At 39.9% G+C, this 139,620-nt stretch overlaps 5 protein-coding genes, 4 long non-coding RNA genes and 1 other non-coding gene across 14 annotated transcripts; 4 read left to right on the top strand and 6 right to left on the bottom strand.

Annotated features, from left to right (window-relative positions):
- Positions 1-7,216: 7,216 nt before the first annotated feature.
- LOC108954460 (major allergen Pru ar 1) lies at positions 7,217-7,870 on the bottom strand. Its single transcript, XM_018860461.2, has 2 exons — positions 7,687-7,870; positions 7,217-7,461 (listed from the first exon to the last, which is right to left on the bottom strand). The coding sequence occupies exons 1-2, from the start codon at positions 7,868-7,870 to the stop codon at positions 7,217-7,219; spliced, it is 429 nt and encodes a 142-aa protein (XP_018716006.2).
- A 6,377-nt stretch (positions 7,871-14,247) lies between these two features.
- LOC120287543 (putative cysteine-rich receptor-like protein kinase 9) lies at positions 14,248-15,388 on the top strand. 2 transcript variants are annotated; one of them, XR_005545669.1, is made up of 3 exons: positions 14,248-14,626; positions 14,859-15,071; positions 15,294-15,388. XR_005545669.1 is itself a non-coding variant. In XM_039300366.1 (2 exons), exons 1-2 carry the CDS (start codon positions 14,836-14,838, stop codon positions 15,337-15,339), a joined length of 282 nt encoding a protein of 93 aa, XP_039156300.1. In that variant the 5' UTR covers positions 14,248-14,835; the 3' UTR covers positions 15,340-15,388. The 2 variants fall into 2 exon arrangements, 1 of the variants encoding a protein (XP_039156300.1); XM_039300366.1 differs by having other exon boundaries at positions 14,248-15,071.
- A 13-nt stretch (positions 15,389-15,401) lies between these two features.
- Positions 15,402-16,903, top strand: LOC104417487. Its single transcript, XR_005545668.1, has 3 exons — positions 15,402-15,845; positions 16,297-16,498; positions 16,641-16,903. It is a non-coding gene; the product is annotated as an uncharacterized LOC104417487 (transcript).
- Positions 16,904-52,197: 35,294 nt separating this feature from the next.
- Positions 52,198-53,642, top strand: LOC108954728. Its single transcript, XR_005545626.1, has 3 exons — positions 52,198-52,560; positions 53,005-53,141; positions 53,227-53,642. It is a non-coding gene; the product is annotated as an uncharacterized LOC108954728 (long non-coding RNA).
- A 4,496-nt stretch (positions 53,643-58,138) lies between these two features.
- On the bottom strand, positions 58,139-59,686 carry LOC120286894. The gene is made up of 3 exons (XR_005545607.1): positions 59,302-59,686; positions 58,717-58,796; positions 58,139-58,300 (listed from the first exon to the last, which is right to left on the bottom strand). It is a non-coding gene; the product is annotated as an uncharacterized LOC120286894 (long non-coding RNA).
- A 1,709-nt stretch (positions 59,687-61,395) lies between these two features.
- LOC104438249 lies at positions 61,396-63,429 on the bottom strand. 2 transcript variants are annotated; one of them, XR_005545464.1, is made up of 3 exons: positions 63,297-63,429; positions 62,855-63,152; positions 61,396-61,816 (listed from the first exon to the last, which is right to left on the bottom strand). It is a non-coding gene; the product is annotated as an uncharacterized LOC104438249 (long non-coding RNA). The 2 variants fall into 2 exon arrangements; XR_005545463.1 differs by lacking the exon at positions 63,297-63,429 and having other exon boundaries at positions 61,441-61,816; positions 62,855-63,242.
- Positions 63,430-64,176: 747 nt separating this feature from the next.
- LOC104415055 (disease resistance protein RPV1) lies at positions 64,177-67,599 on the bottom strand. Of its 3 annotated transcripts, none has more exons than XM_039299127.1 (5): positions 67,413-67,599; positions 66,653-67,326; positions 65,235-66,327; positions 64,685-65,016; positions 64,177-64,603 (listed from the first exon to the last, which is right to left on the bottom strand). In XM_039299127.1, the coding sequence occupies exons 2-4, from the start codon at positions 67,312-67,314 to the stop codon at positions 64,687-64,689; spliced, it is 2,085 nt and encodes a 694-aa protein (XP_039155061.1). In that variant the 5' UTR covers positions 67,315-67,326; positions 67,413-67,599; the 3' UTR covers positions 64,177-64,603; positions 64,685-64,686. The 3 variants fall into 3 exon arrangements, with proteins under 3 accessions (XP_039155061.1, XP_039155059.1, XP_039155060.1); XM_039299125.1 differs by having other exon boundaries at positions 66,653-67,321; XM_039299126.1 differs by having other exon boundaries at positions 66,653-67,599.
- A 35,890-nt stretch (positions 67,600-103,489) lies between these two features.
- LOC104428489 (ankyrin repeat-containing protein ITN1) lies at positions 103,490-120,998 on the bottom strand. The gene is made up of 4 exons (XM_039300137.1): positions 120,669-120,998; positions 105,773-106,129; positions 105,241-105,549; positions 103,490-103,975 (listed from the first exon to the last, which is right to left on the bottom strand). Exons 1-4 carry the CDS (start codon positions 120,960-120,962, stop codon positions 103,490-103,492), a joined length of 1,446 nt encoding a protein of 481 aa, XP_039156071.1. The 5' UTR covers positions 120,963-120,998.
- Positions 120,999-121,838: 840 nt separating this feature from the next.
- LOC104438156 lies at positions 121,839-124,090 on the top strand. Its single transcript, XR_005545981.1, has 2 exons — positions 121,839-121,961; positions 122,885-124,090. It is a non-coding gene; the product is annotated as an uncharacterized LOC104438156 (long non-coding RNA).
- Positions 124,091-132,612: 8,522 nt separating this feature from the next.
- On the bottom strand, positions 132,613-136,138 carry LOC104440240 (ankyrin repeat-containing protein NPR4). Its single transcript, XM_039300999.1, has 4 exons — positions 135,729-136,138; positions 135,133-135,399; positions 134,585-134,953; positions 132,613-133,335 (listed from the first exon to the last, which is right to left on the bottom strand). The coding sequence occupies exons 1-4, from the start codon at positions 136,020-136,022 to the stop codon at positions 132,808-132,810; spliced, it is 1,458 nt and encodes a 485-aa protein (XP_039156933.1). The 5' UTR covers positions 136,023-136,138; the 3' UTR covers positions 132,613-132,807.
- Between the last annotated feature and the right edge of the window lie 3,482 nt (positions 136,139-139,620).

Here is a 139,620-nt window from a genome sequence, read left to right as displayed (position 1 = left end):
TGAGAGGGAGCCAATCCAGAGGTGCTTCAAGTTATTTTTCTCTTCGAGAATATCATCAATATATGCCACACGGATACAAGATGTGACACAGTCCAGTACTTTTTCTAGTGGAATAGAAGAATCTTCTTTTCCATCATATTCTGCACATATTAACCATGCCATGTAAAATGCACAGTTTAACAACGAGAGAAATTTATGATAAGGAATTCAAAGGTTACAATGCAGAACAACTCAAAATCCTGAAAGCTGGACAGCCACAAGCTAGAAATATGGATGAACCTGGTTCAGCAGAATCATTTGCTGAGTGTGCTTGTCCAGACTTATCAGAAGTGGCTGAACTGCACATGTCAAACAATAATGGAAAAACCATTTTGAAGAACTCATGATTGCCAAATGCTTTTATAACCTGAAAAACCATGAAAAGTTCAAGATCTTCATTAGAGAGGAAGGGGGATGATCAGGGGCAGATTCCAGCTGGGAATTAAGAAAGTGAAAACAACCTGAAACAGCACTTTCCAAACAATGTACTGCTGAAAAGTTTCTGGATGTGAGAGCTCGAAAAAGCCCTACATTTTTCTAAATGAAGACAATTGCATTGGGAAACACACGATAATCTGGAACTACCTGATTAAGGCTTAAAAGTGTCGCTTCCCGGTATTTCTTGACCTTTTTTGTGCATGCAGAGGATAGCAAATCCAGAATAGCACTAGCAGCGTTGGGATCTTCCTTGGAGATGGCTTGATGGCAAGACTCTGAAAGAGCACCCAAGGCATACAAAAGAGCCTCCTTCCCCTACAATATTATAGGAACAAAATTGACACAGTAACGTCTGAGAAGGCAAGGAAGTTTAAATGGTATATAGTATGTGATAGAATTCAGCCTTTATTCCTTCTATTCTTGTATCATGCCTTTGCGTTGGTACTTTAGAACACAAGCTACACATATCCCCCTCCTGTGACAAAGTCCGGACATTTCTTACCTTCCATAATTGACCTCGAAGTTCTTTCATGAGAGACATGTGCAAAACTTGATGACAAGGAGACAGGGATTCACCCAATACTTCTCCAAGCTCGCAGATTGCCTGGGCAGCCTGCAAATTCATTCACAAAAACAATCAGGCATTTGGATTTCATATACATAAGAGATGACCAACTTATGATCTTTAAGCCAGACATATCTCCGATGTATGATTTTTTTCGGTAAAACAGTGTCTATAAAGATCTATATATATATTATGAACTTGCTCGTTTCCAGTGTAAGCTTTTGGACAAAAATGGGTGATAAAATACGGTGTCATGATGTCTTTGTCAAACCCCTCGTTAGTGTCAATAAATTGCTCCTCACAAAGCCTTGTGGTTGGACACAAAATCCATGCTTTGTGCTTATTATTATACAAAATACTATTAAAATAGAGCACACAAAACTAATGTATAAGTACAGTCTTGTGTCAATGTAGATGACAAATATTATTCGCAAGTATTGTATTAAAACTTTGAGCCACTAACAAGTGTGGTGAATAAGCTCATGAACTTGACGTGACCTATTAGATCTCATTTGAAATTCAACTCATTTAGCATGTCCGAATTCACGATTGAACTCAGATGCCTCTCTAATGACCAGCAAAAGTTGAGTGGAGCCTCTCCAATGACTATGACGATTAAAAAGAATATTGACTCCCCCCAATCTCAAGTGTGAAAGTTCTCTATTTCAGATAATATTTTTGGAGGTGTGGCTTCTCACTCTCTCAATTAGTGCTTGGGATTATGTATTTTTTTTTTTTTTAAAAGGAGGAAAGGATAAGAACTTGCGGTCAGCGTGAGACAATTCCATGTTAAATTTTTTAAATTGGAATTTTTTTTTGCCACACTTCTGTTCATTGGAAATTAAATGATTTGGGTTGCTATTATTTCAGATTTACCTCAACATTGGATATGTCAAAACAAGTCCATTTGCAACGGGAAACATTTTTGAATTTAGTTAAGAATCGTTACACCTTCTCTTCAACTCACGTGAATCCAACTTAAGAGCAATGCTCTACCCGAAAAACAAATTGGACATGCGTTAATTGATGTAGAGTATTTATCTTCTTTACATTGCATTTTTTAGTAGGTTATTTTCGTAGAGGTGATGTCCTCAGTGCTGAGATATTTCACACTTTTTATAACAAATATTTATCCTATACAGTGTGATGAAGTTAACATTCTCCTGCGTGAAGCATGGGCATCGAACAACTTCAGATTTAGTAATATGAAGCAACAATTATAAGGATTCCTCCAATAAATCACCATATAGTAAATTGACAAGATAATGCACTTAGAAGTTATACAAATTGACTCGACCTCACTGGGTAAGTTAATTAGCAATTCAAAGCCACTGAAACATCTTAACCAAACCAAATTAAAACAAAGAAGACCTGAATAAGGGTATATAGAATTACAAAACCATATAAGAAGTCGACATGTGAAGTGCACATGAAGGGAAAATTTACATAAACCTCTGAGTAATTTATATCTGTAATAGAATAGGAGGCACTTCTTATCAGAAAAAAAGTACTCAACAGAGCAGGTATCCATTGTTTTCTCTCTTGCAGAAACTCGCCAAGTTCGATCAAGCAACTACATAATGTGCTGAATTTCCAAATCACCTATGGTGAAGTATGCCTATCCGTTTTAATTTCTTTAACGTTGATACATTAGGAAACTTCAGGAGTGAGTTGGCGGTGGAGATCCATAAATTTTCCAACAAATTCAGTCGACCGGATTACCACAATGATGTAAAAAGAAAAGCCATTAGTTTCTTCAAGCCACTCAAATCATCCAATTTACCTAGTTGGTTGAGTTTGTTCAGCTCCAAAGTTCTAAGACTTTCCAGACTCTCAAGGCCTGGAATTTCTGTGACTGCAGAATACTCAATTAAGGCAGGAGTCCATGTCAAGCACAGAGAATTTGTAGACTCTTCAATCCTTGACATTCAAGCATATGCTTTATTGAGGTCATGCAGCAATCCCTTTGTAGGCAGAAATCCATGTCAGACTTTCCCTTCCATCTTGGTAGCTTGTAGATGTATTTTCCCTCTAAAATAGGGACTGTTGATGTTTGTCCTTTAAAACCAGCATCAGAATCAAACAACGTCAACGTCTAGCAAGTAGCAAGTTAGTCGACATAACTTCCCTAAAAAATCATGCACCCCTTTGCCAATTAGTCTGGGGTTCACACCAGTTGTTCTTACAGTACTTTCTGTTCGTTTGAAGTCCTCTGAGAGGAGGTACTAACTGAGTTATCCAGCGTTAGATTCATCTACTAGTAAGAACACTTTTGAGGGACATCTTATCCTTGTTTCGTCATTCTATTCAAAATCATTTCTCCGTTCACGCTGCTCCATGGTTTTATGGCAGTATCATTATTTGGATTGCCCTCTCCGGTGATATTACTTGCTGCTTTCACTCTTCTCTGGAAGAGATCTTGGAACAGAACGGCAAAAACAACGATGGTAGCAACCGTCACCACACACAGGGCAACCTCAAGTGAGTCAATCATTTTGCGCTAGTACGAGTGGCCAACCTCAGCAGAAACAACAATCGTTGAGCTGCATGAGGATTGGGGGTGATCCGACTTGGCCTCCCTGCTTGAGTCAAAATGGGTTGCGTTTTTCTTTTTCCCTTATAAATAAAAAAAGATATCAGAAGAGATGATCAATACGATTTTTATCCATTTTGTTGTTACATAAAGTGTTATATCTATTACAAAATATCTTATTTGAGTCATAACCACTCGATCCATCGGTAAGTGTATGAGTCCACTCAAACTATTGTATTTACATTTGATCTATAAAAAGTAAAAACTATTGAATCCATTTCCATATAAGCTTCAACGAATATTCAAGAATTGATACGTCATGGCAAGTTGCGTTCTCAAACTCTCTTTTAGCCTGAAAGAGGGGGGTTCCACAATCCATAATTAAGCTCAGCTCACTTGCCACATATGTTGAATCATATTCTTTTCAAATTCAAAGAAAAGTTTTGCATAATTCTAGTTTGAGATTGATTTGAGTTTGGAATCGAAAATATTTAACTCAAGGAGGTTGCAATCATAAGAGAGTAATCGCATTTTTATATACCTCCACCAATATCCACGAATCGATAAGTAACATCGACTTACTTGAACCATGCCGAGTCAAAGTGCCCATTTGAAAGACATCAAAGGAAGCGCCAAAGGAGGAGAGACAGGGAGAACGCAAACTTGTCCGGGAGCACGTCTCATTTTAGCTAAACTTCCTTCATTGCCCTCACGGAAACGACAAAATCACCGAACGTGACACCGAATATGCCCGCTGACAGAGCAAGCGCCCGAGGGCAAATTAGGAAAATCAGCAAATCCATCGTCCCCCTCCTTCCTTTCCCCCAAGTTGCCGGAGCTTTTGATCGCCATCCGTCGCGAAAATCACTGTAGAGTCTACGAACTTACGAGACCAAAGACCGCAATCGACCTCTCCATCTCGCCGGGTGATCGCGCCATTTGATCGAGTGTGATCGTTGTGCGTATATGGAAAGGTACGGAGATTGAAATTTCTTTTGCTGTGCAATGTCATTTTTTTTCCCTTGACCTCTTGCAAAATAATGAGGAGCAGGACAGGTCTTGCTTGAGAGTGATGGTTGGTCTGAGAATGCTTCATTGCAATTTGTGTTCATGAAAAGGTTTGTGTGGACAAGCTCTAGTATCAAGTACGTCAGTTTTGAGTCTGGGGAAATGAGATTTGTGTAGTGAATTTGGCTAATTAGGCATTTCGGGATTGGGGGAAATCATTAACCGTGTGGTGGAGCTATAATGCCCGATCGAATGGGGGCAAACTATAGCTGAATGATCTCTTCAGTGTAGATTTGGATGTTTTCAAAGCATATGACTGACAGCGTTGTGTTGTATTTGGTTGATTTTGTTAAGGTCTTGGATTAGCGAGTTTGGATCGATGCTACCACTAGAATAGGGTCAGATCAATCGAATTTCCTTTTATTTGTTCGACACAAGAATTTCAACCTGCTATTACTACTTTGGGGATTAAATTCGTCAAGTATCTTCATAGTAATTGCTATAAGATATTCAACCTTTTTTCAGTGAAGTAGCTTAATGGGACAGAGGAGCATTACGTTTTAATATGACACTGTTGCTAATGCTGCTTAAAGAATAGGTCCTCGGTATTAAATGGCCAATTCTTCAGGTGAGATTTTGTGGGCATATGCTGCCTTCTCTTATTAGCTTCTGATTGGTTTATTAATGCCTTTGGATACGAAATCAGGTGTTCAAGGTCATCGAACTAATAATCACAAATCATTTCACCGTTCACGCTGCTCCATGGTTTATATAGCAGCATCATTATTGGACTGCCCATCCCCAGTGATCTTGTGATTATTAGACTCCTTTGGAAGAAATCTTTGAACGGAATAGCAGAAACAACGATGGTAGCAACCGTCACCACACACAGGGCAAACGCAAGTGCGTCAATCGTTTTGCGCTAGCACAAGTGGTCCACCTCGGCAGAAACAACAATCGTTGAGCTGCTGCTGCTGCTCCTCCTCCTCCTCCTCCTCCTCCTTGGAGGCATCGGACGACACCTGTTGGTTCGAGGGCTTGGCCATGGCAGTGCTAAAGAACCTATTTTGGCAGAGATCAACCAATCCAGGTTCTCGCTGCTCGTTCTAGAGAGAGAGAGATCTGAAATAAAAATGGGAGGAGGAGAGAGTTGGAGGGGGCTGGTGGGATATTCGGAGTCGGAAACTGAAGGAAACAGAGGAGGTTTTTTGCGTCTTTTTGTATTTTTGTTTTAAATTTTTTTCTTGCTTTTCCTTTTTATCTTTCGGGGTGTGGTTTTTTCCTTTCGGTTGTTCTTTTCATTTTTCGCTGCATGCGAGTGGCGCGAAGATTCCCCGCCAGTCAGAGAGAGGGGGGGGCAAAATTGTATTTTCGTTTTCCCTGCCGCCGAATTGAAGGCAGCGTCGGCTCCCGCGCGAGATGCGAGCTGCGGCTTGAGGATTAGAGGTGGTCCGACCTGGCTTTGCTGCCCGACGCAACCGACTCTTGATGGGCTGCGATTTTTGCCTTCGCATATCAAGAGGATAGAGAGGAAAAATCAAACGTGATTCCCCCTCTGACGTTACGGTCTCACGTTCACCGTGGAAGGTTAAGTTTGAACCAAAACTATTCAGTTTGGATACGTATATAGGCTGTCGTTGCTATTTTACCGGCGTGCTGGAAATCAGGAAATATCTACGCATGAGGTAGCAATATACGTAGGATACAAGCTCGCCAAGAATCCACTCACAATGCAATTCAAATTTGTTAACTCAGGAAAAATAGTGTGACCCGCTTATGATTAAGTCGTCGCGTTTGAGGTTGGGCTACAATTTTTTCACATTCATTCCTCTTTCTTTTTCAACTCCTTCCACATGAAGGAGTCGTGTATGAATTTGATAAAGGCATGTGTGGTATATAAATCTGTCTCATGCATATTAGCACCCAAGTTTGATGAACAATTGATTTATCAACACTACCTATAAATGTGGAGAATTGAGGATTGTTCTCTACAAAAAGTTCTTATTACACCATTCACACTCTTGAATCATTCCTTGTTCTTCACTTCTGCTAGTTGTTCTCAAACAGGATACCGTAGGTCTTGGCTACCTACATAGTCATAAGTTAGGACTTAACCGGTTTTTGAGACTTGAAGTATATTGTTTGATTTTGGCTTATATAGTATCTTGATCCATTTTAGTTAGTCTTTCAATATTCTGAGAGTAGGAAAACACATGTATATTTCCAAAATAAACAACTATCTAATCTTTACTTTGATTAGAGACGTAACACCATTTGGCAAAATTGTTTAAAAGGAAATATCAAAACAAGCATGTCGCGAGAAAAAAATTAGATGAGATTTCTTACAAAATTAATGGGAAATTGAAGTGGTATTCAGGAAAATGCTAGAATGCTTTTATAGGATGAATCACTAATGATCTACCGCTTTAAATGAGGTACAAAGTATGTATCCTTATTGCCATCCACACTCAAAAGGATGGTCAAGTCCATCGCCAGAAGACAAGCCAAACACTCACTACAGAAGACACAGAGTACCACGAGTAATTCCAGATTTATTTGAGAGAAGAACTTCCGGAATCAAGCATAGGCATCCGGGTTTTGGAGGAGGTATGCTTCGACGGCTATGTATATTCCTAAGCCTCTCTCTCTCTGCCAGCTTTGATTTCTTCTTCGTTGAGCTGAAAATCGCCCTTGGTGTAGTATGTGCTGGCTATCCTGCTCTTGCTCCCACCGTCTGGTGTCGGCTCGAAATTAACTTCGTAAGCAATGGATTCAAACTTCTCCATCAATTGACTGCCTTCAATCAGTCTGTACACACACGTTAATGTCTCTTCATCTAGCACATCTACTCGGCTCTTAATGAAACTGAATTCCCCACCTGCGTATGAAATGGGAGATACGTACTAATTAGATTTGAACTAATCACAGAAGACAAATATCTTTAGGAAAATTTGCCTGATCAAACAATATAGCATCTTAACAATCATCGTGTTTTTCTTTTTGGTGGGCCATCTTATTGCTATGTCATTACTTACGAAAATGTGCAATTCCATTACACAAGATTGGCAGAGTCAGTACTTAAAAACCCTCGAGGAAACTTTACCTTCAGTGAAATTGATTTGCATAATGGTTCCGGCTCCTCCGTCGCCTTGGACGATGTCAATGCTCTCCATAGCTTCAGGCATGAGCTTGGGGATAAGGTTGTGGAAGTCCCCAATCAAGGCCCTAAAGAATCTCGCCGCAGGAATGGGGGAATTGTACTCGTCACTCAATTTGAACACAACCATGATCGATCTCTAGGGACTCGCTACTGAAATTATACGAACGATGAAATCAACTTTGCTTGAGCTTAGTGTGAAGAGAACGGCAAGGGAGCGCACTATTTATAGGTCCGAGAGGAGGTAGCCCTCGTTGAATCGGTGTATTTTTTATTGGCTCCAAAGCTCCAAAGATATCTTTCTTCGTCGAGATTCAGAGGAAAGTTAATAATTCTCGCTATAATAACTAATAAGGGTACGTTCTGAGGTGCGAAGTGGGAGAGAAGAGTTGATCGGGATAGCACGTGATTCTAAAAGCGGGGCTGTGGATAATACATGATGGTTAGAGTGCGGTGTAGTGAATGGAAAAACTTGCGGCCATGCGATTCGTGTTGCATCTCATCGTCATATAATGCACACTTTCTCGAGAAGTCAACTTAATCCGAGAGGATTCTTAAACTGATTATTTCCTCGTGCCACGACGGCAACTTCGTGTCCCCCACACTAAATGTTAACCTCGCCGATGTACCTTAATAATCGAACCGAAGGGCTTGACAAACAAAGTGAATGCACTCCTCAACCCCACTTGCATTGACGAATTAGCTTGCTAAGACGGATCAGCCGGTTCCCAAGGCTGTAAAGAGTAAAGGGCTATCGTATAACCTTACAAAGAATATAATTCAATGCTGAAGTTGGATGAGAACTAAAAGGTCTCGACTCAAGTTACAATTTTTTTTTTGGGTCAGTCCTATTCTAATCCTACTTTAATACTCACTCTCAGACTTTTGTATCATGCTTCTTGCAAGACGTGGGAGTCGAAACCCACTCCTAAAACTTTCTCGTCCCCACCCCAATCTCCCATGAGAAGGTAGGGATTCGAACCCCTCACATCCCCCTTCCATGTTGGAAGGGTGGCCACTGGGGCAAACTATCACGCCCAATCCTCCGAGCACGCGAACATCCCACTCTAATCGATACAAAGCGACTTCCCAGGACATGTCGCCGACCCATTCTTTTTAATGCACATGCGGAAGCAAGTAAATAATCTCCAAACAAAAATTCAATTGGGATAGAAAAGCAAGATCACATTTTCAAAACCAACCACATACTTTTTATACATATCAAACTAGTTCATTTACAGGACTAGGCTATTAACAAAAGATCTATAGAAGATCAGTCCTCAAAAACTAAGCTGTCCTAAGATCAGCTAGATAGGTCCATGCTAGCTCTTCAGTCAGGATCGACGAAGTCAAAAATCCTCTCAGCCACCCTCACTGGTCTACCAAAAAGGTCCGGAGGATCCGCCATTTAGGGACCTGAAATATTATCCCACAACCGGGATGAGACAATGTCTCAGCGAGTCCTACCCTCTAAAACTCGATTAGGAAGAAAATAAGCTCCAGGGTGCTCTAGCCACACAAAGAGAATTGAGGACTTACCTCGCCTCAGTCCATTCCTGCATGTCAGTACAATTCAATAATCAATCAAATCATTCACTAAAAACCACAGTCGAAAGGAGACGACCTATCTTTAGGTGGCAAATTATGGCCCAATGGGCGCGACCTTTAATAGGTGGCGGATTATGGCCTTATCAAGCGCGACCCCTATTGGGTGGCAATTTACGGCCCAACGGGCGCAACCTTTAATAGGTGGCAGATTACGGCCTTATCAGGCGTGACCTTTGTCAGGTGGCAAATCACGGTCTAACAGAGCACAGTCGAACTTCGACGATTTTCTAGATCCATTCACAACCTTTCACAATTAAATTCCAATTGAATATCGATACTAAACATCTTTGGGATAAATCCCCACATAAACAACCATTCAATCAATCGATACAAACTGGTCTTACCAACCAATTACGGTGCTATAAGCCAACACCGGGTATTTTCAAGTTAAATACCAAAACTTCTCCAATTTCATTCAATTCCACACTTTGGAATAATTAACCATAATGATCATTTCCACTCAATTTCTCAATTTAACATATAATTAGCACAAACCAACCGCACTTTATCTTTGCGATCAACGACGAAATTCTAACGACTAGTCATCCCGGCAAAATTTTCGAAATTATTAAATAATTAAATTTAATTCCGAAAATTAAATAATTAAATAATATTTTATAATAATATAATTTAATAAAATAATATTTATAAATTCGAAATAATTATTTAATTTAAAATAATTAATTAGGGCTTAAACTAGATTACACTAATTTAAAATACAATTAGCCCTAATTAAAGATCCATTAAACTAATCATACAACTAATCTAATTTACATTCAAATAATCTAATCTAACCACCTAAACCTAATTAGACTAATCTAAACACCCCTTAAGCTAATCATGATAAACTCACCGGTTTTGTGCGCCGGTGAGTTCACGGCGACCATGACACCAAGGTGGTCGATAAACCCCAACGGAGGCCGAGAAGACACTGAAAACGGGCCTCAAAGTCTGGAACTTCTTGCTATCTTTTGCTTTTGATCTGGGCTGAACTGCAGAGAAGAAACCAGAAACTTCAACGGCAAAAACGGGCCGATCGGAGCTCCGGCAAGCGGGTGGTTGGCAACCGGCGGCTCTCGGGGGTCAAAGGGATCTTTCTGGTGGTTGGTATGGGTGGAGGTAGGGTAGAAATGGGGAGAAAATGGCTGAAAACCGCGAAACGGGTGAAACAGGCGGAACTAGGCGAGTCCAGACGGTCCGGCGAGCGGCGGCTTCGGGCGGCCGTACGGGACTGCCGGAGAATTGTTCCGGCGAGCGGTGAGATGCTCTGGAATGGGCTGGATGTCGTCTTCACGGCGATGGGTGGCTTGTTTGCTGATTCAACCGGGAAGTTAACTTTTTACTCGGATCTTTGGCGAAAGATCGGCTGGAGCAGAAATTGGAACGAGGGGAAAACATAGGAGGAAATGGGGTCCGATGGGCATGCGACGGTGGAGGGCGATGCTGCTCGGTTCCTCTGGTTTTTGCTGAGCTTCTCTCCTTTAGCAATAATGGAGAAAGCCTTGGACTAAGGGAGAAGAAGCTGCTGAAGAGTGGGGGGTCTCCTTGGGCTCTCTAGAGCTCAACACTTGCCATCTTCTCATTGGCTTTGCCCCCACCATGACACCACATGACCTCGGCCACTCTCTCTCCTCCAATCTTCCTTTACAAGCTTGGCAATAGGTGCAAAATGTGGTGTGCCATGGGAGCTACGAATTTTGGACATTCCCCCATTCAATCCATTCAATTCTCTCTCAATTCCATCCAATTGAAGCTCAATTAAATCAACCCATGTGTCCTCGGCCTTCTCATGACATTTCCCCGTCAAATGATCCAACTTGCATCCCGAAGATTCGATTAAAAACGGCCCTCTAACAATCCCAAACAAAAACGGCCTTAATTTGCTTTTTTGCTTTTTTGCCAAAAATCTCGATTTGTAGAAAAATCTTATGGAGATGAGTCGATGTTCCTACAATGAATTGTGACATGCCAGAACCTTCAATTTCTGAATCCGAGTTTAAAATCACGGTTAATTTCAAGTTGGCGCGATTTGAGCCCGTCCTAATCTACCAGGTAACTTTTAGGAAATTTTCAGTGCAATTGACCCGTGGTTGATTATTTTCAAGCCACGGAATAATCTTCAACACATTGACGACTCTCGATTGTCGTGAAAATCTTGAGATTTCAAATACGAACATAGGGTACCCAAAACGACAGAATAATTAGTTCAATGCCGGTCGACGAGGATATTGAAATCAGGTGGAATCACCCACACCCTAATTACATGTCTCAGTCGAATCGACCTATTACTGATCTTTGTTCGATTCTGATAATGTCGTAATGATCCTTGCAGATTTATACGGTCGAGCAGTCGGTTCATGGTCAGATTCTCAAGCCTATTGCATTTAAATTCCTTAACGGCTTCACCTGATAGACTAATTATCTCGTGAGTGATCAGCTCGAAGAATTGAACTATAAGCGCGTTGTTGAAAAGTCCGTCTCATTTAATTGAAAACAGAATCAGAAATTTGGGATGTCACACAAACCCCAATAGTTGACTCAAGTTACGATTAATTGGCCACTTGATCATGTGTTTTCAAGGATAATCTCTTATGCCTTTTGATGGTGCTGTGATTAATTATACTGGGTCAATTAATGTATCCAACCACAAATATTCGAAGTGTTTGCGTGCGAGTCGTTGTCAAGGCGTTGTCATTTCTTGATCAAGAGGATGGTAAGAATATATTTCGTGCTTCATTGTTTTCCCATTAAATGCTGGCTCCAATTTGAAGATGAATAGTTGGCTTCATAAGTTCATATATTGCTATAACCGGCAAGAAAGAAAAGAAAAGATGGATGGCGTCGATCATATCTACCATGAACTAGAATCATTGTAAATTCAGCATAGTTGACTATGATCATTAATGATAGGGCATATATACTCAATCACATAAACTTGTTGCACGTTTAAATATAAATGTTTTAAATATCTTCACCTCTAATCTAGTGATAGAACTATTTGGGTTATGATTACAATGCAAAGAAAGGCCTAATCCTAATCAACCTTTCTTTTGAATCACAACAATATACAAAGCATCAGATGCAATCAATGGAAGCAACAAGCTGAGGGAAAAATGCTACCCTTGAAGAAGTGCATCCAAATTTTTCAAACGCATGAAAATAACTTCATTTACTAATTTGCAACGTGAATTTGATATATGCATCGCCGCAACATTATTATACCTCTTAACTGTGCTCCAAGGCACTTTTTAACAAGGCAACGTACTATAGTAGAATTGGAGAACCTTTATTGTAATAGCAACAACATTAGCACTCTCAATCAAGGATTTCACATAGAGAAGACCACATTATAATTAGCAGAACTTAATCGGTCCACAAAGAGAGATGCAGAATTTGCTTCAAACAGAGACAATAATACTAACAAAAGCTTTTAGGCAGAGGCCTCGGGGTTGGCCAAGAGATGGGCGGGCCTCCGCGGACCTCAAGACGGCCATGGCCTTCTCTTTCCCGGCTTTGATCTCATCCTCACTGATCACAATGCCTGGTTTTGGGTGGTAGTTGCTCCTGTTCGTGCCCTCACAGCCCCCATCGAGAGATGCCTCCATCTTGATATTTCATAAGAGATCGACTCGATCTTGTCAGCCGATTCGCCTCCCTCCACCCTTGTGTAGCTGTACGTCATCTTCTCGTTGTCCAGTGCATCGACTCTGGCTTTGAGTACTTCATTTGACTGCCTGTATTTAAAGGGCAATTATGGAATTAAAAATGTCATTATTATTAGGTGTATTATCAAGAATCTCTCGACTCTAGTTAAGCCTTGCGGTTAAATAATGAGGTTGAATCCTTGTGTTGAAGAAGAGGACAGTCAATTTAGGTCCTTCAAACCTTAAGATGGCATTCCAATGAGAAAATGTTCACTTTACCATTAAATGCTGGCTCCAATTTGATGATGAATAGTTGGCTTCATAAGTTCACATATTGCTATGACCGGGAAGGAAGAAAAAAGAAAAGAAAAGATGGATGGTGTTGATCAGATCTACCGCAAGCTAAAATTGTCATAGATTCGGCATAGTTGACTATGATCATTAATGATAGAGCTTATATACTCAATCACAAAAACTCAGTACATGCTTATATAGAAATATTTTAAACATCTTGACTTCAAATCTAGTGGTAGAGTTCTTTGGGTTGGAATCACAGTGCAAAGAAAGGCTAAATCCAAATCAGCGGAGGGAAGAGGGAAGAAAAAAAAACTTAAAAAATGAAAATACCAAAATACCCTATAATTTTGGGGTAAATGTGTCACACGACAAAAGTTCAGGGTTTTTGGTGTCACAAAAAAAAGTTTGGGGTAAATGTGTCACGGTTTGGAAAGTTTTAGATTTTCATGGCACAAAAAAAAAGTTTGGAATAAATGTCATTACATGACAAAGTTTAAGATTTTCCATGGCTTTTTCCCTTAAATATAAGTTTCCTTCTTTTTTTTCCCTTTATTTCTTCTTCTTCTCTCTGCTCACGGTAGGGAGCCTCGCTTTCAAGATCCCCATCGCCGCTAAGTCCGAGGGCTCTACCGTCCACCCCTCCTTCTCCCCCTACTTATGCAAGATCAAGCTCAAGAGCTTCCCCCTCCAGCCGCCTTCGTCCCCTACCTCCCACCCGATGCCACCCACCCCCCTCCTCGATAGCGTTGCCTCCTCCGGGGACGGGTGGCAGCGGCCCACCTTCCACCTCAGCAGCAAGTCCGACCTCTCAGTATCATCTTCTCCAGGAACGTATCACCACCCGTAATGTACGATAACGTATCGCCCGTAATGATGATAAAAATCCACCCTTGTGTAGGCATACGTCATCTTCGTTGGAGGCGTATGCATTAATGATGATAATCTGGACGTTTCAGATACCTTCAACAGGATGGTGGAGCAAACTTTTGATAACGAGGACTTTGCGGCGCAAGTGACAGTTTTGGCTAGGAATGCCACGGACTTGGCAATTTCCTCCAAAAGCTTATACGCGACCATAAACATTAATGTCTCAAGTTCAGTGACCCTGCATGAGCTTGCACAGTGCACCCCCGACATAGCAAACTCAGCCTGTAAGAGTTGCTTGCTTTTGGCTATCAAAGAGTTTCCTACCGTCCTTAATTATAAAAGGGGAGGTGCGAGAATTCTTCAGCCAAGTTGTAATGTACGGTACCAAATGAATTTTAGTGGGGAACCTAGAGGAAAAGCACCAGCACCTTCTACAACAAACAAAACCAGCAGTGAGTCCGGCAGTGAAGGTATGAGTTATCTAATTCTAAAAATGGGCACACAATTTGTCATGGTAAGCCTATAATGGTATCATTCCGTTGCTTCTAATTATCAATATAAGCTGCTTTATGTATCATATTGCACTTGATTTACTTTTACTGTACTCGCGTTCTTTCCAAGTTCAAGAAAAAAAGACTATTGATGCACCAAGAAATATTTCCTTCGCTTTCTGGCTTTCATGCCTGATCCTCTTCATCCTAGATTCCCAGGCACTCCTGCCGGTGGACTGACATATGTTCAGGAGTGGTGCTTAGCTAGGGGCAACTACGCTGCTTTTACCAAGTTTCAGAACAACCTCAGCAGCCTCCTCTCCAAGGGCAACTCCGCTGATTACAGCAAAGGACCCATTGGCGGTTTCTACAACACAACGGAAGGTGAAGATCCGGACAAAGTTTATGGTCTCTTCCTCTGCAGGTAAATCACAAGTGAAAGATACCAAAAATTTTAATTTTTGAGTAATACCTTCCAAATCAATCATTATAATCTTTGGAATTGGCTCACTTGGAAATAGGATTTATAATGGACCTGATATATTGGTCTTAATTAAAATTCTCTACAAAGTACGATGATCCAATGCCAACTGAAAAATCACCGCCAAGAATGATGATAAATGCAACTTCCTATTCCTCTTTATAGGCGATGTTGCTGCCAATCGCTGTCAGTCTTGCATCCAGGAAGCTAGCAACACCCTCGTGGAAAGATGTCCTGGACAGAAAGAGGGGACCCTTGGTGTGTAGTCAGACGCTCATCTTCTCTATCATGGAGACAAGACCGACTCTTTTCATTGTTGACTCTGCAAACAGTTCAGTTTCCTTCAACAGGATTGTGGAACAAACTTTCGATAATGAGGACCTTGCAGCAAAAGTGATGGATTTGGCAAGAAATGTAACAGACTTGGTGATCTCCTCAGAAAGTTTATATGCAACCATAAACGTTAATGTCTCAAGTTCAGTGACCATGCATGAGATTGCACAGTGCACCCCGACATAGCAAAATCAGCCTGTAAGAGTTGCTTGCTTTCGGCTATCAGAGAGTTTCCTACCGCTCTTCATTTTAAAAGGGGAGGTGTGAGAATTCTTCAGCCGAGTTGTAATGTACGGTACCAAATGAATCTTAGTGGGGAACGTAGAGGACAAGCACCAGCACCTTCTACAACAAACAAAACCAGCACTGAGTCCGGCAGTGAAGGTACGAGTTATCTAATTCTCAAAATGGGCACACAATTTGTCATGGTAAGCGTATAATGGTGTCATTCCGTTTCTTCTAATTCTCAATATATGCTGTTTTCTGTATCATATTGCACTTGACTTTCTTTTACGATCTTAACTATGATCATACTCTCTTGCTTTCAACGAGTTCTTAGTACTATTTACACTTGGTGAAAGAAAGAGTATGCGGATTTGTGGTATGTTTAGATGCAAGGAATTTTCCTTTCTTGACAGGGGTCAAACAAAATCCGTGGATTGCAATAGTTAGCTCAGTAATTGGATCGAGGTTACTAATAATCATCATGGGTCCGTTTATATTTCTAAAAAGGACAAAGAGATTGAAGAAATGTATGAGTGAATTCATCTTGCTTGCCATTGGAATGACCATCTTCTAACCTTTATCTAACAAGAGTAAGCTCTTGGACTCTCAGAGAAGGAAAACAGCCCAGAGGTTCAGTTACTTCATCTAAGACGAGAAATTGGAGAAGAGTTTTCAAAGGAAAGATCTCGAGGAGAAAAGCTGGTGGCTTCTCAAGAATTATCTCTATACGATTAGACATTATACGTGCGGCCACACAAAACTTCTCCAATGAATGTAAACTTGGGGAAGGTGGGATTGGCCCCGTGTACAAGGTAAGCATTGAAGCGACTCAACACCTGTTTATGGGAAATTGGGAAAACTGGCGGTTATTATCCGAACATGAACTGATTCGAATATGGTTATCATTGCTAATTCTCATATAGGGATTTCACTTCGACATTACCCCTGTTTCAGGGCACACTGGCAGATGGAAAAGAAATTGCAGGTTAAAAGGCTTTCAAGAACCTCAGGCCAAGGACTTATCGAGTTTAAGAACGAAGTGATCTCGATTGCTAGACTACAACATAGGAACCTTGTTCGATTATTGGGATGCTGCTTCGAAGAGCATGAAAAACTCTTGATATATGAATACATGCCCAACAAAAGCTTGGATGTCTTCCTTTTTGGTTTGAGCTTTAGCATATGCAATGAGTATTTTAGCTAGTTAATTTTAGTTTTATATAGTTGATGTCCACCTCGTAGCTCAGACGCCACTTTCGCTGGGCGCATCACCGCGCAATGATGATAAATCTTTGGTGTAAATCAAGATGAGGCCAACACGAATAAGGTTGTTGGAACGTATCACGCAAGTATTTGATGATAATATTTGGAACGTATCACTGCCAGTAATGATGATATCATCCACATATACAACTAGAAGGATACAACTAGTTGAAGACACGGAGCTGAAAACTGAATGATCTACCTGACACCGCTTTAATCCAAATTTGATAAACGTATCACTAAATCTACCAAACCAAGCACAAGGAGATTGTTTTAATCCATACAAAGCTTTGTGTAAACGACATACCACATTCTCCCCCTGAGCAATAAACCCAGGTGATTGCTCCATGTAGACCTCCTCAGCCAGATCACCATGTAAAAATGCATTTTTTACATCCAATTGATGAAGGATCCAGCCAAATTGCACAGTCAATGAAATAAAAACACGGACAGAAGGAATTTTGGCCACGAGAGAGAAGGTGTCATTATAGTCAACACCATAAGTTTGAGTATATCCCTTCGCAACTAACCGTGCCTTCAATCTATCAAGAGTACCATTCGAGTGAACTTTAACAGTGAAAATCCAACGACAACCAAGAGGTTGCTTGTCAATAGGTAAGGAAGTAAGCTTCCAAGTTTTGTTTTGAATTAGTGCCTCCATTTCATCTTCCATGGCACGACGATCGGATGAGCAAGAGCTTCAGCAACACTACTAGGCACATAAATAGAAGACAACGACGAGACAAAAGCAGAGAAGGTAGGAGATAAATGATCATATGACAAAAAACTTGGAAATAGGATGATGCGTACGAACACAATTAGAAAGACCAGAATAGGGAGAATAACGATCAATAGGACGACCAACACAAGAACGTGTACCTTTTCGAGATGCAATGGGCGGATCAGGATCAGAGGCTGGCACTGCAACTGATGGGAGAACCGATGAATCAGGTGCTGATGAAGGCTGTACTGTCATAGTTGGAATGGTACTTCATCGATGATAGGTGCGGTCATCAAACTGAAATTTGCTAGAGGTAGTTGAAGAGATAGAAGGCAGTGGAAGCATTAGTAGGACACAATCATCACTATCACCTTGTGTTTGTGGAACATTTTGAGAAGGAAAATATGACTGATCTTCAAAGAACGTCACATCTGTAGACATGAACATACAACGACGACTAGGACAATAACATTTGTATCCCTTCTGAGTTCGAGAGTATCCCACAAAGACACATTTTTCAGCACGAGGATCCAGTTTATCAAGACCTGGAGTAAGATTATGTACAAAACAAACACACCCAAAAACTCGAAGAGGTAAGGCAAAGAGAGGATGATTTGGATGTAAAAGTGAGAATGTTGTCTTCCCTTGAAGAATTGAAGTGGGAAGCCAATTAATTAAATAACACGCAGTAAGAACAGTATGACCCCAAAAGTGTTTAGGTAGATGCATATGAAACATGAGGCAATGGGCGACATCAAGAAGATGGCGATTTTTACGTTCATCTACACCATTTTGTTGTGGAGTGTATGAGCAGGACGTTTGATGAATAATACCATGAGATTCCAGAAAGGGCTGGAAACTAGAAGTTGTAGCAAGGTATTCTCTAGCATTATCTGACCGTAAATGTTTGACAGAGATATTATATTGATTCAACACCTCAAAATAGAACAATTGAAAGCGACGAAAAATCTCTGTACAATCTTTTATTAAGAATAACCAAGTCATTCGGGAAAAATCATCCACGAATGTAACAAAATATTTGAATCCAAAGACATCAGACACACGACATGGACCCCATACATCTAAGTGAACCAACTCAAATGGACTAGACACACGACTCTGCATACGGGAAGGAAAAGAAGCTCTATGATGTTTACCAAACTGACAAGCTTCACACTGAAAGGAACTCACGGACTTAGACTCAGGAAATAGACATCGAAGTAGGTTTGGTGGTGGATGACCAGCACGACAACGCATCCAATATACATCAGTGGATGTCTGTTTTACAGCTACGGCAGCTAATACCTTCTTATCAAGGTAATACAGGCCATTTGATTCATGTCCCCCACCAATCATCTATCCAATCCTCAGATCCTGAAAAACACAATGAGAAGATGAAAAGGTCACGGAACAATTTAGTTCTTTGGTCAACGAGCTAACAGAAATCAAATTATAAGGAGATTTTGATAGGTGAAGGACATATGATAAAGAAAGAGAGGGACTTAAATGAGCAACTCCCATACCAGTAACCTGTGACTGTGAACCATTTGCTAATGTAACTGAATTTGATAATGAAGGAGATGTGAAGTGAAAAGAAGACAATAGGTTAGAGTTACCAATCATGTGATTGGTAGCTCTAGAGTCTATAATCCAAGAATCAAGCGATGTAGACAACAAACATGATGAACTACCTTTAGAGGTTTGTGCCAAAGTTGCAGTAGGAGCTGAAGATCCTGTCATTTGTTGGGAGCGAACCAATGTATCATATTCAGCACGGGTTAATGTAACTGGGTCACCTGTCTTAAGAACTTGGTGGAGCCATTGAGGGAGGCATAAGAGAATCCTCAACCTCTGCATAAGCAGCAAGAGGTGGTTTGAGCTCTGGATGAACTGTATAGCAATAAGCTTCTGTATGTCCAGCTCTTTGACAATGATGACAATAGCGGGAACCACGATTATTCCTAGAATTGATTGTACCACGAGTCCTAACTCCCATTTCACAGCCTCCACGACTTCCACCATGAACAACACCACGTCCACGACCTTGATAACCACGACCTTGACCTCCACGTCCACTAGAACCACGAGAAAGCATAGCACGAATCTCCATCGCCAGCATGGAAGAACTCTTCTCAGGAATTGTAGAACGGAGAGCCTGGGAGAAGACTTCATCTACTGTGGGAAGAGAACTCTGAGATGTAATATGCCGATGAAGAGATGAATACTTAGGCCCCAATGACTTGAGATATAATATTACCCTCAAATCCTCTTGGCGTTTAGCCAGAACATTTGGATCGTTTGAGGCAGGAAGATAAGTATCCAATCGTTGGCAGAGAGTGGTGAACCAAGCATAATGATCATACAAGGATTGATCTCCACGCTGAATATCAAATAAATTTTCCCACGTGTCATATACTCGCATCATATTATTTTTCCCCGAATAGAGTAATGCGCACTTATCCCAAACTGCTTTAGCAGAGTCGCATTGAATAAAGTGAGGACTAACCTTAGGGTCCATGCTATTCCATAATAGGGTCTGAATCATCGCATCTCCTGCAATCCAATCGGCGGCTTTACTCGTGTCAGATGGTATTGTAGACGTGAGATAGTCTAGTTGTCTGGTGGCAGTAAGATAGACTTCGACCGCTTTAGACTAGGATGGATAATTAGTTCCATCTAACTTGACATATGTTAATTGAAAATGACCAAAAGGAGATCAAAAGTCAATCCAGAGGTCGCCATTAGTGAATAAAGAATGATGGAGCCCAAGAGATGAACTTCACGGTTGCCAATGCTAATTCCAATAATTCATGCAAATACACAAAAAGAATTCCGAAAAGAAAGGCTTCAATTGAATCACCATACGAATTACCAAAGCACCAGTATACTAATTCTCAATATCCCCATTGATTCAATGCAACATCACTTTCAAGTGCGAAAAATAGCAACTCTATCCTCTGTAATAACTATCAAATCTATATTCCACAATGGTCACTTCTAAGATTTTATGCAATACAAATAAGAAAGTGAGTTACTGTTCAACCGCCAGAAAATAACCCATCATTTGCCGCTTCTAAAAAAACCTTTCCGTACTCCACAGCCAGCACAAAACTTTAAAAGTAATAATTAAGATAATATAAAGAATCCATCATTCACTGTGCGCATCTCTCTTCTCTCAGAGTCCTCTCCGACTTATACATGTTTATGTCTCCCCACCCTTTTTCAACTTCAGAGAACTGTGCGGGGGGAACAGAGATGTCAAGAACACAAGGAAGCACCAATCTCTTATGCGTTTCTCCTCCTCCTTATTACCTCCCGACAAACGAACCAACTTCTAACAGCAGCTTCAAATTCAACCTTCCAGCTTCCAATAGCATCGATTTCCCAAAAAAAAAGAAACAAAAGAAAGAAAGTTTACTTGATGTGGCTACTGATCGGTGATTCCAGGGCAGCAAATCCAAGAACCCTCAAGTGCTATCAACCACACGGTGATTCTAGGGTTTCGCGGAATTGAGGTTCAAGCTTCACAATTTCAGAAGTTACGCCAGCGCGAACGAGCTGCGAGCGCAAGCAATCCGCGTGAGTAGCACGCAAGAGTCGTTCAAGTAACGCAAATTGCAAGTGTGATCAAGCCGTGTGAGCCACGAGCGCGAACAAGCCACGCGAGCAGCGCGCGCAAGCCGCACGAGCAGCGCGTGTGAACCGCACGAGTAGCGCGCGAGAACTGTGCATGCGAGCCGCATGAAGAAGCGAGAGTAAGGAAGAGGGACGCTCGAGTGGTAGGAGGTTTCGACGATGAGCGGTGGCGACAGTCAACTATTCCGGCGAGTCGCGACGACGAGTGGCCGCTCTGTCGTCTAGGGTTCCGGCCAACCTTGCTCTAATACCATGTGAAAGAGATAATTAATTTCTATATATACTAAAAAGTGAAAAATGGTTATAAATATATATGCTCATATGTTCTTAACCCTAATCATAACTAAATTACTATTTTACCCTTATTACTCACAATATTTCTCAACAACTGTTTCTTACTTCCAAGTAATTGCACTTAATCGCATAATTTCGGTCAGTGGATATATGGCACCGGAATATGCGATGCAAGAACTATTTTCTGTTAAATCGGATGTCTTCGCTTTTGGAGTTCTCTTGCTAGAGATGATAAGTGGGTGAAAGAATAACGGTTTTCATCTCCAAGAGCACGGTGAAAGCCTTCTCACCCTTGTATGTTCCTAGTCACCACACTTTTTTAATATGAAACCTCAGAATTATGTGCAATTGTCCTTGCTTACTTCCCTTCCAAAATGACAGGCATGGAAGTTATGGTCCGAAGGTCGAAGTTTGGAACTTACCGATCCATTAATCAAAGAGTCATGTTATGCAGTTCAAGTGGTAAAGTGCATACACATTGGTCTATTGTGTGTTCAAGAAGACCCAATAGATCGACCAACCATGTCGCCCGTGGTTCATATGCTAGGAGCCGATACTATCCCACTTGTCCGACCATCTTTGCCTGCATTCTCAGTTGGGAGAAATGTGAGAACACTTAATCCTATCGGTCTAATTCACAAAACTTCCATTGTTAATGAGGTGACCTTTTTAGATGTTTCTCCTAGGTGAGTAGCGCGCAAGAGTTGCGCAAGCAACGCAAACCGCAAGCATGATCAAGCCGTGTGAGCCACGAGCGTGATCAAGCCACGCGAGCAATGTGCATGAGCCGCACGAGCAGCACGCACGAACCACACGAGCCACGCACGCGAGCCGCACGAAGAAGCGAGAGAAAGGAAGAGGGATGCTCGAGTGGCAGGAGGTTTCAACGATGAGCAGTGGCGATAGCCAACTATTCCCGCGAGTCGCGGCGGCGAGTGGCTACTCTGTCGTCTAGGGTTCCGACCAACCTTGCTCTGATACAATGTGAAAGGGATAATTATTTTCTATATATATATATATTAAAAAAGCGAAAAAGGGTTACAAATATATATGCTCATATGTGCTTAACCCTAATCATAACTAAGTTACTATTTTACCTTTATTACTCACAATATTTCTCAACAATTGTTTCTTACTTCCAAGTAATTGCACTTCATTGCATAATTTCGGTCAGTGGATACATGGTACCGGAATATGCGATGCAAGCATTATTTTCTATTAAATTAGATGTCTTTAGTTTTGGAGTTCTCTTGCTAGAGATAAAAGTGGGCGAAAGAATAACGGTTTTCATCTCCAAGAGCACGGTGAAAGCCTTCTCACCCTTCTACGTTCCTAGACACCACACTTTTTTAATATGAAACCTCATAATTATGTGCAATTGTCCTTGCTTACTTCCCTTCCAAAATGACAGGCATGGAAGTTATGGTTCGAAGGTCGAAGTTTGGAACTTACCGATCCATTAATCAAAGAGTCATGTTATGCAGTTCAAGTGGTAAAGTGCATACACATCGGTCTATTGTGTGTTCAAGAAGACCCAATAGATCGACCAACCATGTCGCCCGTGGTTCAAATGCTAGGAGCCGATACTATCCCACTTACCCGATCATCTTTGCCTGCATTCTCAGTTGGGAGAAATGTGAGAACACTCAATCCTATCGGTCTAATTCACAAAACTTTCACTGTTAATGAAGTGACCCTTTTAGATGTTTCTCCTAGGTGAGTAGCGCGCAAGAGTTGCACAATCAGCGCAAACCGCAAGCATGAGCAAGCTGGGTGAGCCACGAGCGCGATCAAGCCACGCGAGCAGCGCGCATGAGTCGCAAAAGCAGCGCGCACGAACCGCGCGAGCCGCACAAAGAAGCGAGAGAAAGAAAAGGGGACACTCGAGTGGCAAGAGGTTTCGACGATGAGCGGCGGCGACAGCCACCTATTCCGGCGAGTCGTGTCTACGAGTGGCTGCTCCGTCGTCTAGGGTTCCGGCCAACCTTGCTCCGATAGCGTGTGAAAGAGATAATTATTCTATATATATTAAAAACGGAAAACGGGTTACAAATATTTATGCTCATACGTGTTTAACCCTAATCATAACTAAGTTACTATTTTACCCTTATTCTCACCATATTTCTCAACAATTGTTTCTTACTTCCAAGTAATTGCACTTCATCGCATAATTTCAGTCAGTACATACATGGCATCGGAATATGCGATATAATGACTATTTTCTGTTAAATCAGATGTCTTCAGTTTTGGAGTTCTCTTGTTAGAGATGATAAGTGGGCGAAAGAATAACAGTTTTCATCTCCAAGAGCACGGTGAAAGCCTTCTCACCCTTGTATGTTCCTAGTCACCACACTTTTTTAATATCAAACCTCAGAATTATGTGCAATTGTCCTTGCTTACTTCCCTTCCAAAATGACAGGCATGGAAGTTGTGGTCCGAAGGTCGAAGTTTGGAACTTAACGATCCATCAATCAAAGAGTCATGTGATGCAGTTCAAGTGGTAAAGTGCATACACATCGGTCTATTGTGCGTTCAAGAAGACCCAATAGATCGACCAACCATGTCGCCCGTGGTTCATATGCTAGGAGCCGATACTATCCCACTGACCCGACCATCTTTGCCTGCATTCTCAGTTGGGAGAAATGTGAGAACACTCAATCCTATCAGTCTAATTCACAAAACTTCCACTTTTAATGAAGTGACCCTTCAAGATGTTTCTCCTAGGTGAGTAGTGTGCAAGAGTCACGCAAGTAGCGCAAACCGGAAGCGTGATCAAGCCGTGTGAGCCACGAGCGGCATTAAGCCACGCGAGCCGCACGAGCGGCGCGTGTGAGCCGCATGTGCCGCGCACGCGAGCTGTACGAGCGGCGCACGTGAGCCGCACGTGCTGCGCACGCGAGCCGCACGTGCCGCGCACGTGAGCCGCACGAAGAAGCAAGAGAAAGGAAGAGGGACGTTCGAGGGGAAGGAGGTTTCAACGATGAGCGGCGGCGACAACCGACTATTCTGGCGAGTCACAGCTGCGAGTGGCTGCTCCGTTGTCTAGGGTTCTAGCCAACCTTGCTCTGATACCATGTGAAAGAGATAATTATTTTCTATATATATTAAAAAGCGAAAAAGGGTTACAAATATATATGGTCATATGTGCTTAACCCTAATCATAACTAAGTTACTATTTTACCCTTATTACTCACAATATTTCTCAACAATTGTTTCTTACTTCCAAGTATTTGCACTTCATCGCATAATTTCGGTCAGTGGATACATGGCACCAAAATATGCGATGCAAGGACTATTTTCTGTTAAATCAGATGTCTTCAGTTTTGGTGTTCTCTTACTAGAGATGATAAGTGGGCGAAAGAATAACGGTTTTAATCTCCAAGAGCACGGTGAAAGCTTTCTCACCCTTCCAAAATGACAAGCATGGAAGTTGTGGTCCGAAGTAGGGGTGGGCGGTTCTAGGTTCCTTATAGGTTCCGCCTGGAACCTAAAACCTACCCTCGAGTACAGTTCCTCGTTTTGGAACCTGGAACCTACTCATCGGAACCAAGAACCTAGAACCTACCCTGTCACAGGTTCCGGGGTCGGTTCTAGGTTCCAACAGGTTCTTTTTTTTTTTGTAATTTCATTTTTAGTTTAAAAAATGAAAATGGGCGTAACAATAATAAACAAACTTGTCATTCATCAAAGATTATACAAAATGAAGAGAACTATCAATAGAGGAAAAGCAATTCTTGACAAGGAATTCAACTAGATAAAAGAGAATACTTGCATCGATTGGTTATCTTTCTTGACCCAGAAAAGAAGAATTATGATCTGACGGAACAAATAATCAATCCATGCATTTGAAGTTTCTGCGGACCCACGCTTTTTATGCTAATAGTGGTTGGACAATGATAAGAGAAGTTTGGATCACTCATAGGTCAAACGTATTATGCTAATAGAACTCACATTAGTTACTGCTTGTACATTTTCAAGAAATAATAACTAAAAATAAATATGATAAGAGAATGTGAGTTGACGAGAATAGAATGCAATACATGCATTCTAGTCTTTGACTTTCATACCTTCGACTTCAGGATACAAGAAAAATCATAGAAAGCACCATAAACATCAGCCATAGTTCTTGTGCGATCAAAAACTTTAGCAACAAGACCTGAAATGTATAGGTAGACAAATGGAATCACAGAGCGACCATTATGGGAGTACCACATCTATTTAGTGTCTGCACTCGCATCAACAACACCAACATACTTCACAAGAGCACCTTTTCTCATCTGCAAATCACAACAAGCATTGTAACTATTTGGTACCAATTTGGCAGCAAATTTTACATCTTCAACTTGGATTTATCAGGCAAGTTTGATTACTTTTACCAAAACATTCATTCTTTTAAGAGAAGCAATTTATATAATGTGATAACATAAACACGGGCAAGTATGCTGACTATGCTTTTTACCGGAAGAGGCATCTTTTAATTTTGATCAAGTAAAAAACCCTTCAAGTACTACAGAAGCATAAGAGACGTGAGAACAACGAAAGAAGAAAGCAGAAGGCTTACACATACCTTGGACTCAGAAACATCCTCAAACATTTTAATACCTGAAATCACAAAGAAATCCACATTATAGAGACTTGACGATACTTACAAAATAGCATGTTATATGAAAATACTTAAAAATTAGCGAGTGGCGTCGGGGCAAGCCCAGGCTAGTGGTGAGCGGCGTCGGGGACGGTTGGGCAAGCGGCGAGTGGCGTTGGGGGCGGCTGGGCTAGCGGCAAGCGACGTCGGGGGGCCGGGCGAGTGACAAGTGGCGTCCATCGGGGGGTCGAGCGGCGTCCAACGACCGCGTCGAGGGCATGCAGCGTCCAGCGGCTAAGCAGCGAGGCGAGCAGGGGGTGACGGCGTTGAGGGAGCAAGAGGGGGGTGAGGGGCATCTAATGGCGAGACGAGCGACGTCCGGCGGCGGCATCGAGGATAAGCGGCGTTTGGCGGTGGCATCGAGGGCAAGCGGCATCCGGCAATTGCGTCGACGGCGAGCGGCGTCCGGCATTGGCGTCGAGGGCGAGCGACATTGGGGATAGGGCAGAAGCAAAGAACGAGTCACGAGAGAGAGAGGAGAACGGACCTGAGCGTAAGTGAAAATTTGATTTAGGGTTTTTAGGAATAGGTTCCGGTTCCTACCAGTTCCGGTTCTCATAGGAACCGGAACCGGAACCGGGAATTGAGAACCGGAACCGACCCCTCTAGAACTGAGAACTAAATCGGAACCTCTAGTTCGATTCCCCGGTTCCCGGTTCTACCCGGGAACCACGCTCATCCCTACTCCGAAGGTCGAAGTTTGGAACTTACCGATCCATCAATCAAAGTGCCATGTGATGCAGTTCAAGTGGTAAAGTGCATACACATCGGTCTATTGTGCGTTCAAGAAGACCCAATAGATCGACCAACCATGTGGCCCGTGGTGCATATGCTAGGAGCCGATACTATCCCACCTACCCGACCATCTTTGCCTGCATTCTCAGTTGGGAGAAATGTGAGAACACTCAATCCTGTCGGTCTAATTCACAAAACTTCCATTGATAATGAAGTGACCCTTTCGAATGTTTCTCCTAGGTGAGTAGCGCGCAAGAGTCATGCAAGCAGCGCAAACCGCAAGCGTGATAAAGCCATGTGAGCCACGATCGCAAGAAAGCCACGTGAGCCACATGCGTGAGCCGCAGGAGCGGCGCACGCGAGCCGCACGAGCGGCGCAAGCGAGCCGCACGAGCCGCGCACGCGAGCCGCAAGAAGATGCGAGAGAACGGAAGAGGGATGCTCGAGTGGCAGGAGGTTTCGACGATGAGCAGTGGCAATAACCAACTATTCCAGCGAGTCGTAGCTGCGAGTGGTTGCTATGTCGTCTAGGGTTCCAACAAACCTTGCTCTAATACCATGTGAAAGGGATAATTATTTTCTATATATATTAAAAGGCGAAAAAGGGTTACAAATATATATGCTCATCTGTGCTTAACCCTAATCATAACTAAGTTACTATTTTACCCTTATTACTCACAATATTTCTCAACAATTGTTTCTTACTTCCAAGTAATTGCACTTCATCGCATAATTTTGGTCAGTGGATACATGGCACCGGAATATGCGATGCAAGGACTATTTTCTGTTAAATCATATGTCTTCAATTTTGGAGTTCTCTTGCTAAAGATGATAAGTGGGCGAAAGAATAACGGTTTTCATCTCCAAGAGCACGGTGAAAGCCTTCTCACCCTTGTATGTTCCTAGTCACCACACTTTTTTAATATCAAACCTCAGAATTATGTGCAATTTTCCTTGCTTACTTCCCTTCCAAAATGACAGGCATGGAAGTTGTGGTCCCAAGGTCGAAGTTTGGAACTTACCGATCCATCAATCAAAGTGCCATGTGATGCAGTTCAAGTGGTAAAGTGCATACACATCGGTCTATTGTGCGTTCAAGAAGACCCAATAGATCGACCAACCATGTGGCCCGTGGTGCATATGCTAGGAGCCGATACTATCCCATTTACCCGACCATCTTTGCCCACATTCTCAGTTGGGAGAAATGTGAGAACACTAAATCCTATCGGTCTAATTCACAAAACTTCCGTTGTTCATGAAGTGACCCTTTCATAAGTTTCTCCTAGGTGAGTAGTGCACAAGAGTCGCGCAAGCAGCGCAAACCGCAAGCTTGATCAAGCCGTGTGAGCCACGAGCGCGATCAAGCCAAGAGAGCAGCTCGCGCGTGCCGCACGAGCGGCGCACGCGAGACGTACGTGCCGCGCACGCGAGCCGTACGTGCCGCGCACGCGAGTCGCAAGAAGAAGCGAGAGAAAGGAAGAGGGATGCTCGAGGGGCAGGAGGTTTCGACGATGAGCGTCGGCGACAGCCAACAATTCTGGCGAGTCGCGGCTGCGAGTGGCTGCTCCGTCTTCTAGGGTTCCGGCCAACCTTTCTCTGATACCATGTAAAAGACATAATTATTTTCTATATATATTAAAAAGCGAAAAAGGGTTACAAATATATATGCTCATATGTGCTTAACCCTAATCATAACTAAGTTACTATTTTACCATCATTACTCACAATATTTCCCAACAATTGTTTCTTACTTCCAAGTAATTGTACTTTATCGCATAATTTCGGTCAGTGCATACGTGGCACCGGAATATGTAATGCAAGGACTATTTTATGTTAAATCAGATGTATTCAGTTTTGGAGTTCTCTTGCTAGAGATGATATGTGGGCGAAAGAATAACGGTTTTCATCTCCAAGAGCACGGTGAAAGCCTTTTCACCCTTGTATGTTCCTAGTCACCACACTTTTTTAATATGAAACTTCAGAATTATGTGCAATTGTCCTTGCTTACTTCCCTTCCAAAATGACAGGCATGGAAGTTGTGGTCCCAAGGTCGAAGTTTGGAACTTAACGATCCATCAATCAAAGAGTCATGTGATGCAGTTCAAGTGGTAAAGTGCATACACATCGGGCTATTGTGCGTTCAAGAAGACCCAATAGATCGACCAACCATGTCGCCCGTGGTTCATATGCTAGGAGCCGATACTATCCCACTTACCCGACCATCTTTGCCTGCATTCTCAGTTGGGAGAAATGTGAGAACACTCAATCGTATCGGTCTAATTCAAAAAACTCCCATTGTTAATGAAGTGACTCTTTCAGATGTTTCTCATAGGTGAGTAGCGCGCAAGGGTCGCACAAGCAACGCAAACCACAAGCGTGATCAAGCCGCGTGAGCCACAAGCCCGATCAAGCCACGTGAGCAAAGCGTGCAAGCCGCAGGAGCGGCGCGCGCGGGCCGTATGATCCGCACGAGCGGCGCGCGCGAGCCGCACGAGCCACACACGCGAGCCGCACGAGCCACGCAAGCGAGCTGCACGAAGAAGCAAGAGAAAGGAAGAGGGACACTCGAGGGGCAGGAGGTTTCGACGATGAGCGGCGGCGACAGCCAACTATTCCGGCGAGTCGCGACTGCGAGTGGCTACTCCGTCGTATAAGGTTCCGGCCAACCTTGCTCTGATACCATGTGAAAGAGATAATTATTTTCTATATATATTAAAAAGCAAAAAAGGGTTACAAATATATATGCTTATATGTGCTTAACCCTAATCATAACTAAGTTACTATTTTGCCCTTATTACTCACAATATTTCTCAACAATTGTTTCTTACTTCCAAGTAATTGCACTTCATCACATAATTTCGGTCAGTGGATACATGGCACTAGAATATGCGATGCAAGGACTATTTTCTGTTCAATCAGATGTCTTTTGTTTTGGAGTTCTCTTGCTAGAGAAGATAAGTGGGCGAAAGAATAACGGTTTTCATCTCCAAGAGCACGGTGAAAGCCTTCTCACCCTTGTATGTTCCTAGTCACCACACTTTTTTAATATCAAACCTCAGAATTGTCCTTGCTTACTTCCCTTCCAAAATGACAGGCATGGAAGTTGTGGTCCCAAGGTCGAAGTTTGGAACTTACCGATCCATCAATCAAAAAGTCATGTGATGCAGTTCAAGTGGTAAAGTGCATACACATCGGTCTATTGTGCGTTCAAGAAGACCCAATAGATCGACCAACCATGTGGCCCGTGGTGCATATGCTAGGAGCCGATACTATCCCACCTACCCGACCATCTTTGCCTGCATTCTCAGTTGGGAGAAATGTGAGAACACTCAATCCTATCGATCTAATTCACAAAACTTCCATTGTTAATGAAGTGACCCTTTAAAATGTTTCTCCTAGGTGAGTAGCGCGCAAGACCGCAAGCGTGATTAAGTCGTGTGAGCCATGAGCGCGATCAAGCCACTCGAGCAGCGCGCGCTAGCTACACGAGCAGTGCGCGCGAGCCGCACGTGCCGCGCTTGCGAGCCGCACGAAGAAGCGAGAGAAAGGAAGAGGGACGCTCGAGGGGCAGGTGGTTTCGATGATGAGCGGCGGCGATAGCCAACTATTCTGGCGAGTCGCGACTACGAGTTGCTGCTCCGTCGTCTAGGGTTCCGGCCAACCTTGCTCTGATACCATGTGAAAGAGATAATTTTTTCTATATATATTAAAAAGCAAAAAAGGGTTACAAATATATATGCTCATATGTGCTTAACCCTAATCATAACTAAGTTACTATTTTACCTTTATTAGTCACAATATTTCTCAACAATTATTTCTTACTTCCAAGTAATTGCACTTCATCGCATAATTTCGGTTAGTGTATACATGGCACCAGAATATGCGATGCAAGGACTATTTTCTGTTAAATCAAGGGTTAATACCTTAAAAAACCCCAAACTTGTACACTTGTGACAAATTTACCCCAAACTATTTTTTTGACCATGAAAAACCCCAAACTAGTATACCTGTGACAAATTTACCCCGACTAACTATAAAAAAACCCTAAACTAGTACATTTATGACAAATTTACCCCAAATTAATTTATTCGATCACAAAAAACCCCAAACTGGTAAATTTGTGACTAATATACCATCCGAAAAATTAGATTAATACTACAAAAAAATCACAAAAATTATAAACTATGACAAACAGAGTGTAAAATCCCAAATTGATATACCGATCAATTGTCACGTGTTATTTAACTTTATAATTTAACAAGAAAATTTAACTAAAACTAATAGAGGGTAAATTTGTCACAACTATACCAGTTTAGGGTAAATTTGTCAAAGGTATATCAGTTTAGGGTTTTTGGTGGCCAAAAAAATAGTTTGGGGTAAATTTGTCACATGTGTACCAGTTTAGGGTTTTTCAAGGTATTAACCCTTAAATCAAATGTATTCAGTTTTGGAGTTCTCTTGCTAGAGATGATAAGTGGGCGAAAGAATAACGGTTTTCATCTCCAAGAGCATAGTGAAAGCCTTCTCACCCTTGTATGTTCCTAGTCACCACATTTTTTAAATATGAAACCTCAGAATTATGTGCAATTGTCCTTGCTTACTTCCCTTCCAAAATGACAGGCATGGAAGTTGTGGTCCCAAGGTCGAAGTTTGGAACTTACCGATCCATCAATCAAAGAGTCATGTGATGCAGTTCATGTGGTAAAGTGCATACACATGGGTCTGTTGTGCGTTCAAGAAGACCTAATAGATCGACCAACCATGTGGCCCGTGGTTCATATGCTAGGAGCCAATACTATCCCACTTACCCGACCATCTTTGCCTGCATTCTCAGTTGGGAGAAATGTGAGAACACTCAATCCTATCGGTCTAATTCACAAAACTTCCATTGTTAATGAAGTGACCCTTTCAGATGTTTCTCCTAGGTGAGTAGTGCGCAAGAGTCGCGCAAGCAGCGCAAACCGCAAGCATGATCAAGCCGTGTGAGCCATGAGCACAATCAAGCCACGTGAGCGCAAGCGGCGCGCGTGAGCCGCACGAGCGGCGCACACGAGCCGCACGAAGAAGCGAGAGAAAGGAAGAGGGACACTCGAGTGGCAGGAGGTTTCGACGATGAGCGACGGCGACAGCCAACTAGTCCGACGAGTCGCGGATGCGAGTGTCTGCTCCGTTGTCTAGGGTTCCGACCAAACTTGCTCTGATACCATGTGAAAGAGATAATTATTTTCTATATATATTACAATGCGAAAAAGGGTTACAAATATATATGCTCATATGTGCTTAACCCTAATCATAACTAAATTACTATTTTACCCTTATTACTCACAATATTTCTCTACAATTGTTTCTTACTTCCAAGTAATTGCACTTCTTTGCATAATTTCGGCCCGTGGATACATGGCACCAGAATATGCGATGCAAGTACTATTTTCTATTAAATCAGATGTATTCAGTTTCGGAGTTCTCTTGCTAGAGATGATAAGTGGGCGAAAGAATATCAGTTTTCATCTCCAAGAGCACGGTGAAAGCCTTCTCACCCTTGTATGTTCCTAGTCACCACACTTGTTTAATATGAAACCTCATAATTATGTGCAATTTTCCTTGCTTACTTCCCTTCCAAAATGACAAGCATTCAATCAAAGAGTCATGTGATGCAGTTCAAGTGGTTAAGTGCATTCACATCGGTCTATTGTGCGTTGAAGAAGACCCAATAGATTGACCAACCATGTCGCCCGTGATTCATATGCTAGGAGCCGATACTATCCCACTTACCCGACCATCTTTGCATGCATTCTTAGGTGGGAGAAATGTGAGAACACTCAATCCTATCAGTCTAATTCACAAAACTTCCACTTTTAATGAAGTGACCCTTTCAGATGTTTCTCCCAGGTGACCAAGTATCATCAGCTCGTCTTCAATTGATTTGTCTTTTATAAAGTGGAAATGGTTCACAATTTAAATAAATAGAATGATAATTACAGTGAGATCTCTTCAGCATTGTGAATGTCATCTCTTAATGACGATCCAACCTGTCACCATTCCGTGTATAATACTAAATACAGTTAAATTAATCACACTTGGTTCTATTTGAGTTACAATCATCAATTGATAAAAGGGTAAAAACCTTGATCATTAGTCGTCATTTCTATTCTAGTTTACCACTTATGTTTTATCAGAATGGTTTGTATACTTACTTGAGTAATGTATGAATATCCAATTCTATAAGTATTCCATTGATATATATATAAGCACAAATTCTATAGTCTACATTGAGTATATTAGCTGAAATCTAATGCGTGAAGAGTGTTGGAGTACTTAGATTTTAAACAATGCCTAAGCAAGAATTCTCACATTCAAGTCTTGTCAAGTCTCTATTTGCCTCTTCAATTAGATATTTCTACACTTTAGTCTTAGACCAATATTTAGCTTATGCATGAGGGTAGCGTTAGAGTATTTAAATATGACCATGCCTTCGATAAATAGGCTTAAGATTTTAGAAAAATTGACCATCGTCACAAAAAATTTACAAAGAGTGCTACCAAGTTAGGGCAGAATTACTAGTAACCTATTTAATGTATAAGTACGTAATATTCGATCCTATCTTCTGTTGTCAACTTGTCATTCTCTCTTGAGTTCATGTCACTTTTAATTATATTGGGATCCATGAACAATTTTTCTGTAGTGGAATTGGATAATTAAAAAATATTTGATCTTTCGGAGTCGAACTCTAAACGATAAAAGGAGAAATATTTGAAGTAATTTGAAGATAACGATCAGAATTTTTATTCGTCCTTCCTACTTTCTAATCCTCGGGGGTGGGTTAGCGTGTCCTGTTAAAGTGTGATTTGAGAAATTACTAAATCAATCTTTAACTTATTGTATGGAATTTAATTTTAAAATTTTTAACTTTATCAATTTAATCTTAAACATTTTGATAATTCAAACATAATTCCTTTAACTGATTTTCTATGAAAATCGGTGACGTGATGATTCAATTATCATCGACAGTCTTATGTTGTACGGTTGACAATTTAAGGTTGACAATTTTCTTATGACCGCCGTGGGTCATGCGTTCCTCACGGGGAAAGCGCAGATCTTTGCGGTCGTGGCCTCCATCGTCTCTAAATGTAGGTGAAGACAAAATATACACACGGAGAAGCGCAGATCTTGAGCAACTCAAAAGTGTTTGTGTTGCGAAAGAACACCTTGATTTTGTTCGACATCGTGATCTTGCACATGCCCTCAAATGGCCGTCTCTCATTAGCCACCGGGCCTAGCTTGTACGCTGGCCCTTCGTCGACAATCCTTCCTTGCCCTCCACGGGCGCACTCATGCCTCTGACGGCGTCTTCAGCTTCCTCCCGCTCGCCGATGCCCTGCTTCCTTCCCAGTAGATTGATCGAATCAGAAAACTGCACTTCCCCATGTCTGTCTTCTGAGAAAGTGAATTTTGTGTGCCTTTTGCTCAAGATTCTCGGGGTATCGCTCGTCGAATCATACGGTAGAGAGAAGAGTTGACTTTGTGTGTTTTTAATTCAAGTTAGTCCATGCAGTCAACTTGTTTGATAGAATATCCCGGAGACAAAATTACACGTTCTGGGCAAAGTTATAGCAACTTGATATTTACATCAACGCGATATTCATTAGACAATGCGATCTTTTCCCAGACTTATTGCAAATTGTTAAAATATGATCCATTTTTGGAAAACTCTAGATTACTGGACTACACTTGCTTATGAATTAAGTATACTTAATGAAGAAGAAAGAAGTCGGGAGCTACAATTTGCTTCATTATTTTAACTTTTTGTAGTCTCTTCAAGCTTGACAAATCAGACAACTTTTGTAAAGATCCACATTCACGAATAACCAATTCTTCCAAAGATGGTGGGAGTTCGCCTTGAATCTCAACTAGATCACAACAAACAAATACTTGAAGAGTCTGTAGTGTATTGAGATTACTTAGATTGGGTAATATCTCCACCTGTTGAAGTTCCAAAAGCGACAATACTCGTAGGTTCTCCAAACGATCAAGGCCTCGAATCTCTGAGATAGCATAGTAACAGATGGAAAGAATTGATAGAGTCTTCAAATTCGATAGATCCTCCTCATCTAATTTCCTAAAGCCCCATATTTTAACTTGTTGCAGTCTCTTCAAGCTTGACAAATCAGGCAACTTTTGTAAAGATCCACATTGATTAATCTCCAATTTTTTCAAAGATGGTGGGAGTTTGCCTTGAATCTCAACCAGATTTCCACAAGGGTAATATCTCCACCTGTTGAAGATGCAAAAGCCCCAAATATTGTAGGTTCTCCAAACGATCAAGGCCTCAAATCTCTGAGACATCACAATCAATGATGCGAAGAGTTGATAGTGTCTTCAAATTCGATAGATCCTCCATGGAACAACCCGACTTGAATGCGCACAAATGTAACTCTAATAAACTGCAGGGAAGGCTCGGGAGGCAATGCAGATTAGGGCACTTGAGTGAAAGTGACTGGAGTCAAGGAAGGAGACTACTTATATCCATGGGTAAGGTGGTCAAGCATTCAGATTCCAATTCTAAGGATGATAAAGTGAAGGGAAGGCTCGGGAGGCAACGCATATTAGGGCACCTCGAGAGTGAGAGATCCCGGAATTGGGGGAGGAGACTTCTCATATCTATTTGTATGGTGTTCGTGTACCGAGAGCTCAGGGATAGGGATTCTAGTTTGCTTAAATTCTCGGTCCGCAATGGCATCAAAAGAGCCTCTTCCACAGGCCCATCGGATTCCCCATCAGAATCACATGCCCTGAAGTTCAGCCATAATTCACTGGAAGATGGCCTGAAGTCCAGCCATAATTCTTTTAAATTAGGCAGGTTTGAGAGATCTAGCGGCTCATCTGTGTAAAATGTAGACAACTTTAGAATTGTAAGACTTTCGGGAAGCCTCGATACCACGTGTATTGTCGTACCATACAATTTCAAGATCCTCAGAGATCGATTTCTATATATGCAATTGCCTATTTCCATATGAAAATGATGCATCATTTCGTCTTTTATTACTTCAAGCTTATCTAATGTCCAGAGCGTATTAGGGAGTTACTTAATCCCTGTTTCACTTACATTCAACTCATTCAATGATTCCAAACTTCCGATTGTATTCGGAAGCCCCTCCAATGACTCACAATCGCTCATATATAGGTATTTGAGACTTGCAAGATCTCTACCCATCTTGTCCAGCAACCTTCGAAGATTCACACAAGATGTTACATCTAAAAAAATTAAACTTTTTAATTGACAAATTGACTTGTCAATTTCAACTGATTTGTGACAGTCTTGTAAGATCAAACGTTCTAATTTTGAATGAGCAGAGAAGTCGGGGGTTCTCTCCAAGCAAACGCATCTGGTCAGATTCATAACTTTCAAAGATAAATTATGCAAAGATTACTTATAATCTAATAAGACGAAATGATAAGTGTTGTCTAGCATATAACATACCTTCATATGGCTCCACCCCTTCCAATCATGCGTAATTTTACTCTTTGATAGATCAAGAATAACCACATTCTTCATGGAGAAATTTGTAATCTTAAATGTTGGGGAATTTTAGGCCAAGAAAGCCATCGTAATTGTGGAAGGAGATCTGAATTCTCCTGGAAATTATCAATTGGAAGAACATTTGATAGGATTCATGCCAAAGAAGCCTCTCTTCGCACGAAAGTATTCCTTCCAATCGTCAACTTGAAGAAACCTTAGATTAGATATTTTCTCAAAGTCCTTATAGGTAAAATAGTACTTGCCGCTCATGGTCAAAGTGGAGACGAAGGGTCCGTTCGTTTCGCGGAAAATAGACTATCCGAGTCATTTTCCAGAAAATGACTATATTTTCCGGTGTCGGCTGAAACTTAAATTTTGAGTGGAAAACATTTTCCACCATTCGTTAACTAATTTAATTGTTTATGAAAAATTATCAAAAAATTGAATTTTAATATTTTTAACTGACCTTTGTATTTTTAAAAAATACAATTTTTATTATTTTCCACATTTCATTAGTTTTATTTTTTTATATTTTTAAAAATAAAATTTTAATTATTTATACTTTAAAAAATCAAAATTATTATTATTTATTATTTTTTCTTTCTTTTTCTTTTTCTTTTCCTCCTCCTTCCTCCTCCTTCTTCCTCCTCCTTCCTGTTGGAGAAATCTTTCGGAATATTTTGAAGCCGACAAAACGTTTCTATCGATGCAGTGCCGAAGATTTGCGGACTCTGCTATTAAAGTCGAAGACCTCCCGGATTGCCGACTCAAGACTCAAAGTCTATTCTAATTGACAGTTTCTAATCCGTTGAAGAAATGCTATCCAAAACTGAGTGCTTCACTAAGGATTTGGCCTTATCGACTGGAGAAGATCTCTCGGCTGGATAAGACATAACGGATTCCTTTATTCAAATCAAGAATGATTAAAGATCCGATGATTGACAAAGTATTCTTGGAATGTTCTACTTATGGAAACCAAAATCCTGATTGTATGGGCGAGCAGGATTGATGGGCTATCGACACGTTCCTTTAATAGCTCGAACAATCTTCCTAATTGATTCTGTCCAACGGGAGGATTGGAATAATTCCTTTGGTAAGTGCCAATGGGTTTGATGGTACAAAGGAGTATAAAATGAAGACGTTCCAATTGTTCAAGGAGTGCACGATAGAAGAATTCCAAAGTCTGAAGCTCTTTGATTCTTAGTCAATTCATTTGCTGAGCGAAATCTTATACACAAAAGAGAGTTTATACTTTGAGAGACCTTGAGGAAGTGTGATAGAATATCTACACTATGGAATCAAGGGAAAGCAGTGCTGTAATATCTCTTTTGTTCATAGTGAAATCCAGCCAATAGGTTGTCAGTGCAGAAGAGTGGACGTAGGCTTGGAATAAGCCGAACCACTATAAACCTTGTGTTCAATCTACTCTTCCTTACTCTCCGCTTTACTTTGATCATAGTTCGATTTGTTAACTAAAGGAGAGCTTCCTTTCTATTGTTAGTCCACTATTGCTTTCATATCTCGAGAAATTATTTAAACACCTATTCACCCCCCTCTAGGTGCTATTACTAGCTATATCAATTGGTATCAGAGCTTGTGTACTCACTTTATTTGAAGTGTTTTACTTCAGAGTAAAAGATCCATGGCTAGTATGCTAGCTCCAGGGCTGGTGGAAGGGCAGAGCAATACCAGACCACCTTACTTTGATGGAAAGGATTACAACATCTGGAAAAACAAGATGAAAGCGTTTCTACGATCAAAGGATCCTCTGGAATGGGACGTTGTAGAAGAAGGAATCACTCCTACAGCTGCATCTGTCACAGAGAGAGGAAAAGAAACTGTTGAGTCAAGTGAAATGACTTAGGAAGAGATAATCAAGAGACAAGCTCTTGATGCAAAAGCAATTTATTCTTTATATTGTGCTTTATCACCTACTGAATATAACAGAATATCTTCTTGTGTTACAGCAAAAGAAGTCTGGGATAGATTACATATCACCTATGAAGGAACTGATCGAGTGAAAGAGACCAGAATCAACATTCTCCTCGGTCAATATGAAGCATTCAAAATGAAATCTGGAGAATCTATTACTGATATGTTTAGTCGTTTTACAGAGATTGTGAATGGCCTTGAAAATCAAGGGCAACCAATTTCTGATCCCATGAAAGTAAACAAGCTTCTGCGTGGACTCTCCAAAGATTGGAATCACATAAAGACTTCAATAAGAGAGACACAAAGAATCATGCCACTATATGTCGATGAGTTGGTTGGAACTCTTTAGTCTTATGAAGTGGAACGAATCAATGAAGACGAAGATCCTAAAGGTAAGAAATCCGTTGCATTAAAATCCAATGATGATTCGATGTCACAGTTCAAGACAATATGGACGATGAGGAGCTCGCTCTCATGATAAGAAGATTCAGAAAGCTGAACATAAAAGGAAGAAGATTCAATCCAAAGAAATAGAGTTTTCAAAAGCAATAGACCAAGTCGGTTGATGATGATGAATCAAACAAAGATGTAGTCTGCTTTGAATGTAAGAAAAAGGGACACATCAGACCCAACTGTTCTCTTTTGAAAAAGAAGAAAGGAAAAGCTAAAAAGTATCGAAAGGCTCTTAAAGCAAAAACCTGGAGTGATACAGAGTGTGAAGAAAGTGATGATGATTATGCCAATATATGTCTGATGGCACAATCGGATTCAGATTCAAACTCGGAGACAGACTCAGATTCAAACAGTGAATTTGAGGTAAGTAACTTTAAAATTCCTGTTAAAGTCTCTAAATACATTGATGAGCTGTGTTTTAGTCTTAAGACTTCTCTTAAAAGGATTTCCTAACTTAAAAAGGAAAACTCTGCACTAAAACAACAGGAAAATGTTTTGAAAGAAAAGTTGAAACATTTAGACACGAATATTTCTACTCTTAAAGAAAGCGAAGATAATATCTTGAAAGAAAATGCATTTTTAAAAAATGACTTATCAAATATTTCAAAAAGATTCTCAATAGGATTTGAGAAACTTGAAAAAATTCTTTCAAAGACAAAAACCTTATTTCAATAAATCGGGTTTGGGAATGACAACGAAACCATTCCTTTAATTGATTTTCCTAAAGTGAAGGAAAGAATTAAGCGAGAGACATTCAAAGACATTTTACAAAAATCATTTTCAAAAAGTATTTGTAAAACCGGTGGGTCGAAATGCTCTCGGATGTTCAAAATGCAATAGTGCAAATCATTTTGAAAAAGAGTGTCATATGGTTTGGAAACCTGTTAAGAAAGTATGGGCAAAAACCGCATATCATACTAACACCAATGAACCCAAGAAAATATGGGTACCAAAGAAAGCTTGAGTCTCTTTTTTAAATGCAGGTCACTATCAAGAAAAATGTAAAATGGTATCTGGATAGTGGATGCTCAAGACATATGACAGGAGATTCAAATTGCTTCATAAAGCTCGTTCAAGTAAATGATGGAAAAGTTTCTTTTTGAGGAAACAGCAAAGGAAAAATTGTGGGATTTGGAACTGTAAAGATTGGAAACCTCACAATAAGCAATGTTTCCCTAGTGGAAGGACTCAACTACAATCTGCTCAGTATCAGTTAGATGTGTGACACTGGTTTCAAAATCAACTTTCAAGAGGGAATATGTTCAGGAACAAGTAAAGATTCTACTCAGTCATTTATAGGCCGAAGACATGGAAATATCTACCTCTTGGATGTGAAACCAGATGAATCGCAATGTCTAATCTCAATTCAAGATGAAGCTAGCTTATGGCACAGAAAGCTTGGGCACATCAATATGAAGCAGATAGCCAAGGTTTCAACAAAGAAGCTTGTTCATGGTCTACCCAAATTGTCATACCAAAAGTCTGATCTATGTACACCATGCGTATTGGGAAAGCAAGTAAGAAATTCCTTTAAACCAATAAATCAAGTTTCCACTAATCGTGTCTGCGGCTTACGCATATGGACCTTTTCGGACCTACCGGAACTCGGAGTATTGGAGGTAAGAAATATTGCCTAGTAATTGTGGATGATTACTCACGATTTACTTGGGTATATTTCTGGCAAGTAAGTCTGAAACTTTCTCTTATTTTGAAAAGTTTGCTAAAAAGGTTCAAAATGAAAAATGGTATGTTATCTCGAGTATAAGAACAGATCATGGAGGTGAATTTCAAAATCATGATTTTACAAAATTCTGTGATGAATCTGGTTTTCAGCATGTATTCTCCTCTCCATATACTCCAGAGCAAAATGGAGTTGTGGAAAGAAAGAATATATCGCTTCAAGAAATGGCTAGAACTTTTTTAATTGAAAGTAACATCTCTTCATGTTTTTGGGCTGAATCAGTTTCAACAGCATGTTACATTATAAATAGAGTTTTTCTAAGGCATATTATGGAAAAAAAACCCCCTATGAGTTATTCAAAGGAAAGAAGCCTATTGTTTCATATTTTCATGTGTTCGGATGCAAATACTTTATATTGAAAAATGCAAATGATAGAGTTAGTAAGTTTGAAGAAAAATCAGATGAATGAATCTTCCTTTGATATTCTATCTCAAGCAAAGCTTACAGAGTCTATAACAAGAAGAGTCAATCTGTGGAGGAATCAATGAATGTCAAATTCCAGGATTCTATGCAAAATGAATCCGCTCGAGACTTATCTTGAAGAATGCAACCTGCTCCGAGACTTTACAAAGTCTAATTCTTAAGAAGCAACTCGGACTACGAAAGACCGAGAATCAAATGGTTATTGAAGATTCAAATGAAGGAAGTGATCATCAACGACAAATCAATCGAATCGGAAGCATAGGTCCAATCATCCCAAAGACCTCATTATTGGCGACATTAATGAAGGAATTCGCACAAGATCCAAAAGGCGCGAAGAGTCTAGTGATGTGGCTCTTATTTCTGAAATAGAACCAAAAAGCATAGAAGAAGCTATATCTGATGAAAGCTGGATTGAAGTTATGCAAGAAGAACTCAGACAATTCAGTATCAATGATGTTTGGGAATTAACTCCTAAACCAAAAGGTAAATCTATTATTGGAGCTAAATGGATTTTCAGGAACAAGATGAACGAAAAAGGTAGAGTTGTAAGAAACAAAGCAAGACTCGTGGCCAAGGGATATATGCAAGAAGAAGGGATAGACTATGACGAGACTTACGCACCAGTAGCAAGGTTAAAAGCAATTCGATTATTACTTGCTTTTGCTTGTTATAAGAATTTCAGGTTATTCCAAATGGACGACAAAAGTGCTTTCCTGAATGGATTTATCCATGAGGAAGTCTATGTGGAACAACCACCTGGGTTTGAAGACCCAAGGAAGCCAGACTTAGTATTCAGACTGAAAAATGCCCTGTATGGATGCAAGCACCTCGAGCTTGGTACGACAGACTAAGTAAGTTTTTAATTCAAAATGGCTTTGAAAAAGGTAAAGTAGACACTACTCTGTTTATCAAAAGAGAAAGCAAAAGTTTTCTGCTTGTTCAAATATATGTCGATGATATCATTTTTGGATCCTCAAATGAAAGTTTGTGCAAGAAATTCTCTAAGTCTATGCAGGATGAATTTGAAATGAGCATGATGGGTGAACTAACCTTCTTTCTTGGACTTCAAGTGAAACAATTGAAGGAAGGGACTTTTATTCATCAAGAAAAATATGCTAATGATCTTGTCAAAAAGTTTGGACTGGAAAATTGCAAAAAGACTAATATACCAATGTCAAGTTCCTTGAAGATCGACAAAGATGAAGGAGGAAAGAAAGTTGACCAGAAGCTATACATGAGTATCATCGGTTCACTTCTTTATCTTAGTGCTTCTAGACCGACATTTTGCTTAGTGTTTGCATTTGTGCCGGATTTCAAGCGAGACCCTAAAGAATCTCATCTAAGTGCTTTGCAAAGCGTATTATCAAATACATTGCTTTAACTTCAAGCATCGGTCTTTGGTATCCTAAAAGGAGACTTTACTCTCCTTGGATATTCGAGATGCGAGATCTAGCCGGTTGCGAGTTGATAGAAAAAGCACCTCGGGTACTCGGTTACTTGGAAACGGGACGGTGTCTTGGTTTTCAAGGGAGCAAAATACAGTAGCTCTTTCTACAGCAGAAGCAGAATATGTAGCTCTCGAAAGCTGTTGTTCACAAATTCCGTGGATAAAACAACAATTAAGAGATTTTGGAATTAAAGATTCATGCACGGAGATTAACTGTGACAACACTAGTGCAATCAATCTTACCAAAAATCCAATTCTTCACTCAAGAGCAAAGCATATAGAGATTCGACATCACTTCATTAGAGATCATGTTCAAAATGGAGAAGTTTCGATTCAGTTTGTTGACTCAAAGAACCAACTGGCGGATATATTTACTAAGCCTTTGGAGAAAAATCAATTTGAAATCATCCGTTCCAGACTCAATATCTTGAAGCTCGAAGAAGTTAAAGTCTAGAGACTCTTAGTTTCAGACAATTGTGGTTCTTGACTGTAAGTTATTCTATTTTCTCTCATATTAAATTTCGTAAAGGTACGATCATTTATCCATTCATAATTGATTTATGCTATCTTCAATTTCCGTGAAAAGTGCAATCTTTCCTTTTCAAAATAAGTTAATGGCAATTATCCTTTTTTTTTATTTAAAAAAAGGCAGTTACTTTAAAAAGGGTATCTTTTAACCTTCCTTTACGACGTTTGGCATTCCCCCGTTTCGACTAAGCTATAAACAATCGGTTCCTCTTCACTTAACTCCAAAACCCTAAAAAGCATCGATCTTCCATTCTTGTCTTTCTCCCTTGTTTAATCTTCAAAAAGTTGTCATCTTTTCAAGCAAGGAATCTTTCAAAGACTGAGAAAGATGTCATCTTCAAGAAAGTCTTCAAGGATTGCAAGCGGGGGACCACGGCGAATGAGTAAGGGGCCTACTCACTTTGATCTCACCGAGGAAGAGGAGTCACCAAGTCAACAACAGAGCCCACAACATTCTCAGCAGTGTCATTCTCCACCATCTAGTCCACAGAATGTTGTTCATCAACAAGAGGAAGAAATCGTCGAAGACGCAGATCCTGTAAGAGTTCAAAAGCCCTCTTTTATTTATAAGCTCTACCGTGCTTTAAAGAACATTGGTACTCCATTGAACTACATCGATGAGTTTCTTAAGAACAAGGGATATGGGAATGAGTATATCTTTTTGCGAAAAATGGAGAGTTTGGAAATTGCTCCTAAGGGGATGGCAGAAAAAAACCTTGCAAATATCCCAAGTGATCCGCGTGTTGGAGGTTTTAATCCGATAGATGGAAATGAGGATGACAGATTGTATAAAGAATTTCAACCGAGAATGGGTGTTGCGGCGAGAATTCGAGGAAAAAGAACATAATTGTTTAGATCGAAGGAACGGAAGGATCTATACTCCAAATTGTTGAAACGTGGGGTGATAAACCTAGGAGTGTAGATTTTGATTTCCTTGATGCTTTGTGAATGTCAATTTGAGAGAAAAGTTCAGTTTTCTTCAACTTGAACAGTTATGTTCCGACACCACAGAAGCCTATGCTCAACTAACTGCATATTTCTATTCAAATCTTAATTTCTTGGATGCGAATAGAATCTCCTTCAGTGTCCGAGATCAGGACTTTGTAGTGGATGTGGATATGTTGGCAGATGTTATTGGGGTTGAGAGAGGGAAATATCAACCCATCAGTGTCTCTATAGCTCGTGCCACATTGGAACTTGTTAAAGACAGAATGACAAAGGGAAGGATTTCGTGCTCAAGGATGCATGCGTTCAACATTCTGCTTCACAAAATTGTGATAAATTGCCTTAGACCCAAATCAACTTCCAAGACTGATGTTTCTAACTCAGAGGCAAAGCTGATGTACGCCATCAATGCTGGAAAAAAGTTTTCTCTTCCTCACACTATTCTGTTTCACATGTATATAGAAGTGGTGAAGGACAAGGGCCAACTTCCTTATCCATGTCTTGTGTCAAAGATATTCAGACATTTGAATATTCAACCTCCACAAATTCTCTGTGTTCGACCCTGTGACAAAATGGTGGTAGGACTGAAAATGGTGTCCAAAATGCGTCTGAAAGATCTCGACAAGGCGTTGGAGAAATTTAAGGAGAAAACCCCTGTCAAATCTCATCAAGTCTCTTCTGCAGCGAAAAGAAAAGGGAAGGAGCCCATGGTTACTCCATCCAAAAAGAGAAAATCACTCATTATTGATGAAGATGATGAGGATGACCTCACAATTTCTACTATAGCATTAAAGAAGCTGAGTCGTTCTATTCCTGAATCAGTAGAACGACAGGAGAAAGAAGCATATGAGAGAGAAGAACATGAGAAAGAAGCAGAGGAAAGAGAAGAACAGGAGAAAGAAGAAGAGACAGAAGCAGAGGAGAGAGAAGCAAAGGAGAAGGAAGAAAATGAGAAAGAAGTTGAAGAAAAAGAAACTGACGAGGAAAGGTTTGAAGAAGAAAAGGAAGGAGAGCATGAGGAAAACTCTTCTCCACCCGAAGCCATGGAGACAGGGAGAGATAGTGAAAACAGAGGAATGTCCTCATATCCTGTTAACAGTGAAAGAGTCAGTCGCTCTCCAGCAAATCCAAAAGACATTCATGCCTCTCAATTTCCTGAGGAGGGACATGGTGCTTCATCGCCAAATCTGCGTGATTATCTTTGATATACCATCGTACGCCTTTACTCCATCAAATCGTGTTGAAGCCGATGCGCGGCATGATAACTCAGCAGATTTTCGCGAGAATCATTGATGTTCTTTTGGAATTGCGGGGGTCGAGATATATGCTTTGGAAAGCGAGGTTCAGAACTTGAAGAATGCAGGACAAGCTTCTTCCGTTTCATTGTCTGATCAGATCCAAGCCCCTTGCTCTTCAGATTCAAGCCAATGCTAAAAGTGAAGAGGTGGATCATCTAAAGGAAGATCTGAAAAAGCTGGAAGGCATCATCCAATCCATGGGAGATTTCCAGCTTGTTCGCATTCCCAAGCAAACTTGACTCCATTCTATTCCCATCTCAACTTCTTTTTATGATGATGACAAAAAGGGGCAGAGATGCGAGATTTGAAATCCTTGGAACTTAAACTTGTTGAATTTTTAGTTTGTTTTGATGTGTGTCTGTGTCTGGATTGACTGAACGTGGATTTGGAATTGAATGCTGTTTATATTAAACACTATTGATATCTTATGAATGGCTTTACTCTCATGAAAGACTAACATATTTTCAGTGGTTGCAGATTCTAGTATTATCATTAAGCTATTAATCTTTATGAGATATCCATATTTGCTTGAGTAATGTTTTGCAGGTCAAAGTTATTCAAATCTGCAGGAAAGTTTTGTCACCATTAAAAAGGGGGAGATTGTTGGAGAAATCTTTCTAGAATATTTTGAAGTTGACAAAACGTACTATCAGTGTGGTCTGAAGATTTGCAGACTCTGCTATTAAAGTCTGAAGACCTCCGAACTGCCAGACTCAAGACTCAAAGTCTATTCTGATTGACAGTTTCTAATCTGTTGAAGAAAGGCTATCCAGAACTAAGTGCTTCACTAATGATTTGGCCTTATCGACTGGAGAAGATCTCTCGGCTGGATAAGACATAACGGATTCCTTTATTCAAATCGAGAATGATTAAAGATCCGATGATTGACAAAGTATTCCTGGAAGGTTCTACTTATGGAAACCAAGATCCTGATTGTATGGGCGAGCAGGATTGATGGGCTATCGACATGTTCCTTTAATAGCTCGAACAATCTTCCTAATTGATTCTGTCCAATGGGAGGTTTGAAAGAATTCCTTTGGTAAGTGCCAACGGGTATGATGGTACAAAGGAGTATAAAAGGAAGACGTTCCGTTGTTCGAGGAGTGCACGATAGAAGAATTCCAAAGTCTAAAGCTCTTTGATTCTTAGTCAATTCATTTGCTTTGAGCGAAATCTTGTACACAAAAAGAGTCTATACTTTGAGAGACCTTGAGGAAGTGTGATAGAATATCTACCTTTGTGGAATCAAGAGAAAGCGATCTTTGTAATATCTCTTTTGTTCATAGTGAAATCCAACTAGTAGGTTGTCAGTGCAGAAGAGTGGACGTAGGCTTGGAATAAGCCGAACCACTATAAACCTTGTGTTCAATCTTCTCTTCCTTACTCTCCGCTTTACTTTGATCATAGTTCGATTTGTTAACTAAATGAGAGCTTCCTTTCTGTTGTTAGTCCAATATTGCTTTCATATCTCGAGAAATTATTTAAACACCTATTCACCCCCCTTTTAGGTGCTATTACTAGCTATATCACTTCCTCCTTCCTTCGCCGCCGCCGCCCGACGATGGCTGACTACCCGGTGGCCGACCAAGATCCGGTCGCCGAGATCCGGCGAGCTCGAGGCTCGGCTGATCTCGCCCGAGCTCGCCGAAGGTTTGTCGGGCTCACGGCGAGCCGCGAGCTCGCGAAAGGTTCGTCGGGCTCGGCGAGCCGCGAGCTCGTCGGATCTGGTGGCGAAGCTCGGGCTCGCTTGGATCGAGCCCGAGCTCCGCCGCCGGATCCGGCGAGCTCGCAGCTCGCCGGACCTCCTAGCGAGCTCGGGCGAGGCCCGAGCCCCGCCCGGCTCGCCGAATCTGGCGAGGCCAGAGCTCCACCCCAAGCCGACGAGGCCCGAGCTCGGCTTCCATAGATCGGGCTAGGCGAGCCTCGCCGACTGAGGTAGAGCTCGAGGCGGCTCACGACCGCGGCCGGTCGCCGGTCGCCAGACCACTAGCCAAGCTAAGGAAGAAAGATGAAAAGGAAAGAAAGAAAAGAAAAAGCATAAAAATAAAAACAAAAATTTGTTAGTAAAAAGATATAAGGTGGAAGAAGTTATGGAAAATGTTTTCCACTTTTCAAAAGTGGAAAACATTTCCTAATCTTTGAAGGTAGTTTTTTCCATTGATGGAAAACATTTTCCTTGAGTAGTTGGTTTTCCGTGAAACGAACATCGGAAAATCCGGAAAACATTTTCTTGGAAGTTATTTTCCGTGAAACAAACGGAGCATAAGAGCTTCAACTTTTGTTTTTCCCTGCCCAATGGAAAATTTTAAAAACAAAAGAGGTTAAGCGAAATGCATTTATTCAAATTCAATATTTTAAGGGGTTGGAGTACTATCGTTCCTTTAATCAAGAAAGAACAATCTCGAGAGTTAGAGGAACCTCCGGTAGTGCATACTGCATTTCTGGTGTGGGCAAGATAATCATCCAAAGACAATCTCTTCTAAAGGCATGTCGGCCGAAAGATTGAAGAGATTTGTCAAAATCCATGCAATTAATTTCATAGGTCCAATCCACTTCAGGACATTGAGAACCTATTTGTTTCTCTAGAGATGATAAGCTTACTTCCTTCACAAAACCAATCACCCTTGCCCATCAATGCATTCAATTGATTCTTTATTTCAACATCATTGATGAGAAGAAGCCTTTCGAAACACAGCCTATCTTTAATCATCTTAATCCCTTCATCACGGTTACTTATATTTGTCCATTTCCTTTTGAGGATGTCGAGATGAGCTAATTCTGCAATTACTCACCACCCTTCACCTTCGAAGTTTCTAAAATGTTAGAAAGGAAACAACAATCTTCAAAATCATGTGAAAGTTGATTGTAGATGATTATGACAAGAGTGGTCTTTCTAGCACCGCCCACTCCATGGGTACCAGCAATCAGTGTTTCATCTATATAAGGGCCAATCATTCTCATGATTTCACTCACGCGGTTATCTACTTTAACCAAGCAATCCGATAATACTGAATAACCCTTTTTCAACTCGCTAAAAACCATCTTGATGAATGTTTTCTCTAGGTCACTTTTGAGGCTGATACTTGGGGAGTAGAAGAACACTTGGAATTGGAAATTTGGGTTGACCAACGGATTGTCAGGCAAAACCAAATTAGAAAAATTTAAGACCTCGTTTGGACAGAATCCTTGTTGAAATTATTCGCCAAGTGAAAGAATGAAAATGGACTTGCAACATATACTTAAGCTAAGAAAAAATCAAACCCCGGTGAACAATGCCATTTTTGGCATGATTTCTGAATGACCTGTCGGGCATGCTTTATACGTCCCCTCCCTTTAGTGCTCGAACTTCCATGGAGTGGCCTTCCGTTCGCTAATAGTTCCATCACTGTATCACCTCTTGTTTCTTGCTACCAAACCTCAGAAGGTTCCACATCCAAGAAAACTAGCATGATGTTCTGTCTCTTGGTTTTCTTGCACTCCAGCATCTGAACCAACTCCTTGAGACACCATTCACTAAAGGCATAATGTTTTGACAAAATCGATATGGACATTCTTGACCGCTTGATTGCTTGGAGAAGCTTAATGCCAATCTCTACCCCCAATGCACGGTTCTTCATCATCTCTATAAGCACAGATTCCTGCATCGATCAAGCCGATATAAAGGAAGTCGGTAATACCTGCTCAAGTATATAATCCCATAAAGCTCAACAAACCCTTGTAATCAAATCCTGATCAAACCTTCATTTCCTGTATTTTTTTTCGAGCGTATATGCAAGTAGACGGGTTTACCATTCCATTGTTACAGCTGCTTCATTTTTTTTTGTAGCACCATCTCCAGTAATGCCTACTTAAAGTCTTCTCTTGAAGAAATCCTTGAAATAAACGGCAGAGAAGACAATCTCCAGGAATAATTAATTATAAGGGGATTTGCTAGACACGGTTATCCTGTTTCGATAGGATATCGCAACGTAATTTGATAGTGACAAAATCAACAATTCTCAGTAACTCTATTCTTTTTCCGATATACAGCCAAAGAGCAGTGGGGTTTCGTGTTTTTCATCTTCTGATGCATAGTGTAAGGGTCATCAACAATTTCGTGGATGATTTTGATATAGATATATCTTTTTCAATAATCTAGTCAGGATGATTGAGAATCCCCTCTATCTGGGGAAGAATTGATACCGAACCTCAGCTTCTGTTATAACTAATCCATCAAAATTAGGACAGGCACATTCCCACATTGTTAGGCATCTCAGAAATAAAGATGTCCACGTTGAGTGATCATTGAAAATGTGATCATACTAGGCTCCGAGCTCACAGACTACAATTAGGAAAAAAATTGCTCTACTTATATCTAAGCATGAAAATTGGATCTTTCTGATGTGGTTCTGGAGATGTGGCCCTCCACTTTCCAAACTACCAGTCACGAAATTTTCTCCGCCAAGGACTTGCATTCAGATATTGTGAGAACATTAGTTTTAGGTATTCCAAGTTTAGAATAAAATTTTGATACACTGCCGCTATTCACTTGATGTCTTAAAATGAAGTGCCAATGTCGTAGTCATTATTTCAGATATAGCTAGATGTTCAAATTGCATTTGAGCTAGCGTACTTGTTTTAAGTACTTTAAATCTAGCCTCCATGACTCTTTGATTATGATTTGATCACCTTATGTGATTCAAGGATCCTTTTGATTTCAACTGTCTTCTGAGAGTGTAACACCGCAAGGAGACAGCATCCCTTGGGAGTTTCTTTTACATAGAAATTAGGATCATCTCTCCAGCCTCAATGCACGCATATCAAATGATATAAATTGCATTCCAGGCTCCAACCTCAAGTCTGTTCTCTGTTCTGACAATTTTCAGCATCTAGAACCAAACTACATGACTGTTATTCTGAGTAACTAACACATAAAAGGCTGCTTGAGATTAGTTATGGAAATTGTTCTCACAATGCTGCTTCTTCGATTCAGTTGCTCTTCGCTACTTCTCCACTTGCTAAATCAGCCACGACTTCCTGCACAGAAACATGGTTCAGTAAACTTTTTCTAGAGTCAACCATCTCGATCAGAAAACCAGCTCAAACAGTCAAGTCTGAGATGTTTGTACTTCCTGGCCTTCGCGTCAATGTCCAAATGCACAGTAAATGTATCAAAATCAAGGGAAAAGAACGGGTTATGTAGATTAGCATAAACATAATCCACGTTAATACATATGTCTGCGAACCTGCAACCGTGACCTTTTGATCCTGAATACATGTCTCTATTATTAGAACTCAGCCATTAAATCTCACAAGACTCATTCAATTACCTCATCAGGAGCGGAGTCAATTTCCTTCTTCCATTCCTTCCAGTCCAGTTGGATTCTTCTCTTCCACAACCACTTTACCGTACTCGCCCTCCTTCACCGGTTCATGCCAGGGTGAGTTGTACTCGGAGGAGAGCCCCTCAGACACGTTCCCTTCCAGCGCTTCCTCATCTCTTCTCGGAGAGAAGTAATGATCCGGCGAGTTGCGGGATACGAATCTCCCAGGCTCTGCCTCTTCCTCTTCTACTACCGGTTTCATCTCTGGCTCTAACTCTTGCTCCGGCTCAATCTCCTTCTCTTCCTCAACATGCTTCTCTTCTGCTTTGTCTTCATCCTCGGCCTTTGTCTCTTCTCCTTTGTTCTCTTCTTCTTGTTTGGGCCCGGGATGTTCAGTTATGTCCTTAACATCAGCTGCAGTTCCTGTATCCTGGCTCACGGCACCATTGATTTCTTGTTGCACAAGTAATGCGGCGCCATCCCCAATTGCTTCCATCCGAGGAACGTTTTGTTCCTTGTTTGTTCTTCTCTGGATGGGCGCTTGAACTCCTGCTTTTGGCTATGGTGTTTCCGGTGGCAACAGCATGCTTCGACTCCCCACAACCCATTTTTGTGAAAAAGAATGTCAATCGAAAGGAATTAAGATTGGAGGATTGATCCCTCTCCCTTTATGCATCAGATCGTAATGAAGTTTTGGATTTTTTCCTCTTTGTCTGTTGGAGTTTTGATTTGCTTAAGCGGTCCGTTTCCGTGGCTGACAAAAGGAAGGAGTTTTTTCTGTTGCGTATAGAGGGTGGAGGGGAGACAGTTGCAGCTCAAGTTAAAAGGGAGTATTTCCCTCGAATCTAGAAAACGAAAGCTCGTTTCTTATTATCGGTGGTTTTTTTTTTTTTTTTTTGCTTTCAACCCAACCTTACTGTGGGTAGTTCAATGAAACCTTGTTTACAATGAACTTTCGCATGCATCTAAGTAACATCCAATATTGAAAAGATCAAACCGTCCCTTCTTGAAAACTTATTTTAGTTTTTTGTTTCACGTTTGAATAGTTTAATTTTCAGTTGGCTTTGAGTGCTTTTTTTTTGGACATAAGAATTTGGGATATGGGGTAGACATTTTTTTTGAGAAAAACTAAGGATGCAAGGCAAATTGATGCGGAAGTGCAAAGGGTCTCCAAAGGTAAAACTCATATGTATTTGGTATATTTAAACTTAGAGGTACGTAATAAGTTATTGGGTAAAAAATGAGACATGTTTTTTATATTTGCCCAATATAAACCATAAAATTCATATGGCGCCAAATATGAAATTATTTACACTTAATCATGTAGAAAATTTAACTTATACAATATTTCAAATACACTTGCAAATCCTCTCCTGAACCACTAAATCAAAATGGACCAATTAATCCCAAAAAGATCAACTTAGAAAACTAAATATCGTCTTTTTTATGAAGATGAATTATAATAATGTTAGTAAAATGGATAATCAAGATATCGTCAATTAATCCTACAAAGACTTTGCTTCCCAAATGGAATTTAAATTTCTCTCAACTTGCCATTATTTATTTACTCTTTTTGGCTAAATAATAACCATTTCTAAACATTTGTCCATTTCCATTTGAGAGTATCGTTTGCAAAAGCTTTCTGAACGTTCCACACCGTAAGTGGCCATAGACGCCGCCGCAGGCGAACATTACCTCATTTCTTCTTCCTCCTCGCAAAACCCTGAGCAGCCGAAAAACCTCGCTCGGCAACAGCACGGACCTTCCGGCGCGAGGAACTCGTCGGCTCGTTGATTCGATCGCGCCGGAGCTATGCACGCCGCCGCGAGAGCTCGCAGGCTCTGCCGCATTCTCAAGCCTCCGGTTCATCTCGGCTCGGCTGGATTCGTCCCTCCGAATGACTACCGAGTCGCGGAATGCGCTCGGATTCGGGCGCAAGCATGTCGAGATCGCAGCTCCTCCTTCTCCTCTGCTGCTCAGTCCCTCGGTTTCGCAGGTAGCGCGCTTCTCGTCCGTCAGATTTTTTTTGTTTATTGCTGCCGAGGGATCTCGACGTGGATTGTAGATGCCGGAGCGATTGTTCTTTGTTAGCGGGGACTTTTTTTAGGTCGAGTTTGATGTCTGGATATGGTGGGTGGGGGGGCGTTTGATAATTGATGAAGAATTATGAGTAACTCATTCGAGGGATGTGCACCTGGTTTAGTCAAGTTGAAGCGGAGGGATGATTATGCTGTCAGGATTGTGCTTGTTTAATTGAGATGTCGTATTTTTATTGTGTTTATATTGTTTACTTTGTGTATTTGATGTTGGAGACGTGATTCTGTAATAGGATTAATCACGTCGAATTGTTTCTTCGAGTCCAGTTGCTTCATGTTCTTAAATGCGGTTTCAAGTTGAATTAGTTTGTTGATACAAAACGGAGCTGCATTTCTCTTGGCAGTGAAAGGTTTTGATGTGATTGTCGTTGGAATTCCCAAGGCCGGTTCATGGCAATAGATTGCCTGCAGCCTTGCATTCGATAAATTCGAGTTTACAATATTCTTCTGAAGCAAGTGGCTGAAAGGGAGGAACCCACAGGTTTTTTCCTTTTCCCCATCTAATTTGTTTCTTGACAAATTATGTAGTTCTTTCTCTGATATTTGGTTCTTGTCATATTATGCAGAGACTGTGAAGGAGATGTATGATAAAATTCTTGAATCCGTCAATATGAAGGGAAAAAAATAACAGTAGCTCCAAACACATGGACATGGTCGATGATCGGAAATTGCAAGAACAGAGAGGATATTAAGTTTCTCTCTGATGTCTTGCAGAACTTACGCAGATTTGTCAGTTGACCTCTGGCTCCATTTGAGAAGTATAGTTTTACTTTTTGAGTAGTCGATAAATTAACCTGGTTTTTTCTTTCATCACAGAGATTGTCAAATCTTTGAATTCATGAGAATTTTAACTGCTACCTTTGTCAGGAAGTCACAAAAGCATGTGTGCGTGCAAGGGCTCTTGATTTTGGCGAGCTTTATCTACGCAAGTTGTGTGCTAAGTTCAAAAAATTTTGTCTTGCTAATATAGTCTTCTACATTCGATTGTTGCTACTTACCTTTTCATTTGCACAATCATTTTGTTGTATGTTTTGGTTCTCAAATGAACTTTTGGAAAAATTCTAAAAAATGACCCAAAGTGCCCTCATTTTCTCAAATAAAAGCACGAAGTGGATTTTGTTTCAAATAGGTTGTGAAGTGCCATCATTTTTTTCAAATAATGGCCTGAAGTGATTGTGTCTATTTCAAATAAGAGTATGAAGTAGTTATTTCCGTTTCAAATAAAGGCTTGACTTTCCGGCAGTCAATGTATTTTCGTCATTTACTATTTTCTTTTTTTCTTCCTTTGTTGTTTTTCTTTCCTTTTTCTTCCCAGTTCTTCTTCTTTCTCTTTGGTGGTGGCCAGTCGGCCACCGGTGATGCCCACAGAGGGCTAGGCGAGGGCCGCCCATTCTGGCCACAAGCGAGGGATGGCCTCACCTACCTCACTCGAGCAAAGGCTGCCCCTCGTGGCCGTCCGTGAGGGCTTTCAGGTCCTCACCCACTGCTAGTGAGTGCTTGTAGGCCCTCACCAGCCCTTCCCAACAGCCGGCGACAATCATTGAGCCTTCGCCAGCCTTTGCTAGCAATTGTCGGCCGATGCCAAAAAAAAAAAAAAAAGAAAAGAGAAGAAAGTTTGGATGAAAACACTCTTGATCGATCGAAAAATTTAGTTGATCGAAAAATTTAGCCAAGCAGTGATCGATAAGGTCAAGCTTTTATTTGAAACAACCAAAGCCATTTAGGTTTTTATTTAAAACGGAGTCCACTTTAGGTTCTTATTTGAGAAAATGAGGGCATTTCGGTCCTTTTTTAAAATTTTCCCTAGTCTTTTTACCTCAAGCCTATCGTGCTTGGAGAACATATTCAATTGCTTATGAGAACTTTTGGTAAGTTAAAAAATGTGGGAAGAGATTATCAAAAACGATTATCCATTGTTGTCATTACATAAAGTGTTATGTCTATCTCAAAATATCTCATTTGAGCCATAACCACTTAGTGTTGTTAATGCCGAAATACTAACTAGTGAAAAGTTCACTTGCGACATGATTCGAACTGGTGAATTAATGGAAGATGGCATGATCCCTTCACCATTGGGTTGTCGTGCTTGTGGTTGGGGTTGGCTTGCAAATGCGACTTTTTCACTTTTAGTTTTGTTTTTTTATACTTTCAAAGTGAATGGGCAGTGTATGAGCTTGACCAAAAAAGGAGTGATCGATAAATCTGTCTCATGCTTACAAAATTTGACTTCCAGTGAATGAGGGATTGATGCATATATGTAGTGCTATATTGCGCTTGAATGCGGTTACATAACATCAATTTGACTTGTCTTTTATTGGTAACTTTGATGAGCTGACCTCCTCAAAGTTGCAGGCCAGTGCATGAGCAATGTGAATGTGCCAACACTAGCAAGACCTTCAAATCTCGATGGCATACAAATGTTGATTAAACGAATTGATTGATATTTTGATAAGGAGAACATGGAGGAGGCACGTGATGGTGAAGCCAGGAAGGAAAAATAAAATCTTGCTAGATCAGAATGTGTAAATAATTCTTATTTCGGAATTAATAAGTTCTCAAATCTTTTTAGACATAGATCCCAGCATGACAAAATAAATTAAGATTAATGTTATTAATCATGTCATGAGTAAAAAAAAAAATTCTTGGAAGTATCAAAATCCTTAAATTGAGATCAATGAAAGATCGAATTTGTTTTTTGATAATTTTAGCTTTGATTATACTCGCTTAGACATTTGTTTTAGTAAATTGAAACTCCAAAAGTCTCATTGCAGATTTCTTTGAAATCAGACTCCTTCCATTTGAATCAAAATTGAGCTTCCTCCATTATAGCTCAAAAGCTCCAGGGAAAAGAGAAAACAGGTGGTGATCCCACTGCCTAACTCCTACTCTTTTTGAAGGAAAAGAAAGACTTTTTGTATTGGTGCATGCCTTAAATATCAAGGCCTTTGTTCCTATACCACATAATCTTAGGTAGTAAAAATGAAGATATTTTGAATGACCTTTTGGTAGGTCATTTAACTTTGAAGAAGCCACAGGATTGGCTGAATAAGAGTCGTGGCCCATTTTTGTTGCTAGATCAGTTAATAAGGATGCTTCCTCGAAGCATCACTCTAGCCTGTCAGTTGACAATTATTTACATTTCTCTAACGCAAAAAATCACTTACTATGTGGTGCAGAATTTTGGAGATGAGAATCCACTTTTGCCCCCAAATGAATGGGCAGATTCATTCAAAGTCAAAGTCAACAAAAGTAGACATGGAACTTCCAAACAAATTTGTTCCCCCCCCCCAAAAAAAACGACAAATCCTAATCGATCCAGTTTAATGGGCTAAGAGGGCCCAGGTCCGAATTGACACCAAAACATGAAGCTCGATGGAATTATGGGGCTTGATCTTCATCCAAGACACTCCCCCAGCTTAGAAGAATCACATTTATTCCGAGGTGAAGCAACGTTCGCATTTAACCCCTATAAATCCATGCTTTGTGCTGATTATTATACAAAATACTATTAAAATAGAGTACACAAAACTGATGTGTAAGCATAGTCTTGTGTCAATGTAGATGGGAAAAATTATTCATGAGTGTTGTATTAGAACTTTGGGCCACTACAAGTCTGGTAAATAAGCTCACGAATTTGATGTGACTTGTTAAATCCCATTTGGAATCCAACTCAACCAGCATTTCTAAATTCCCAATCAAAGTTGGAGGCCTCTTTAGTGACTCTGGCAAAAGTTTTGTGAAGCCTCTCTAGTGACTATAATGATTATATATATATTGACTCTTCCTGATCTCAAGTATGAAAGTTCTCTATTTCAAATAGTGTTTTCGAAGTTGTAGCTCTTCCTTATCTCGGTTAATGCTTGTGGATTATCTATTACAAAAGATATAAAAAGAGGCAAAAAGATAAGAACTTGCAAATGGCGCAAGATTATTCCATATTAATATTTAGACTTGGATAAAGTTTTGCCACACTTATATTCATTTGAAATTTAATGATTGGGTCATTATTTCATATTTACGTAAACATTAAATAATGCTGGACCAAGTTGGAACTGGGAACATTTCTTTAATTTATTTAAGAATCATTACCACTTCTCTTCATCTTGTTTGAATCCGGTTAAGAAATCTGCTTTACCCAAAAACCAAATTGGACATGTGTTTACCTATGTAGATTATTATTTTTCTTCATGTCGCAATTTTGTGTTTGCTATTACCATAGAGGTGATGCCACAAGTGCCGAGATGCTTTCATGCACATTGTAACAGCTACATTAAAGTTCTACACGAAGTATGGGCATCGACCAGTTTCAAATTCAGTAAGACAAAGGAGCAATTTATAAGGTACCTCAAATAAATCATCACATAGTAAATTGACAAAATAATGCACTTGGAGTTCATATAATTTGACTTGACCTCATGAGGTAAGTCAATTAGCAATTCAAAGCCATTAAAACATCTAAACCAAACCGAATTAAAACAAAGAAAATCTGAACAAGGGTACTTGCAGAACTATCACTAGTCAACATGCAAAGTGAACTTAAAAAGAAGATTTACATAAACCTCTTTGTTAAACATATGTACAACAGAATGGGAAGCACCTCTTATCCAAAAAAAGAAAAGAAAAACTCAACGGAGCAGGTGTCCATTCTTTTTTCTTTTGTAGAAATTTGCCAAATTTGATTAAGCAACTCTATAATGTGTTGAGTTTTCAGATCTCCGGGGGTGGATGCCTATTCATTTTAATTTATTCCACTTTGAAACATTAGAAACTTCAGGGTAAAGTTGCTGGAGAAGATGGACAAATTGTCCGGTGATTCCGGTCAACCAGATCATTACGATGATGTAAATGAAAAGCCATTAGTTTCTTCTAGCCACTCAGTCGGCCAATTTGTCCAGTCAATGGAGCTCGTTCAGCTCCAAAGTTTTAAGATTCTCCAGACTTTCAAGGCTTTGAATCTCTGTAACTGCACAATACTCAATTAGAAGTTCTTACAGTTTCTTCAAGGTTGATAGGTCTATTAGTGTACCCACTTATGGGAAATGTCTAATACATATGGACGGTAAACTTGAGAAAACCTCAGGAGGCACTACAGACATTCCCGACAGTGTTCGACTCTCTAGAGATGAGAAAGTTGCGGAATATCTTGCGATAAGGTGGTCATTATCGAAGAGGACAACTTTAAAGACTCCAGTCTGTTTAACCTACCAATCCACCGGGGATAGAATCTTCCACAATCTTTTCAAGTTCCTAGTCAACTGGGGGAAGAGAGTTATTGGCTAGCCCGGGACGAATCTCTCAAGCTTTTCAAGTTGGAGAGACCAGAAATGCCATCATCAACTCGGTATGAATATTGTAGACATATAAGACTTTCTAGGAGCCTCGATAATTGGTTATCTCAGCACATGTCAATTTCAAGATCTTACTAGATGAATATCTCCAAGATATCATTGGAATTTCTATTAGCAATTTTTCTCTGAGCTCTGCATCTTGCCTTTCCAGCTTCCATACTGCACACGTCTAAATGCTGCAGCCCGTGACCTACCATTTCATCTGCAAGTATTCCGTTAATGCCATTCTCATACAATCTTATGAGCCAATTCAATCCAGCAAGCTAGTAATCCCTCATCTTCCCTTGTATACCTGCAAAAAAGCATACAAATAGAACTTAAGAAAGCAGTCAACTTATATTTGCTGGAGATATCCTGTTGGCAAGATAATTGCATAAATCAGAGCAAACAGAATCTCTCTGGAGCAAGACGACAATACAATAAAGGGTGTCCCCAGTGCAAGAGGTTCCCACCTAGCAAGGGCCAGGAAGGGATGTCAAAAATCTCTACTTAGTCAACACCAAAGTAAGTACTTGGAGTATTATAATTGTTAGTGATAAGTAATCATGTCAACAAAGAGAACATTTACAATCCCACATTATTTAGCGTTCTGAAATTGCAGCAAACATTACAGCTTCTCCAAGTCAAAGCAGGGGTACAGCAGAGATATGAGCAGCAAAGACTATCCTTCTTTCAATCAAACCACAGAGAGAGAGAGAGAGAGATTACAAGAAGGTTGTGTCAGCAGCCGCGTGTTTCCTGTACCAGACAAGCCATCTTCTTCCTCCTTAAGACATTCATGACGACCCCTACACGTCAAGCAAAGAAAAACGTCACTGAACAAACATGAATGCTGAACACAGAAATGGTCTGGCAAATGATGACTTAAACTTCACAAACATGTTTTCTTCGCTTTTAAGCATGAGCAGATGTTTATTTGTCCACTGGGAGAGAACAATCAATATAAGGTTACAATTGAACATCATTAATTTGCATAAATGTTACCAAATCCCAATTCCCTTTGAATATGGAACCTTAACACCAAATGTAACTGGAAGTGTAGCAAGGGTTAGACCACTGGACCATAGGCACCTTTCCTCTAAAGAATTCCACCATTAGGCAATTATTAATATATAGCAAAAGGCCTGTCAAGGATCAAACAAAGCTTTCAGTCCCAATTAAGCAACTATGAAGTATGAAGAAAGTTAGGACCTATGTAGACATTGTTCAGCAGGTTGTCAAAAGGAACATATGTACACGAGATCATATCTGCAATGCACAAAAAACAGAGAGAATTGTCATTGGTAATGGTACCTTCCTTTGATTTTCTGTGAAGCAGACTGGTTTCCTCTGGCAAAATGAGCAAAAACCTCAGTTTGCTGCAGAAGATACTTCAACCGCCCTTTTCCCTTATCATTCTTGAAAAATTATTTCAAAAAGAAGAAAATGTTACTGGCATAATCAATACATGAACTCGAAATAATGCAAGAATAGTCATTTTTAGAATGGAAAGGCACCATATCAGTGTCCATAGCGGCATTTTGCTGATCCGATATTTCCTGAATCTTCTGCTTCTTCAATTTTTGCATTTCACAAATCCTCGCCTTTTCATCTTGCTAACTTCTGTTTCACCATTATCTTCCTGTGCAATGAATGAGGAAAAAGAATGCAAAACTAAATAAGTAGCGGCAACACTTCTGATACTCACTAAGTCATAGTTACAAGTATCTAACAACATTTCAGACATAAGGAAGCACTTGCCAACTTAGGAAGTCATTTGTATATGTAAAGACAGAAGCAGAGCAAGATAGACAAGCTCTGTTCGCCATCGTTTCCCAGTTTGTATATGGTGAGAGGTGATTGATGAAGCTTTCAATCACAACTTCACAAGGAAATGTTGAAATAAAAGGGGAAAACCCGAGTCATCATAGATTTTTCAAACAGTCAAGGGCTTGAATCTCTGTTATTGCAGATTTTACCATTCTTAGTTCTGATAGTCTATTGATATTTGAGAGATCCATCGCTGTTCTCCTCCACCAGCAAGATTCAACATACAAATAAGACAAACTTGAGGGAAGCCTTTGGAGGCGCAGCCAATTAGGACACCAAAGTTCTAGTCTTTTGAGTAGAGAAAGCTGACCAATATCTGTTGATCAGGTGGTTACAACAGCAGACGACAAGGTCAAAGACTCCACTTTATTTAATCTCACAATGCGCCATGGCATAGGATTTTCCACAAGTGGACAATTGTCAACGGGTAAACATCTTGTCAAATGGCCAAATACAAATCATTTAAACTAGTCAGGTTTAAGAAATCTGAAATGTGTCATCATCGATGAATCAATGTGTAAGCAGATGAGAAAGCCTTGGTATCGTCATGTTTAAATCAGTGTCTATTTCAAGATTCTCAAAGAAGAATATCTGCAAATGTCAATTATAGTTTCCAGTTGCAAGCTTTCAACTTGCTGCATCTATTTCTTCAAGCTTTTACAGCAACCATAAGGCACTAGGTACCTTTTCAATGGAACAATTATACGTCCTCACAACGTTCAAACTTTTCATGTTTCCCATCGAGAAGGTGGCTCTTTAATGCAGGTGTAGGAGATATTGAACTCAAGTAGCCATTGTAGATTGCCACTCGAGTCTGGAAGCCTCTGTATACATCTACATTCTTTCAAAGACGAGTATTCAAGGCTTGTAAGAGCTCCAATCGACAGGGGAAGTTATATACATCTACATTCTTTCAAAGACGTGTAATTGTGGTGGTTCTGAAAGATAGCCTCAATAGAGATGTCAAGTGACCAATGGAAGAGATCATCTTCAGTTATAAACAATGTGAAACACTAAGAATCTCGAGATCCATCAGCACTCGATACTTAGTGTCAAAGAATTCAGTAATGCCTGAATATCATAGATATTTACCCCAAGCGCATTCAATAGTTTCTTCTTGTAAACATCATCAAAAAGGAAGAGAACTCTTTCACTAGATAGCCTATCTTTAATTATCTTGATCCTTTCATCAACATTACTTATTTCAGTCAATTTCCACTTATGGACACAAAAGATGAGTTAATTCTTTAAGTACTGAATGCCCTTGAGCTCTGAAGTATCACGATCATTAGAAAGAAAGCAATAGTACTCAAAACCATGTGAAAACTATTGTAGATAATTTTGGTGAGACTCAATTGACATCACCGCCCATTTCATGAATTCCAAAAATTCCTGTTTCTTGTGCTGTGAGTGCCTATCATACTCATGAGGAAAACTACCTTGAGCACCATTTTCACATCAAGAAGTCCATGAACTGATTTTGGCAGGCACTACCGTGAACACTTCTTTAAGCACACACAATTTTTCACCCTGTCCAGACAAGCTCTTCGAGTGTTTCCTCACAAACTAACATTTGTGTACTGGTAAGCAAGTTCTATTGCATGTCAATGAAGAGAACACACATCCAGATGAAGTGCAATATTCATTCTGTGGCCCCACAAAAAAGATTAATAAACAATCAGGTTTGCTCAAATAGCCCTTTTACCCCCCAAAAACATTATATATGATGCTACAAATTTCACAATGAATACCCCTGCCCTGCTCTGGAAAAAAATGCCAAACATTCAACTGAAACTTAACATCGAGTTCAACAGATTTGACAATTTCATCATTAGGCAACGACTTCCCTCCCTGATCTTCAAGTTTCTGTCTCTCGACAGATGGATGCACAGTTTGCTGCCCCAAGATTGTGAAAGGGAATTGAGGCGACATTAAATGTCATCTTCATTTTCCTTCATTCAGTCTTCATTTGTACAGATGCCTAATTAGCCACGGCTCCCTGCACAGAAACATTTCTGTAAGTTTCTCAAACTCTAAAACCTCAGCAACACTAGAAACCGGCAAAAAGCTGGTTGTTTGAGATGTCTCCCTTCACAGTTCTTGTCAAACTTAAAACCTAAGAGTCCTCTAGTACAACTTGAGGTGAATGAATGGGCTTCTATTACAGATAATCACATAGGCATAACCATTTCTAAAAGATGTAGGTGATAATGGAGATCACACAAGAGTCCATTTACATGATTTTTGACCCCAGCGAGACTTATCATATGTCCTTCGCACCAGGATTACTGAGATATTAGCCTTTGACTATAAGATGCTTTATGATGCATCAGAGAAGCTAAGTAGCTCCTAAGTAGCTCCTGTCTCTCCTGTCACAGATGGAAGTTTGCTGTGCGAACTGTTGATGCCGCTACCCAAGTGAAATCCGTCTTTCTTCATTGTATAACTTCTCCATAACATTTGCAAATCCCACTAAGAAGCACACCTTTCTTGGAAAATAAACTTTAACATAAGCATATCAATACAGAGTGTCTATTTCACAATTGCATCGATGAGTTGACTATGCCGTAAAGTTCCAGGATGAGAACCATAGTTATATGACCTTCCAACACACATTCCATCGAATTGTTTACAGCATAACAAAGTTACCTCCAATGCGAGGCAAGGATTAAACTTCGAAATGTGTGAAGCAGCAAATCGACAAGGATCTCTAATGATTTGTTACATATCAAATAAAAACAAAGCAATCGACATGCATACCTCCAGCTGGGAAACATAAAAGCAAGGAGAAACCATTCAAGAAAAAATATAGCTAAAACGCAAAACCAAACTAGGAAAAGAGAACGGATATTTGTACATAATTAACAACCCTTTGATTGTACGGAGGCATCATAACTTCAATGCCTTTATCAGAATTGCAGTCATCAACTCGTGAAAAGGTAATTAAAAAGTGCATGTGAAACTTCACTGTTCATATCCGAGAAAGAATTACGTTGCTGAAAAGGGAAAACATTGGCTGTCAGATGAATTAACTTACCTCAATCCGTTTAAAGCTTGAACACGAGGGAACAATTTGTCAACGTGGATCAAGAAGCTTTCAAAAGATCGTGCACTCATTCGTCGTCTTCTTCCTCATATTCAGATTTGTCGTCTTCTTCCTCGTACTCGTCGCCTTCTCCATCAGATTCAGATTCAAATTCGTCGTCTTCTTGCTGAGATTCGGATTCAACATCACTGTCTTCTTCCCCAAATTCGACAGACTTCTCACAGCAAAGCGAAGAAATTGCCTCCACGTCTAAATTCCCGCAACGCTTCATTCTAACCGTTTTCAGTCCCTTCAAGGGTGACAGATCAGGCAACTCCTTTAAAGATCCACATTTACAAATTTTCAATACTTCCAAAGATTGTGGTAGTTCGCCTTGAATCTCAACAGTTACCACATTCGGATACATAAAGATAACGTAGTTTGTTGAAATTACCTAGAGAAGGTAAAGTTTCCAACCGTGGAAGATCCCAAAGCCGCAATCGTTGTAGGTTCTCCAAAGGATTATGGCATTGAATCTCTGAGATTGCACAATCACTGATGCAAAGATATGATAGTTCTTTCAAATAAGATAGATCCCTAGGGAAAATGATGACTTGCAACCGGTCAACTCCAACTCGATAAAAGCGGAGGGAAGGCTCGGAGGCAACCTAGATTAGGGCACTCAAGCCAAAGTCTCTCGAGTCGAGGAAGGAGACTACTCATATCCGTGGGTAAGGTGGTCACGCATTTAGATTTCAAAGACAAGAATGATAAAGCGGAGGGATGGCTCGGGAGGCAACGCAGATTAGGGCACGAGTGAAAGATTCCGGAGTTGGGGAGGAGACTTATAATATCTTTTGGTAAGGTGGTCACGTATTCAGATCTCAAGGTGAACCCGATAAACTGGAGGGAAGGCTTGGGGGGCAACGCAAATGATCACCCTTGAGTGAAAGTGACTTGAGTCGGGGAAGGATACTACTGAGATTTGTGGGTAAGGTGGTCACGTAATCAGAGCACAGGACGAGGTACTGCAGTTTGCTTAAATTCTCAATCCACCGCGGCATTGGATATGCTTCCACAGGCCCACCAGATTCCCCACCATCATTACGTGGGCCAAACACCAGCGTCAAATCCTTTAAATTAACGAGGTTTGACAGATCTGGAAATGTATCCATATATATTTTAGTCAACGTTAGAATCTCGAGACTTTCAGGAAGTCTCGGTACTTTGTTTATTCTAGCCCACGTCAAGCGCAAGCTCCTCAGGCATCGATCTTCGAAGATGCAATCGCCAATTTCCACATCGAAATCAGGCTTAACTTCGACTTCTATTTCTTCAAGGCTCTTAATCATCCAGAGGGCATCGGGTATTTTGCGTATGGCACTACCAATCTTCACTACTTTCAAATTTTTCCACTTTCCGATAGAATCGGGTAGTTCTTCGATCTCCGTACGAGATATATCCAACTCAATCAGCGATTCCAAATTTCCGATTGTATCCGAAAGCCTGTCCGACGAATTGCAATGTTGCTGAGTTGCAAGAATCTCTACCCACCACTTGTGGTAGCCTTCGAAGTTTCCAACATTTATCTACTTTTAAGGAAACTAAGCGTTTCAATTGACAAATTGACTTGTCAATTTCGACTAAATCCCAACACTCGCTTAGGATCAAGTGTTCTAAATTTGATTGAGCAGAGAAGTTAGGAGTTCTCTCCAATCTAGCACAACAGTACAGATTTAGAACTTTCAAATTCCTCATCACCTGTGAAAAGAAAAATCATGCAAAGATTACTTTCAAATATGATAAGACGAAATAATGAGTTTTTCCTATCATAAAAGATACCTTCATGTGGCTCCACCCTTGCCACTCGTGTGTAATGTTACTCCAAGACAGATCAAGAATAACCACATCCTCCATAGAGAAATTTGAAATTTTAAATGATGGGGAATATAATGCCAAGAAAGCCATCGTAATTGTGGAAGGAGATTTGAATCCTCTGGGAAAACATTAGGCGATTCATTCCAACAAGGCCTCGTTTTTGCATAAGAATATTCCTCCGAATTATCAACTTGAAGAAACCTTAGATTTGAAAAGCTCTTAAAGCTCTTATAGGTAAAATGGAACCACCTCCTGTGGTCAAACTTGAGATGAAGAGCTTCAACTCCTTCTTTTCCCTGCCCAAAGGAAAAATTTAAGAATAAAATAGTTGAAGGGAAACGCTTCAAGATCACAATTTTAAGGGGTTGCATATTACCATTCATCTAATGTTAAAAGAGCAAAAATATTAATTGAGTGGGTCACAATGGTGCTAGAGAACACAAAAAGCAACTGCATTTTAAAAAAAGAAGATATCCATAAGTATCTTGGAGATTTATTGCATGGGGGATTTTACCTCGGGTCTCCTCAGCAAATCCAATGCTTCCTTGGGATCCCACACCCTACTTTGCTTCTCTATTTTCATTTTACTTTCTTGATAAACTATTTCTCTTCCAAGATCTCTGAGTTGATCATGCATCCATACTTTATTAAACTGTTCAATCTTTATCAAAGACATGTTCTGCAGAACTTCCATGGCTTCTTCTGGAAATTTAGATTCATGCCAAAAATGAACCACAATATCTTTGTTATATCCAATGAAAAGACAAGCTATATCGAGGAATATATGCCGTTGTCGAACATCTAATGCATCATAGCTTATTTTCAACTTACTCTGAATTGCTGCATGAGGAACATTTTCCAACTTCTTCAATGTGAGATCCCACTTTTCCTTTTTAGTGTGACATAAAAGTGAGCCTATGACCTCAAGAGCTAGTGGAAGACCTCTAGCAATACCTATTGCCCTCTTGGATTGGTCGATATACTCATCCAAAGGATTTTCTTTTCTGAAGGCATGTTTGCTAAATAGTTGAAGAGATTGATCGTGATCCATGCAACTAAGCTCATAACTGCAGTCCACTTCAGGAACCTCAAGAATATCTTTGTTTCTTGTAGTAATGATAATTTTGCTCCCTCTACCTAACCAATCACGTTTACCTACAAGTGCATTAATATGATTCGCTTCTTCCACATCATCGAGAAGAAGGAGGACTCTTTTATTAAACAACCTATCTTTAATCATCTGAGTTCCTTCATCAATGTGTTTTATATCCATGCGTTCCTTTTTGAGGATGACAGAGATTAGCTGATTCTGTAAGCATTGAATGCCATTACCTTTTGACATTTCTCGAATATCTTGAAGAAAGCAACAATTTTCAAAGTCGTGTGAAAGCTTATTGTAGATCATTTTGGCAGTAGTTGTCTTTCCGATGCCACCCATCCCGTGGATTCCTATAATTCGTGTTTCACTTGTCCCAGCACCTATCATTTCCATGATTGCATCCATGTGATTGTCGACACTAACCAAGCACTCTGATACCGCCAAATAAGCCTTTTTCAACTCATTGAAAACCTTATGGGTAACTTTTCTTGCGAACTCACCTTCTCGCCTAAAGTTAGTTAGGAGACAAAAGACAATGAGTTAGAAAATCGTGTAAACATTAAACTAATTCTAAAAAGATCAAGTTGAATTCGAAATGTGTTACTTCAAGGATTTATTCCATTGTAGATGAATTAGCGTTGGTACTTAAATGAAGTGAACTGGAAAAAATGTTGCTTCGAAAAAATGGGAAAAATTTTATGTCTGCAGTATAACTTCAATAACACGGAACTCAATTTCAACAAGGCTAACACAAATCCAGAAAAGAATCCGTGTGAAATGCATCAAGTTCTAATGATATAATGCACTTGAGATGGAATACTAGGAGAAGTCACCTGTTGGTCTCGTTGTGTAGGTCCCACCCGTTTATTGCCCCAACTACACTGAGAGCAGCCTTCCATTTGTGGATAGTCTCTTCATCGTATCGCTGCTTCTTTTCATGTGAACGAAAGGCCTTTGCATAACCCCCAATTTGGTGTCGAACTTCCGAAGGGGCCACATCATAAAAAATGGGCATGATCTTTTGCCTTCCATTTTTCTGGCACTCGACCATCTGAACTAGCTCGTTGAGACACCATGGGCTAGAGGCATATCCTTTCGAAAATATAGGTATTGAGATCTTCGACTGGTCAATTGCTTGGAGAAGTTCTGGGGCAAACTTTTCCCCAACGCGGAGCTCTTCATCGTCCCTAAATGTGCGGATTCCCGCATCTATTAGACTAGTATAAAGAAAGTCGGTAAAACCAGCTCGAGTGTCTAGTCCTCTGAAGCTCAAGAATACTTCATAGTCATATCCCGATGAAGTAGCCACTTCTTGACCTTCTGTTGACGCGTCAGTAGAAGAAGCGCCTCTTGCTGTTCCATCATTTCCACGCGCGCTCCGTCTCGTTGCACTCTCCTCCGTTGATCTCGCTCGATCTCCTCTTCGAAGAAAAAGTCGAAACAGGATAGCAGCAAAAGCAGCGGCAGCCAGAGATAGGAAAAACTTCCAAGCCATTAGATCTCTGTACTAAGAATAATTCATCGCGGCCTGTCAAAGCTGAGAAAATGCCAGGGTTCTTTCTAAACACCAAAAGTGGGCCCTTGGAGACTCACCTCAGAACTGGCTCCGGACTGCGGCAAGGAGCTCTCGAGGTGAAATATCGATGGGATCCTTCGCCGGCGGCTCGACGGAGGGAGCGATCAGCCGCGCGTAAGGAGACTGCAGTGGCGTTTCGGTGGACGGGTTCGCGAGATGTGCGCGCGCAACTTCAGCGGTAGCACCGGCGGAGGCGAAAGCCCTGGTAGGATTCTTTACCCGGGTAAATGAGAAGGACTCTTTTTCTGAGAAAAAAGGAAACCAAATCCTTCCCTTATCTCTCCACCGACGCAACGCAATTGACAAAAGAACAGTGTAATTGCGGGATAAATAAAATTAGTGGAATGCGATTTCTGAAAAAAAAGAGAAAAAGTTTAGTAAAATTCTTAAGGGATGAGGGAGCAGTTGAGTCACTTTCTGTGACAAACAGAATATTAGAAGAAACCCTTCTCCTTCTTTTGGCATTGTTGAATTTTAATATATGCTATCTCTATGGATTACTTCACACCTAAGCGATGATAAATTATAAATATATCTTTTTTGAATTTTCTAACAACACGTGTCTCAACAAATGACCGTGCACTTGCGTGCAGATTACAGAAATGGGATCGCACCAGGCACTTGCGCCTTGGTCCCTTGGGTCTTTGACTCTTTGCCCAACTGGCTCGAACCCGAGCTAGAATCACGACCCGCTCTGTACTATGCCTCTGCTCCTTTCTCCCTGTCAATTACATCATGTCTTCTGCCGTCGCCGAAATACCCAAATGCCCTCGTGGTGAGGAATTTTCTTTTTCTTTTTTGATATTAATTTTAATGATGAAATGGGCAGAGGGCCTCTCTCCATTGCTCTTACAATCGAGGGAATTAACTGATTCAAGCCCCGACACCATAGCCGTGCACCACAGATCATGGTCATGCAAGGCTAGTGACCTCTGTTGGTCGCGACTTCCATGGAGATGGATCGTGAGCTTTGCACAGAAATAAAAAGAGACGAGGGCATAAAAGACAACTTGGGTGGGCAGGGAGGTAACTCGCCCATGGATTGACGCCATGAAGGTAAGGACTCAAGATGGAAATGGGTGGCTGGCAATACAGTAATGGCAATTGGCAGTTCCGTAAAAAAACCTAACCTATATGTCCATTGTAATACCAATTATCAAAACCACGCACAAAATGGTTTTATGCTTATTATTATGGAGTTTTTTAGTCGATTTTGTTAAGAAAGATGTGCACTTTTTACTTAGTAAGAACTCACTCTCTATCAATTGTAGTTTGACAAATAAATTCAGGTTTTTTACGAGTAATGTTAATAAGTATGCTAAAGTTGATATGATAATTAATACGACCAAATCCCAATCTAACATTTAGCAAGTGAATATACAGATTTATGAAAATGGATATCATACAGCATGAAAATCTTGATAGTTTTCATCTTCTTTTAAAAGAAATCACTTTTGGAAAAGGTGAAAGTTTTTCGGATTTCATTAGCCAAATATTCAAGAGAATTTAAAACTTTCCACTTGCTTATAAAAAATGCCATAAAAATTCAACTTTATCATAGAGGATATAAACTTTTAGTTCAATATTAAGATGTGATGAAATCTTAATTATTTTTTTATGATGTCCTAATCTTTCAACTTTATCAAGTCAATTTAGATAGAGGAGAATGTCCATTTTGTAGATTTGACAAATAAGATCTCAATGATGATTTTTTATGAGTTTAATTTTAAAAAAATTACTATGGGAAAAGAAGAGGCAAAATAGGAAAGAGCAATTACGAACCTTTATTCTAGCATATTTCTTTTGACTAAAATCTTGTGGACAGCACAAAAGGTATGCTAAGAGCATTATTGGCCCTTCTTTTCCACATTAGCATGGCCCCACCTTCTTTTTCTTTGTGTTATTACTTCATACCTCTCCATTATCACTTTGCTTTATACCTCTCCATTATACCTCTCCATGTCGCCGATAGTTTCGCCGTGGATGATGGTCAGGTTCCCAAGAAATGGCTTTATGCTAACAATTATGGATTTCTTTTCCAATTTTGTTCAAAAGATGTGTGCTAAAATTGATATAATAATTGATATGATCAAATCTTAATTTTACATTTAGCAAGTGAATATATAGATTTATGAAAATAGATGCTATACAAGCGTGAAAATATAGATATTTCTCATTTTAAAAAAGAAAAAAATCACTTTTGGAAAACATGAAAGTTTTGCGCATCTCATTAGCCTGAAGTTTTATGCCATAGAAAAACTGCATAGCTTTATGCCATGGCTATTTTTTCGGAAGAGAGTAGCTTGCCATGGATGTGACACTTTCGGAAGAGAGAGTAAATGCTACTCCGTTCCCCTCCAAAAACAACCACATTTGCCAAAGACACGACAAGTTTTTCTAACAAGCCTGCAGCTACCAAGGCAAATACCTTTTTGAACTTGAAACAGAATCAAGAATGGAAGAAATGTAAACAACATTTGCTTCTCCTAAAAAAATCAAATTCTTGCTAAAGTTAAACTTTTACCAAATTCGAGAACCCAATATCTCCGTTACCAAATCAAGAAATGTCAACGGAAACAAAACGAAGAATTTAGCACGGCTATTACTTTCGAGTGCATGGAAATAAATATGTCCAAACTCAGCCAACTTAAAAGCCAAACAATTTGGGTAAAAAATTATGAACGAGAAAAACTCCAAGAAAAGTACAATTCATAACAATTTCACCAAAAGGAAATCACTATCGCCATAAAAATCCGAAACTTACACAATAACCAAAAAAATATAATCGGTCAAATTTGGTCCAAAATAGACATCGAAAATCCAAGGTGACACCTGTTTGGACAACAATGGGCTTAAAAATCTGATATGGATTTGCAATCACTCTGAAAAATTCCATAAAAAGTCTGTACTTTACCAGGGGACACCAATTCTTCAAAAAGAAAAATTTCATATTACTAATTACTAATACTACTAATGACCAAAGAGCAACTTGCGTTACAATTTCATCTAAGACGACTAGTAAAAATCCGATGTAGCGGTATGCGTAAACAACGGCAAGTAAACAGAGCTAATGTAGATCTAATATGACTTTAGTATAGTCCAAAGTGACTTTAGACAACGTGTCAAAGTCTAATTTTATAAAAATTTGGACTTAGCGATTTTTAGAGTCCTCGGAGTGAGATAATCCATGAAACAATCTTACTTAAAACTCAATAAGCAAAATACTATAATTTCAGCTTTAAGAAGTGTGAAATGGAATGTATTCTTGCTTTGCTTTGCTTTTCCTTTTTCGCTGCTGCGCCCTTGAGACTTCACATTCGCCCACCTTCTTTTTAGAGTTGCACTTTTAATCTACTCATTTTTGGGATAAGAGAGCATGTATGATCCAAGAGTGACAACTCTTTTTTTTTTTTTTAAATCTTTTTAAGATTGAAGTTATTAATCATGATGAGTTAAAAAAAGCTCGATTAAGCAATGATTCACAACTTACACTTCCACGTCTAAACGTGTTGTCCTTAGCTTCTTGTGTTTCCTTAGTCCATCTTCAAACGCTGTTGCATACGCATAGTGGCAGAAGAAAAAAAAAACAATGCTTTCCATCTCTGCCCATTAGATAACACCTTTACCTCATCATTAAAGAGAACAGTGTCTGTCAAGTATAAAATGAATATTTCGAGGGAGGAGACCAAATTCAAGGTTTGGGCTTTATATTAGTATATATAGATAACGTACAGGACTTTAATAGAACTTCTTTCAACCATAGAATTTTAAAAATTCTAATTCCACAACGTTTGCAAAAGCTGCTTCCATATCTATATAGTGCCGATAATCGCCTATTTAATATTTTTAATTACTATCATTCTAAAAACTACTTTTACTTCAAATATACTGGGTTTACCTTTATATTGTGAGTTCAATAATTTTGAATTAACTTGTATTTTACTATATTTTAATAGGATGAGTAGCAACAGTAAGGGTTTTTGTATAAGGAAGTCCGTCTAGAACTGTGCTTGGATCTATTTGCTGTGGGCTACAAATATAAAAATAAAAATAAAAATAAACTTGCTAATGGTGTTTAGAAGACCTCTGGCAAGTCTTTTTTTAATGGTTTGATTAATCCAATTGAAGCAGTTGGCAACCGAAATCAATGAAAAGAAATAAAACCATATATAAATTTGTAATTCGTTGACTGGGAATACTAAGACACACTTATAGGTGGTCTAGAAGCAATGAAGAGAAATAAATCCAAGATAAAAGACAAGTGTTGTTATGTATTAGACGGGGGCCAAGATAGAAACTTTAAATTGATATGTTAAATTTAAGATATGAACATTCTCCTGCATTATCTAAATTGACTTGATAAAGTTGAAAGAAAATTAAGATTTCATCATGTCTTACTACAAAACTTAAAGTTTATATTCTCCATGAGAAACTAAAAAATTATGTTCATTTTTAATAGTGAGTGGAAAGTTCGAGTTCACTTTGTATAGCTGAAGAGTTCGGGAAATTCACTTTTTCCAAAATGGATTTTTTTTTTTAAACGTGAGAAGTGTCCACATTTCTATATTATCTCTTTTCATCAATTCATTTATTTACTTGCTAGATGTAAGAATAATATCTTTTATATTGATTTTACTATTTTCAATAACATTACTTGTAAATTATCTGACTTATTCGTCAAACTTCAAATGATGAGAGCAAGTGCGTCCAGAGTGAAGGTACACAATTTTTGGAACAAGATTGAAAAAAATCTACATATTGCCAGCGAAAAATAATTAAAGTCGTCACTTAGCACGAAACAGCTAAAGTATGTTATTATACAAGTCCTCATTGAAAATCCACTCGAAAATATTGAAATTGTGGTCTGAATGATATGTCAAATGCTGTTGGCAAAGAAAAAATTATCAACTCACTCAAAAAAAAAATTTATCAAAATAATTAACCCACCGGTTTTGACGAGTACAAAACCATTTCTTGGGAACTTGTAATAAAGCGAGGTTCATTCAATGAGAAGCGACAATGAAAAGAAATAAAGCAATAAAGCAAAGAATGGGAAGACGGGTCCCGCCAGTGTGGAAAAGAAACCCATCGATGCTTTGGCGCCCTTTGCTCTGTCGGCAAGATTTTAGTTAAAGGGTCGATGCCTTCAAAAACTCCAAACTGGTACACTTGACAAATTTACTTTAAATTATTTTTTTGATCATGAAAAATCTCAAACTAAAAGTACACCGTGACAAATTTACTCCGACTAACTATAAAAACCCTAAACTGGTACATTTATGACAAATTTACCCAAAATTAATTTTTTTTTTTTTGGTGACCCTGGGAACCGCCACCCGCCGTTCGCGGTCAGCGTAAACCCAGGGGAGACACGTGAGGACCCCACCACCCACGTGCTCCAGGTAAGACCGGCTGTAACTGAACACCGACGACGCAGAGTTTCGAACTCAGGCCCTTTCGTGAGAGGTCCCTTGCTCAAACCACTACGCCACCACCGTGGTGGGTCCCAAAATTAATTTATTCGATCACAAAAAACCCCAAATTGGTAAATTTGTGACTAATATACCCTCCGAAAAATTAGATTAATACCACAAAAAAATTACAAAAATTATAAACTATGACAAACATAGTGTAAAATCTCAAATTGATATACCGGTCAATTGTCACGTGTTATTTAACTTTATAATTTAACAAGAAAATTTAACTAAAACTAACATATGGTAAATTTATCACAAATGTACTAATTTAGGATAAATTTGTCAAAGGTATACCAGTTTGGGGTTTTTGGTGGTAAAAAAAATAGTTTGGGGTAAATTTGTCACAGGTGTACCAGTTTGGGGTTTTTCAAGATATTAACCCTTAGTTAAAAGAAGACCCCAAAGAAAAAGAAACACGAAGAGGATGCATTTCGTTGGCAAGACGTTGTTCATTAATGCCCCGTCCTGCTTTAGCCCCCTTCCTTTCCCGTTGCCGAGGAATTTCCCTTCACAGTTACATTCATGAAAAAAGAGGGGCGAGTCTATACAGTGTCGGGGTAGCATGGCTCGGTGACCGATGCTTTAGCGTGCCTTTGTATTGTCGACGGGACTTCAGTCGAAAGAAGCCCGCAAGGCCAAAAATTAAAAACATGAGGGTGCACTTCAGTGGCAAAAAAATTATTTATTACTGCACTTTCTTGTTATGCTCAATCATAATATAGTATGAGTCATGAATTCTTAAAAAATAAATCTCGTAATAATTTTCAATTATTTTATTTTTATTTTTATAATTTAGAATAAATTATTATTCTCATGACTAATTAAGAACAGTCACATAAATATTCCTCTTTCACTATCCTCGCTTTTGCTCCCACTACAAAACCATCTTTTGGGGACTTCACCCCATCATTCACGGCGAAATTGGCCCCGAGAGAATCCAAGGAAAATCTTGTTACAAAAAGCAGACTGATGATGATAAGAAATAAAGCAATAAAAGCAAAGGAAAAGGAAGGTGAGTCATCCGAATATGGAAAAGACGATTACGCCAATGCTTTAGCGTACCTTTGTGTCGTCGGCAACATTTTTGTCAAAAGAAGCCGGTAGAAAATTTATTCAGTATTGGTCTTTACCGTTTTTGCCCCTTCTTTTTTTGTTACTACGAGTATTTTCTTTTCATAATTAAATTCATGACAAATCGTCATTGAGAGATCTTGTATTACTCTTTCCATCTTCACTTTCGTTCATACTAGAGGTGTTAAATGGGTTATGCAACCCATTTATAGACCCATTTATGGTTAAATGGGTCATTAATAGGTCAAGCTTTCTTTCATAAAGCACCCATAATGGGTTTTAATTAGTCAAGACTAAGATATATGGGTTTTAAATGGGTTAGAGAGTTGACCAATTTATGACCAATTTATCAACCTATTAAAAATAAACCTATTTATTTTCACTCAAAATCCCACCATCTCTCTCCTCTCTTTAAATTTACAATTTTTTTTTTTTATAAAAACCAAAATTATAATTATTTATTTATTTTTTCTTTCTTCTTCCTCCGGTCGGCCGGCACGGCGATGGCCGGCGACCGGCCAGCGAGCCTCGCCTCGGCGACGGCGGCGGCGTCGGGCGAGGGCGAGCTCGAGCTCACCCGATGCCGCGCGAGCCTCGAGCTCGCCAGATGGCGAGGGCTGGCTCGAGCTCGCCCAACGCTGGCAAGCCTCGAGCTCGCCGGATCGGAGCCTCGCCGATCTAGCGAGACTCCGGCTCGCCGACGTCGGGCGAGCTCGAGCTCGCGGATCGGCGAGCCTTGAGCTCACTGGCCGCCGGCTGTCGTCGTGGCCGGCGGCTGACCAAAGAAGACGAAGAAAAAAGAAAAAAGAAAAAGAAAAAGAAAATTAAATATTATATTCTTAAAAATAAAAATAATTTAAAAATTAATTTTTAAAAAATTAAAATAATTAAAATTCGATTTTTAAAAATTATTATTTTAAAAATTATAAAATTATCCATTAAATTTGTGTTGTATAAAACCATTTTAGTAATATCATTTTAAAAATATATATATAAACTTTTTTTAGGTTTCGTTAAATGGGTCGGGTATGGGTTGGATACGGGTCGAGTCGGGTATGGGTTAAAATTTTGCCTTGTAATAAATGGATCATAAACGGGTTAAATGGGTCGATTTGGGTCGGACCATTTATGACCCGACCCAAACCCGACCCGACCCACCCGTTTAACGGGTCTAGTTCAGACTACAAGTCTACAATCACCCCTATTGTTAATAGGCTTAGCCTGAAACAGCCGCTCACGGGCTCGGGCCCAAGGGAGCTGGATTGTGTTATGTCTGGGCCTGCATGGCCTGGGGATTTGTTAGATTGCGTTTGATAACGTTTTAGAAATAAATATTTTATGTTCTTTTGTTCTTTAGAATAGAAATATAACATAAATGCATTTGGTAATTTTTTCCCAAGAACAATAGATTTGAAACAAAAATAAGAAATAAAAACAAAATTGTTTATTGTTTCCGGAAACAACTCAAGAATCAAGTTTTCTTTTCTCTTCCTTTCTTTTTTTCTTCATTTCTTCTTCCCCCAGTCGGTCGCGCGACCTCGGCGATGGTTGGCAACCAGCTAGACAAGGCTCGGCAACCCTACTAGCCCTCGGCAAGGCACCCTCGAGCCTCGCTGTGGCTAGGCCAAGCTGGACCTCGCCTAGATTTGGTGAGGTCGAGCCTCCCTAGGTCACCACGAGGTCGATGTCGCCTAGCCTTGCAGTGGTCGAGTGAGGCTTGGCCTCACAAATATAGGCGAGGTCGAGCCTCATTCGACCTCACTTGGCCATCGCAAGGTCGACCTCGCCCAGCCATGACGAGGCTTGGGGGACCTCGCTGGTGGCCAGTGAGGCTCCCTCGAGGCTAGCAACCTCATCAGCCCTTGTTTGGCTAGTCATCAACCGGTTATGGCCAAGGTGGCGATCGGCTAGATGAAGGAGAAGAAAAGGAAAAAAGAAAAATATAATAAAATTATTAAAAAATTAAAAGAGATTTTAAGTCACAAAAATAGTTGAGATTGTACCAAACATATTTTTTCTCAAAATAAAATTTTTATATAGTTACCAAACGGCTTAAAATATTTATAAATTATTCTCGGAAACAGAAATAAAAAAAAAAAAAAAGTTTTTGGAAAAAAAATTGTTATTGAGAACAGAAACGTTATCAAACGTAGCCTTAATGTACATATTGAGAAACGTAAACAAAATGTTGAAGTTCTAGTCTTTTTGAAAACTTTGTTCAAAGCCAGGGACACATATAATAATGCATGACTATGATATGTCAAATTCAGATTTTGAGGAAGGAAGGAAGGAAAATTTAATGTGCAATTGCTGCTGCGGTGTAAACACCAATAAGTTATGGTCTTGGTAATGAACAAAAAATATGTGATGTGAAGTAGGAAAATAAACGAAAAAATAAAAAGATGGAAAATAAACGAAGAAAATAAAAAGATGTTCTAGAATTTGGAGTAAAATTAAGAATGTTATTTATTTATTTTTTTTACGAGAAGAATGTTATTTCACCTTTGTCTTGAATGCAATATTTCTGAATATTAATGAATTATGTTTTTATTTAAGTGTATGTTATCAGAAATAGAGAAAAATAACCAAGCGTATATTGTCAAATTGCGTGATCAAAAGTATTATTCTTCGAAGCTTATAACAGTATCCCCCTCTCTTTTTTTATTTTTTATTTTTTAAAGTAGTTCTTTTTGTTCCTCTCATTTTTCCTTTCCAGCCAATAACTTTTGTGTGTACTATTACATAATCTTTATGATCAATTATATCGTTCCCTTCTAATATTGTTAGCAAAAGTGTACCCACAATACGAAAAGTTGTTATTTAAAAGATTTGGCACAATTCTCTTATTACAAAATATTCAAGTTACTAATTAATTGAAAGATATTATTCACGTATACGAAGAGATTGTATCCGTGAATTTGTGGAAAGATAAAACTATGTCCCTTTTTATAAGATTATCTATAACTTATGAGATAGAAAAGATTCAAACTTTAAAATCTAAATGCATGATAAATAAAGTAGAATTATTAGTTTGTGCATTTGTGCATTGATAGGAATATTACAAAATAATTGATCGAATATGTTTTGGGGGGAAAAAAGGAAAGCGATTCTGAAAAGTATAGATATTAATCTTTAGTGAGCTAAAGAGTTTTAAATATCAATAATTGATACAAGTTTTTCTCCTAACCAGAGGAGGCATATAAATATTATGTATTAGTACCAAGGCGCTGGGCCCACTTGTAAGTAGAGGTGTTAAATGGGTTGTGCAACCCATTTATTGACCCATTTATGGTTAAATGGGTCATTAATGGGTCAAGCTTTCTTTCATAAAGTATCAATAATGAGTTTTAATGGGTCAAGACTAAAATATATGGGTTTTAAATGGGTTAGAGCTAACCCATTTATGACCCATTTATCAACTCATTAAAAATAACTCATTTATTTTCACTCAAAACTTCATCATCTCTCTCATCTCTTTAACTTTATAATTTTTTTTATAAAAACCGAAATTATAATTATTTTTATTTTTATTTTTATTTCTTTTTCTTTTCATTTTTTTTTCTTCCTTCTTTTTTTCTTTCTTCTTCCTCCGGTCGCCGGCACGGCGATGGCCGGCGACCGGCCAAGCGAGCCTCGAGCTCGCCGGCGTCGAGCGGCGTCAGGCGAGCTCGAGCTCGCCGGCGTCGAGCGGCGTCGGGCGAGCTCGAGCTCGCCGGATCTGGCGAGGCGGAGGCCTTGCCGACGCCGGGCGAGGCTCGAGCCTCGCCGGATCCGGCGAGGGGCGAGCTCGAGCTCGCCGGATCTGAGCCTCGCCGATCCGGCAAGACTCAAGCTCGCCGACGTCGGGCGAGCTCGAGCTCGCCGGATCTGGTGAGACTCGAGCTCGCCGACGTCGGGTGAGCTCGAGCTCGCCGGATCTAGCGAGCCTCGAGCTCGCCGGGCGTCGGCGGCCGGGCGAGCTCGAGGCTCGCCCGTGGCCGGCCGCCGGCGTCGTCGTGGTCGGCGGGCGACCAAAAGAAGAAGAAGAAGAAGAAAGAAAGAAAGAAAAAAAAAAAAAGAAAAAGAAAAAGAAAAATTATATTCTTTAAAATAAAAATAAAATAATTAAAAATTAATTTTTAAAAATAAATAATAAAAAATTAATTTTAAAAAATTAAAAATAATTAAAATTCGATTTTTAAAAATAATTGTTTGAAAAATTATAAAAATTGTCCATTAAATTTGTTGTATAAAACCATTTTAGCAATATCATTTTTAAAATATATATATAAATTTTTAGGTTTCGTTAAATGGGTTGGGTATGGGTCGGGTATGGGTCAAAAATTTTGCACTATAATAAATGGGTCATAAACGGGTTAAATGGGTCGATTTGGGTGGACCATTTATGACCCGACCCAAACCCGACCCGACCCACCCGTTTAACGGGTCTACTTGTAAGTAATAAGCCGAAAAAATGAATTTAAAAGGAAACTTACTATGTTTATGAAATTTTGTTTATAGAAACGGCGGTGGTAGCTCTACACCTTCTTTGATTAAAGGCACCCTTTTTGTAGTTAACTTTTCAAAATGTCCTTCATTATTTTATCCGCGGTCGCATATAACTTTTTCCTGGTTTGTCTTTGAAATAAGGAGAATACTCTAGCTTCATGATGTTAACGTCGCACTCCGAGCGTTACGGCGTCACCACCCCGACTACAACTCCCACGCTACTAACTCCCACTACCAAATCTAAACAGGTGAATCATGTGACCCGATTCAAGGGTAACTAAGATCTGGTAGAGTTATGTCTAATTTTAATATGCTCCGTAGCGATTGAAAAACAAGGAGGGGGGCGGTGGGCCGGGGTTGGTAAGCCTTTCTCCTGTCTCGAGTAATTTCTCTTCGACGGTTCAAGAGTGCATTTCTATATTGGAGTCAATTTGCCGGTGGAAAATCAACAACATCATATAATCATGACCAGCAAGCATGATGACCTCCACTATGAGTAGTTTTCCTTTTATTTTTCCCTTCTTTCAATTTTTTTTAGGTTCTCTCAGTTTGATTACTGGACGTTGCTGAAGACTAGGAAATGTCGATGGACTAGAAGTGGAGTCCTATAAAATCCATTCTCGAACCAAGAGGATTTTTTTCGGACTATTGAGTGCTGCTGTTGAGATACTGCTACGCTTCTATCCATTAGATTTAATGATTTGGGTCATTTTTTTCTAATTAAGCTAATGTCAGAACAGGCACGTTTGGTGACTGGGCAGCTTCAGGGGGTTTGTCTTTTCCATGTACTTTTTTCTTTTCCATGTACTTAGCTAACACGGTTTTGGACTGTGTTAGGGAGTAATCTGAGCTTAAATGTCTATCAATTGATGAACTAGTCTAAGCCACGGGTTGCGTGGAATCTCCTTCAAGTCTTGTGTACAAGCTATTTTTTTTCTCAATTCGTTGAAAAAGATCGCATCTTTTACCAGATTCATTGTTATGATTCAATTACATCACAAGATGACCACATTCATTAATAAGGTGACTGATTTGAGCTTGATTTCTGAGTTGGAACTTTCTCTATGATTTGATTTCATGAATTGAATACTCTACGAGTGACAATCGAAATATCCAACATGTAATTCTGTTTAACAAATTAGGTGCTGAGAAATAAACTAGACAGTAGATTGACAGCACATCCTGAGATTCCTTATGATTATGGTTAAAAAGAATTCAATCCGGTCCCGATCCTTCAATTTAATTGCTCTTCTAATTAATTCACATGCATAATGAACCACAACCTCCTGCACATAGACATAGTTCTGTTAACTATATGTGGAGTTGCTTCTACTTCACCAGAAAATCACCTAGTAACGTCTCCGTTTACAGTCACAATACAGATGTTGGACTGCAAAAGTCTTTACACGGTCTTCAAGCATGAGAACTCATCAACTTGTGATTCAATCGCGTCAAAGCCATGCACGCTGCCTCGAGAACTTGCAGACTCTACCGCATTTTCAAGCCTCCCATTCATCTCAGCTCAGCCGGATTCGTCACTCCGTATGATCACCAAGTCACAGAATGTGCTCAGATTTGTGTCAAAGCATGTCAAAATCACAGCTCCTTCTCCTCTACTGCTCAGTCCCTCGATTTCGCAGATAGCATGCTTGTTGTCTGTTAGGATTTTCTTTTTTGCCAATAGGGAATTTCAACGTGGATTGTAGATGCCAGAGTGATGGTTCTTTGTTAGCAGGGGCCTTTTTTAGGTTGAGTTTGATGTCTAGACACGGGGGTAAAAGGAATTTGATGATCGATGAAGAAGTCAGAGTAACTCGTTCGAGGGATGTGTAGCTGGTGCAGGGAAGTTGAAGCGGAGAGTATATAGATCAGAAATGATCATGCTGTCAGGGATTGTGCTTGTGAATATAGAGATGTATCTTTTTATTGTTGTCATTGTGTTTGCTTCGTATAAATTTGATGCTGGAGACATGATTCTGTAATAGGAAATTAATCACGTTGAATTGTTTCTTCTAGTTGAATGCTTCATGTTCTTAAATGTCAGTTCTGGGTTGAATTATTTCTTGTCCAACGAAGTTGCATTTTCAATGGCAGTAAAAGGTTTTAATATGATGTCGTTGAAATTCACTAGGCCAGTTCATGGCAATAGATTGGCTGCAGCCCCTTATTCAATAATGTCAGGTTTACCATGTTGTTCTGGAGCTAGTGCTGAAAAGGAGGAACCCACCGGTTTTTGCTTTCTTCAATAAACTGTGTGGTGAGCTTTCTTGACGAATTGTGTTATTCTTTGATATTTAATTCTTATAATATTATGCAGAAATCATGAAGGAGATGTATTGCGAAATTCTTGAATCCATCGATCCGAAAAGAACAATGGCTCCAAATGCATGGACGCGGTGCGTAATTGAAATTTACAAAAACGGAGGATATTATGCTTCTTGTTGATGTCTTGTAAAACCTACGCAGATTTGTTAGTTGACTTCTTGCTCCATTTGAGAAGTAAAATTCTGATCTTTCAACAGTTGATAACCAACCTCTTTTTTCCTTCACTACAAAGATTGTTGAATCTTTGAATTCATGGAAGTTTTTAATTGCAACAGGGATGAAGTAGTAACATGACACATGTAACATGCTCAAGAAAGAGTTTTTCATTTATAATTTTATGAAACCACATTTTATTCAAAGTATATATAACATTGTTAAATGTGTATGAACATGTCCTGTGGGAGTAACACATTAACTTGCTCGACATGCTTCGATGTGTCTAAATTGGTTATGTCTTTATTTTTCATGTACTAACTTGTTATCTTATTTATGACTTGGGCAATGTTAAGCTCAATACAACTTAATATGTGTCATACACTAGTTTTGTAAGTTGTACAAGCCTCAGATTTCTTGAACAACACCTCTACTTCAAGTTAGTTATTTCATTACTGAAGCTCAGCAAAGAGCGTTACTTTGGGCAAAACATATTTTAACAAACTAATAAGTTCATTGGTTATTCGTTCGAGTTAATTCTTAATCAAACTGCATTTTCATAATGTCTCTTGTCAGGAGATTACATCAATTAATCAACATTTATATCTCTTAATCCTTATTTTGCCTAAGCGTTTAAGTTACCGCGGCGCACTTAGTCCTTGACGATAGAAACCAAGGGCTGACAAAATTGTAGGGAAGAAGGCCCTGTGGATGCATAACGTCTATGATATTATATCATGCGATTTTCTTTCGTTTTGGTTTATTTGCACATTTTTTCTGTTAACTCGGGGTGTCGAAATGCAGCATTATGCTAAATAGAACAAAGATGCTACTCTCGTGCAGGAAGTTATGAAGCTCTTGAAAAAGAAAAACTTGCCATTGCAACCCGGTACGGTCAGTACTGTTTTCAGGTTCACTTTCATGCCGATCATCCTACTTCCAAGCTGTTTATTTTGAAAAGAATGTTATTATCATCACGTAGTACACCATTAAAGCACTTAACTGTTAACCATGCGAAAGATACTCAAATATGAATGAAATCAACCTGTTCTTTATTATTATCATTTTGTCTGCATTGCAGCTCTCAATTTATCGGTTTATTCGTGCTATTTGACATCCTTCTTCCTATGGAAAAGTTTTGAAGCCATTTGTTATGATCCAGACACTTTTGGGGTTTCCTCACGGAGTATTACAAGAGATTTGTCATGGATTGCAGTGAAATTGCAGAATTCAACTAATCCAGCAAGAACGGCGCAGGCGAACGTCGAACCTCATCGTCGTCCTCCTCGGCCCCGACATTCTCGTCGACACCGCAGGCCGCGGCAGCGTCATCCTCTTCGGACGGGGTGGTCTGACGGGCCTCGAGCTCCTCGTCATCGACCGGGCTCGTTGAGCTGCTGCCACCGCTCCTCGGAGCCGTCGGGCCACGCCCGCTGCTCCGAGAGTTTTACCACGGCGGTGCTGAAAGCCTGCTGCGGCGGCGACCGGCCGATCGATCGGTCCATCGAGGTCGTCGGTGCTTGCTCTAGAGAGAGAGAGAGAGAGAGAAAGTGGGAGTTGGGATGGTGAAAGGATCGTAGCCGTTTCGTTTTCATCTGAACGGATGTCCGAATCTGGGAGGAAGCAGAGGAGAAGGGGTCGCGCTTTGCGTATTTTCTGTTTAGAATTGTTTTTCGCTTTTCATTTTCGTTTTTGTGTCGGTTTTAATTTTCCTTTTTTTCTTTTTTCGATTTTGGTTTTATGCCAGTGGTGCGAAAATTTCCCGCCAGGCAGTGCGGGGTAAACGTGGGAAGTGTACTTTCGTTTCCCTCCGTGGGAATTGAAGCCACCGCCTGGCTCACGGCGAGATGGATCCCCGGCTCGAGTTGGGGTTGATCCGTCTTGGCCTCGCCTCGCCGCCCGAGTCATGATGGGTTGTGAATTTTTGTTTCAATAAATAAAGAGAGCAGGCATCCATCACAAAATATTTGATTTGAGTTATTATTAATCAATCCACTTGAAAGTATATAAATTTGACATTGCAACTTTATCGACATGTTAAAAATTTAAAAAATCTTTCCACATGATGCAATAAACACTTAAGATACTAACTGGTTAGAAATATGCTCATAACATAACAACCCATGAAAAACGTTGTAATTCTTTAATCAGTTAGGGAGTGAGTTGGAATCTTTGGGTGCGTTTGTTTGCGTTTTACATTTAAAAATTGTTCTAGGGAACGAAATAGAAAAAAATGTTTTTGTTCCGGGAACAATTTTTGAACAAAACAACGCGTTTAGTAAACTTGTTTCAGGAATAAAAAATAAATAGAAACATGTTTGGTAAATTTGGATAATTTTTTTATTTCTTTTATTTTTCTATTTTTCTATTTTTTCTTTTTTTTTCTTCTTTTGGCCGGTCGCCGGCCAAGGCCTTGGCCGGCAACCGGCCGGCGGGTCGGCCTCGCCTTGATCCGGCGAGGCCGAGGCTCGCCGGCCGCCGGGCGAGCTTGGCCTCGCCGGATCTAGGCGAGATCGAGCTCGCCCGAGGCCGGGCGAGGTCGGCCTCGCCGGATCTGGGCGAGATCGAGGTCGCCCAGGCCGGCGCGAGGTCGGCCTCGCCAAGCTACGGCGAGCCTCGGCCTCGCCGGGGGCCGGCGAGCCTCACCGTGGCTGGGCGAGGCCGCCGGCCAAAAGAAAAAGAACAAGAAAATAAGAGAAAAAAGAAAAATAATAAGTGTTTCTCAAAAGTGTTTGAAACAAGAAACACAAAATTTGTGTTTTCTTGTTTCTGTTTCTTTTTTTTTCCTGGGAACAAAGGAACAAAAAAAGGAATAGAAACGCGTCAAACACGTTGTTCCTTTTTGTTCCCGGGAACAAAAAAAAACAGAAAAAGTGTTTAAAAACACAAAAAACAAATATAAACAAACACACCCTTTCATGTTCATTTTTTTTTAAATTTCATTTCTTTAAAGTGAATGAGTAGTGCATGAGCTTGGTAAGAAAAATTAAGTCGTGTATAAAGTTGTTCTATCTTTGTACCTTTTTAAATATTCCACTACAGATATAAATTCATGAGAGCCATTGAACATGGTGCCTACCATACATTTGGGTTCTTATTTTATATTTATCAAAAAAATCATTCATGCTCTTTGTTCTTTAAAAATGTATCATGATTTTTGTAGTCTAAGATCATAAACTCTATTTACTTTGCACATAGCCAATGAAAAAGCCCAATGATTTTTGTTCTCAACATTCGCGGACCTTTTCTTCTATTCCTCATTCATTTACATGTAGATTCAATGTTGACGATCGTATTGCTAACGTATTCAATTAGAGAAATTATGGGAAGATAATTATAGAGTTATGGAGTGTAACAGAAGAAAGTGCCATTAAAGCATAGAGGCTTTTTATTGCTAATGGTGTAAATGTAATTCTCATGTTAAACTAATATTGATAGTGTAAGAATTATATAGTGCAACATTGTAATTTTTTTTTTCTTTCTGATTCCGAAGGAAAACTTTGCTTGTCATCTTTTTTTCTTTTTTTTTTTAATTTTCTCTTCAACAAATTGCATTCCTAACAAGATAATGCCACAAGTTTCAAGAAGGCTATAAGTTTCTACAAAGTTATAAGTTTGAAACACATTCGCATTATAAATAGTCCGGAAGTTTTAGACAAATTGACTTGACTCAAAATACTATAAGTACATTTAACTAAAAAGGAAAAGAAAATATTGCATCCAGTTCAACATAAGTATTTAGAGAGCATTCAAGAATCTATACATAATAGCAGGTCATCTTTTTAAACTCTCTTACTAGCCCGGAGAAGTAGATTTCATAATTTGCAGTTAAGCTCAACTCATAAGTCACTCAAGTTCGGTTATATTCTTTTGAAGTTTGAATAACTTAAGTTATTAGATTGATTTGAGTTTGAATTCAAAAATATGACTCAAAAAACTTTCCACCATAGTGGAGGGTGCATTTTTATATACCTAAGAAAATATAAATTAAACAGATAAAGGATATTAATTCACCTTTAATTTTGGTGCTTTTTGAGAATCTGGTTTGTTGTTGTTGTTGTTGTTTTTTGTTGTTTTTTGTTTTTTTTTGTTTTTTTTGTTTTTTTTTTTTCGAATTTCAGAATCCTGGTTTGGACCCAGCTAATTAAACTAAGCTTGAGAGACGGACCAAAAAAAAAGAAGAAAAACTAAGCTCGAGTCAAAGTGCTAATGTGGAGACATCATAGGGGAGCTCCAAGAGAGAGAACCCGAATTTGAAATTCTAGCGGAACTTACTTCAGTGCCCCCACGCAAACACCGAAATCACCGAATGTGACCGCCGACAGAAGTAGACGCCGAGGGAAAAACAGGAAATTCGTAAATTCATCTTCCTCTCCTTCCTTTGCCCCAAGTCACAGTAGCTTTCAATCGCCATGAAATCCACGAACTTGTGAGACCGGAATTGGAGCAATACGGACAAAGATCCGCAGTCGATCTCTCTATCTCGCTGCTTGATCGCGCCGTAGTTTTCTCGATGATGCCGTTTGATCTGTTTATCTTGTAGAATATGGAGCGAAACGGGTCGTGGTTGGAGAGTGATAGTTCTGACATGCTTGATCGCCACAAGTGGGGCAAGAGGTCAATTGCAAAATCCTCATGGACCCACGATTGAAGGAATATGGGAACAAAGACAATGGAAACCTTATGCTTTCCAGGATTACTTCTGCTTCCGCATTAAGGCTGCGTTAAGACTCTGATGCCAAGAGTCAATTAAAGTAAAAATGCTCCCAAGTCAGCACCTAATTTCTTGAAGATCACTAGGTAGCTCTAGATGAAGTTTATTCATGTAATGCATTCCATCAATCTGTTTCCATGTCCATCACAAGATGCACAGGATCTCTACTGAAATTTACTTGGAATGTAAATAGCATGTAACTGAATGTATCATCCTCGTAAATACAACTCTGTGATGCCTATTGAATGAATGTGCTCTCAAGTTTACTTGTTAATCTTATTTACCTGACTCGATAAAACCTAATGAGGATGTGTGGCTGCTGAGCTGAGCTATCCATAGTTGAATCACCCTGCTTTTGTCCATCTTCCCTTTTCTTTCTTTCTTTCTTTTTTGGGGGTTGAACTCACGTTGAACTTCACAAAATAGTTAGATGTGACTTTTGGAATTGTAAGACCTGCACGGTTTGGCAATCAATCGGGTTCAATAAGGTGAAACAAAGATTGTTTAGGGAGAACACTTTTCGATCAATGACCTTACCTTCTACCACTGGCTCATTGGCACATAAAAGATTTCTTGACGCAACCAAGTACTTCAACTGTTCCATGGCAATAAATTATGTAGATTAACAGTTAAATCAAGCCATCTAGGAAACGAATGATGATCTCGTCTTAAGTTTGCGCCATTTTAATTGGCAACCCCTACTAAATTTCCACTTTTAGGAGGTAAACAATTTATGTCATCTGTAAGAATGATCTGATCAGCCTTTGGAACAAGAGCTATAAGCTTTTACATTCTATTTCTGATATGCCTAACATTAGCGGAAACTAGCAAAACTGAAATTCCTTCGTCATTTCAAAGCATAAATTGCCAATTGTGACCATTCAATATGTTTTAACTTGACATTGTTGCTAAGGTTGTGTGAAGGTAAATGGTCAATTCTTGAGATGAGATTTTGTAGGTTTGCATGTCACATTAGATAGAACTTTTTAGTTGGACGTGGTTCTAATTGTCTTGGAAAGACTATGGTAATTCAATATGTTTTAACTAGACATTATTGTTAAGGTTGTGTGAAAAATAGATCCTGATTACTATAATTCTTGAGATGAGATTTTGTGGGCATATATGCCGCATCCTCCTTGGCTTCCTTTGATTTGCGAAAAATATTTTTTAGGGAAAACTTTTTTCAAAATTTCTGGTGTTCTGAGGGTGGAAAATGTGGTCAAAGAAATTTTCCAGTTCTTCTTGGGAAAATCCAATATTTTCTCACGTTAGGACTTCTTTCTCATGTCCTTCCTTCAGAGCTTCATTTCCTCCTTCCTTCCGCCTCTCGGTCTTCGTCAAGGAGCTCTTCGGTAGGGCCAAGGGTTTGCTCTACGCGATCTCTGATGCTGCCATCTCGTCCTCCTCCAATGCCGTCACAAGCACTGCGGTCGCTAAGCAGAACGGCGATTGGCTCTCCGGTATCATCAATTACATGGAGAGCGCTCTAAAGGAGCGCAGAATCAACCTTTGGAGCTAATTGCAGCAGATTGTGGTCTTTTGCTACTATTCCTTTTAATAGCGATTAGCTTGTGATTGATTGGCCGATGTTGAAACTCTTGCTGGAGGGGGAGTTTCTGTTGAAGCATTGTCTTGAGGATGGCGAATTGCAGATTTGAAAAGGAAGCATGAATGACTGGATAATGTTTGCCTACTAATCTTGAGATTTAAAAATTGGAAGAAAACAAGTTAGGCTACTAATCTTGAGATTTTTTATGATTTTTGGGCACAATGTTAAGAAGGATGAGAATCCTTTTTTGGATAATGTTTGCCTTCTCTATGGAGAATGAATGAACTTGTCTTTTTTTCTTCTATGAGAAATTTAGGCGAAGGAATAAATTTTAGTGTCACTTTATGGATCGATTTACTCACAGACCAACTTTCTTCAATTGAACGGGGTTAGAATAGTTGAAACTCAACAATCCATACTTTATATAGTAAGCCCACATCTTTATGATTTCGATAGTATTTTGTGCCTTGGCTCGATAGATCTCAACCAGGGCACAAGGAGGCACGGGGATGGAGTCTAATAATGTTCGGCCTTGATGGACTTGGGCACAAGCTTGACCTGTAGACCCGCAGAGGCTAGGCTAGAGGCCAAACATGGGAAATGCGTGTCTATGTAGGAAAGAAAAAAGACATTTTCCTTTCAATATAAAATCTTTTCTTTTTTTCATTTTCAAGTTTCAGCCAAACACTTGAAAATATTGTCACTTTTTAAAAAAAATGACTTTTCAGAAAATATTTTCTAGAAATGTTATACTTTCTGCGAAGCACATAAAGACTTAGTAGCTTTTGAATTGGTTATTAATGATTTTTTTTACTTGAAAGCAATGATTCGAGGTGATTGAATTGATAGTTGATATTCAGCACGTCTTATAGGTATATAATTCATGTCGTAGTGGCCTATCAATTTGCAATGCTTGTGATGGCTTTATGTTTGAATTGCATCTACGAGTTTGTCTCTATTTCTGAATCATGTGTGCGTGTGCATATTATTTGTGGGCATATGGTGGGGGTGGCCAAGGGCCTTAGTGCCGCAGTTATAGTTTTCAAAGGTACTCGAGCGTAGGTATGCATGGCCTCGAACGTACAAAAGATCATGTGCTTGTAAAATTGGATGGAGTAGTGAGGCGTAACAGGCTGCATCGGATCACCAATCATTAGATGGATCAGGATTCCTGCTCCCGAGAATTCATTCTACCTTAATAGCCAAAATCTATGGAAAAAACAAAACAATAGCACGTTCGTTTTCAAATGGGAAACGAAGAAGGAGATTATCTTATGCACTGAAGATCGGATTGGTTAGTTCAGATTTATTCGGTGTTTGCTAATAAGAACGTACAGAGCTAAATGAGAGTGAAGGAGAACACAGTAGTCGGCTCCTTCAGTGAAAGATATCAAGCCTGTGCGATATCTATTTAAATCTGTAATTACCACGTGCTGGAGATATGCAGGGCCAACGTGTGTACCCCCTAAAACATGTCTAGCTAAGCTCTGCTTTCGCTTTGCTTAATTCTTGCTTCTGCCTTGATTCAAACATTTTAGTTTATCCAAAAGGTTACTAAGGTGGCATCAGCCTTGATTCACAAACAGTCAAGATCGATCATTACACATTTGGAATTTACCTCCTCACTCCAGCTCTTTTACTGATTTTACCCACTTATCATGATTCACCTGCAGTGGCCAGAACTCTCTTCGCACCCTTCTTTGAAACCCATTCGCTCTCACATTTCCTCTATGAAGTCTCTAGTAAATGGATGCATTTCTTAAGCAAGGAGTTGGCTTGTTCATCCTTTTCCACCTCATGTAGATGGGCCAGTAAATCCTTCCAACCTGCATCTGTCCTGAACGTTGAAGGAAGCTGCCTACTGAGGGTGATCATCTCCAAAAGGCAATCTAGAGCACTGACGTGAACCTAAATTTGAAAATGTATCAAATAGATTATTGATCCGCTGTGCAAGATGAATATCTAAATTGCATTTGCAGAGAGGATCTAAGACAATCTAGGACTCTTAAGACCATGTCAACTAATCAATGCCATATATAAACTTGCTCTTGCTCGCACATACAAGAAATAGCTGTGTTGACTAAAATATAAAAATCCTTGGGATGGTATCAACTGATATCTCTGGTTTGGATGATCTACTTAGTAAGAGAGTAAACCAAGTAAAAGGTAATTGCCTCAAGTGCATCGAGTCAGAATGAAATGGAATCCAAGAAAAACATCATCTGAACGCAACAGTCTGATTAATACAGAGCCCACACCGGGAGAACCATCGAAACTTCAAAGATTTAAGGAAAAGAAAAATTCGGCTTCTTCACATTGCGAAGGCAATGTGTGCTATCTAAACTCCAGAACTCTTAATGGATAACTTAATGAAACTCTTATTTACTGGAGTAATGTCGCCTAGATATGCATGGGACTTAATAATGGTACAATCCTACATCCACGTGAAAACCACATAAGATCAGATTGTTTTGAAGAAAATGAAGACGAAGGCAACTTCCACCACAAAGGGGAAAGTGAAGACATACCTGCGCTATCTTAACTGTGGCTATGCAGTCCGCCACATTTGGTAACACCGAAGAAAACAGTTTACAATTGCAAAGGAAAAAAAGATGATCAGAATCCACATGAGCAATTTGGAGAACAGAATGACAACTGATTCTAAAGCCGGCAAGTGCAACATGTCCGTCATAATAAAAGAAAGCTATTATCCTTAGCCAAAGTTAGAGATATCATCCTTTAGTTACCCTGTTTCTCAGCAATATTATTAGAAAGTGGATACTAATTACCTCATGAAACAAAGATGCTGTATTTGCATGTTGGGAAGCTAGCTGAGAATCAAGCAAAATGTCATGAATCCTTGAGCAGAGTCCCTTAATTGATAGAAAAGCCGATCCTTTGACTGCATAACGAAACAGTTAATAGAAACATTTTTTCATGCAGCAATCACCTAAGAAAAATTTGGTTATGAAGATACCAGTCCATGACAACTCAGGTGAGAAGGAGACAATCCAGAGGTGCTTCAAGTTATTTTTCTCTTCGACAATATCATCAATACATGCCATGTGGAATCATTACACCTTCTCTTCAACTCATGTGAATCCAACTTAAGAGCGATGCTCTACCCGAAAAACAAACTGCTCGATTGGGAGTCGCGCCGGATTTCTTTCCTTGACACATTCACCCGACTACAATCCACATATTTTGGGCCCAACCTGTTTAAACAGTGTCCATGTCAGTCGAAACAGTGTTCAGGCGCATGAAACATGGAGAAAAACGACAAAGCAAGGGTGGTGGAAACATCGAGGCACCTTCTCTGGTTATTTATCACAATTTCTTGACCTTTCGTGCGTTGGTTTTATTTTACAATTTTTCTTGAATTGTCCATGAAAGGGACCAAAATAAAAATAAAAATAAAAAACAAATCATTGGGCAAAAAAAAGTAAAAAAAGAAAAGAAAAGAAAAAGAAAAACCTTATAAAATTCAAAATATTATTAAAAAATTACCACGTCAATATTGGCCGTCCACGTCAAACCCTCCGTTCTTAACACCATTCTTTACAATTTGCCTTGTGGCTCGCAAAGGTCTGCTAGCAACCATAGCTAACCCTAGCTCAAAAAAAAAAAAAAAAAAAAAAAAAAAAGAAGCAAAAAAAGTAAAAAAAGAAGAAGAGATAAACCATATAAAATTTAAAATATTACTAAAAAATTGCCATGTCAATGCCGGCCGTCCAAGTCAAAAATTTACAACCATATAATAGAGAAAAACCCTCTATTATGTCCGCCATTTTTTACAATTTTTCTTGCCATAAATTCTTTGCTCTAGCCACTTATTTATTATCAAACCCTCCATTCTTACTCACCATTCTTTACAATTTGTCCTGTTGTCGGCGAAGGTCTACCAGCAACCCTAGTTGACCCTAGCTCAGAAAAAAAAAAACTTAAAAATAAAAAGAAAGAAGAAGAAGAGAAAAACCATATAAAATTCAAAATATTATTAAAAAATTATTACATCAATGCCAACCATCCAAGTCAGCATTTTTTAGCCAAAATTGGCTAAATGAACTCAAATAACAAGAAGTTAAAAAAATTTATGACTGATTTGGCAATAGATGAAAAGATTATGACAAAATTAACAAAATTAAAAAGTTTATGACTGAATTGCAAAAGTGCAATAAGTTTAAGACTTTTTGAACAATTTTCCCACCAATATGTACACCCATAATGTACACCCATAATGTACACCTAAGTTTGTTTATCTATTAAGCTTGACTAACATCTGTAAGGCTTCATGAGATTGCTATTAAATTGTAAAATGGGAATGCAAAGATCCAAGATTTGACAGATCATCAACTGGTTAATAAATTTAACTAGGTCGTTTCATTATTTTCTGCTTTGGTGTAGAAAGGAGATCATAGCACTTAACAAAAATAAAAGCACAGGAGTTCGAGCACAATGGCTCAGGTATCTTGGGTCATTTCTTTTAAGGAATGCCCCCCCGGAAACAACAGACGTCGTCTTGGAGTCGAAATGTTAAAGGCTGAGATTGCTAATTACGTCCAAGCTAAAACATTAGTCTTGTAAAAGCATTTGCATGTTGGAAGAAGCAAAACAGTGAACCAAGCACGTGGGATTAAAGAACATTCCTGCCTGCTTCCGCAACGTTGGAAAGGTAAATATCGTGGAATGTGATATACTGGCTTTAAGAATGATTTGATAAATTTTATTTGGTGCTGAATTTGATCTGTTTATTTAAATCCCTATCCTCAGTTCGTTGGATGCAATGACACATCTGTGAAGATTTTATGCGTTTGAATTTGTATTAAATATATTTATATTTATAGAAACCCATTCACATTGCTTTAACACGGCGTAAGAAAAGATTCTAATTGTTGGGAGACATAGTGGAAGCTTGATATATTCTAATTGTTGGGAGACATAGTGGAAGCTTGATATATTCACTTAGGGAGACGTTAAGTTCGAGTCCGTAAACATATTTAGTTGGACCTACTAAGATTATATCAACATCTTCACTTTGCATCGCTCGCTAATGTGGGACTTCTTTCTCATAACAACCTAACACGTGCATCTCAACAAATCTATACTTCATGTGTGGGCCATCTATGTCAAGCTTGCTCCCTTTAATACCACACCAGCATCATTTCAAATCTCTACATTGGCCCAGCTCAGTAGGAACACAACATTTGCCTTGACTCCTCCTCCATTGCCTTGGTCTGGCCAACCTCAGCAGATCACACTATTGGTCACCTCGATTAGGAGTCAAATACGAGGTTTCTTCCCTTGAGATATTCACCACACATCAATTCACACATGTTAAGCCCAAAACCTTTACCTAGGGAAATTGCTAGGTTCAAACTTAAACCCAAGCTCAACAATAACTCACCTTCACTTAGAATTTGAAATTAATGATTCACGAACCAACTAGAATACTATTGATTTGTCCACCTTATGTTACATTCTGAATGAGAGGTCTCTTTCACATAATATCTTTACACATGCATCTTGGCACCATAAGTGAAATGGTGATATTTCAGGAAACTATAAAAACACACGTGCGGATGTGAGAAGGCTTTTATAGTGGACCACTTGTTTATTTAGTCAAAAGCTCCAAACCAAATTCTGCTGATTTTACTGATTTTAGATCCATTATGTTATGTAGCATTATCTACACTTTCTCAAGTGGGAAGCTTATGATTAAGCGTGGGAGTGTGCTAATGTTTCATCCAGGCGTGCGCGCAATGCTCCGACTTTTCCATTATAATTTAGTTAAAGCATTGAACTTTAAATAAAGTGAAGTTGATAGAACTAGGCAACCACCAAGCCAATGATGTCAAAACCAATGTACATATCTGTTGAGCATGACTAATAGAGTAAACCTTCAGGAAATCGCCGCTGCATCCTCAATGGAATGCGAGGACTGCGCAATGCCACCTAACCTCAAATGAGGTTTCACACGTCATGTAGAGCTTGCCTTTTGTCGTGGCGCGAGATTGATTTATTGATTGCTCATTTCTATCTTGCTTTCTGCACTCCCGACCATCTTCAATAACTGAAAGCGATGTCTGCACCAATGGGAAAGGATCCGCTTCCTCTTTATTCGCACGGATCAAAGGTTTGGATGATACGACATCGAATGGAAACACTAATAAGATGATAGGGGATCTCATCCTTACACCGATGTTGATAATATGGGGTACTGTTTGGACACTAATCCTTCACATGTTCAAATTTCGGGTTGATGGCATGTCATGTTATTGTCTGACACGTTTAGCTAAAGATTAGAAGGCACTAAGGGAATGTAGAATTTCCATCTACATACTTTCATAGGCACAAAAGATGTTCATACCCTGATAAGGACTCTTATGGCTAAAACGCCATTATGGACATCTGGGTTTGCATCTTACTCAGTCCTTAGTATCGATGGGGTATTTTGGAGGTTCGAGGTTTACTTATCTAAGATGAGCTTTTCTCATCGAAATCGAGTGTTAGAATAATTCATAAAAAGGAAGATGTTAAAGAATGTAGTTAGGGTACTTGCTAGGCGTCATTAATTTTTCTTTGGAAAAATAAATCTGTATATTTGAAGTACGTGGCTATTTTCGAAATTTGCGGTTGCTCGATTTTCAGCATATACTGATACGCTTTATTGATATGATCAATCAGGCAAGACGCGAGCACAATCGAATGAATGACTTAAATATTTTGCAATCTCCTTTCTTCGCATGTTGAATCAACCCTCATAAGTACACACTTGTATTGTCGTGGGGCAAATTCGCAAAATGATTACAACATATGGTAGTTTCCATTTCAATTTATTGGAAGCTACAAGGGGGAAGGTGCCTCCATTGCCCCAATGGTGACAAGACAAATTCAAGACATACTGATGAATGAATCCTTCCATTAACTTCAATCTAATTTGACAAAACTGGAGATCATGTCGACGACACCTTGAGAATGCTTCGTAGGACATGACATTCGAGAGAAAAGGCAAGATTTGAAATCAATTAATGCAGGTAAAATTAGGGGCTGCCAACCAATTGAGGATAATATGAGAGGAGGTCGTTTGAGATGTTTTGATCACGTCGAATGGAAGACCTTTGTGTGGATGCCTCGGCGAGGAGATATGAGCAAGGACACGAAAACTATAGAGAGGAGGGGTATTGGCACGAACTATTTAGAGCTTGTAGAAGATCTAATAAGATATCAAAGGTAGCGACTCAATAGGATTTCTATAACCGACAACAATGCAGGACAGAAAGCCTCAAGCTTTGAAGATGTCCAGTGGATTTGGGTCAGTTGAGCAACTAATCCATCAGACAACTGGGTAGCAGCTACTCAGGCTAGAGACCGAGTTTGTAGTGAGAGTTACAGTTCTAATGTTCCCTTATATCTGCAGTTTTTATTTGATGCTGATGTTGGAGGTAGACCGCCTTGATGTAATAATGCTGTATTTTCCATATGGATGAGAATTGAGCAGTTTTTATGGCGAAAGACAGAACAAATTGTTTTGTTCCGTGTGGAATAAGTTCATGCTTTCATCAAGTGTCATCCTCTATGACAATCATTTGAATTGGCTCTCTCTTTCATTTCATGCTAGTCCGATCGCTCGAAATATTGTTTTGAATAGTCTAATGAATCGAGTCTAGCAGAGATTTCAGTGAAAATTGTTATGTCTGGCAGTAAGAAGTTACAGGGTACCATGCTTAAACAGAGTCGTGCTTCTAATCATCAAATGTGCATGAATTTGTACAGTTTAATTGACATGGAATTCTCAAGTCATAGACAGTAGATACACTCTAACCTGCTTGAGGTTCGGTCTCGTGCAACAGAGGCTTGAGATGGCAGCTTAATTTATCCCTCCATAGCAGAAACTTCTGGCAAGATAGATGTTTAACAGCAGCTAGGAAGGGAAGGAAATAGAAAACCTAGACAAACATTTCTAATTTCAGCATCAAATGTTATTCAAACAAAGGAAACGACTATATAATGATTGCAGGAAATCCCATCCTGTACTACTAATTTATTTCCAGCCACCCTGAATCTCAACTGAGGACCAAAGTCCAGAATACTTCAATGCCGAGTGAAGATGGCCGAGTTGAGAGGACTGAGCCGTTCCTGAACAGACCTGGCCGAACTGGCTGAAGCTCTCTCCGTCCAACAGTCATGTTCAACATCGTATAGAGAAGAAATTGCGGCAACTAGAACCGCGTATTGTCCTGATTTTGTACAAATTACAGAGGGAGATCACGCACGATTGCTCCAAGCGCCATATTAGTCTCTTCAATTGTTTACCATCCAAAGATTTCTCTAGTAGAATCCGTCTTACCCTCTCTTTAGGACAAATACTCTGTTATCTAACAGAAGTAGAAGAAAACAGAGCACCTCAAAACCCATCATCAACCCGCTCATCAGAATCACAAATTTTTGTTAAATTGCTAAAGGGGGGAGAGATGAGGCTGAAACTTCATCTTACGTACAAAGCAAAACCAAGTCTTTTACAAAAGACAAAATACATAACGTAAAACATACCATAACTACCCATGTTCCCCATAAAGCACTTGCTCCACTAACACCTAAAAACTAGGATAACCAACACACATGACTCCACTAACTCTAATAACTAAAAAACCAAATCAGCAACATGTGAAAAGGAAATAACTGTTATATTAACAATCCCTCCCTTAAACCGATGTTTGTTAACATTCAGTTTAAAGCCTTGACTTTTTTCACCGTGCAAATACCTAGTAACCTTCTAAGCTTCACAAATGACTCCATCTTGAGGGCCTTGGTGAATATATCAGCAACTTGATCTTCACTCCTGCAGTAGATTAGATCAATTGTTCCATCATTGCTAAGATCTCTCAAGAAATAAAACTTCACATCAATGTGCTTGCTTCTTCCATGTAACACTGGATTCTTGGAGAGTTTTATTGCTGAGTTATTGTCACAAAAAATTTTAGTAGGTCCCGGTTGCTTGAATTGTAGCTCCTCAAGAATTCTCCTTAGCCAAATAGCTTGACAAGCACTAGCTGTTGCAGTAACAAATTCAGCTTCTGTACTTGACAATGTGACACTTGGTTGCTTCTTGGATGACCACGAAATAGCACCTGTTCCAAACATAAAAGCATAACCTGAAGTGCTCCTCCTATCATCTTGATTTCCTACATAGTCACTATCAGTAAATCCCAACAAATCAGACTTTTCACCCTTCTTGTAAAATAGCTCAAAGTCTCTAGTTCCTTGCAAGTAACGAAGAATTCTCTTGGCAGCTAACAAATGCATTTGTGTAGGATTCTCCATATATCTACTAATTAAACTCACATAATACATTATGTCTGGTCTTGTTGCGCTTAAATACATCAAACTGCCCACAATTTGTTTATAAAGTGTGCTGTCAACCTTCCTCCCTTTATGATCTTTGTATAACTTTAAGCCAAACTCAACTGGAGTGTTTACAGGATTACAATCCTTCATCTGAAACCTATCCAAAATTTCTCCCACATATTTCTTTTAAGAAATAAAAATCCCATCATCCGATTATACCACTTCTATGCCAAGGAAGTAATGCATCATACCAAGATCAGATATTTCAAACTCATCCATCATAGATTTCTTGAATTCTTCAAACATACCATCACAACTTCCAGTAAATATAAGATCGTCAACATACAAGTAGACAATAAGCATTTTCCCTTTATCTCTAATCTTGACAAAAAACGTATGCTCATAAGGACATTTTGAAAAACCAACTTTAAGAAAATAAGTTTCAATACGACTATACCAAGCCCGAGGGGCTTGTTTTAGCCCATAAAGAGTTTTCTTCAATCTATAAACTTTATGCTCATTTCCAATCTTGACATAACCAGGGGGGTTGCTCAACAAATACTGTTCCTCCGCGTACCCACGCAAGAATGCCGATTTGACATCTAGTTGGAAAATAGGCCAAGAATTTTGTGCCGCCAATGCAACCACCAATCTAATCGTGTCATGTCTCACAACCGGAGAAAAAACCTCGTATAGTCGATCCCATATTGCTGCTTGTATCCCTTGGCTACCAAACGTGCTTTGTATTTGTCAACTTCACCATTTTCTTCAGTTTTGTTTTAAAGACCCACTTCACACCAATGATTTTTGTCCATCCGGAAGATCGGATAACTCCCAAGTATCATTTCTTTCAATGGAATTAATTTCATCATCCATCACTTTTCGCCATTTTTCTTCTTTGACAGCACTCTCAAAAGTTGTAGGGTCATAGTCTGAAAATAAGGCAAAGTGAGTTATTGAATCTCCAATTCCAGTTACCTCATAATCTTCCATCCAAGCAGGCTTTCTTCTAACGCGGCGAAGAGATTGGGCTTCTTCTTCATTGACTTCAGTGCCTGTTGGTGAAATTCCAGCAGCTGTAGAAGTTGTATTTGATGAATTTTGGGGCATATAAGGTGCTGAAATTTGCTCCTGTTCAGCATCATTGTCATAAAGAACTTGGGTAGGCTGCTGCCTATTCCAATCCCAAGTGTTCTCTTCATCGAAAACAACTTCCTGGTAGTCACAATCTTCTTTGTTAGTGGATTGAATAATTTATATGCTTTGGATGTTTCACTTACACTAAGAAAAACACATTTTTCAGCCTTGTCATCAAGTTTCTTCATTTTCACATCCGGGACATGGGCATATGCGATGCATCCAAAAATTCTGAAGTGATCTACAGCCGGTCTTCTCCCACTCCAAGCCTCTTCAAAAATCATATTTTGAACAGCAAAAGTTGGACTTCTTCAAAACATGAATACTCCAATTTACTGCTTCTGGCTAGAAAGTCTTTGGAACTCTTCCTCTTGCTAATAAACTTCTCACCATGTTGAGAATTGTTCTATTTTTCCTCTCAGATACACCATTCTGCTGTGGTGTATATGCAGCTGTAAGCTCTTTTCGAATGCCATATTCTGCACAAAAAACTTCAAATTCTTTTGAGCAATATTCACCGCCACGATCTGTTTGAAGAGTCTTAATGGTCTTTCCTGCTTCATTTTCAACACGAGTTTTGAAGCTTTTAAATGTGGAGAAAGCTTCTGATTTTTCCTATAAAAAATAAACCCAAGTTTTTCTGGAAAAATCATCAATAAAGGTAATTAAGTATCTTTTACCTCCATTAGAAGATGGATTTATGGGACCACAAATGTCCGAATACATCAGCTGCAAAACATCCTTTGCTCTCCATGACTTTTCTTTTGAAAATTGAGAACGATGTTGTTTGCTAACAACACATTCTTCACAGACTTGGGAAGGAATAGTAATTTGAGGAAGACCCGTCACCATATTTTTCTGTTGGAAGGTCTTCAATCCACCAAAACTCAAGTGACCATAGCGAAAATGCCAAAGCCATGAGGGATCTTTCTTTTCAGCCATCAAACAAGACTGAATATTTTCAATCTTTAATGGAAATAATCTATTTGAACTCATAGGAACAACTCGCAATAGCACCTCTAACAGTAATCATAAATTTCACAGACACCCCTACGAATGGTGATTACATAACCCTTTTCTTGTAATTGGCCATCACTCAATAGGTTACTTTTCAAGTCAGGAATATACAACACATTAGAGATTGTTTCCACAAAACCATTCTTGGTTCTTATCTTAATATCTCATTTTCCCATCACTTTCACAGTAGAATGATCCCCAAAACTCACAGTAGAATGAAAATCTTCATTTAGATGAGAAAAAGAAGACTTACTTCCACTCATGTGGTTACTGCAGCCTGTATCCACATACCAAATATCTGACTTGCGCTCCTTTTCATCTTGAACAGCCATCAACAACGTTTCTGCTTCCTTTTCTTCAACAAAGTTTGAACTCTCTGCCTTTTCTTTATTATTAGGCAGCCTAGTATAACATTCGGATGCATAATGACCAAATTTATGACATCTAAAACACTCTACCTTGAATTGTTAGGATCCCGTCCTCTGCCTTTGCCTTGAAATTGGTAATTATTGGCTTTAAAATTCCTGCAAACATCTATATTTCCTCGATCTCTCCTTCCTCTACCTCTACCTCTACCCCTTCCTCTGAAATTGTTGGAATGAGTATTGGTAGAAGCCTTCAATGCTTGCTTCTCTACTGTTGAACTTCTGTTCATCTTCTGTTCATAGACCAATAAGGAGCTTTGCAATTCATCAAGAGAGAGCGCATCTATGTCTTTCGACTCTTCAATTGAGCAAACAACATAATTAAACTTTGATGTCAAGGAACGCAAAATCTTCTCCACAATGGTGACGCCGTCCATCTTCTCGCCATGGAATCGCATCTTGTTGCTGATCTCTATTGTTCTGGCACAATAACTAGTGACAGATTCTCTATCTTTCATCGCTAATGTTTCAAAATCTTTTCTCAAGGCTTGAGTTGTGCACGCTTCACTCTAACGGAGCCTTGATATTTCGTCTTCATAGAATCCCATATATCCTTGGAAGTTTCTTTGCAAAGAATAGTCTCCAAGATGGAACGATCGATAGCCTGAAAAAAATAATATTTTGCCTTCAGGTCCTTCAACTTTCGAGCTTCCAATTCTGCTTTCTGGGGATTCGTCAAAGCCATGCCTGCTGATGGCTCTTGAATTCCAGATTCGACAATCAACCAATACTCCGTTGATCGTAAAAAATTCTCCATCAGCATACTCCAATGGTCACAAAGTGACCATCAAAGCGTGGAATTGCTGGTTGAACAAAATTGTCGGTGGCCATTGGAAATATTGCTACTGCAATTCTCTCACGAAAGGTTTTTTTTTAACTCTCACGTTTCTCTCAGGCTCTGATACCATTGTTAAATTGCTAAAGGGAGGAGAGATGAGGCTGAAACTTCATCTTACGTACAAAGCAAAACCAAGTCTTTTACAAAAGACAAAATACATAACGTAAAACATACCATAACTACCCATGTTCCCCATAAAGCACTTGCCCCACTAACACCTAAAAACTAGGATAACCAACACACATGACTCCACTAACTCTAATAACTAAAAAACCAAATCACCAACATGTGAAAAAGGAAATAACTGTTATATTAACAATTTTACACATACTGACCATGCTGCCGCTATCATAGAACAAAGACCATACAATTTACTCGATTGTCACGCAGACCGTCAAAACTTGCTCATGCTTGTCTTCATTGTCTTCATCTGAATTCTTCTTCTCTTTCTTCTTCAAGTAACCCCAATTCCTTAGCACCCACACACATAGCCTCACCACATTCCCCATGAACACCACCCCATCGTGCACATCCAGCACACCACCGACACGTCCGTCATGTCCTTGAAGATCCCCCGCATGTCGCCTGTGATATGTTGCGCAGCGCTATGAAGTAGGTGATCGCACGCCCATGATCGCTAGCCACATGATCACCATCTGGTCCACATCCAGCATCGCGCTTTATTGGAAGCCCGCTCAAGAAGAGCGGGATGATGCCGAGGGAGGACAGAAGGCCATGGGTTGAAGATCATGAACTGTCCGTAGGCCATCCGCCGGATGTGGGCCATGATAGAGGTGCCCGCCATGTGCGGCTCCTTCACCGGGTTGCCGTAGGCATCGACCTTGTAGTCATCCTGCCAGACGCCTCCTAGCGGCGTGGTTGCAGCTTGGAACGCCACCGTCGCTAGCAGTGAAGCGACCACCATTAGTGAATCTCTCCTGGCTCAGCCAATCGGCTTCCACGGCGGGTCTTCTTAGAGCACTCAGTTTCTTTGATAGGGGTTTCCTTAAAGTACTCTGTTTCTTTGACAGGGCTTTCTTGGTGGAGAGTGATGGGGAGTTTTTAGGTGATCTTGAGGTGGTGGTGTGGGAGGTCATTCTTGGTGGTGGGTCAAGAACTGGATCATAGTAATATGGGATTGATTGGATGTCTATGGAGAGTGACGAAGAAAAGGTAGTTTTTGTATATTGTATTATGATCTCTCTTGTACAAATTATATATAAAGATATTACAAGAGCCCTAAATTAGGGATGATTGAGGATGCTTAAGCATAGAAAATACGGGAACAATATGAACAATATCTTAAATTAGATACAAAAGATAAGATTGTTTGACTAGGAACGTCATGAAGAAATCATAGTTTTTGTATATTGTATTGTGAGCTCTCTTGTATAAATTTTATATAAAGATATTACAAGAGCCCTAAATTAGGGATGATTGAGGATGCTTAAGCCAAGCATAGAAAATATGGGAACAATATCAACAATATCTTAAATTAGATAAAAAAGATAAGATTGTTGACTAGGAACATCATAAAGAAATTGTAGTTTTTGTATATTATATTGTGATCTCTCTTGTACAAACTATATATAAAGATATTATAAGAGCCTAAATTAGGGATGATTGAGGATGTAAGGGCAATATAATCCTTACATAAGGGCCATCCTATCCAAGTTTTAGGCATTAAGATACGCTTAAGTCGTGGATGAGTATCATAACAGATTCCCAACATATCATAAGATTCCTGTTCTTGAAAATCCGCACTTAAGGCAAGCAGAGAAAATATAGGAACAATATCAACAATATCTTAAATTAGATACAAATGATAAGATTGCTGACTAGGAACGTTATCAAGTGAAGCTCCTGAGCTTTGAAGGCATGTCTCAATTTCAAGAACTCTCGAGCCTCTGGGACCCTGCTCAAGAATGTCTAGTGCTCCGAGGCCACTTGAGTTTGGTGCGTTCACCTCGAGTCCTGGGATTGTAAGCAAGAACTTTTATCATCTGCACACAAATTTTTAGGGATAAATTCCCTAGTGCAAGATTACTGAAGTCCATGTTGCTGGTCTCAAGACTGATCCTGGGAAGGGAAAGGTCCGGGGAAGTTCAAACCAGCAACAATCTGGTTCCCGTTGGTTGCTCGCTAATGGAATGGGAAAGAGCAATAAGCATCCGTTTCTGAAGTCGAAGACTGCTTCTTCTATATCTACTGCCCCAGCAACAACTAAGGCACAGCCTGGTGACACATTGTGGAGCATCTCATCCTGTGTTCATGGAACTGGTGCTAAATGGAAGGAATTGGCGGCTCTTAACCCTTACATACGCAACCCCAATATTATTCTCCCAAACAAAACCGTCAGGTTGCATTAAGATTGGGGTGCGAAATGGAACTTCTTGAAAGAGGCTTGGTTTGCCAAGCTGGGTTGAGTGAAGTTTATGAGCTGCGTTAGTTGTGGGCTTGCTGATTGAAACCACACATTGAAGTCAGTCTAAGACAGATGGAAGTACTGGCTCCTGCCTTTGAGAGCTCTCTTACCTTCCCACTGTTATGGACTGATTATCACCAGTCTAAGGTACCAAAGATCTGTCTATGCAATTGTTTTCATCTCTCTGTTCTTCCATCCCCTGTAATCAGTTTGCATATGAACAGTAATTTTCTGTGTTTTGTGTGGGATGATACGCTACCAATCCTTTGTCTTGTCATTAGGAACAACAGATCGGTCCATGAGATTTTAGGTTGCATTTCTGCCTTGTCCCTCCTCTACTTGTCTATATAAAGAAGAAAAGATCGTTCGGCAAGAAGTCATAATATCAGAGCTTGAATGTTGTTTTCGAAGAAGCACACGTTCTGGTGTGTGAACATTACATATGAAACTAGTGCTGCTTCGATTCCGACCTTTGAGGGAGGATCAGCTTGCACGGCCTGCGAATAATAATGGAGTGTTTTCTGTGAAATCTGTGTATCACTTCCCTAAAATTAGGCAGGAAAGATAGTGTAGGAAGTTCATGTAAATGGCGTGACTGCATTATGGTTTGGTGCCATGGGGGTTGAAATTAATCAGACAGAGAGGCTCACTAGCTTTGATCAGATGGCTTTTGGACATCTATCGGCATTGGAGAAGTATATGAAGGAAGCATAAAAGAAATGCGGATGCTTTTGAGGAAGGTGGGTTCGGTTGTTTGGCGTGATTGGAAAGAGAATGGTGAAGCTGTGTGAGACAAATCATAGAATGGCCCAATGTTGCTTTTACCTAGTAATCTGCGGCATACATAGGAGTAGATCAGATTACTTTGTGGCCAGGCCTTCCCATTCTCTTTAGAAAGATTACGCGGGCGAGACATCTCTGATGAGGAGAGCTCGAGAATTATGCGGGATGGACTCTGCATTTGGTTTAGTAGTCTCATTAAATCGTTTGCACAACTGGCAGTACTCAGAAAGATCTTATGACATAGGGATTGAGTTACAAAGAACATAGGCATCAAGACTATGCAGTAATCCTTTGTCCCACCGGATGAATACACTAGATCTTGATATTGCCCCTAGATCTGCACCAACTCACACATCCTGATGAATTCTTGAGCTTTTGAGGATCTTTCGGAGGTATCGAACGGTGTGAAATAGAAAAAGAATGGCTACAGCGCAGAGAAAAACAAACATGAAGAGCGCAGCCACTGGGATGGGTGCCGCTCCGTCTTCAGAATTCCTGTGCACGTGCAAGAAGGCCAGCATGGACCGGAGGTAAGTCAGCGCCGTGAAAATGATGGTCACCCACATTGTGGCCATCAGAATCCTCGTCAGAACCTTCTTCCCCAAGGGGAAGTCACTTATGAGCAAGAAGATCGTGCTAAGGGATGCAAGAAAAGAGATGGTGTTGTATGTCAAGAACATTGAGTAACCCTTTGGATCGTTTGCGGCCATTATCGATGTTCCTGCGAAGTGTAAGATCTTGCCTTGGTTGTCTTTGTGATCGTTGTCCCACACGCCGCAGGGAGGGCTAATGCCGGCTTGGTAAGCCATGGCTGCAATCACGGTGGCAGTTATCTGTCGTGAAGTGAAAGAAAGTTTTAGATTGAATGAAGAAATAGTGTTTCGACTATATTTATACATACGAAGATCATTGAGTCAAAGTTAGTCATTCCAACAAATCCACAAATTCAATTGATGGCTTTTCCTATATTTATGTAAATACTAGAGAATTGTAGCGAGCTCTCTATGGAAATAGAGCTCATGGATTAAATTATGAAAAAACTAAGTGTATGAATATATACATATATGAGAAAAAAAAAATTAAGATATTTCAAAATTTGAACGTCTTTTTATAAAGGTTGCTATTGTTGTTAGAAAGAAAATTAAAATCAATAACTAAAAGTGTGGAAAATAAAACACACTTATATTCTAGCCGATGAGGCTCGCCAATGTTGGGCAGCTCGCTCGACGCCGCTTAGTGTTGGCAAGGTCTCGAGCAAGGCCGAGCTCACCTAGCCGCCAATGAGGCTTGGCCGGCAATGCTCGGCCTTGCTAGGGATCGGCAATGCTCGATGAGGTTGCCGATCCTTGTCTGGCCGCTTGGTGGCAACCACCAAAGAGGAGGAATGAGAAGAAGAAAAAGGAAAAAAAAGAGAAAATATAATAAAATAATTTAAAAATTAAAAGAATTTAAAGTCTTACCAAACGCATTTCTATACTGGGAATAGAAATTTTGGACAGTTACTAGATGTCTTCAAATACTCATAAACTCATTCAAAGAACAAAATAAAAAAGAAATCATTTATAAATAGAAATTGTTTCTGAAAACAAAATTGTTACCAAACAGACTCCTCCAAGTCGTTGAGAATATTTGGAGAAGACAAAAGATTGAGTCTTTTGGAAATCCTCTTTACTTTATGTATTAGTATAGATATTTGAAGAAAATCACCCAATTGCTTCACATTTAGATTTTCTTGAGTACCATTACTTTCTTAAATATTCATCAACTTGTTTCATCTCCTCATTATTAGATTTCTTATATTACCCTCATGTGTTTTTTTTTTTTTATAATTATAAGCCATCTATTATTGTAACTACTCATCTTCTTTCTCTACATAGCTATTTAATTATGAGCAATTTAGTACATATGTAGAAAATATTTTTGAGAAAGCATAACTATTTATTTTCAACGACACAAATGATCATTTCTAGGAAAATAATTTTTGAATCATCCATTTTTCATGAAAGAAATAGAGAGTTTAAACTAATTAGCCTTGAGCTATGATCAATCTGATCTAAGTTTTCGGTAAATACTCCAAGACATCTAGCTAAAGCATTACCATCAGAGAATCGTGCTTCTTCTTGATCCATTTCTTGTGTTTGTCTTCCTCCCGCTTACTGATTTCACCCAATAAAGATAGTGGCGGAACCGCCTCTATTGGAGGAGTATTAGTGGAGGGAGTTGCTTGGTGAGTTGTTGATGCAGGGAATCTTATGGCTCTCAGAGCTCCAGCATGTATTAACAGTTCTCTCAATTCAATGACTTTGAAATCCTTCGAAAAATATTCCACTATATCCAGAGCAGAGAAGCCATTTCTATTCACTGTGTTCACATCCACTTCACTTCTTTGAAGCAGATATTTCACTGTCTACACAAAAAGATGAGCTTCTTATCAATTATAAAAGAAACAACGAACAAATATATTTCCTGCAAGTTTCTTCAATCGATAAATCCACTGAAGTTTGAACGCAGAAAACTTGAGTCTATAGAAAAATGAGAATGACCGGATTTTATCTTCACGAAATGTTCAATTGGAATGCGATATCTGATGTCATTGCAATTTGGAAGCAATTCGAAGCAAAAAGGATTACCTCTATTTGCTTGTTTGCTACGGCCAAATGCAAAATGGTATTACCCTCATCATCTTGAGCATTCACCAAATCGCCATCTCTCACCATCTCCACCAGGACTTTTAGAGTCTCCAAACGATTATGCCTCACTCCCAGATGGAGAGTGGTTTGGCCGTGGCTCAGCCTATGCTCGACCGCCTCTGGTCTCGCCTTCACTAGCTCTATCACGATGTTGATTTGGCCCTTCATTGTGGCTAGATGGAGTGGGGTCCTCCCATCTTCGTCATGGACAAGGCATGAAAGGGGGTCTGATTGTAACAATTCCCTCACTATTTCGACGTATCCGTTCGCAGATGCCAAGTGAAGAGGCGTACGTCCCTGCAAAGGTAAAGTGCTTGACTATGGAGCATTCTTATTGAGGGACATGTTCATGTGATCTATATATATTGCATTTTCAAATCAAATAGATCGAGCTGCTCAAATTCACCGGTGTATATAAGATCTTTTAGGTTGAATTAACTCGGAAACCCATGACTTGATTTTTGTCTGAATTTTGTTAATTTTCTTGAGACATATGATGGGTTTGATTTCTCACAGATCATGAAAACTGGAAAACGAAATACTACATTACATGTGCAAAATCTAATTTAACAAGCAAGATAGTCTGATATCAAACAACCACAACCAAGGTTTTTGCTTCGACATACCTGCGAGTCCAAGTCCATAGCCAAATCCCTTCTATGAGCCAAAAGAGCCTTGGCAAAAGGTACATGACCGAGCATGCAGGCCACATGCAATGGTGTCTTGTCGAAGCAAGTGACAGAAGCCCGAGCTAGGATGAGTCGGTCTTCTTGTAGCAACTGAGCTAACGACTCAACGCACCCACCAAGCGATGCTTCAGAGAGCCTCTTCTCTCGGCGTGCTCTTTCAGATGCTAAGGAAGCTTGTTGATGCAACTGCGCGGATGGCGACCTTCTTCTTGGGCTTGTGATCGATGACATTGTTCACAGCTTGGGTGAACTTGAAATCGCTCGGGTTAATCACCTAAAGCTTTCGGTCCACACACGATCTCTCTTTTTCTTTCACTAGATTGCATTTGAGTTGGAATGTCAAGGGTTGAGATTGTTAACCATATATAAGATGCTATAACGTGAGTCTTACATAGCATTTACATGCTGGAAAGAGCAAAGCAGCGACACAAACGCGTGGGATTAAAGAATATGTATGCATCTTGCTAAAAAAGAAGAGAATATTTATGCATGCTTCCACAATGTTGAAAAGTAAAGAGTTGAAAAGTAGTGTGGAATAATACAATGATGCAACTCGTATTCAACACAAATTCATCAAACCAAGAAGATCAGCACGCATTTAAGATCAACGAGACTTTCAACGAAAAGTGCAAGAAATTTCACTGATTTTACTAATTTAGATACATATATGTATGTATGTATGTATGTATGTGTGGGAAGTATCGCAACCTAAATTTGGGTTAGGTTAATTGATTTTTAAGTTTTAAGCTTAGACTTAACACTAGCTCTCCCAAACTCATGCCAATTCGCGACTTAGGTTTAAGTTTTTAACATGCAAGTGGATTTTATCTAGGAGTCGCCACTTATCAATTTATGGTAGGTTGATTAGACACCTAAGTAAAATAATGGGAATTATTTTACTCATATGAACCAGAGACTTTGGTATGGGGATTTGGTTACACTAATACTTCTCTAATGCCCTTTCGGAACCATTTCGTTTTATTTTCAAAAATGTTTTTACAAAGAGTTAAATCTATGTGATCATGTGAGTACACAAACCACCAATTTAACAAGAAAGCAATGAATATACGAGAATTACTTTATCTGCAAGGTTAATTCAAAATTCACATCAAAAGCTCTCATAATTTATCTAAGGATGCGTTTGGGAATCACTTTTGGGGAAAGTCTTTAGGAAAATACAAAGACCTTTGAGTTAAATGTGTTTTCCAAAATGCAAACTATGTTTGGCAAACTGTACTTTGAAAGGCCTCTCGTGAAATACTTTGAGCAAAATGGTGTTTGGGGAATTACATTTACAAAGGAGTTTTGAGGTAAAAAAATTATTAAAAGAAAAATTAAAAATAAATTGACCGGCAAAGGGCAGCGGCCACCGGCGACCTTCAGCGACCTCCGCGACCTCCAAAGACCCCGGATTTGGGCCGATGAGGTCGCGCGATGCCGTCGCGACCTTCGGCGACCCCGAATCTAGGTCGCGGGAGGCAGGTGCCGGTTGCGCAGGGTCGTGCGATCTATGCGCGTTGCCGGAGGTCGCACGACCTCTACGCATCACCGGAGGTCACGCGACCTCCGACGACCAGATTTGGCTGCGCAGAGGTCGCACGGTGAGGTCGCGTGACCTTGCGCGACCAGATTTGTTCGCCGAGGTCGCGCGACCTCGCCGCGACCAGATTTGGTCGCCGCAGTCACGCGACCAGATCTGGTCGCCGTGAGGTCGCGCGACCTCCGACGACCCAGATTTGGGTCGCCATGTGGACTCGTGAACTTCGCGAACCTCGCGGAGGTCGCCCAACCCCGAGGCTCGCGAGTCCCAAAGAAGATGAACAGTGCTCATACAAGGGCACGCATCGGAAAACAAAAAATTCTTGAGAACAATTTCAGGAAAAAAAAATGAACAGTGAGCTCCACCATGCCGAGAATGCTGAAAAGCTTTCAAAGTATTTGATTTTCCATTAAGAGACTTCGAAAGCCGGTTCCCAAACACCCATTTTTGAGCCCAAAGGGCTTTTGATGCCCAAAGCCCCTTCCAAAGTTACTGCCAAACGCACCATAAGTGGACCCAAAGACAATCATTAAATGACATTCATTTCATGAAATGATTCTAGATGACATGCACATAATATTTTTTGTGTTTTCTTAATAAATGTGCATTCTATCCTAGAGAATTAACTTATTCTATGATGATTTTTTTTTGTGGTACTTTTCATGAAATTCGAATTTAGTATTGTTAAATAATTAAACATGCAATTTAAATTAATGAAACGAAAATTTAACATCCTAAATTAATGTTTTTAGTACTTTTTAATTTCAAAAATTCAAAATAAATAAAATGCTTAATCTAAATGTGCAAATTACCGTAAAGCATGCAATATTCTGATATGAACCTAATCTACAAACATATTTTAGGATAAATAAAGCAATCAAAACGAGACAAGCACCATTCAGAATCATCAAAGATATTATCCATTGTTTGAATTTAGAAACGATATCTAATTAACTTAATTATTTCGCTAATAAAATCGATAAATTGATCTTAAGCCTTAAAGATCAAAATATTAATTTTATTCCCACGTGATTGATTAAAGCCTTACAAATGGAATAAAAAATTATATGCCGTTTCGAATTAGGAAATAAATCTTAAATGAGGATGTCTATCACTCCAAAATATTTAACTAGATATCAACACGCATCATATAGACAATGAAATACTCAAATCAACTTGGGATGAGAATTTCACCTAATCCGAAGGATATGATTTCCAAATTCAAACAGGGCAGCAGATCACGATCGATGATTCGGACAGCAATGACCGGCGATTCAGGGTGATATAAGACTGAGAAAGGACTACTGTCTCACCAGAAAGACCTGCAATAATAGAAATCGAAACAAAAGCAATAATGCTTGGACTCTTCGTACACCGAGGGAGATTAAAGAGAATTTCTGCTGAGTTGTATGTTATATCCTTGTCTTCAGGTGTCCATCTTTTCCTTGACCGTGCGCTGAGAAGTGGGCGTGCTTGAGTGCTTGCCCGGTTGTCCAGGTGCTCCGCTTCAGTTTCGCTTTGACCCAAGGAACAAATCTGCTCCCTTCGGTCTCCTCACTAATTCCCAAGTTTTGACTTACTAAACCCCCATGATCACGTTCTTTACTTGGCTTCGTGTTGCATATCGATGCCCCAAAACTTGCTTTCTCAATTGAAGGACTAACGGCACACCAATAATGGTGGTGGTGGCGTTTCGGGATGCAACGGTTGGACGTTGTCTGAAAGCTGGGACGTCGATTCTGGTTGCTCGAAGTGGACTCGGGGACAGCAAGTCGTAGCAAGTTCGGAGCAAGCACGCGTAGTGATGCCACGGATCGAACGAGGAAACCACACGTCGTTGCCTCAACACGCGACGCAAGGAAGTCGCTAGAAAATTTGGCACTCGCCTAATTTAAGCCCAGGAGCTCCGTTGATGGGAACCGTTTTGGCGACAAGCCGAGCGGTTTTTCTCTTTGCGGGTGACCTTCGTGTCTGCCCGATGAGAATCCAAAATCTCTTTCTTCAGTATTTGTCACCTATCCAGGGCTGGCTGACCACCTCTCTCTCACACGCTTTCTTCTCTTTATTTCGTGTAATGGCCATGTATGCAATTGTGTGGCCTCCCCTTTATATGCATGCACGAAGCCCCCCACTAAGGATAGAAAATGTGGTAAAATATCATAAAATCTTCGCTTTTGTTCTTCTTTCCTATCTGGGGTGCGCTCAAAATCTGTGACATTCATGTTTTCAAACGAAGAATATATCATGCCGTGTACGCTCCTTGCTCGATATATTGCATGAATATATAAACCGTCGACTAGCATATCATCCTTTCTTTTTATTCATTTTCATTGGTCAAATTTTCCTTTTATGCTCTTGAACGAATATCGACACAATATTTCTTTTGATCTTGTTCCGATTGTGAATTTTCCTCCAAATATTTGACGAAGATATTCATTTCTTGTTTGAAATAAAGAAATATCACATCGAAGAATAGAATGCCTTCATATCTATTAAGTTTAAAACCATTCGTTTGAATTCATCCACCATTGTCGACCCAATGTGAATGCAATAAATAAAAACAATGAATGTACATAAAATTATATGTTATGCAATTAATATTTTTTTTTGAGAGATAAAATTAACTCATAATTTTTTAATATGATAAATGACTAAACGGGTCGTCAAAATTTATGTGTCAACATGAAGGATATGATTAAGTGTGAGAGCGTGTTAATATTTTATCTCCGCATGCACACAATGCTCCATCTTTTCTATTATAATTTAGTTAAAGCATTGAAATTCATATAAAGTGAAGTTGAAAGAACTAGGCAACCGCTAAACCATTGATGTCAAAACCTATGTGCTTATCTGTTAGGCAGAACTAACAGTGCAAACCTTCAGGAAATCGCCCCTGCATCCTAAATGGGAATGCAAAGGTTCCGCGATGCCACCAAACCTCAAATGGGGTTTCACGGTTATTGACTCTTCCTTTCTTGTCTCCTGTACTCCCGACCATCTTCAATAACTTTTATTTATTTATTTATTTATTATTATTATTATGTAAGACCATCTTCAATAACTTGAACTCGCTGAAACGATGACTGCACCGATGGGAAAGGATCCGCTTCCTCTTTATTCACACGGATTAATGATTTGGATGGATATGACATCGAATGGAGGAACCAATAAGATGAAAGGGGATCTCATGCTTACACCGGCGTTGATATTGCGAGTACCATTTGGATAATCCTTTACATGTTCAATTTTTGGGTCGATTGCGTGTCATGTGATTGTTGGATGAGTTTGGCTAAAGATTAGAAGGCACTAAGGGAATACAGAATTTCCATCTACATACTTTCATAGGCACAAAGAATGTTCACACCTCGATAAGGATTCTTACGGCTAAAACGCCATTGTGGAGATTTTGGGTTCGCGTCTTACTCAGTCCTTAGTATCGATGGGGTATTTGGGAGGTTTAAGGTTTACTTATCTCAAATGGGCTCTTCTCATAGAAAGCGAGTGTTAAAATAATTAATATAAAGGAAAATGTTAAAGAATGCAGTTAGGGAAATATAAATTTGTATATTTGAAGTGACTTTTTCGAAATTTCGCGTTGCTCAATTTTCAGCATATGCTGATACGCTTTATTTTTTTTTATGGTTGGTGGTTTTAACTAGTGCCTCTGAGGTATTTTATTAACAAGACCCTTATAACATGGAGATTATCCGAATTACTTGAACAAAATTAAAGAAGTATCGTATTAACTCTGAGAAAAAAATGTCAAATAATGAAATTTAACAAATATCCTTACTCTTTAGCATTTACCTTTTTGTTAATTCTTCCGACACTCGCTTTTCCTATGACAAAGAGGCTCGTATTTGTTAAGTAAACCTTGAATACACAAAATGCCTTATTGATTTGATGGATCAGGCAAGAAGCGAGCGAAATCGAATGAATGACTCGCATATTTTGCAATCTCCTTTCTTCCCATGTTGAATCAAGCCTTATAAGTACACACTTGTATTTTCGTGTGGCAAGTTCACCAAATGATTACAAAATATTGTAGTTCCCATTTCAATTTATAGGAAGCTTAAAGGGGGCAAGTGCCTCCATTGGCCCCATGGTGAAGCCGTCCATGCTGACAAGACAAATTCAAGATGATGTCAACTGGAGTATTTTCTCTGTAGATGATATGGTGTTGGTAGGTGAAACCCATGCTGGAGCTAACCAGAAATCTGAACTTCGAAGGGAAACTTTGTTAACCTGAGGGTGTAAGTCTAGGAAGTATAGAAACTCAACGAAACCTCGAGAAAATTAGACATCATGGAGTACTGAGGACTGAATCCTTCCATCGACTTCGATCTAATTTGACAAAACTGGAGATCATGCGGACGGCACCTTGAGAATGCTTCGTAGAACATGACATTCAAGAGAAAAGGCAAGATTCGAAATCAATTAATGCGGGTAAAAGCAGGGACTGCCAACCAATCGAGGATAATATGAGAGGAGGTGGTTTGAGATGTTTTGATCATGTCGAACGGAAGACCTTTGGGTTGATGCCTTGGCGAAGATATGAGCGAGGAACGAAAACCATAGACAGGAGGGGTATTGGCACGAACTATTTAGAGCTCGTAGAAGATCTAATAAAAGATCAATGGTGGCGACTCGATAGGATTTCTATAACCGACAACAATAGCAGGACAGAAAGCTTCAAGCTTTAAAGATGTCCAGTGGATTTGGGTCAGTTGAGCAACTAATCCATCAGACAACTGGATAGCAGCTACTCAGGCTAGAGACCGAGTTTGTAGTGAGAGTTACAGTTCTAATGTTCCCTTATATCTGCAGTTTTTATTTGATGCTGATGTTGGAGGTAGTGCTGTATTTTCCATATGAATGAGAATTGCAGTATTTATGGCGAAAGACAGAACAAAATGTTTTGTTCCGAGCAGAATAAGTTCACGCTTTCATCAAGTGTCATCCTTTGTAACAATCGTTTGAGTCGGCTCTCTCTTTCATTTCATGCTAATTCGATCATGCGAAATATTGTCTTGAATAGTCTAATGAATTGAGTCTAGCAGAGATTTTAGCAAAAATTATTATGTCTGGCGGTGAGAAGTTACAGGGTACCGCACTTAAACAGAGTCGTGCTTCTAATTATCAAATGTGCTTGAATTTGTACAGTTTAATTGACATGGAATTTGATATTGCTAGTATAAGCACCTAGAGGGGGGTGAATAGGTGTAAAAATAATTTCTCGAGATACGAAAACAATACTGGGCAGACAATAGAAATGAAGTTCTTCTTTAGTTAACAAAACGAATTATGATCAAAGTAAAGCAGAGAGTAGGGAAGAGAAAATTGAATACAAGGTTTATAGTGGTTAGGCTTATTCCAAGCCTACGTCCACTCTTCGCACCGACAGCCCCACCTACTGGATTTCACTATGAACAAAAGAGATGTTACAAAGAATGCTTTCCTTGATTCCACAAAGTAGATATTCTACCACACTTCCTCAAGGTATCTCAAAATATAGTTTATCTTTTGCGTACAAGATTTCGCTCAGTAATTGAATTGACTAAGAATCAATGAGCTTCAGACTTTGGAATTCTTCTATCGTGCACCTTCTCGAACAACTGGAACATCTTCCTTTTATACTCCTTTATGCCATCATACATCTTGGCACTTACCAAAGGAATTCCTCCAATCTTCCCGTTGGACAGAATCAATTAGGAAGATCATTCGAGCTATTAAAGGAACATGTCGATAGCCCATCAATCCTGCTCGCCCATACAATCAGGATATCGGTTTCCATAACTATAACCTTCCAAGTATACATTGCCAATTATCGGATCCTTAATCAGTCTTGATTCGAATAAAGGAATCCGTTATGTCATATCCAGCCAAGAGATCTTCTCCACCGATAAGGCCAAATCCTTAATGAATCACTCGCCCGGGATAGCCTTTCTTCAAAGACAAGAAACCGTCAATGAGAATAGACTTTGAGTCTTGAGTCTGGCAGTCCGGAGGTCTTCAGACTTTAAATAGCAGAGTCTGCAAATCTTCAGACTAGACTGATGGAAACGTTTTGTCAGCTTCAAAATATTCCAGAAAGATTTCTCCAACAAAATTCTCAAGTCACAGATAGTAGATACACTCTACCTTGCATGAGGTTCGATCTCGTGCAACAGAGGCTTGAGATGGCAGCTTAATTGATCCCTCCATAGCAGAAATGTCTGGCAAGATAGATGTTTAACAACAGCTAGGAAGGGAAGGAAATAGAAAACTAGACAAACATTTCTAATCTCAGCATCAAATAATATTCAAACAAAGGAAACAATTATATAATGATTGTAGGAAATCCCATCCTGCACTACTAATTTATTTCCAGCCACCCTGAATCTCAACTGAGGACCAAAGTCCAGAATACTTCAATGCCGAGTGAAGATGGCCGAGTTGAGAGGACTGAGCCGTTCCTGAGCAGACCTGGCCGAACTGGCTGAAGCTCTCTTCGTCCAACAGTCATGTTCAACATTGTATAGAGAAGAAATTGCGGCAACTATAACCGCATATTGTCCTGATTTTGTACAAATTACAGAGGGAGATCATGCACGATTGCTCCAAGCGCCATATTAGTCTCTTCAATCGTTTACCATCCAAAGATTTCTCTAGCAGAATCCGTCTTACCCTCTCTTCAGGACAAATACTCTCTTATCAAACAGAAGTAGAAGAAAACAGAGCACCTCAAAACCCATCATCGACCCGCTCATCAGAATCACAAATTTTACACCTGTTGAACATGCCGCTGCTATTCATAGAACAAAGACCATTCAATTTACTCGATTGTCACACAGACCGTCACACTTGCTCATGCTTGTCTTCATCGTCTTCATCTGAATCCTTCTTCTCTTTCTTCTTCAGGTAACCCCACTTCCTCAGCACCCACACCCATAGCCTCACCACATTCCCCATTAACACCACCCCCATCAGGCACAGCCAGCACACCACTGACACGTCCGTCACGTCCTTCAGCACCCCCCGCATGTCAGCCGGTGATATGTTGCGCAGCGCTCCAAAGTAGGTGATCGCCTGCCCCGTGATCGCTAGCCACATGAGCGCCATCTGGGTCCACATCCAGCGTCCCCGCTTTATTGAAAGCTCGCTCAAGAGGAGCAGGATGATGTTGAGGGAGGACAGGAAGGCCAGTGGGTTGAAGATCATGAACTGTCCGTAGGCCATCCGCCGGATGTGGGCCATGATAGTGGTGCCCGCCATGTGCGGCTCCTTCACCGGGTTGCTGTTGGCATCGACCTTGTAGTCGTCCTGCCAGACGCCTCCCGGCAGCGTGGTCGCAACTTGGAACGCCACCATCGCTGAGGCCACCACCATTAGTGAATTTCTCCTGGCTCAGCCAATCGGCTTCCACCGGGGGTCTTCTTAGAGCACTCAGTTTCTTTGGTAGGGGTTTCCTTAAAGTACTCCGTTTCTTTGGCGGGGCTTTCTTGGTGGAGAGTGATGGGGAGTTTTTAGGTGATCTTGAGCTGGTGGTGTGGAAAGTCATTCTTGGTGGTGGGTCAAGAACTGGATCATAGTGACATGGAACTGATTGGATGTCCCTGAGGTGAAGCTCCTGAGCTTTGAAGGGATGTCTCAATTTCAAGAACTCTCGAGCCTCTGGGACCCTGCTCAAGAATGTCTAGTGCTGTGAGGCCACTTGAGTTTGGTGTGTTCACCTCGAGTCCTGGGATTGTAAGCAAGAACTTTTATCATCTACACAAAAACTTTTGGGGATAAATTCCCCAGTGCAAGATTACTAAAGTCCATGTTGCTGGCCTCAAGACTGATCCTGGGAAGAGAAAGGTCCGGGGAAGTTCAAACCAGCAACAATCTGGTTCCCGTTGGTTGCTCGCTAATGGAATGGGAAAGAGCAATAAGCATCCGTTTCTGAAGTCAAAGACTGCTTCTTCTATATCTACTGCCCCAGCAACAACTAAGGCACAGCCTGGTGACACATTGTGGAGCATCTCATCCCGTGTTCATGGAACTGGTGCTAAGTGGAAGGATTTGGCGGCTCTTAACCCAAACATATGCAACCCCCATATTATTCTCCCAAACAAAACAGTCAGGTTGCATTAAGTTGGGGGTGCGAAATGGAACTTCTTGAAAGAGGCTTGTTTTGCCAAGCTGGGTTGAGTGAAGTTTATGAGCTGCGCTAGTTGTGGGCTTGCTGACTGAAACCACGCATTGCTGTCGTCTAAGACAGATGAAAGTACTGGCTCCTGCCTTTGAGAGCTCTCTTACCTTCCCAATTGTTATAGACTGATTATCACCAGTCTAAGGTACAAAAGATCTGTCTATGCAATTGTTTTCATCACTCTGTTCTTCCATCCCCTGTAATCAGTTTGCATATGAACAGTAATTTTCTGTGTTTTGTGTGGGATGATACGCTACCAATCCTTTGTCCTGTGATTAGGAACAACAGATCGGTCCATGAGATTTTAGGTTGCATTTCTGCCTTGTCCCTCCTCTATTTGTCTATATAAAGAAGAAAAGATCGTTTGGCAAGAAGTCATAATATCAAAGCTTGAATGTTGTTTTGGAAGAAGCACACGTTCTGGTATGTGAACATTACATATGAAACTAGCGTTGCTTTGATTCCGACCTTTGAGGGAGGATCAGCTGGCATGGCCTGCGAATAATAATGGAGTGTTTTCTGTGAAATCTGTGTATCACTTCCTTAAAATTAGGCAAGAAAGATAGTGTAGAAAGTTAATGTAAATGGTGTGACTGCATTATGGTTTGGTGCCATGGGGTTGAAATTGATCAGACAGAGAGGCTCACTAGCTTTGATCAGATGGCTTTTGGACATCTATCAGCATTGGAGAAGAATATGAAGGAAGCATAAAAGAAGTGCGGATGCTTTTGAGGAAGGTGGGTTCGGTTGTTTGGTGTGATTGGAAAGAGAGTGTTGAAGCTGTGTGAGACAAATCATGGAATGGCCCACTGTTTCTTTTACCTACTAATTTTGCGGCATACATAGGAGTAGATCAGATTACTTTGTAGCCAGGCCTTCCCATTCTCTTTAGAAAGATTCGGCTATTAGGGTGAGACATCTCTAATGAGGAGAGCACGAGAATAATGCAAGATGGACTCTGCGTTTGGTTTAGTAGTTGCACAACTAGCGGTTCTCAGAATGATCTTATGACATAGGGATTAAGTTAGAAAGAACACAGGCATCAAGACTATGCAGTAATCCTTTGTCCCACCAGATGAATACACTAGATCTTGATATTGCCCCTAGATCTGCTGCACCCACTCACACATCCTAATATACACGTCTTGAGCTTTTGCGGATCTTTCGGAGGACGATCACGAGGTATCGAACGATGTGAACTAGAAAAAGAACGGCTACAGCGCAGAGCCAAACATACATGAAGACCTCAGCCCGTGGGATCCGTGATTGGGTGGTTGCTTGGGTGGGTGGGCTAGCTGCTTGGGTCGACGTCCTGTCTTCAAATTCCCTTTGCACGTTCAAGAAGGCCAGCATGGACTGGAGGTAAGTCAGCGCCGTGAAAATGATGGTCACCCACATTGTGGCCATCAGAATCCACATCAGAACCTTCTTCCCCAAGGGGAAGCCACTTATGAGCAAGAAGATCGTGCTAAGGGATGCAAGAAAAGAGATGGTGTTGTATGTCCAGAACATTGGGTAACCCTTCGGATCGTTTGCAGCCATTATCGGTGTTCCTGCGTAGTGTAAGATGGCGCCGTTGTTCTTGTCTTTCTGATCGTTGTCCCACACGCCGCCGGGAGGGCTAATGCCGGCTTGGTAAGCCATGGCTGCGATCACGATGGCAGTTATCTGTCGTGAATTGAAAGAAAGTTTTAGATTGTGAATAAATAAATAGTGTTTCGACTATATTTATACATAAGAAGATCATTGAGTCAAAGTTAGTCATTCCAACAAATGCACAAATTCAATTGATGGCTTTTCCTATATTTATGTAAATACTAGAAAATTGTAGCGAGCTCTCTACAGAAATAGAGCTCATTGATTAAATTATGAAAAAACTAAGTGTATGAAAATATACATATATGAGAAAAAAAATGAAGATATTTCGAAATTTGAATGCCTTTTTATAAAGGTTGCTATTGTTGTTAGAAACAAAATCAAAATCTAATAACTAAATGTGTGGAAAGTAAAACACGCTTATATTCTAGCCGTCGATGAGGCTCTCCCTCACTAGGCCACCATGAGGGCAACAAAGGTCTGAGCGAGGCCAAGCTCGCCTAGCCGCCAATGAGGCTCGGCTGGCAACACTTGGCCTTGCTAGGGGTTGGTGACGCTCCAACGAGGTTGCCGGCCCTTGTTTAGCCAGTTGGTGGCAAATGACCAAAGAGGAAGAAGGATAGGAAGAAAAAGGAAAAAAAAAAAGAAAAAGAGAAAAAATATAATAAAATTATTAGAAAATCAAAAGATATTCTAGATCACAAAAGAATTTAAACTCTTACCAAATGCATTTCTATACTAGAAATAGAAATTTTGGATAGTTACTAAATGTCTTCAAATACTCGAAACTCGTTTAAGGAACAAAAATAAAAAAATCATTTATATAAAAAATTGTTCTTGAAAACAAAATAGTTACCAAACAGATCCCAAGTCGTTGAGAATATTTTGAGAAGAAAAAGATTGAATCTTTTAGAAATCCTCTTTACTTTATGTATTAGTATAGATATTTAAAGAAAATCACCAAACTGCTTCACATTTAGATTTTCTTGAGTACCATTACTTTCTTAAATATTCATCAACTTGTTTCATCTCTTCTCACTATTAGATTTCTTATAATACCCTCTGTTTTTTTTTTTTAGGTGAAATTATAATACCCTCTGTTTTTTTCTTTTTAATCATAAGCCATCTATTATTGTAACTACTCATCTTCTTTCTCTACATAGCTATTTAATTACGAGCAATTTAGTACATATGTATAAAGCCTTTTTAACAAAACATAACTATTTATTTTAAGCGACACAAATGATCATTTTTAGAAAAATATTTTCTCAATCATCCATTTTTCATAAAATAAACATAAAGTTTAAATTAATTAACAGTGAGCTATGATGTTAATTGCAATAACATGATCGATCTGATTTAAGTTATCAACAAATACTCCAAGACATCTAGCTAAAGCATTACCATCAGAGAATCGCGCTTCTTCTTGATCCATTTCTTGTGTTTGTCTTCCTCCTGCTTCCTAATTTCACCCGATAAAGATGGTGGTAGACGCTACTCTACCGGAGGAGTATTGGTGGAGGGAGGTGCTACAAATGCTAGGTCAACTGTAACAGCTGAATTCTCCTCATTTGTGTTATCAACAACTGCTTGGTGAGTTGTTGATGTAGAGAATCTTATGGCTCTCAGAGCTCCAGCATGTTCTAACAGTTCGCTCAATTCAATGACTTTGAAATCCTTGGGAAAATCTTCCACTATATCCAAAGCAGAGAAGCCATTTCTATTCACTGTGTTCACATCCACTTCGCTTCTTTGAAGCAAATATTTCACTATCTGTACAAAAGGATGAGCTTCTTATCAATTATAAAAGAAACAACAAACAAAGATATTTCCTATAAGTTACTTTAATCGATAAATCCACTAAAGTTTGAATGCAGAAAGCTTGAGTCTATAGAAAATGAGAATGAGCTGGATTTTGTCTGCACAAAATGTTTAGTTGGAATGCAATATTTGACGTCATCACAATTTTGAAGCAATTCAAAGCAAAAAGGATTACCTCTATTTGCTTGTTTGCTGCGGCCAAATGCAAAATGGTATTACCCTCATCATCTTGAGCTTTCACCAAATCACCATCTCTCACATTCTCCACCAAGACTTTTAGAGCCTCCAAACGATTATGACTCACTCCCAGATGGAGAGCGGTTTGGCCGTGGCTCAGCTTGTGCTCGCCGCCTCCGGTCTCGCCTTCACCAACTCTATCACGATGTTGCTTCGGCCCTTCATCATGGCTAGATGAAGTGGGGTCCACCCATCTTCATCATGGACAAGGCATGCAAGGGGGTCTGATTGTAACAATTCCCTTTCTATTTCAATGTATCCGTTCGCAGATGCCCAATGAAGAGGCGTACGTCCCTGCAAAAGTGAAGTGCTTAGCTATGGAGCATTCTTATTGAGGGACATGTTCATATGATTTATATATATCGCATTTTCAAATCAAATAGACCAAGCTACTCAAATTTATTGGTGTTTGGAAGATCTTTCAGGCTGAATTAACCTAGAAATCTATAACTTGATTTTTGTTTGAATTTTGTTAATTTCCTTGAGATATATGATGGGTTTGATTTCTCAAAAAGATCATGAAAACTGGAAAAGAAAATGCTATATTATATGTGTAAAATCTAATTTGACAAGCAAAATAGTCTGATATATGTAGAGATATTCCATGAAAATATAGTTTATAAATTACTTTACACATGGCTAAAAACCTAAAACTTGCAAAAACCTAATCAAAAGAGTTGTGATTCCACCGATTATCTGGTTTGTGAAGATGACCGGGTTCAGTTTGATCTGACAAAAGGATATCAAACAACCACAATCAAGATTTTCACTTTGACATACCTGCAAGTCCAACTCCATAGCCAAATCCCTTTTATGAGCCAAAAGAGCCTTGGCAAAATGTACATGACCTTGCATACAGGCCACATGCAATGGAGTCCCATCAAAGCAAGTGACAGGAGCCCGAGCCAGGATGAGTCCGTCTTCTTGCAGCAACTGAGCTAACGACTCGACGCACCCGCCAAGCGACGCTTCATAGAGCCTCCTCTCTCGGTGGCTTCTTTCAAGTGCTGAGGAAGCCTGTTGATGCGATGGCGGGGACGGCGACCTCCTTCGCGGGCTTGTGATCGATGGCATTGTTCCCTGCTTGTGGGTGAACTCGAAATCGCTCGGGTTGATTATTTGGAGTGATTTTCCTCCTCTAATAAGTGGTGTTACTGTAAAATGCAGTTTTTTTTTTTTTTTTTTGTGAACTACTACTGTAATGTAATATGCAGTTGAAAAGTGAAAAAGTGGGATGATGATCCAGAACTTCACGCGGAGTTGACTTGTTGTTATTGATAATCTTAGCCGTTGGTTTGTGCTACGCGGATCATCGTACTCATTATTTAACGGCTGCGATGCAAGAAATGCCGACAAGCTACCAGTTCATTAAAGAGAGAATATTGCTTACCTTGGAAGCATCAAGCCATTTGTGCTCCGATCCATTCACGGATCGACACCTGTCCAGCGGTCTCTATCTTCTCTCCATCTTATTATTTTCTCCTCTTCCTCGTACTTTCCTGCAGTGCTGCATGCATTAATGGCACTTTCTCTCTCCTCCTTTCGAAGAATGAACACCCACAACCCCGCGCTGCAGCTTCCCTTCCCTCCTTTCTTTCCTTCTCGATTCAAAATTTTGGGTTAGAGTTGGCAACTCTCTAGGTTGCGACGTTGCGTTACTTCTCCGACCAGCGACCGGGCCCAAAGCAGGAAAGCTACTTCTTCGGCTTGCGTCATTGAAGGAGATAAAGACGGCGAGCAATGTTCTTGCGGTCGCAGACTCAAGCGATATAAGAAGTTCCACCTCTCGCCGATTCGACTTCGGATCTGCTACGTTTCGGAGCTGGAGAACAATGAGTTGATTTGGCGAGTGGAGGAAGGTGAAGGAGATAGCGTCGGCATATCGGAAAGGATGAACGAGGAGGCGTCGTTCGGAGGATGAAGGGAAGGGGGGAAGGGGTGGACGCGTGGACGAGGACGGCGGGGTCGACGGCGGTGGCGGGGAAGGAGGAGGTTGTGGTGGCAAAATGCGGGGATTCGCGAGCGGTGTTGTGTTGTGGCGATGTGGCCGTGCCCTTGTCTGTTGATCACAAGGTGAGCTCTCGCTTCGTGTTTGTTTCCATTGAAGCTGTGTAGCTCGGGATCTGTTCTTGTTCTTTTCCCCCCCAAAAAGACACTTTATTTATTCCAACATTTTGCCAGAAATCTTGAAGTGACAAGACTAATTGATCTACAAGTCTTATACTTTTTGTCTACTTCGTGTCATTTCTAGGTTATACTTCCAAAAGTTCACTTGGTGTTCTTTCAAAGTGCTTAATTTATCTTATGGTGTTGGTTTTATATGAAAGCATGTGCAAGATATTCCTATAATGTCTGATTAAGATTAGGTTGACTTTGGGGTCATGCTTTGCAGGGTTGACATCCTATGATTAGGGAACTTACTACGCTCTGCCATTCTTTGTTTTTTGTTCATGGTTATGTAGACAGGCTGAAGCCCATCTTGCCCTGTTGGTTTAATCAGTAAACTAGAATTCGTCCCTGTGATCTTTTATGGTCAGCCACGCTTTGTTCATTCTGCAATTCTTTGATAGAATGCTGCTGAAATCACTTCAAGTTGCCACAAACGGGTGATAGCTAGCGGCACCCCGTCCAATATGGCATGTTACCAGGTTGATAAATGAACGCAAAAAGCTCTTGCCAATACTTTTATACCATCTCTTCTTCAATGGCATGTCTATTTTTTGATATTGAAACAGTAACAAGGTCTTCAGAAGCGAGTAAAGTCATCTTCATATTGAAATGGTACAGTTTGAAAGGTGGCAAGATTTTCCTGAGCAAGATCTTTATAGCATTTATCACAGTAGATACTCGATTAGTTGCAAATGCTAGATCAGTAGCAGACTAAATTACTTGAGCTAAAGTGAAAATAGTTATGTCCTGTGATGCATCATATCTTGAGTTAAATCTCTCGGATTTCGATTAAAATGGCTTATTGACTCCCCTGAATAACCTAACAGGCTTGCTGAGAAGGAGAATGGAAGCAGCTGGAGGAAGGGTCATAGATTGGAATGGATCCCGTGTCCTAGGCGTGCTTGCTACATTGAGGTCAATGGGTATGTGGGACTGAACTTGATGATGAAGATCAAATTAGTGAGCGAACTTCTAAAATTCTTGCCGCGCATCATGCCAACTCCTTGGACTGGATACGTGGAGGGTCAAAGGGGGATAGAAGGCGTGGCAAAGGCTCTGGTAGGAAGTGTGGTCTTTTGGGAAATAACTTCACAGTTGCATTGATGGTGCAACTACGGGATCCTTTGCTGAATTATGAACCAGTCGGTGCACCAATGCTTGCGCTAATTCAGGTTGAGAGAGTGTTTGTTCCACCAAAGCCAAGGATTTACCTCAAGGTTTCTGAAGTAAAATATGAGGATGAAGAGGATGAGTCAGCCGAGTCCAAAAAGAAGGAAGAAATTAAGGAGGGGACAGAAGAAAAGAAATCTGAGGTGGAAGAAATTCCCAGTATAAGATTACTGAAGTCCATGTTGCTGGTCTCAAGACTGATCCTGGGAAGAGAAAGGTCTGGGGAAGTTCAAACCAGCAACAATCTGGTTCCCGTTGGTTGCTCACTAATGGAAAGGGGAGAGCAATAAGCATCTGTTCCTGAAGTCGAAGACTGCTTCTTCTAAATCTACTGCCCCAGCAACAACTAAGGCACAGCCTGGTGACACACTGTGGAGCATCTCATCCCGTGTTCATGGAACTGGTGCTAAATGGAAGGAATTGGCAGCTCTTAACCCACACATACGCAATCCCAAAATTATTCTCCCAAATGAAACCGTCAGGTTGTGTTAAGTTGGGGATGGGAAACGGATCTTCTTGAAAGAGGCTTGGTTTGCCAAGCTGGGTTGAGTGAAGTTTATGAGCTACATTAGTTGTGGGCTTGCTGATTGAAACCACACATTGTGGTTGTCTAAGAAAGATGAAAGTGCTGGCTCCTGCCTTTGAGAACTCTCTTACCTTCCCAATTGTTATGGACTGATTATCACCAATCTAAGGTACAAAAGATCTGTCTATGCAATTGTTTTCATCTCTCTCTTCTTCCATCCCCTGTAATCAGTTTGCATATGAACAGTAATTTTTTGTGTTTTGTTTGGGATGATATGCTACCAATCCTTTGTCTTGTGATTAGGAACAACAGATCGGTCCATGAGATTTTAGGTTCCGTTTCTACCTTGTCCCACCTCTACTTGTCTATATAAAGAAGAAAAGATCCTTTGGCAAGCAGTTATAATATCAGAGCTTGAATGTTGGTTTAGAAGAAGCACACGTTTTGGTATGTGAACATTACACATGAAACTAGCACTGCTTTGATTCCGACCTTTGAGGGAGGATCAGCTTGTACGGCCTGCGAATAATAATGGAGTGTTTTCTGTGAAATTTGTGTATCTCTTCCTTAAAATTAGGCAGGAAAGATTGTGTGAGAAGTTCGTGTAAATGGTGTGACTGCATCATGGTTTGGTGCCATGGGGTTGAAATTGATCAGCCAGAGAGGCTCATTAGCTTTGATCAGATGGCTTTTGGACATCTACCAGCAATGGAGAAGAATATGAAGTATAAAAGAAGTGTCGATGCTTTTGAGGTAGATGGGTTAGGTTGTTTGGTGTAATTGGAAAGAAAGAGGTGAAGCTGTGTGGGACAAATCATAGAATGGCTCAACCTATGCTAGTAAGTATCAGGTCAGACTGAGATTAGATCCTTGAAGGAAGATTTGTCTGACCATTCGGAGGATAAAAAACAAGAAAACTCCCAATGTTGCTTTTGCCTACTAATTCCCGGCATACATAGGAGTAGATCAGATTACTTTGTGGCCAGGCCTTCCCAGTCTCTTTGGAAAGATTTGGCTATTCCGGCGAGACATCTGTGATGAGTAGAACTCGAGAATAATGCGAGATGGACTCTGCGATTGGTTTAGTAGTCTCATTAAATCGTTTGCACAACTAGCAGTACTCAGAATAATCTTATGACATAGGGATTGAGTTAGAAAGAACACAGGCATCGAGACTATGCAGTAATCCTTTGTCCCACCAGATGAATACACTAGATCTTGATATTGCCCCTAGATCTTACCAACTCACACACCCTGATATCCACTTCTTGAGCTTCTGCGGATCTTTCACATTCCGGAGGACGATTGCAAGGAATCGAACGGTGCGAACTAGAAAAACAATGTTTACAATGGCAGACCGAACAGTCAAGTAGCGCCTAATCATCATGATCGTCCCCCAATCCGCAGAGTACCAAACCTCTGGTCGGGCTCCCATCTTTAGGTTCCCTCTGTACGAACAAGATGGCCGTCATGGAATAGACGTAAGTCAGCCCCATGAAAGTGATGGTCATCCACATTGTGGCCGTTAGAATCCACATCAGAATTTTCTTCCCCAAGGGCAAGCCACTCATGAGCAAGAAGATCGTGCTAAGGGATGCAAGAAAAGAGACGGTGTTGCATGTCCAAAAAAATGGGGAAGCCTCTGGATTGTTTGCAGCCATTATCGATGTTCCCACGTAGTAATAGATGGTGCTGTTTTGGTAAAAAGGTTTAGAACTGAATTAACAAAATATGAAAAGATTTAGGACTAAATTGACGTTGAAAGGGTTATGACTGAATTGCAAAAATGTAATAAGTTTAAGACTTTTTGAACAATTTTTCCACCAATAATGTACACCCATAATGTACACCTAGTTCATTTATTTGTTAAGCTTGACTAACATCCGTAAGGCTTCATGAGATTGCTATTAAATTGTAAAATGGGAATGCAAAGATCCAAGATTTGACAGATCATCAACTATTTAATAAATTTATCTAGGTCGTTTCATTATTTTCTGTTTTGGGGTAGAAAGGAGATCATAGCACTTAACAAAAATAAAAGCACAGGAGTCCGAGCTCAATGGCTCGGGTCTCTTGGATAATTTCTTTTAAGGAATGCCCCTGGAAACAACATATGTCGTCTTGGAGTTGAAATGTTAAAGGCTGAGATTGCTAATTACATCCAAGCTAAAACATCAGTCTTGTAAAAGCATTTGCATGTTGGGAAAAGCAAAACAGTGAACCAAGCACGCGGGATTAAAGAACATTCTTGCCTGGTTCCGCAACGTTGGAAAGGTAAATAGCGTGGAATGTGATATACTGGCTTTAAGAATGATTTGATAAATTTTATTTAGTGCTGAATTTGATCTGTTTATTTAAATCCCTATCCTCAGTTCGTTGAATGCAATGACACATCTGCGAAGATTTTATGTGTTTGAATTTGTATTAAATATATTTATATTTATAGAAACACATACACATTGCTTTGACATGACGTATATATACTTTGCATGAAAAAATTCTAATTGTTGGAAGACATAGCGGAAGCTTGATATTTTCACTTAGGGAGATGTTAAGTTTGAGTCCTCGAACATATTCAGTTGGACCTACTAAGATTATAACAACATCTCCACTTTACATCACCCCCTAGTGTGGGACTTCTTTCTCATAACACCCTCACACGTGCACCCCAACAAATCTATACTTCATGTGTGGGCCATCTATGTCAAGCTTGCTCCCTTAAATACCACACCAGCATCATTTCAAATCTCTACCTTGGCCCAGCTCAGTAGGAACACAACATTTGCCTTGACTCCTCCTCCATTGCCTTGGTCTGGCCAACCTCACCCGATCACACTGGTGGTCATCTCGATTAGGAGTCACATACGAGGTTTCTTTCCTTGAGATATTCACCACACATCGATTCACACATGGTGGACCCACTTCATTGAGATCATTGGCAGAGTGGTGCAATAGAAGCCCAAAACTTTTACCTAAGGAGATTGCTAGGTTCAAGCTTAAACCCAAGCTCAACAATAACTCACCTTCTTAGAATTTGGAATGAATGAGTCATGAACCAACTAGAATAATATTGACTTGTCCACCTTGCATTACATTCCAAATGAGAGGTCTCTTTCACATAATATCCTTACACATGCATCTTGGCACTATAAGTGAAATGGTGATATTTCGGGAAACTATAAAAACAGACGTGCGGATGTGAGAAGGCTTTTGTAGTGGACCATATGTTTATTTAGTCAAAAGCTCCAAACCAAATTCTGCTGATTTTACCGATTTTAGATCCATTATGTTATGTAGCATTATCTATACTTTCTCAAGTGGGAAGCTTATGATTAAGCGTGGGAGTGTGCTAATGTTTCATCCAGGCGTGCGCGCAATGCTCCAACTTTTCAATTATAATTTAGTTAAAGCATTGAACTTTAAATAAAGTGAAGTTGATAGAACTAGGCAACCACCAAGCCAACGATGTCAAAACCAATGTACATATCTGTTGAGCATGACTAATAGAGTAAACCTTCAGGAAATCGCCGCTGCATCCTCAATGGAATGCGAGGACTGCGCAATGCCACCTAACCTCAAACGAGGTTTCACACGTCATGTAGAGCTTGCCTTTTGTCGTGGCGCGAGATTGATTTATTGATTGCTCATTTCTTTCTTGCTTTCTGCACTCCCGACCATCTTCAATAACTGAAACTCGAAAGCGATGTCTGCACCAATGGGAAAGGATCCGCTTCCTCTTTATTCGCACGGATCAAAGGTTTGGATGATACGACATCGAATGGAAATACTAATAAGATGATAGGGGATCTCATCCTTACACCGATGTTGATAATATGGGCACTGTTTGGACACTAATCCTTCACATGTTCAAATTTCGGGTTGATGGCATGTCATGTTATTGTCCGACACGTTTAGCTAAAGATTAGAAGGCACTAAGGGAATGTAGAATTTCCATCTACATACTTTCATAGGCACAAAAGATGTTCATACCCTGATAAGGACTCTTATGGCTAAAACACCATTATGGAGATTTGGGTTTGCATCTTACTCAGTCCTTAGTATCGATGGGGTATTTTGGAGGTTCGAGGTTTACTTATCTAAGATGAGCTTTTCTCATCGAAATCGAGCGTTAGAATAATTCATAAAAAGGAAAATGTTAAAGAATGTAGTTAGGGTACTTGCTGGGCGTCATTAATTTTTCTTTGGAAAAATAAATCTGTATATTTGAAGTACGTGGCTATTTTTGAAATTTGGGGTTGCTCGATTTTCAGCATATACTGATACGCTTTATTTTTTATTGTTAGTGGTTTTAACTAGTGCCTCTGAGGTATTTTATTAACAAGACCCTTATAACATGGAGATTACCCGAATTACTTGATCAAAATTAAAGTAATTATTGTACTAACTCAGAAAAAAAGATGTCAAATAATGAAATTTAACAAATATCCTTACTCTTTAACATTTGCCTTTCTTTTAATTCTTCCGACACTGGCTTTTTCTATGACAAGAAGGCTCATCTTTGGTAAGTAAACCTTAAACACCCAAAATGCCTTACCGATATGATCAATCAGGCAAGACGCGAGCTCAATCGAATGAATGAATTAAATATTTTGCAATCTCCTTTCTTCCCATGTTGAATCATAAGTACACACTTGTATTGTCGTGGGGCAAATTCACAAAATGATTACAATACATGGTAGTTTCCATTTCAATTTATTGGAAGCTACAAGGGGGAAGGTGCCTCCATTGCCCCAATGGTGACAAGACAAATTCAAGACGATACTGAGGAATGAATCCTTCCATTAACTTCGATCTAATTTGACAAAACTGGAGATCATGCCAACGACACCTTGAGAATGCTTCGTAGGACATGACATTCGAGAGAAAAGGCAAGATTTGAAATCAATTAATGCAGGTAAAATTAGGGACTGCCAACCAATCGAGGATAATATTAGAGGTCGTTTGAGATGTTTTGATCACGTCGAATGGAAGACCTTTGTGTGGACGCCTCGGCGAGGAGATATGAGCAAGGACACGAAAACTATAGAGAGGAGGGGTATTGGCACGAACTATTTAGAGCTTGTAGAAGATCTAATAAAATATCAAAGGTAGCGACTCAATAGGATTTCTATAACCGACAACAATGCAGGACAGAAAGCCTCAAGCTTTGAAGATGTCCAGGGGATTTGGGTCAGTTGAGCAACTAATCCATCAGCCAACTGGGTAGCAGCTACTCAGGCTAGAGACCGAGTTTGTAGTGAGAGTTACAGTTCTAATGTTTTCTTATATCTGCAGTTTTTATTTGATGCTGATGTTGGAGGTAGACCGCCTTGATGTAATAATGCTGTATTTTCCATATGGATGAGAATTGAGCAGTTTTATGGCGAAAGACAGCAAATTGTTTTGTTCCGTGTGGAATAAGTTCATGCTTTCATCAAGTGTCATCCTATATGACAATCATTTGAGTTGGCTCTCTCTTTCATTTCATGCTAGCCGATCGCTTGGAATATTGTTTTGAATAGTCTAATGAATCGAGTCTAGCAGAGATTTCAGCGAAAATTGTTATGTCTGGCGGTAAGAAGTTACAGGGTACCATGCTTAAACAAAGTCGTGCTTCTAATCATCAAATGTGCATGAATTTGTACAGTTTAATTGACATGGAATTTTCAAGTCATAGACAGTAGATACACTCTAACCTGCTTGAGGTTCGGTCTCGTGCAACAGAGGCTTGAGATGGCAGCTTAATTTATCCCTCCATAGCAGAAACTTCTGGCAAGATAGATGTTTAACAGCAGCTAGGAAGGGAAGGAAATGGAAAACCTAGACAAACATTTCTAATCTCAGCATCAAATAATATTCAAACAAAGGAAACAATTATATAATGATTGTAGGAAATCCCATCCTGCACTACTAATTTATTTCCAGCCACCCTGAATCTCAACTGAGGACCAAAGTCCAGAATACTTCAATGCCGAGTGAAGATGGCCGAGTTGAGAGGACTGAGCCGTTCCTGAGCAGACCTGGCCGAACTGGCTGAAGCTCTATTCGTCCAACAGTCATGTTCAACATTGTATAGAGAAGAAATTGCGGCAACTATAACCGCATATTGTCCTGATTTTGTACAAATTACAGAGGGAGATCACGCACGATTGCTCCAAGCGCCATATTAGTCTCTTCAATTGTTTACCATCCAAAGATTTCTCTAGCAGAATCCGTCTTACCCTCTCTTTAGGACACTCTGTTATCAAACAGAAGTAGAAGAAAACAGAGCACCTCAAAACCCATCATCAACCCGCTCATCAGAATCACAAATTTTACACATACTGACCATGCCACCGCTATCATAGAACAAAGACCATTCAATTTACTCGATTGTCACACAGACCGTCACACTTGCTCATGCTTGTCTTCATCGTCTTCATCTGAATTCTTCTTCTCTTTCTTCTTCAAGTAACCCCACTTCCTCAGCACCCACACACATAGCCTCACCACATTCCCCATGAACACCACCCCCATCAGGCACAGCCAGCACACCGCCGACACGTCCGTCACGTCCTTCAGCATCCCCCGCGTGTCAGCCAGCGATATGTTGCGCAGCGCTATGAAGTAGGTGATCGCCTGCCCATGATCGCTAGCCACATGATCACCACCTGGGTCCACATCCAGCGTCGCCGCTCTATTGGAAACCCGCTCAAGAGGAGCAGGATGATGCTGGGGAGGACAGGAAGGCCAGTGGGTTGAAGATCATGAACTGTCCGTAGGCCATCCGCTGGATGTGGGCCGTGATAGAGGTGCCCGCCATGTGCGGCTCCTTCACTGGGTTGCCGTTGGCATCGACCTTGTAGTCATCCTGCCAGACGCCTCCTGGTGGCGTGGTCGCAACTTGGAACGCCACCGTCGCTAGCAGCGAAGCGACCACCATTAGTGAATCTCTCCTGGCTCTGCCAATCGGCTTCCACCGAGGGTCTTCTTAGAGCACTCAGTTTCTTTGATAGGGGTTTCCTTAAAGTACTCCGTTTCTTTGGATGTCTATGGAGAGTGACGAAGAAATCGTAGTTTTTGTATATTGTATCGTGATCTCTCTTGTACAAACTATATATAAAGATATTATAAGAGCCCTAAATTAGGGATGATTGAGGATGCTTAAGGCAAGCAGAGAAAATATGGGAACAATATCAACACTATCTTAAATTAGATACAAAAGATAAGATTGCTGACTAGAAATGTCACCAAGAAATCGTAGTTTTTGTATATTGTATTGTGATTTCTCTTGTACAAACTTATATAAGGATATTACAAGAGCCCTAAATTAGGGATGATTGAGGATTCTTAAGGCAAGCAGAGAAAATATGAGAACAATATCAATAATATTTTAAATTAGATACAAAAGATAAGATTGCTGACTAGGAACGTTATCAAGTGAAAGCTCCTGAGCTTTGAAGGGATGTCTCAATTTCAAGAACTCTCGAGCCTCTGGGACCCTGCTTAAGAATGTCTAGTGCTGTGAGGCCACTTGAGTTTGGTGTGTTCACCTCGAGTCCTGGGATTGTAAGCAAGAACTTTTATCATCTGCACACAAATTTTTAGGGATAAATTCCCCAGGGCAAGATTACTGAAGTCCATGTTGCTGGTCTCAAGACTGATCCTGGGAAGGGAAAGGTCCGGGGAAGTTCAAACCAGCAACAATCTGGTTCCCGTTGGTTGCTCGCTAATGGAATGGGAAAGAGCGATAAGCATCCGTTTATGAAGTCAAAGACTGCTTCTTCTAAATCTACTGCCCCAGCAACAACTAAGGCACAGCCTGGTGACACATTGTGGAGCATCTCATCCCGCGTTCATGGAACTGGTGCTAAATGGAAGGAATTGGCGGCTCTTAACCCACACATACGCAACCCCAATATTATTCTCCCAAACAAAACCGTCAGGTTGCATTAAGTTCAGGGTGCGAAATGGAACTTCTTGAAAGAGGCTTGGTTTGCCAAGCTGGGTTGAGTGAAGTTTATGAGCTACGTTAGTTGTGGGCTTGCTGCTTGAAACCACACATTGTGGTCGTCTAAGACTGAAAGTACTGGCTCCGGCCTTTGAGAACTCTCTTACCTTCCCAATTGTTATGGACTGATTATCACCAGTAAGGTACAAAAGATCTGTCTATGCAATTGTTTTCATCTCTCAGTTCTTCCATCCCCTGTAATCAGTTTGCATATGAACAGTAATTTTCTGTGTTTTGTGTGGGATGATACGCTACCAATCCTTTGTCTTGTGATTAGGAACAACAGATCGGTCCATGGGATTTTAGGTTGCATTTCTGCCTTGTCCCTCCTCTACTTGTCTATATAAAGAAGAAAAGATCGTTTGGCAAGAAGTCATAATATCAGAGCTTGAACGTTGTTTTGGAAGAAGCACACGTTCTGGTATGTGAACATTACATATGAAACTAGCGCTGCTTCGATTCTGACCTTTGAGGGAGGATCAGCTTGCACAGCCTGCGAATAATAATGGAGTGTTTTCTGTGAAATCTGTGTATCACTTCCTTAAAATTAGGCAGGAAAGATCAGACAGAGAGGCTCACTAGCTTTGATCAGATGGCTTTTGGACATCTATCAGCACTGAAGAAGTATATGAAGGAAGCATAAAAGAAATGCGGATGCTTTTGAGGAAGGTGGGTTCGGTTGTTTGGCGTGATTGGAAAGAGAATGGTGAAGCTGTGTGAGACAAATCATAGAATGGCCCAATGTTGCTTTTACCTTGTAATCTGCGGCATACATAGGAGTAGATCAGATTACTTTGTGGCCAGGCCTTCCCATTCTCTTTAGAAAGATTTGGCTACGCGGGCGAGACATCTCTGATGAGGAGAGCTCGAGAATAATGCGGGATGGACTCTGCATTTGGTTTAGTAGTCTCATTAAATCGTTTGCACAACTGGCGGTACTCAGAATGATCTTATGACATAGGGATTGAGTTACAAAGAACATAGGCATCAAGACTATGCAGTAATCCTTTGTCCCACCAGATGAATACACTAGATCTTGATATTGCCCCTAGATCTGCACCAACTCACACATCCTGATGTCCAATTCTTGAGCTTTTGCGGATCTTTCGGACGTATCGAACGGTGTGAAATAGAAAAAGAATGGCTACAGCGCAGAGAAAAACAAACATGAATGGCACAGCCAAAGGGATACTGTCGGACGGCATACGGTGGGTGGGTGCTTTGGCGGGTGCTTGGGTGGCGTCTTCAGGTTTCCTGTGCCCGTGCGAGAAGGCCAGCATGGACCGGAGGTAAGTCAGCGCCGTGAAAATGATGGTCACCCACATTGTGGCCATCAGAATCCTCGTCAGAACCTTCTTCCCCAAGGGGAAGCCACTTATGAGCAAGAAGATCGTGCTAAGGGATGCAAGAAAAGAGATGGTGTTGTATGTCAAGAACACTGAGTAACCCTTTGGATCGTTTGCGGCCATTATCGATGTTCCTGCCAAGTATAAGATCTTGTCTTGTTTGTCTTTCTTATCGTCGTCCCACACGCCGCAAGGAGGGCTAATGCCGGCTTGGTAAGCCATGGCTGCGATCACCGTGGCAGTTATCTGTCGTGATGTGAAAGAAAGTTTTAGTATGTGAATGAAGAAATAGTGTTTCAACTATATTTATACATACGAAGATCATCGAGTCAAAGTTAGTCATTCCAACAAATGCACAAATTCAATTGATGGCTTTTCCTATATTTATGTAAATACTAGAAAATTGTAGCGAGCTCTCTACAAAAATAGAGCTCATGGATTAAATTGTGAAAAAACTAAGTGTATGAATATATACATATATGAGAAAAAAAATGAAGATATTTCGAAATTTGAACAACTTTTTATAAAGGTTGCTATTGTTGTTAGAAAGAAAATCAAAATCAATAACTAAATGTGTGGAAAATAAAATACACTTATATTCCAACCATCGATGAGGCTTGCCAAGTTGGCAAGGTCTGAGTGAGGCCAAGCTCACCCAGTCGCCGATGAGGCTCAGGCTAGCAATGCTCGGCCTTGCCAGGGGTCGGGGCAATGCTCCAACGAGGTTGCCAACCCTCGTCTGGCCGGTCGGTGGCAACCAGCCAAAGAGGAAGAAGGAGAAGAAGAAAAAGGAAAAAAGAAAAGAAAAATATAATAAACTTATTAAAGAAATTAAAATAAATTATAAATCACAAAAGAATTGAAAGTCTTACCAAACACATTTCTATACCGAGAATAGAAATTTTGGATAGTTACTCAAAAACTCATTCAAAGAACAAAAAAAAAAAAAAAAAAATCATTTATAAATAAAATTGTTCTTAAAAACAAAATTGTTACCAAACAGACTCCAAGTTGTTGAGAATATTAGGAGAAGACAAAAGATTGAGTCTTTTAGAAATCCTCTTTACTTTATGTATTAGTAAAGATATTTGAAGAAAATCACCCAATTGCTCCACATTTAGATTCTTGAGTACCATTACTTTCTTAAATATTCATCAACTTGTTTCATCTCTTCTCATTATTAGATTTCTTATATTACCCTCTGTTTTTTTTTTCTTTTTTAATCATAAGCCATCTATTATTGTAACTAATCATCTTCTTTCTCTACATAGCTATTTAATTATGAGCAATTTAGTACATATGTAGAAAATATTTTTAAGAAAGCATAACTATTTATTTTAAGCGACACAAATGATCATTTTTAGGAAAATAATTTCTTAATCATCCATTTTTCATGAAAGAAACAAAGAGTTCGATTTAATTAGCTGTGAGCTATGATCAATATGATCTAAGTTTTCAGCAAATGCTACTCCAAGACATCTAGCTAAAACATTACCATCAGAGAATTGCGCATCTTCTCGATCCTTTCCTCATGTTTGTCTTCCTTCTGCTTACTGATATCACCCGAGAAAGACTCCGGCGGAAACGCCTTTACCGGAGGAGTATTGGTGGAGGGAGGTGCTACAGATGCTAGGTCAACTACAACAGTTGAATTCTCCTCATTTGTTTTATCAACAATTGCTTGGTGAGTTGTCGATGCAGGGAATCTTATGGCTCTCAGAGCTCCAGCATGTACTAACAGTTCTCTCAATACAATGACTTTGAAATCCTTTGGAAAATATTCCACTATATCCAGAGGAGAGAAGCCATTTCTATTCTCTATGTTCACATCCACTTCGCTTCTTTGAAGCAGACATTTCACTGTCTACACAAAAGGATGAGCTTCTTATCAATTATAAAAGAAACAACAAACAAAGATATTTCCTATATCAATCGATAAATCCACTGAAGTTTGAATGCAGAAAGCTTGAGTCTATAGAAAAATGAGAATAAGCCGGATTTTATCGTCACAATTTCGAAGCAATTCAAAGCAAAAAGGATTACCTCTATTTGCTTGTTTGCTGCGGCCAAATGCAAAATGGTATTACCCTCATCATCTTGAGCATTCACCAAATCACCATATCTCACCACCTCCGGACTTGCCTTCACCAGCTCTTTCACGATGTTGATTCGGCCCTTCATCGTGGCTAGATGAAGTGGGGTCCTCCCATCTTCGTCATGGACAAGGCATGCACGAGGCTCTAATTGTAACAGTTCCCTCGCTATTTCGACATATCCGTTCGCAAACGCCAAGTGAAGAGGCGTACGGCCCTGCAAAGGTAAAGTGCTTGATAATGGAGCAATCTTATTGAGGGACACGTTCATGTGATTTATATATATTGCATTTTCAAATCAAATAGACCGAGCTGCTCAAATTCACTAGTGTCTGTAAGATTTTTCAGGCTGAATTAACCTAGAAACCCATGACTTGATTTCTGTCTGAATTTTGTTAATTTCCTTGAGACATATGATGGGTTTGATTTCTCATGGATCATGAAAACTGGAAAACAAAATACTACTTTACATGTGCAAAATCTAATTTGACAAGCAAGATAGTTTGATATCAAACAACCACAACCAAGGTTTTCGCTTCGACATACCTGCGAGTCCAACTCCATAGCCAAATCCCTTTTATGAGCCAAAAGAGCCTTGGCAAAAGGTACATGACCGAGCATGCAGGCCACATGCAATGGTGTCTCATCGAAGCAAGTGACAGAAGCCCGAGCCAGGATGAGTCGGTCTTCTTGCAGCAACTGAGCTAACGACTCGACGCACCCGCCAAGCGATGCTTCATAGAGCCTCTTCTCTCGGCGTGTTCTTTCAGATGCTAAGGAAGCTTGTTGATGCAACTGCGCGGATGGCGACCTTCTTCTTGGGCTTGTGATCGATGGCATTGTTCACAGCTTGGGTGAACTCGAAATCGCTCGGGTTAATCACCTAAAGCTTTCGGTCCACACACGATCTCTCTTTTTCTTTCACTAGATTGCCTTGGAGTTGGAATGTCAAGAGTTTAGATTGTTAACTATATATAAGATGCTATAACGTGAGTCTTACATAGCATGCTGGAAAGAGCAAAGCAGCGACACAAACGCGTGGGATTAAAGAATATTCTTGCATGCTTCCACAATGTTGAAAAGTAAAGAGTTGAAAAGTAAAGAGTGTGGAATAATACGATGATGCAACCCGTATTCAAGACGAATTCATTGAACCAAGAAGATCAGTATGCATTTAAGATCGACGAGACTTTCATCGAAAAGTCCAAGAAATTTCGCTCGATTAGAAACTTGGAAAAGTTGATAAGGCCTCATGACGCTGCTGATGTTGTCTTGAATTCCAAGAAATTTCCATTGAATCGGAAAAGTTGACAAGGCCTCCTCTTTGACTTTGCTGATGTTGTCTTCATTTCCAAGAAATGTCCATTGATTAGAGACTTGAGAAAGTTGATTGGGAAGTCTAGGAAGGTTTGGCGCTTGCAGGCTATACGTTTGTAGATATATTTCCTAGATTTGGACCTATCTACAAGGGATTTCATGGGAAATAGTCCAAATTTGATGTAACTAGAAAATGTCATGATATCCCTAATATTTAGGGGATAATCACTAAAAATTTCTTAGTTTCAAAATTGATAAGATCTTTAGGGTGGAACTCTTCTCTTATTGGGATTAGGGAAGTGGGGATATGATGATCTATTTATTCAGCATTTTATCTTGTATCTAAAGACGCTCAAGAAAGAAGAAATCATCTCTCTCTCCCATGGACATAGGTGGATTTTCGCCGAACCACGTAAATCTTTGTTTTCTTGATTATTCTTGTTTTTCAACTTTTCATCTCATCTAGTTAGGGTGCTCTGCCGCACAACAATTGGTATTGAAGCAATCCAAGTTCTCCATTCTTGTATTGTGACTTTTGACTAGATGGCTGGAAAGGTTTGACTGTTCGATTTGATATCGAATGATTCACCGAGAAGAATAATTTTACACTATGGCGGAGAAGAATGAAGGATCTGTTAGTTCAACCGAGTTTATCAAAGGTTCTTCTGGGAAGATTGAACAAGTCAAACACCATCACCGACGATGACTGGGCCAACATGGAGGAGAGGGTGTGCAACGCGATCCAATTGAGCCTATTAGACGAGGCCCTTCAATACGTGGTGGAAATCAAATCCGCTCCAGAGGTATGGCTCAAACTCGAAAGCATATACATTACGACAAGCTCTATCACGATGTTGATTCCGCCCTTCATCGTGGCCAAATGAAGTGGGGTCCTTCCATCTTCATCATGGACAAGGCATGCAAGGGGGTCCGATTGTAACAATTCCCTCGCTATTTCTGCATATCCGTTCACAGATGCCAAGTGAAGAGGCGTACAACCCTGCGAAAGTAAAGTGCTTAGCTATGGAGCATTCTAATATATATATCCCCAGGCTCCGATACCATATAGCCCTTAGGATTTGGGGTACTATATAAAGGATAAGAAATAACGTAGAGTGATTTCGATATATATAGAAAATTATTAAGAGAATTGTGATTTAAATCTAAACATCTACGTTTGTTTGGATTGGTTAATATGTGGAAAAACTTTGTAAGTTCTATATCTCTAATATAATCGTAAAAATCTGCTAGTTGTGTGAAATTATCTAATATGAAGTATAATAATTCATGAGTGATAATGATAATAAATAAGAAACGAATTAGGTGAGGAAATGAAATATAGATGAAGACTAAACTAATTATGATTTCAGTCATAAAATAATATGAAACATAGTTGAAAGTAATTAGAATAACAATGTGATCTCACGTTGGGGAGGTAGTCCGCACTCGAGTAGAGATTCCACTGACATGCATGAACAGTAATTAAAATAATAATGTGATCTTATGCAGGGGTGGTAGTTCGCACTCGAATAGAGATCCCACTTATATGCGTGATAAAGAAAAATGTGACCTTCTGCAAGGCCGTAGTCCATGCGCGAATAGAGACCCTACTTGAAACAAAAGTAAAAGAAGGCTAATAATATGAAGTGATAATGTTAACCAAAACTTGGTTGATATTATTCCAAACAAAGATGAGGACTGAAAGAGAGAATTCAAGCTCGAGCTTGTCAATCTAAATGAAGATGAGGATCAAAAGAGGGAATTCGAGCTTGAGATTGGGAATTTAATTATATACAACTTGATGTTCGGAATCAGTATAAATAGTAAAAGGAATGACAACGATAACACGTGCATGCACATAATCATATCCCAATCATCGAATATGATGGTGGGGTTCGCTTTGAGTGCATGTAGCCGACTGCCGTAATGATTATTCCTTAATTGGACAGTAATAATGTAGCAAGACGTGATCAAGGGAGCTAGAGATTAGAAGGGGATAATTTTGGTAAACCCTTCTTGTTAGGGATTAGACAATTATACAGGTGTTCGGATATGGATTAAAGCACAATTATCGTCCGTCCCCACCCCCAAACACCTATAAATTACAATTAGGTAGGTTTACCGGCTATTTTGCTCTAGAAGAATTGACCCGTGAATTCGTGCTCCCCATGATAAATGTGATTTTGCTCTTGATTTTAATTAATTGCTCTAGGAATTTGTTAGACGTCCTCCTACTGTCAAATCAAATATGCTTGGATAAAATTTTTATTGATTTTTAATTATGTTTGAGTTTGGAGCGTTTGAAACGCGATTTACTTCACTGGATAAAATTTTTATTATTTGATCATGGGGTTGCATGAAGGATTACAAAATAGGAAATAATAGAATAAATAAATAAATAAAGGTAAAGCCTATGTTACCTGCATGAAGTATGCGAATTTCTTCTTTGGAATTCTTGCTGAAAGTTGTTATCTTTGTGGGGCCCAGCACACACAAGTTTCGTTCCTTTTAGCCAATGAGAGAAGAGGAAAGAAGCTGCACGTGAAATTGAATGTGATGGTGGGCCTAGGTCAATTGTTTGACCTTTGGGCACACGTTTTCTTCCCAGCGAAGCGATTTAACAGGAAACCCTCCGAAGCCACACAACAACAATCAACGAAGCCACAAGTCCTCCGCGAGAAGCTTGAAGAGATATGCGATTTCGTACGTAAGCGAACCAAGCGTATGTAGAGCATTGTATTTTGAGCTTGAACGCGTGTAATTTTGCACCGTGAGTTTATATCCAAGTGAGTTGTTTATTTATAAATACTTTTGGTTTTGAGTTAGATATAGATGTGGGAAACACTTTAGTATTTTGAGCGATCGTAAACTCTGATACTCCGATTATAGTGGATTATTTGTTGTTGGCTCTCTATGTACCAATACTCGAACCGACTGGTATCCTTATTTTTCTCGTTTATTTTTCTAGCGATTTCGCGTTAATGTAAATTGCAAGATCCTATCATTTCCGCGTATAATATCCCAACAATTGGTATCAAAGCTTGGAGTTTGATTTCTTGATTATGATTTGGAGTTTTTGCTTGTCTGATGCGTGGCTTTGAGATGGTGTTAAATTATATCT

The sequence above is a fragment of the Eucalyptus grandis genome, chromosome 8 (assembly GCF_016545825.1).
Source record: "Eucalyptus grandis isolate ANBG69807.140 chromosome 8, ASM1654582v1, whole genome shotgun sequence".
Lineage (NCBI taxonomy): Eukaryota > Viridiplantae > Streptophyta > Magnoliopsida > Myrtales > Myrtaceae > Eucalyptus > Eucalyptus grandis.
The sequence above is the reverse complement of the archived record's forward strand: the minus strand, read 5'-3'. Positions and strand labels throughout refer to the sequence as shown.

Coding starts and splice junctions, on each gene's coding strand:
- LOC108954460 (XM_018860461.2), bottom strand. CDS start 7,870: ATGGTTGTGTTCAAATTGAGTGACGAGTACAATTCCCCCATTCCTGCG. Junction 7,462..7,686: donor GCAAATCAATTTCACTGAAG/GTAAAGTTTCCT, acceptor TTTCATACGCAG/GTGGGGAATTCAGTTTCATT.
- LOC120287543 (XM_039300366.1), top strand. CDS start 14,836: ATGCCTGATCCTCTTCATCCTAGATTCCCAGGCACTCCTGCCGGTGGA. Junction 15,072..15,293: donor TATGGTCTCTTCCTCTGCAG/GTAAATCACAAG, acceptor TCCTCTTTATAG/GCGATGTTGCTGCCAATCGC.
- LOC104415055 (XM_039299126.1), bottom strand. CDS start 67,314: ATGGCTTGGAAGTTTTTCCTATCTCTGGCTGCCGCTGCTTTTGCTGCT. Junction 66,328..66,652: donor CTACACAACGAGACCAACAG/GTGACTTCTCCT, acceptor AACTAACTTTAG/GCGAGAAGGTGAGTTCGCAA. Junction 65,017..65,234: donor ATTTGCTGAGGAGACCCGAG/GTAAAATCCCCC, acceptor TCCTTTGGGCAG/GGAAAAGAAGGAGTTGAAGC.
- LOC104428489 (XM_039300137.1), bottom strand. CDS start 120,962: ATGCCATCGATCACAAGCCCGCGAAGGAGGTCGCCGTCCCCGCCATCG. Junction 105,550..105,772: donor TAGCAAACAAGCAAATAGAG/GTAATCCTTTTT, acceptor CTTTTTGTGTAG/ACAGTGAAATATCTGCTTCA. Junction 103,976..105,240: donor AGAAGCACGATTCTCTGATG/GTAATGCTTTAG, acceptor ACTTCACGACAG/ATAACTGCCACCGTGATTGC.
- LOC104440240 (XM_039300999.1), bottom strand. CDS start 136,022: ATGCCATCGATCACAAGCCCAAGAAGAAGGTCGCCATCCGCGCAGTTG. Junction 135,400..135,728: donor CTATGGAGTTGGACTCGCAG/GTATGTCGAAGC, acceptor TTACCTTTGCAG/GGCCGTACGCCTCTTCACTT. Junction 134,954..135,132: donor CAGCAAACAAGCAAATAGAG/GTAATCCTTTTT, acceptor CCTTTTGTGTAG/ACAGTGAAATGTCTGCTTCA.